Below are 144179 nucleotides of genomic sequence, written 5' to 3' on the forward strand. Positions count from 1 at the left end.
GTAACACCATCGACCTAGAAGGCTGTGTGTGCAAATCTAGCACTTTATATCCATATCATAATAATACTGATATATTCTGTTTTGTCAATTCACTTTGGTGTACATAGAATAATAACCCTGGTATTCTATGCCTATTGGAAAATGTTTTGCAATTTATGTGCCAAAACATATTTTGGTTAAAAGAACAAGGTGCAAAATACATTTAAAAAAAAAATTTGCAAGGGGCATTTTCACAAACATTTCTGTTACGTCTGCATCATTTTGCATAACTTTAAGAGAATTTTCTGCAAAAAAGTACATACTGATAGTAATAGCATTGCTCAGTATTTTACTTAAGATTTGAGTGAAAAAGCAGAGCAGGCTCTTGCAGAGTCATTTTGTTCCCAGACTTAAATCGATAATATAATTTGAGAAAATAATTATGATAGAGAGAGAACTGGCAAGAGAATTGTGGTTTAAAATCCCTCATTCACCATTCATTACGAAGAGCCACCACTATAAGTTTCACCAGCAAGAAGGGCTCAGCTGGCCCTGTATAATGTATTGGGTAGGGAGATTGAGGAAATTCCAATGACTTCACTACAATTTACGACCAAAACCATGTGGACACCTGACCATCACACCTATATGAGTTTGTTTGACATCCCTTTCCAAAGTCAGTATTAAAATGGAGATATCCCCCCCATCCCTTTGTGGCTAAAACATCATCCACTCTTCTGGGAAGGCTTTCCATAAGATAATGGAGTGTGCCTGTGGCACTTTGTGTCCATATCGATAAAATAGCATTTTTGAGGTCAGACACTTGTTGGATGAGAAGGTCCGGTTTGCAATTAGCATTCTAATTAATCCCAAAGGTGTTTGCGAAAGCGAAGGTCAGGGCTCTGTTCAGGCCACTCGAGTTTCTCCATACCAAACTCATCAAACCATGTCTTCATGTACCTTGCTTTATGTGTAGGGAGTCTCTAGAACAGGAAATCTGCTGCCGCCAACCTGGAAGCATCCAATTTGTCTTTGAATGCTGTAGTGTTGTTATCCTTCACTGGAATTGAATGAACCCTAAGAAACAGTCCCAGACCATTATCCCTCCTCCACCAAACTTTACAGTAGGCACTATGGATTCTGATAAGTAGCATTCTCCTGGCATCAGCCAAAAATCAATTCATGAAGGGTGATTTGTTACTCCGGAGAACACATTTCTTCTGTCTTCTTTCATCGGTCTTTTTTTGTCCGTCTGCTTCTCCATGAACCAGGCTTCCTGGATCGCAAACAAGAGGCCAGAATAATGCAAACATATTCAAAGAGAAAAAGTACAGAAACTAGTGATTTATAATTGTGTTTGTGGATATCATTTTTATCTTGCACCAACAATTTACGCAGTTCTCATTGACTAGAATTGACAAAAGAAGACAAAAAAGTTACATTAGGTAAGGAGGGCCCTGCCTGCAAGCCTACATTATAGGGGATGGCACTCTTGTGTTCATGAAAGTTCTGTTCGTTTTAGGTAGCCTATTACATTCCATCAAACTGCTGCAATTGTAGCACCAAGATATATCGTATAAAAAAAAAAAATTAGACCATTGTCTTCTTTGGTAGCAATCCACTGCTCGTGTGTGTGTGTGTGTGTGTGTGTGTGTTTGAGACCTCTGTGCCTGAATATGGTCGTTAGTTCTTGGTGACCAGGTAGAGATATAGACAGGAAAGAGATGGCTAGGTAAAACGCTGTTTAATTTAACAAGTATATAAACATAATATCTGCTTACATAAAGTGCCAATGCATTAGAGTAGTAATGTCTCAGGAGAAGATCAGCCTCACACAATCCGTGTGGCGATCGGTATACAGTCCACTCTTCTGAGCTCCTATTTGGGAATTGTGCACATGTGCACTACGTGTTTCACCTGAATTGGCTTCCTCAAGGTGCTTCAAGTTTTGGATGGCCATCTCTCTGCTTAAATACCCCGTGTTGTTAACTCATAATCACCCATTATGTTAATGTGTTATGTGTGTGTGCGCGTTGGGTATGTTAGTGTGTTTGTCAAGGTAGGTATATGTGTCTGAGTATGTTGGTATATGTGCGTGAAGAAATTGTATATGTTTGAGTCTGTGTGGGTTAGTGTCTGAGCATGTGTCTCTGGGTATGTTAGCATGTGTGCCTGGGTATATTAGTGTGTAAATAAGTGGGTATGTTTTTGTCTGGTTATCTTAGTGTGAGCACCTGTGTGTGTTACTGTGTGTATGTGTATTTTAAACTTCGCCCCAGGCAGCATTATGTCTTGGGCCGGCCCTGGGTCTTTGGTTCTGTTAATATGGTTGTTAGTGTGTGAACATGTGTCTTTGTCAGGGTATGTTAGTATGTGTGTGTCTGGTTTGTGATAGTTTGAGTATGTGTATGTATGTTTGTGGGTGTTTATGTTGATGTGTCTGTGTGTGTTAGTGTGAGAACTTTGGATCCGCCTCCAAATGGAAGGCAATGTGTCTGGGTATGTTGTGCGTGGAGTTGTGTGTGTCTATGTATGTCAGCATGTATGTCTGTTTGGGTTTGTGTGTCTGGGTAAACGTTTTTGTTTCTGTGTGTTAGTGTTGAATGTCTAGTTATGTTAGTGTGAATGTCTGGACATGTTAGTGATTGGGTGTGCGTATGATGATGTGTCACAACTGCTGGCACTGGGTCAGGTAAGACTCTGAGCAAAAGTTTCAGACTTAGAACTCAGTATAGAGCAGGCAGGTGTAGAAGTACCTGCTTGCATTGGGCTATCTGCTGCATCCTTGGCCTTCTTCTTAGGAGCAGAAACAGAGCAGGGAACTGGTGGAGGATCAGAGACTGGCAGGTGGCAGCGCAGTCTGGGGTGACTGGCAAGTCCGCAGCAGAATATGGGGAGTACCAGCAGATAGAAGTGGACAAACTGGGGAAATGGCAAACAAGGTCAGGAATACCAAGGTCATACACAGATGGAACAACTGCATGGTACGGAAGGATAATCCAAAAAATAACAGTCCAATGAGGTCAAAATGGTCAAAATCAGGAATACACAGATCAAGCAACAAACTCACAGTATTGCAGAACCAAGAAGCACAATGCTTCAGGAAGGGAGCCTGGGAGCACCAATGGTATATAAAGGTCATTAATTGCCTGACAGGCCTCAGGTGTGTCAGGAGCTAGCAATAACTGTACATCTACATACAGGAGGTTCTATGAGAGTGTCTGTAATAGTGTGTTAGTGTTTGAATGTGCGTTAATACGAGTGTTTGGGCATGTTAGCGTGAGTGTGCGTGTTTTACTGTGTTGTATTTTTTTTTTTTTTACTTGGTAGATATTCATAAGATCCGGTAAGATCAACTGATTTTTTTGTTAGATCTATCACGCAGGAGGCAATATCCACAATCTTATTTTGTATACGGGGGATGGGAATACATACGGGTTGGCCCTGCTCAACAGAAATTTGGATTTTTTTTTTATTGATTTTGGTAGATATTTGTTAGATCAGGTGAGATCAACTGATTTTTTGTTAGATCTATCACGCAGGAGGCGGTATTCACAATCCTATTTTGTGTGCGAGGGGTGGGAATATATACGGGTTGGCCCCCCTCAACTGAAATGTGGAAATGTTTATTGATTTTTATAGATATTCATTCGATCCAGTAAGATCATCATTTTTTTCCCGTTAGATCTATCACGCAGGTATTCACAATCCTATTTTGTGTGCGGGGGGGGGATAGGTTTTATTTCTCTATATGCTTTGTTTCCTAACTTAGCTTTGTATAGCGTTTCCAGGGGCGTCCTCAGGTGTTCAGGCGCCCTGTGTGGACCACCCCTGAATTCCATGGAACAGAGGTAGAGCTTAGCGGGACAAAAACTATAAATTTCAGTTGAGGTGGGGGCAACCCATATGTATTCCCATCCCCCGCACACAAAATAGGATTGTGAATACCACCTCCTGCGTGATAGATCTAATGCAAAAAACGGTTGCTCTTACTGGATCTGAAGAGTATCTTCCAAAATCAATAAAAAAAAGCCAAATTTGAGTTGAGGGGGGGGGCAGTAATTAGACTAGATCTAACAAAAATGTTGTCTGATCAAACCTGATCTAACACGGAGCTATCACAATCAATAACAGTTTGAATTTTTTGTTGAGGGAGGCTGGCTACGGGTTAGTCCCCCCCTGAAAAAGATTGTTAATATTGTATATTTTAGAGTTGATCTAACAAATTGAATGATCTTTTGTTAAAATTCTTAATATGTGGGGGCTAACCCAGGGGAGCTGTCCCAGTGTGGGACCCTGGAACAAATACGAGGCATTAATCCATCAATGATGGAGGACATAGTATTATGTCCACAACAAACCTGCACTTTACTCCATGAAGTGTAATTATCTGATCTACTTTTGCAGTTTACTCATTAAAAAGAAAGTTTCAATTTAGATTATAAAGGGCCAGTTCCAGATAGTGTTTGCTTTAAGGAGAACTTGGCTGGCACTTAACAATGCACTAGTTAAATCAGTGAGATTTCTTTAGTCTCCTCCCCCATTAAGTTATGCATTCTACAGGGCTAGTTCAGTTTGATAATATTGCCAGTTTTGGCCCTATAACATGCAAAATAAATTTGAGGCAATAAACCAAGAACGGCAGCTGCTTCATAGGCTGTCGTACAGTGGACATCTCAAGGGTTAACTCTTGTACCATTACAGAGGAAAAATCTTCAATATACCAGACTGATCCTGCCCCAAGGGCAGTCCAGAATTGAAATGTGAGGCAAATTTCCCCTGCATGAGGGAGCCAACAACGCCAGATGTATGTTTCCGGCCTTCATTGGCCTTGTCAGTGGGTTACGGTTGGTATCCCTTTGCCTTTGTCTCTGCAATCTGTCTCTTTCCTTCTCAGTGTGATAGTAAGCGGGAGAGAGACAGAATACAGAAAGAAACAATGATTCCGTAGGTCCTTTAAAAAAAATTTAAAAAAATTAAAAGAAATTTTTACCTGTAATTTGAATGTATCTTTAGTAGTAACTGTGGTGGGGATTAGTTAGTGGGAATTGATTAGAATTAAGGTTAGTTAGGGGTTAAAAATCCTCAAACCCACCCGAAAATGAAATGATAAAGGTTGGTTTTCATATCAGGGCAAATTAACAAATACATTTTTGATATTAATACTTGCTGTGTAAAATTTATATACCTGTAAAACTGTGAACAAAGGCGTTTTTTTTTTTTATTCAATTTTAAAAATTGTATTCAGAAACAATAATGTCTTATATATGAATATGGTTTTAAAAAAAAAAATAGTGAGAATTTCTATGGGTACATTAAATGAGAACGAGGGAAATAATGGCTGGAGAAAACCGTAGCAAAAACACTAACGTTTCTCTGGTGCTATAGTGTAGAAGGACTTGGTCCTTATGGAGTTAAGAGACACAGGAGCCTGCATACGCACTGTGATGGAGACCCATATTTGGACTGAGTAGCTGTGCTGTAGAGATCTTCCTTGCTGCTGAAAGCTCAATTGCTCAAGGGATTAACCCTTCATATGCCCCCAAGCACTAGCCGAGACTGAGTGTAGGGGTAAAACAGAAGGATTAGGGGTATAATCTCCTCAACCACCAGCCAGCCCGGTGCCGCCACACAGTTCTATGGCCAACAATGCCCACCTGCCAAAGAGTCACTATTTTGGGGTGATCCCGAGGGAGAAGTGTCTATCGCGGGATACCAATGAAGAGCGCTGGGTCCGAAGATGTTATGGTTCAAAAAGCAACGTGTTCTGATATCGGGACCTTGAGCATCAACGTCTGAAACTTCCCCGGGAATAGCCCGGGCAGTAGTTGGGCCAGAGTTCCATAGCTGTGGCCGGGTAAACCCTGGTCCTAAAGATTGTTAATAAAACCAGGGTTCCCAAGCAAGCTCCCTCTCTGTAACCACCACCGAGTGTTGCCCACACAAGCTTAATATAACCTCAAAAGAGCGGCGTGGTGGGACATATGGTGTCCGTTTGATCTTTTCTTAATAAAAATACTCTGCTCTCATGGTTATCAAACATTTGCAAACACAACACAAGTTTATCCCACCAAAAATGTTAACTATATGGTGGCGCAATTATCGCCACCCTTTTAGTCAATATTTTGTGTTACCTCTCTTTGCCAAGATAACAGTCTTCTCCTATAATGCCTGATGAGGTTGGAGAATACATAGCAAGGGATCTTAGATCATTCCTCCATACAGAAGTTCTCAAGATCTTTCAAATTTCAAAGACGACGCTTGATTTTGTGGTCAGTAAACCATTTTTGAGTCCATGATGCCATGTATTCTAATAAAATATCTAGGTCCTCTGGCAGAAAAATAGCCCCAACATGTTAAGGAGCCATCACTATATTTAACTGTGGGCATGAGGTACTTTTTCATATGGCTACCTCCCTGGTTGCGTCAAACCCACCTCTGGTGTTTATTGCCAAAAAGCTTGGTTTCATCTGACCATAGAACCTGATCTCATTGAAAGTTTCAGTAGTGTCTTGAGTTAAGTTAAGTTTGTTTTTGGATAAGAGTAGAGGCTTTTTTCTGGAAACCCTTCCAAACAATTTGTGGTGATGTAGGTGACATTGGATTGTAGCATACCTCCCAACATTTCAAAATGTGAAAGAGGGACACTTTTTTTTTTTTTTAATTTTGCGGAACTCACAATACAAGCAATTGCACTTTAAAATGTCGCGCTTGCATCACCACTTCATTTTTGTAAGCAGTCATGCATATTAAAAATAACCAACACATTGAATTGAATTCCTATAAGGTTCCGCCAGACATACTACTTCCATTATGCTCGCTGAGCAGCATGGGAAGTGCAGCAACAGTAAAGCTGCAGATGCTAGCTGTGAACTAAAATGCCTATGATTCTCAGCCAGCCAGGTGTCCACCATAATGCTGGCTAAGCATCATTGGAAGGGTAGTCTACAGCAGCAGAGATTTTTTTTTTTATTATTAAAAAAAAATCTAATGTTAGCTTCCCTCCCAGGACCCCTACACACTGCCTTTACACACACCTGCCCATAAACACACACATATACACATACACTGCCTTAAACACACATATACACGTACACTGCCTTTACACGCACACATATACACGTACACTGCCGTTACACGCACATATACACGTACACTGCCCTTATACACATATATACACGTACACTGCCCTTAAAGAAAAATATAGACACCTACACTACCCTTACACACACACATATACATGGACACTGCCCTTATATACACACATATACTTGTACACTGCCCCTACACACACATATACACACACACACACATATACATGTACACTGCCCTTTGATTTTGGAATCAAAATATTTGCTACTGCAAAAAATTTTAGATGAAAAAGTTCCATTTTATTCAGTGGAACAAAACAGTGATCACATTATTCTTCACGATATTCTTTTAAGAAACTTTTATTTCTTTATTAATTCATGTAAACAATTTTTTCATATTTAATAAAAGCTATGATTGAGATTTTTTTTCCCTTTTATTTGCCAACCTGCCCCCCCCCAGTTATGCACATCTGTCCCCAGGCTTGCCACTCTGCACCCAGAAATACCTTATAACCCCCTACATGACACTCTACCTCCCTGATATGCCTTATACCCTCCTATATGCCACTCTGTCTGATGATATGGCTTTTAACCCCCCTTTATGCCACTCTGCCTCCAGAAATGCTTTATACCCCCTATATGCCACTCTGGCATATAGAGGGTTAAAAGGCATATCATGGGACAGAAATGCCTTATACCCCCCTAAATGGCACTCTGCCTCCGATATTAATTTTAACCCCATATATGCCACTCTGCCTCCCTGATATTCCTTTTAACCCTCTATATGACACTCTGCTTTCCTGATATTCCTTTTAACCCCCTATATGCCACTCTGCCTTCCTGACATTCCTTTTAACCCCCTATATGACACTCTGCCTCCCTGATATTCTTTTTAACCCCTACATGCTACTCTGCCTCCAGAAAGCCCTTTAAAGCCCCCCCCATATGCCACTCTTAACCTACCCCGACTTACCAGTGCTTCTTTAGACTTCTCCCTGTGCTCAGACAACCTGAGCAGCTGCTGCCGGCACTTCCGCCGGGTCTTCCATGAGAAGGTCATCTGATGCCAGTGCTCTGTCATAGAAGGCCCAGCAGAAGTGGAGGTTGCAGACGTCCACTGGCAGCTGGAGAGGAGGATTCAGGTCCCCTGCAGTGCTGCGGGGGATCTGGATCTTAGTGTTGTACTCAGACCTCTATTTCAGGTCTGATTAGAAGACGAAATCTTCCGGCACTCAGCATTACAAGCCGGCACCGAGACCGAACAGGGAGACTCGCCGCAGAGGAGAGAGAGAGGGGCGCCGAGCCGGTACTGACAACTTGGTAAGCGAAAACCACTCGCGCCCCCTTTCTCTCTCTTTCGCTTTAAAAAAAAAAAAAAAAGGTCTTGGGGCGGCAAAGTGCCGCCTCTTCAAAAGTGCCGCCTGGAGCGGTTGCCCCACTCGGCTCCATTGTCGGGCCGGCCCTGCCAAGGTGGAACACAGTCTCCCTGAAAAAAATGAGCAAATTACCCTTCCATCGCAAAATAGGCTATTTACGACCGACTTATTTACGATATAGATGCTTTGCCACCTCAGCACAGTCTTTATAGACTTTATTAAAAGAGAGATTGCGTGCCAGGATATGACATTGTATCCTGGTTCTCCGTTTCTTCAAGGCGTGCTTTTCCTTTTAGTGTACTGAAGACGCAGACCACGGTAGAGTGAGGGTAGCAGGGGTTGTTTCGGGCAGGTGTATGTATATATATATATATATATATATATATATATATATATATATATATATATACACACCGTATTTGCTCGATTATAAGACAAGGTTTTTTCAGAGCAAATGATCTGAAAAATACCCCTTGTCTTATAATCGGGGTCATCTTATAATCATACCTCAAATAGAGGTGTGACTATGAGACCAAGATCCAGATCCCCCGCAGCGCTTTGGGGAATTCTCTCTGACAGTCGGAGGGTGTATGCATGGACGCAGACAACCCCCGCTGCTAACCGCACCTCCTTCCGGCTGCAGCAGAAGCACCAGTAAGTTTGATGGGGGGGGTGTTAAGTGGGGGGCATAAGGCATTTCTGTAGGCAGAGTGCTCTATGGTATGCCTTTTAATCCCCTTAATGCCACTCTGCCTCCAGATATGCGTTTTAACCCCCTTTATGCCACTCTGCCTCCAGAAATGCCTTTTAACCCTCTATATGTCACTCTGCCTCCTGAAATGCCTTATACTTCCCTATATGCCACTCTGCCCCATAATATGCCTTTTAACCCCCTAAATACCAGAGTGGCATATAGAGGTATAAGGCATTTCTGGAGGCAGGGACATAGGGGGTCAAAAGGCATATAATGGGGCACACTGGCATTTAGAGGGTTAAAAGGCATATCATGGGGCACAGTGCCATATAAGTGGTATAAGGCATTTCTGGGGCAGAGTGGCAAGACTGGGGAAGATGTGCATAACTGGGGGGCAGGTTGGAAAATAAAAGGAAATAAAAACAAAAAATATATATATAGCTTTTATTTTAAAAAAATAGTTTACATGAATTAACATTTACAAGTAAAACTTTTTTCCTATAGGCTTGTCTTATATTCAGGCTTTTTCTTTTTTTCCTAAATTAATATTCAGATTTTGGGGGGGTCTTATAATCAGGGTCGTCTTATAATCGAGCAAATACATGCCTCTGATCCCCAGAGAGTGCTTTTATGTGTGAGGCATCTGGACATCTCCCATCTAGTCTTTAGCTGCTGGGGTAGGTAGCTACACTACAAAAAAAACCCTCAGACTGCAACAATGTATGAGATGCGTTGATGGCTGTCTGAGCTTATTTTTTAAGCTATGTTGCTGTTAAGCGTAGGGGTTAAAGAAAGAGAATGCATAGAATGCCCGTAAAGAGAGCACAAAGAGGATCCAGTCATAGTTTAAATCCATCTGTAGTCTAGACTACCCAGTGGCTGTATGTGAATTGCAAGTGGAACACGTAGTAGCCCAAATTCTTTCAATCAGTGCAGCCTAGGGGGCATTTCCCCTCATGTCCTCCCCTAGGTAAAAGTAAAAATAGTATGGAGGCTCAGGGAAGATTGATGTACGAGTAACATTTTAGGCACATGCTGCAATAGTGGCAACCTGCATGTAACATTCCAAAGCATATTAGTATAACTGCAAAATGACTTGCGTTCCAAAGATTTCCCATCAATTTTAGCCCATGCAACATCTTGGAGCATACGCTTGTTCCTAGTATAGCGGCAACACACCTCGAACCATGGAGATTACTGTCACGTCCTGGTCCTCACACAAATCTGTCTTCGATCACACTCGCGCTTTCTGCTGTGTAAGCTGCAAACTGCAAAAGTCAGCAATTTTAACCACGGAACGGTAGAAGAGAGAGGGAGATACAACACATTTTTTTTCATCCTCAAATGCCCTGCTAATATTAATATTTCAGATGCGAGGTGTACTAATGCAGAGTATGTCGCTAATGATGACCCATAAAGGCACACTTAATGGTACACTGTACAGCATACTGACAAGCACACAATGAGATACATAATAGTCAGGCTGAATGGAGACTGTAAAAATAAATGTCCTGCAGACAGTAAGGATGAAGAATAAAGTACTGCAGTACAATGTTCCTTTTCACTCTATACTAGAATGGGTCTTGCATGTGTGTATACAGTATGTATAATATATATATATATATATGTATTTGTGTGTATATATATATATATATATATATATAATTGGCTCTGCGGTTAGGTGCTCTGCTCCCTAAACTTACAGCCAAGAGAGACCACTCCTTTTCTGCAGCAAAAATACCATAAATGAGATACAGTATTGAGAAAACGTTCAGCCAATGAGATCACGAGAGAGAAAGGGAGAGAGAGACAGAGAAGGAGAGAACGAGGGATAAGGGAAGAGGTGACAGTGTATAAGGGAGTAGAGTGACTGATTCTTGTTACCGGACAGCATAAAGGGGTAAGTGCGATTTACTATACATTTTACTCTATATAAACTACTCATAGGGTTTTAAGTTGTCTGCATCCACCGGACTGTTAATAAATACAGGTCAGGTTGACTAATAGATGAAGAGTAGACGGTATACATCACATTGAGCTTTGCAGATTTGTTATACCATTCCAATCATAACCAGTAATTGTACATCATGCTTCATATAATGTTTCCTATAGTGACCCATTGTTCAGCTCACTTGTTTTTTTGCTGATTTGTCTGTAACCCCTGCATACACCACCCCGTTTCATTCCGTCTGCCGACCCCTCCTTTCCACTCTCTCGCTATTAACAAGAGAGTATGAGTTTAAACTGCACCAAATGAGGCAGAAAATGAACTTTCAGGCACCAGAGAGCTGCTGGATGAAAAAGATTGAATAGCGATTCAGTAAAAGTGCTATTTCTTTTTTCTTTTCTTTTTTCATTTAAACTACGACCCAGGAGGGGGTTAACACGAAAACCTCTGCTTTGATTAAAAGCAGCGGGTTAACACATTGTTTCACAAACTGACTTTAGCCTTCCAACTGTCAACAGAGCTTATATACAGTATATATATATAGATAGATATATATATAGACATATAGATATGTGTGATAGTGCCGCTTTCATGTACAGTATAAGGATACTCATTTACGGGATACATTTTGGAGGAAAAAAAAAGATGCTCGAAGCTTTGTTTCTGTGAATTTGAGGTTGTTATATGTATCATGATAAAGGAAACATGTTGAATAGATACAGGGAACCCATAATATATAGTTTTAATTCCCAGGTTGGGCAGGTAACGCGAGCGTTCGTGGATGTTCTGTGCAATTGTCGCAGTCCCCTTGCCCCTGTAGGCAAAGGCATGGAAGGATTTTGTGCAGGTGATCTAATATCCCTCTACCGAACAAGGGCAACTCCAGTGCCAGCTTCCCATTGCCAACAAATGCCAATGAGAGCGTATCTTAAGATTAAAATTAGAAGAAACATGAATTTGACAAAGAAAATGCAAGTTTGTCACATCGGGGTATAATCAGCGCACCTGTGCAAAGTGCTTAATGTTGGCCAACTGGCCATACAGACATCTGCTCTATGACACTTTTGCATCCGTCTTTTTTCCCTATTGCCTTAGATGGTTAATGACACTGAGATGTCTACTGGACACATGTCATTGTAATTTATCTCCTTCTCTAACGAGGTGAACACAGATCTGTCACTTTTCCTAAATCCTACACTTTACAGTTCTATACACTAAATAAGACTATTGCAACAGTGTTTATGTATTAAAGTTTATACAATAACTATATGGAAAGCCCACCCTATAAGTATTCAGTCCGGAAAGGTTTTTGATTTTCCTTTTCTCAGGAAAAACATAACTTAAAGTGGAAAAGTCTTTCATAGCTTGCATCTTTTGGCAGAGATAGATAATGTTGAGGAATAATTAGTAGAAGTGTATTTAGTTTACAGGCATTATGCACTATAGTACAATACATATATAATAGATTATTATAGATTTATTATTATTATTATTATTATGTGTTCAAATACTTGCATTCTTTACGCTTGTATTTTATATACACAGAATAAGGTGTAGTTTTGCTTGTATGACATTGCTCCCCCAACACGTAAGAAAATGAAAAACTCACTTTTGTAGAAAGCATTATTATACAGATACGCATATTTAAAAAACAAACAAAAAAACATTTTGTAAGCACTTCTCCTTCACTGGGGTGCTTTTCTAAAGAAAAAGTGCCAGGTCCATAGCTTGTCATTGTGTAGGTCATGTTGTTTACTTTATCACTGATGCCTGACAAAGAACATACAGGTCATGAACCTCAAGGTTGTCCTTAAAATGCCTACAGTGGTAACTATCTTGTTTTATTATATAGTGCCTTCCGTTTGTTCACTATATCCCCTCATCTTGGGAAGGTTAGTGTAACGCTGCTGACAATTAGTACTGCTGGTAGCAGACAGATCTCTAAAAATGAAGGTTTATTACTATAGAGAGAGCTTGGCAGTTTTTTCCAGTTTTCTGGAGCAAAAACCTCCATGTATGTTAAAACCTGCTTCTCAAAAAAAGAATAATAGAAGAAAGTAACTGTTTATCCTTTACATCTCCTTTGGCAAGATCATTCGCATATACAAACTTATATTACATTCTCTACGGCCAACCCTTATTTTACAGTGTATGGAGAAGCTTACAATATGTCCCTATTTTATACATGATCTCAAGGTTCCTCAAGGCAGCCAGCCAACACATTGCATTTTCACTGTTATGTTTTTTAACAAACAAAACTATCAAACTGTGTTACTGTGGATTTGCACCTTAAAATATATAAATCCCCTCATGTTTCACTGTGTTATGTAAGTAACTTCATACTGTTACAGAAGTATGAGAACCTCAATGAGTCCAGAACTGAAATGTAAGGAACATTTCCCCTGCACAAGAGAACCAGGAACCCTAGACATCTGTTTCGGCCTTCATGGGCCTTGTCAGCATAATGTAAAGGCACAAGTGAGCGAGGAGGTTCATGTCTGGACTCAACTTTACACTTGAGGTGAACCTTAAGTGATCCCCAAAAGAAGATATTCTATACAATGGAGTTAGAGAACCACTCGACTGAGTTGAGTAATGGCACAAGTAAGAGTTGTTCTCTTGTGTGAATGCACAATATATACAACTATTCAAAGCTGATGTAACGCTCTCCCAGGGAAAATCTTTACCCAGTATTGAATATTTACTGCACATGTACCTGGGGTGCTGCCCTGGGTCAGGCCTACTGTAGAGCAGTGTCCAGCCTAAAGTCAACAGTGGTGGCAATCCAGGGCCTGACAGAAGCTGACTGGGATGCCTGGCACAAAGACTATTCCTGAACTAAACTACTTTACTACAATATAAATGAAAGAAAATTCATATTGTATTGTATAATTGTTTATTTTAAAGATACAGTCGGTGAGTCAAATGCAAATAATGGCACTATGTACTCATGTTGGGAACCATAGTGTGACCCTGCTGAAAAAATCAGCACTTCTAGCGGAAGATAGATCTCTGAAAATGAAGGTCTATTACTACAGAGAATATTTGATTCATTTCATTTAAAGGGACAGCCTATTGTCCCATATAGCCCCACCAACACGTACTTATTTATTTTTTTGTGCCCCAAATTTCAAACACTTACCTGATGAGCAGAATGTTCCCTCTGCTATAGTGATTTTGGCTGTTTGAAGCATGCATGAGCCTTGTTGGACCACCTGGTGATAATGAAGCACTTAAAATGGCTCAAGTGTCCCTTTAAGTGTACATAGTTGTGCTTTTCTAAACCAGGAAATTATTTCCAGCTGGTACTACAAACAGAAATACTGTAATATAACCCACATAAACCACTTAACTTTCACAGACGGTATCCTCTGCGAGTGTTGATAATATAAATGTGTGCATATTGTTTTGAAGTCATGTTTACCATTAGGGTTCAAAACTGGGCATATTTCCTCTTAACTTTGGAGACAACATATGTACGTCCAAAGAGAAAAATGTATTTAAAGAATATATATTATAAAAAAATATATATATATAAATTTGGCATGCATTATGCATGCTTTTCCCAGCAGAATGTTAATGGCATTTGTATAGCCTCTTCTACTGGAACGTTGCATCAGGTATCTACTAGCCTTCCTGTACAAGAGAAAATGCCCTGTCCTTTATAACCTTAAAACCTGTTACTATTAATTAATTTATTAATAGAATTATTACCATCTGAATTTTCTATGGCAATATAACCAGACATATCTGGTAATAATATTTATGCTGAATATATTGTCTCGTAATAATATTTAAATATTACTGTTTTGATTTTAGCTGTTAAGATATTTTCTTGACTTTTGAGGAGACCCATGGTTGTTTTTCCATATCATTCAGTTGACTTAACAACAATATATAATATATTTCTGCACTTCTAATTAACTGCTTTGTTTTCCTATTTCTTTTAAACTCTCTGAACAAAGCATCACCATATACACCGCTGACTAAGTAAAATGCAGAACTGTATGTTGAATTCATTCAGCTATGGATCAGGTGCAATTCACTTATTTTATTGTTATATACCTGAAAACTCTTGTATAAAGGCATGTAAGTATAAATTACATATGCAGGATGTATATATTTGTATGTATATATATATATATATATATATATATATATATATATATATATATATATCTGTGCCTTAATGCTTGAGTCTAATACAAACGGATCAGGGTCACAAACTGATGATATTTGGAATAAATGTAAACTTCCCTAGATGAGAAATAGTCAAATCAGCTCTAAATAACTGGATATAGTAGTTGACGTTAAGCATGTGCGCACATATAGACACCAGAGTGGATTATGTATATAGTGAATCATGCGTATAATTATGTATATACAATGGAGGTATCATTTGCATTACACTGGCTGAATGTTGGTATCAAATAATGTAGTTGCATCAGTGGGTGTCCTTTGCACATGTAGATATCAGCGTGTATGTGATGTCCGCAATGCTCTGCCAGCTGCCGTCTGCCTCTTCCACAGTAGGGAGTGTTCTATGCTGCAATGCTGCAATGCAGCAGAAGCTTGCAGCCTGGTTAGAGGAGAATACACTTGTATGTGAATAGACACCAGTACATACTTTTTGGTGCATACGAGGCAGTACACAGCCATGACACTGTACGACACAAACATACTTTCATGTATGGGTAGTTTTATTTTTAAATAAACGCATTGCTTACAACACCACCTTTTCCCAACTCTTTATAACAGTACTTTTAGATGTAAACACTATTGCCTGCACAGCTTTATAGACTCTACTATTTCAGTACCATGGAGAGAAGCAGAAGTTGATTCATAAAATAGGGATGCGGTTTCAAATTCTGTGTCTCTACAGTGTTATAAGAGTAGGATGCAAACGTAGATATATGTGGCTTGTATATCACATGTTACGCCATCTGGTCAGGTGCATGAATAATTTGTGCTGATCAGGAAATGTGAGTGAGTGTCCAAAAGTAGTGTGGGTGGTGGGTGGTGTGCGGTGGTTAAAACATGGGGTGCCGGGGAAAAAAATGTTCTGGTGGTGGAGTCATAAGCTTCTGTGAAAGGTGACAATGTAGTTGATTGTAAAGATGTATGTGGTTTAAGGAGAGTTATTTAAGCATGTATGTTAAATGTAGCTAAGGTGACTGGGCTCATTATGAATACTTAACAGAGGTGTAAAGTTAGGTACATTTGAAATTAACATTAATCCCTCTGTTTTGATATGAACGATTATACGCCTTGAGTTTGAAGTTAACGTGAACAAGGCAGTAGATAAAAGAAGGCTTCAATGGAACATATATATATATATATATATATATATATATATATATATTAGGAATACAATTAATAGGAATACTCTGAATATATATATATATATATGTGTACAAATACTGTAAATCACCACTTAATCCCTGATAGAATGGTGTTGGCCTAGTTGCTCATGACACTTTCACAATGGATCGTTTCTTTTAGTTGTTAAAGGTAACCACCAAATGACAGCCAGTAAAAAAAATCAGTGTTTAATTATGTTGTAAACAATTAACCAACCTAGTTCTGTTAACTTAACTTGCTGAACATCTAAACTGAGACTTTGTTTTGTCCCCTCTGTGCATCCTTTTTACACACACCCTACCCCCTTGCATCTCAAACAATCAGAAGGACAGAAATCAATAGAAATCAATGTGCCATTTTCCTAATCAAACTGCCCACCAAGCCATCTTACTTCCTCCTCCCCCCACACAAGTCACTCGTGCATCCAATCTTCTGCGTGTAGCTGGGAACAATCCAAATGGCAAATAACCAACACGATATTCAAATGCCTATTTAGTAACATTGATATTTTATGGACATTGTGCACAGGGCTCTACCTGAAATAATCCTAAAATTAGATTAAATGACACCGGATCTTTACATTAATTGTCAGAGTGGCCTGTGTGCATGCGCATATACGCTTTATATACACAGCTGTCGATAACTGGATGGAAGCCAGAGCTTTTAAGGAAATTGAAGTTATTTCCATGTACAAAGCATATTGCCCGATTATCATAATGTATACAAAGTCGAAGTCTGATGCTTCATTGGTTGCTTCATTTGGCCGAACTGAGACACGCGAACTGATATTTGCCACCATGTATAAATTAAGGAGATATTGTCAAAGCTGTGATAAAACCATAGCCAATTTCAGCGCTGAAAGTTATTTTCAGTTATTATTGATTTTGCGTTCAAGTTATTCCAGTGTATATTTTTGAGCTCCGACCTTACACCTACCTCCATCAAAAAACATAATAAGTATATTTTATGGATATTGTTAATATGTCAGTATGAAAAAATATTTTAATAATGTAGGCCTTGGTACATACAGGCCATTAGCAACAGAGATGCTTGTGTCTTTTTATTAGTGCTGTTTGTATTTGTTGTATATGTATGTTTTTAAACACAGACACAAACACAATTACAGAAGTGCTGTAGGGACAAGCAGTCTTAGCACAAACTGTAAAATTAGATAGTAGTCACTTTATATTTCATTTTTTACACATCTCAGTATAGTGTTCAGTTGGGAGAAAAACCAATCATAGCTGCACAGCGGTAGCCAAATGAACTCCTGCTCATATGGTTCTCTTACCACACAGAATATCCAAGATGTCTATAAATCAACTTTATTCTATATAAATGCATACAGTAAATCAGACCCTTTCAGCTAGACCGGCCTAGCATGAATATCGTTTAAAATAAAATCTTCCAGTGGCTGTGTGCTATGACAAACCTAATATTTAGTGAACAAAAATATATAAAATAATAATAATAATAATGAAACATTTCATTGTGATAATACAACCTGACAAAAAAAATACACTGTTATATATTGAAGTTGCCAAGGACAGTGTCAGTATGAATTTTTATATTGTTTCACATAGTAGTACCAAATACATCATATTTATGTTTTTCGATACCCTTTTTAAATATAATTTGATACAATGATTATTTTCGTTCTGTCCGTTGCCATCACTGGTAGCCCCAGTGGGACATAGACTTTGGCAAATTAGGGGTTCAAGACTAGCCAATCCAGGCTGGGATGCAGGGAGACGTGGGAGGAATAGGAATAAGGGAGAAGGAGAAGGAGGGGAGGAGAAAGAAGGAGAGGAGCACGCGTGTCTCTGTACTACTGCAGACAGAGTTGCAGATAACCGGGCGATAGACAGACCTGGAGGGAGGAGAACCCACACGCAGGTAAAAACCTATAACCTATATTTATTTGGATAGCTAAGGGGTTAGCGGGGTGCGTTATTTCAATTCTCTAGAGTAGGTAATAGGTTAACAGGGCATTGATGTGACTTCATGCCTTTCTGGTACCGAAGAAGCTCATTGTAAGAAAATATTTGAGGTTTTTCACATGAAGAGTTAATAGTAATCAGTAATGATATTAAAAGGGTTGTCTTGTGTCATGGCACTTAACGGTGTCATAGTAGGATATATCTTTGCCAATGCTTATGCCTGATAATGAAGGTGTTAATGGGGACAGATGCCCCTGACTCAGCAGGTCTCTGGTAATGAAAGTGTCACACATGAAGGAGGTGGTATGACTCTGCAGGTCTTCTCTCCTTTTTAATATATCAAAAATTCTGTAGTTTTTATTTTTTTGCTCTGCAGAAAATTTGCAACATCAGCGATCTGTTTTTGCCCTCCCGCCTGTATATTTTATTTGCTGATCAACTGAAGTGTGAGTCAAAGAGAGCCCGGAATTCAACATCAGTACAAACCTATATTTATGCATTATTTCTAAATATAGAAGGATTGCTGTTAATTACAGGGAAACACTGAAATCCTACCTTCTGCTTCCTTAGATGGCATTAGACAGCTGTTCTTCATGCTAATAAATCAAACATTAAGCATTCCAGACGTTTTTTTTGTATATATTTAATAGTCATCAATTCAGTTTAGTTACATATATATATATATATATATATACAATGCACTATTGTATAACAATAAATAACCTGTCCTGTTATGAACAGCAAAGCAGATTATAATACACTATATTAATCATGTTACAGTATATTGCTGTGCATTCAAGGTGCCAGTGTGTAAATATTCTGTTTCTAAACCCATGTAGCACAGCCCATTTGCCTTGAGATGCGTTTGGTCTATACATTAAAATACTATACTGCCGGGTTTTGCCAGGTTATCTTTTTCACATTACTGAGTCTTGGCCTCTAGACAGAACTGATGACAATAATCCATAATGCTAATATACACAGTACTGTCTATTATGTATAGCGTTTGTTAGGAGTGCTATATGTATCACTCCTGAAAGTCACACAATGCCTTGTTATTGTCCAGCTTGTGTCTGGTCACTCCGTTTTACATTCATGTGCTATATAGAAAGGCTTGATAGGCATTACAATCTGCTCATATCTGTATTACTCATTAGGAGTGTTTACCTACAATAGGCACAAAGGTTGACAATCCAAGGGAACTGAGCTTTTGTCTAACAAGGGATGTGTGTTTCCTCTTTTAAGCATTCCTCGCTAGGCTACATGCCTATTAGTCCTGCACATCCATCACAACCCCTGTCATCAAAGGAATATATATTCTATCTCCTCGGTTAAAAAAAATACCAATTGTTACAGTTTAAAACACTCCACTGAGCTGCTTGGCTTCTTCCCCTTCCATAATCTGAACCCACCTGGAGCATGTGGATTTGTGATTCCTGTGCCCTGTATCAGTTTCCTCCTTCAAGACCATGTATGACTAGCTGCTATACCACTGAATATATACATTTAATGGAGGACTTCATTGACTTTATCACAACATTAACAAAATCCTAGGGCTCACTTGATAATGTGGTTTCTCCCAAGGTGGGATTGTGATGCTGCCATTTATATTCTCCAATATTTTTTACTTTTTAACTTTAAACAGTTGGTCCTGACAAAGTTGCTTACTCATCATTACACAAAATTGAAAAGTCTATGTTTCTACCCATCTTTACCAAAGAAAAACCCCATACCCTACTTCTTGTCTTGTTCATGACACATATCTTTATTTTACAATCATCAAAATTTTAGTTTTTCCGCTTCACTTTGGCCAAATGTCTTCCTCCTGTTCTGTTCTCCGGTACAGTTTGGTAGATTTTTGTAGATTGTTGCATCCAAAAAGGGCGTCATTAATAGAGATCAACTTGTCTGTAGTATTTATTTAAAAAAACATGGATAATTGTATAACCAAATAATAATAGTAATTTCCAAACTGATACATACAGTCATATATTTAGAGCAACACCCCTGCAACTTGTGACCTCATACTTCTATATGATTAATGTAGACTTGAAATTTAAGTTTTTAGATGTTCCTGGGGCATGGGGAAATGTGTTATTTCACAAATTGGTATGAGATACTCATTTAATCTACAAAGAATCCAGATACCTCCTAAGAAACCAGAGCAAAATAGGGTAAAGGGACCTCAGAGCTGTAGGTATCTTTCACATGTTTAAAATACTTTATACCTTACGTGCTAATAATGTTAATTGGTTTATTAAACAAGGAAGATATAATGTGATTTCCCACTCAAGAGCACACAGTGACTTAATTAGGTTGTGGTTAATGAGATGTGCTGGGCTAGAGGTTCTTTGCTTTAAATGTAGATCCATGTAGTACTCAAATAATTAGTGGGTGCCCAGGGTGATTCTGCAGCAAGACGTTTGCCAAAAAAAGTAACAGCAAAAGCAAATTTGGTTTACGTATCTTCAACCTGTGGCTGCAGGTCTTTTTTTTTTTAAAATCCAAAAAAAGAAAAGCACGTCTGGGTGGTACTAAAATATTGATCTTCTGCTTGCTCACAAGTAATTTTGCATAGTATGGGGACCTGATGGTCCCTTTGTTGTTCATTAATCAAACTTGATGACATGTTCCTACCCTGCCACATTCAATTCACTTACATTTTTATGACCGACACTCCATGTTTTGTGACATGGAATGCCAGTTCATTTATACCGTCAGGCCTATCTTAACTAAAGGTACCACCTACTACCTGTTTTTATAAGGGTTAGAAAAAAAGTACACTTGAATTATTATTTAAGTCTCTAGAAAATATATGGGAGGCATGTTATTTTTTTTTTATCACTAAAGTTTACAATTAGGACCTAATGGGTGAAAATGCATATATTCCTCCTGTGTATTATGCTACAATGTTTGTCAACAATGCCAGACAGACTGTGTATTGTGTAGTACACAAAAGTTCACAACCACTAAAGGGCTAAACCACGCATGAAATATGTGATTACAAAAAGGATACCAGCCATGTATCTCATTAACGTACAATACCTTTCCTGTGTATTGTGTATATGTGCAGGGATCAGTTATGGAACCAGCAGCTTACTGTACTTGCTAGTTCCCTACTAACAATTATACAGGCAGAAGAAGCGCGGCTACATTGGCTTGTCGGCATGCAAGGAAAAATCATATGATCTTTGCATACAAGTGAGGCTCAAATTTATGACGTAACAAATGTCCACAAAAGCCCCACTCCAATAAATAAATAAACAGTAAAAATAATGCACTGCGTGCATTTTTTTTAATTATGTTTTAATGAAAGAAAGGTAACATGAGCTCTGGTGGACTGGACCTCCTTGACCCTCAGCCAGAGTAATAAGTGACATTTGAGCCGTACCCCAGAAAAGCTGGCGTAACAAAAATGGTGTCCTTTTACTGAAAAAATATGTCTTATTGTATTTCTTTGGTATAACTATGACATATAACTGACATTATATATGTGTCAACCATGCAATATGTTGTGCAGCTAGATGGCCTTTAAGCCTATAGATGATTTGGGCTCTTGAGAACAATATTTATTGTTCTTACATTGATTATTTATTTTTAAAAAATAGGGAAATATTTTTATTTGTGCTTTTATTTGTGAATAAAAATAACCTGCCGAGACAATCAATACTGTCAAAGAAGTGCCCAGGTTCTTAAAGTGGAAAACCAACCATGTTTTATACCTATACTTTTAAATCAGTTATGGTGCTAAGGAAAATAAATGTAATATTTGTCATATAAAGTCTCATAAATAATAATTTTAAAATTTACTTCTGTGTTTCACCTGTGATCTTATTTGTGAAGCTAGTTCTTGCAGCCTGGAAGCCTCTTGGAGATTGGCACATGCCACACAAAGCATGAACGGCTCACACAATATTGCTTTTCAATTAACTTTTAATTTTACTATCATTATCATGACAGCAAAAATACAGCTTTGTAAAGGTCCTAATAGTGGTAACTTTTAGGGGAGGTGGTATGTTCATGAGGCAAACGGCCAACTTTCTCACCGGGTGAATGCCAACAGCGATTCATACTCACATGATCTGTGGTCACACACACATACACATATGTGTGTGTGTGAACACATATATATATATATATTATATGTACCAAATGTGCCAGATGGTAAATGGGTAACTTTAAAATGGTGCATAAGGTTTGGTGCATAAATTAGTAGAGAATTGGTAACTTTCTTCAGAGCAGGAACAAAAATAACACTATGTTCCAATGGCCTCAGGCATCTCTGGGGATATATGACTGCAGAGAAGGGAGAGAATGGTAGAATGTGAAAGAAGAGAATAACTGAATAAAGGAGAAAAAAAAACACAATGCTGAAAGAAGTGTGGGGGAGGGAAGAATTGCAGTTGCAGAATGAAACAGAGTATTGGCCTCTTGTAATGAGGGTATATTGATTTTATGAGACTGAAATCTTAGAAAGAGAGAGAATTATTGACATATTCAAGAGACAGTAACAGAGACAGACAGAGAGAGGGTCTGGTTTGAGAGCATCAGAAAAATGAAATGACATGTTTATGATGTCATTGAGGCATTACACAGATGTACAATATTTAAAGCTTTACACAAAATACCAGTGAGCAGGATAATAATTGTGCTATGGACAGTCCTTAAGGTCCAGATAATAAAGCCATAGTAATAACTACACTCAGGGGTGTAACTAGAAACCATGGGGCCCTGGTGCAAAAAATTGCCCCGCGCCCCCAACTTCAACAGATGTGCCATCACTGCCCCCCACACAACTAGTCTGTGCCTTCTTTGCCCCTTGCCCCCCCCTTCCAGCATACAACATATTTAAACGCACACTCCATCTCACCCCACTTACACAATTACACACCCATGCTCACACACACAAAGTACACACACATGCTCAATTGAAAAATATTGAATTTTGGTGTGGTCCAGGTCGGAAGTGCCCTTTCTAAAAAAAAATTGAATCGGTAGGAGACAAGAACAAGGGGTCGCAGCTGTCACACCGGACCCCCGTCGCAGCTGTGGCCCTGTAGTTACACCAGTGACTACACACCAACTAATGATTTTCAAGGCAGAGGATATTTAGGTAGTTCTTTTCCTGTTTTTTTTTTTAATAAAAAACATTCATACATATAACAAAGATGTATTAGCTGTCAGATCATAGGTGCCACTCATGTAGGTTCTGTTTTTCTTTTATTAGGGCCAAAACAGTTCCATATTACGCAGGTTTTTTTTCCTTTATTTAAAAAAAAAAAACGGTTTGGGGAAAGTGGTAGGGCTATGATTTACTTTAGCTCCTTGCAGGCATGTCAACTGGATCTATTTTTTCATTATTTATTTGTTGATTTAAATTTTGTAACTACCGGTATTATGGGGGTTCAATTGCTGTAAGTGTACCAGCACTCACTACGAGCACATTGACACTGGCTCCTGCTGACAGCCTGATTTCACGGGAAATCTCACAGCCTATGCAGACACCACATTATTTGTGATCTCTTTTTAGGGGGATAATATTCTACACCCACCCCAGTAGTATGCCCCCAATATTTTCCCATCCATTTTCAAAGTGAACACCATGGCAATTAAAAGGGACCTTTCAACAATCATGTACATTAAAGTACATATGATGGTAGGAGCATGCCTTTAAAAACAAAAGTCTTCTTACATGGAAAAATCACACCAAATCCTCAAAAACCATACCCTCCAGTTTATCTCTATAACATAGTTAAGGTGCCGCTAACTTCTAAGTACTTTTCATATGTTATTAAAAGGTTTGATTTCTTATCAAAAGGTGTAATTTTATTTGTTTTATCCACAGTCACTCAAGCTGCTAGGGTAGGCTAGATAGAAAATTGGAACCAGAGAAACACATTGAAAATGAATATTGTAGGGCTAAATTAAAGCAGTTTATTTCCTAATCCTGAATGATACTTTTTAAGTTAAAGGGCTTTAATGTTGTTAACATAAATATCATAACGTTTACATATTGACCCTTTACTCAAAGCAAATTTTTAGGACATTCCAAGCAAGAATGCTTTACATAGGAGTGATGGAAAATCAGCAAGTAAAGGGGAGGGTATATAAAGGGTAAGTGGAGAAAAGCTAATATGGAGAGCTAAGAGGGATTGTATTTTATTGATACAGAAGAAAATAGTAACACAAACACCATATGTTCTATACGTTTGTGTATATCAACCAGGTAAGCAATCGTTTGCAGGCTGTAGCCACCGCCCTGAAATGTTTGCATACCAACTTGCTGTTATACTGCAATAAAGGAGCATGGTGGATATACACAAACAAGTGCGTGTTGGTGTTTTCTTCTGCAGGGGTGGTGGTTCAGCAGCACTCAACAGTATAAACGGCACCTGGGGTAGAAGCAGGGCCGGCCCGACAATGGAGCCGAGTGGGGCAACCGCTCCAGGCGGCACTTTTGAAGGGTTGTCACTTTTTTTTTTTAAAGAGAGAGAGAGGGGCGCCGAGTGGTTTTCGCTTACCAAGCTGTCAGTACCCGCTTGGCGCCCCTCTCTTTCTCCTCTGCGGCGAGTCTCCATGTTCGGTCTCGGTGCCGGCTTGTAATGCTGAGTGCCGGAAGATTACCTCATTTCCGGCGCTCAGCATTACAAGCCGGCACCGAGACCACACAGGGAGACTCGCCACAGGACTACTGACAGGTAAGTACAAGGGGGGTAAGGGTAGATAATAGGGACGGAGGGAGAGGAAAGGTAGATGGGGGGGCGGCATTTTGCCTTGGGCTGGCCCTGGGTAGAAGTGCTTTCAACTTGATGAGTCCTCCAATTTTGGTATAGAATTTTATTTTATACAGCGAGTCGTGTTGTATACCATGAATGAAAAAATGGAATCATCTAATTTATATATATATATGTATATGAATATGGTCCAGATACATTCTTTTTTTTTTTTTTTTTTTTTCCAGCCATCATGATCTGGCCCGGTCGCAAACATGAATCTGCACCCACTGTGCGGAACACTACTCAGCCACCAATTACATCACATGACAATTCCACAGCTGTTGCTGGAGCTGGGGATAAGGCTGCTGATGCCTTCAAAAAAATTCAACAGGAGCTTATGAATCAGATCAGCAAGATCCCATGTGAGTAATTTTGATATAAAATGTATTTGTACACTTCAAGTTCTACCTGTGTTTTGTATACTTTTTCAGATACAACACTATAAGGAATATTACTCATTACGATTTTCTGTTGTCTCTTCTTCACAGTGCCTCCATGGGCCCTCATAGCAATAGCAGTGGTGGGTGGACTGTTGCTCATCACTTGCTGCTTCTGTATATGTAAAAAATGTTGCTGTAAAAAGAAGAAAGGTAAAAAAGAAAAAGGTAAAGGGAAAAATGTGCTCAACATGAAGGATTTAAAAGGATCTGGAGGTCAGGTAATAATTTCTAAAACGTCCAAACCCAGCAGTTGTGGAGGGAGATCCATGCTAAAACATTTGAAGGCCCATTGTTTCAGGAGTCTTTCTGTACTCATGCATCTAAGTGGCAGTGAACATATCAAATAGTATCATGGTGTTGATTGAGTTTATTCTAAAACTGAACAATATATATATATATATATAACAGACTATATGGACAAATGTATTGGGACACCTGATCATTACACTAACAGGGACTTTTATGACATTGCATTCTAAATATATAGACAATAATATGTAGTTGTCCCCCCCCCCTTTACATTTGTAACTGCTTCCAAACTTCTGGGAAGAAGTTTTCACCCATTCATCATTTGTGAGGTCAGGACGAGAAGGACGGGCTCGCAATCACTGTTCTGGTTCATCCGAAAGGTATTCCATGGGTTAAGGTCAGGGCTCTTGTGCTTTGTATGGGGCCTTCCCCAAACTGTTCCCACACAGTTTAAATCATAGCATTATCCAAAATGTCTTGAAGCATTGAGATTTCCCTTCACTGGAAGTAAGGGGCCTAGCCCAACCCCTGAGAAACAGCCCCATACCATTATCCCTCCTCCACCAAACTTTACAGTTGGCACAGTGGAGTCAGACAGGCAAAGTTCTCCTGGCATCTGCCAAACCCAGACTGCCAATAGAGAAGCGTGGTTCGTCACTCCACAGAACATGTTTCCACTGCTCTAAAGGCAGCATGCTTTAAATCACACCATCCAACGCCTGCATTGAACTAGTGATGCAAGGCTTGCATGCAGCCTCTCGGCCATGAAGTTCCCACCACACGGTTTTTGTGCTGATCTTAATGTCAGTGGAAGTTTGAAACTCTTCAGCTATGGAATCAGCAGAGCGTTGTCGACTTTTACGCACCATGCGCCTCAGCACTTGGTGACCCCGCTCTGTGACTTTACGGAATCTTCTGCTACGGGGCTGAATTTCTTACATTTGACCTTGGAATATCTAGCATAATGAAATTTCACAAACTGACTTATCGCAAAGGTGGCATACTATCACAGTACCACACTTGAATTCACTGAACTCTTTAGAATGACCCATTTTTTTTCACAAATGTTTGTGAATGCAGACTGCAAGGCTAGGTGCTTGATTTTATACACCTGTGACAATGGGTTTGAAGAGGAGTCTCCCAATACTTTTGTCCATATAGTGTGTGCATATATCGTATACAGAGTGTACCTTAACAAAGTGCACAGCAGATAAATCAAAAGCTTAACCAAGTAAGTACAGGTATAGTATGTGTATACTCTGAAAACAGAAACTGTACACCTAAATCAATCATAGATTTGTGTGTACTGTACTGTGATGCAACACAGTATCAACCAACATGCATACATTTACAACAGACTGTAAAAAGAAGCAACAGTAGTGATTCCAGGTGCACAAAAGCATTGGGAAAGAGGGGGATGATAAGTGGAATGTGGGGACAAAGTATATATATTACAATTGTGCATTTGGAATTTGTACAAATTTTAATTACTTTACTGAGACAAATTTGCCAATTTCTTCAATATGTGGGAATCTTTGAAAGCGTGGAGGGACCACCAAAGCCAAGAGCCCTGAATTTATATTTGACATTTGTTCTTTCACTCTTTTACTCTACGCTCTTTAACACTCTCACCTAATCTCTCTTACACTCTCATTCATGTTCTCTCACACTCATTTACTTTCTCTGAATGTCTCCCTAACTTCCCAGCGTTAGTGTCCCTGTCTCCTAGCCATACAGCTCCACTTCTTCTTGTTCTTCTGTCTTCTTTTTTCATCCGCTACTACATGTGTCTTCTTCCTTCGCCCGATTCCCCGTCGACATGGCCTCATGGAACTTCTGCAAAAGGGCGGAGCTTCCAAACACACCCTCTCCCCCAATTGGAGGAATGGAAGAGAGGGTGTGCTCACCATGTCCATGGAGAAAGGGACGAAGAAAGAAGACAGAATAACAAGAAAATACAAGAGAAAAAGCAGAGATGCATGGCAAGGAGATAGGGACACAGAGGTGCTCGACGGAGAAGAAAGGGAGACATTCATGTTCAGTAGCTCTGACAGAAGTCTTGTATGCATTTTTCACGAAAACAAGATACTCATACATAGTCAGTCACCTACATAATATTTAAAAAAATTAAACTTTTCCTATTTAAATTTCTTATTTGCCTGCTGCGTGATGTCTGTTTGCTGAACGTGCGTCCTGATTATGTGTTTTTTCTGGTATGGTAAGTTCTTATTCTTTTTATATGTTACATTGAAAATGTGCCGATATACATACTACTGAATCTGTAATAGAGACACATTTATATAATGCTATATTCTAGTCGGGAACAAGAACCAGGAATCAGAGGAATCTATGAATGTTGGGAAAGATAATGTTGTTTACAAGAGACATGCATTAAATGTTCAAATTTGTTAGCTTACTATGATTGTTAGAATGTTCTTAAGATGTCAAACAAGGTCTGTTAGATTCAAAATCTACAGTAGCATGCCTCCCAACTTATGACATTTGATTTCACTGTCCCACTGAGACCTACCTCTGTCCTGCGGTAGAGCTCTGTAGACACTGGGACTCAGGACCACAATCTTGCGGTCCCATTTTCATTCCCCAGTGTCTGGAACACCAGGGAATGCATCCTGCTCATGTGCAAAATTGTGCCCATGCGCAGTAGCAGTGCCAGTTTGAATGGGACTTTCCCTCACAAGCTCTGCTCCCCAGTAGGAAGTTAGGTGGTATTCGGTATGCTATAATCAAACATGGTAACTATAATATCGGTCATATTTTGTTCCCACAGCCCTCTGTTAGATAGAATGTCATATACAAGATCTCTTTTCCCTCAAGCATGTATCATAACCCCCCAGTCCCTAGTAATATGTCCCCTCACCCCCTCTATTGTCTCCCCACAGCACCTGTTTTGTCATCTGTTTTCTTTTAAGCTTGCCTACATTATTCTAAATCTAAAAATTGTTACATATCTACAAATAAAAGAGTCTAAAGAACTAGAAGATGAGAAATATCTCTATACAATCTAGATGTACAATGTTTGTCCTTTGTTACAGAATTGCAGGATGATGATGATGATGCAGAAACTGGGTTAACAGAGGGAGAGGACAAGGAGGACGAGGAAAAGGAAGAGGAAAAGCTTGGGAAGTTACAATTTTCACTGGACTATGACTTTCAAAGTAACCAGGTGCTAGAAACCAACCATCCCCTTTATTCTTAGACCGCCTCTGTAGTGTCCATCTCCAAATCCCTTTCTCTTTTGCTTACTATTTTCCTCTCTCTTGCCATCCTTTTTATTCCTTTCCATTCCTGGCCCTCATGTTTATTATCCAAATAATGACAGATCCAAGTCGGAGTTATCCAGGCTACAGAATTGCCTGCATTGGACATCGGAGGAACTTCAGACCCCTATGTCAAGATCTTCTTCCTGCCAGACAAGAAAAAGAAGTTTGAAACTAAAGTGCATCGCAAGACACTCAACCCTATTTTCAATGAGACATTTACTTTCAAGGTTAAGTTTTCATGGTGAATTATTAAGTTTTCTTAACACTGCTTCCTGGTTATTTCCAGTTATTTCAACAAACTTCCGTACATTTATATAATTATCTATATATTAATATACCTAAAAAAATAAAGTATAACCCCACCTTTGTATTAAAGGGAAAAATGCTTCATATATTAATTAACTTCAATAGTCAATGGAATCAATAATTCTCTAATAATAGTATCTACCTCCTAACTACCAACTGTCAGGGGACAGGGTAGATTAAAATGTGTATTAATGTAAGTAAGAGCCTTAAGAAAAAATATATACATAAATCTTGATAACCTAGAACTAATAGAAATATGTATCTGATGGTCTAGAGGGGAATAGATCTTAAATTATATTCTGAGACCAGGAAAATGACCAGTGGGCAGAAACTCCATGGTCTGATGACATCATGAACATCATGATGCCATCAGCAAGAATTCCAGAGTTAATTTCCTGATACCAGAGTACCCTTGCCTATTTCTGCGTCTGAAACTCATGTTGAAGTATCATAATCCTTAACCAGCATGTTAATGTAGATAAGATTAATAAAGGAGAGCACGTACTACAGAATCTGCTGGCACTGAAATGTAGTATTTAACTACAAGTTTAACTATGGGGAAATATTTAAAATGGGAATTCTCCAAATATAAATAAGGGATTAGTTTATGTTTTGCATCTGGAAGTATTTATTTCCAATTAAGTATTAATGAAATAGTCAATTTAGTCGGAGCAGAGTTACAGGACATTGTAAACTTCATCTATTTTAATATTTAAAGAAATTTGAGATGTGTCATCCCCAGTACAATTATTTTTCATATGTGCAGTTGAGGTCTTAAGAAAAATGGTTGGTGTAATAAACAAATTAACAAACCACAACAACATTTTTTATGATCTTTCACTTTAGATTCCATATCAGGAGCTTGGGGGAAAGACCCTCTGTATGTCCATTTATGACTTTGACAGATTTTCCAAGCATGACATCATCGGGGAGGTGAAGGTTCCTATGAATACAGTTGATCTTGGACAGCCGATTGAGGAGTGGAGAGATTTGCAAAGTGCAGAGAAAGAGGAGGTTAGTATGAGAGAGATAGATAGAACCATGCACGGTCATACTGGAAGGTGACAGTTGTCACTCTGGAAAGTGAGGCTAGTTTACAATTGAATGTTTGAAATCATAAGTATCCAGTTTAACTTATGCATCACAAAGGACATAAATGAAAAACAAAAGGAAAGGAATGAGTCTGATGAATGAATGAGTCCGATTTCCAAAAATCAATGGCAGTAGTGGGCAAGAAAATAAAGTTTTATATTAGGGGTCAGTGAGCGTGAGGTTTAGGGTTGACAGATTACTTTTTTCTTTTGAATTTACAAAAGTAGAAACCAGTGGGAGTCATAATGGTGCATGTCAATTGCAAAATCATAATTGAATTGGAGGTGGGAAAAGAAAAGTGAGGTTAATGCCAATTGTGATTTGAGATTACGGTGTGTAAATCATAAAACACTACCAGGAGGACAAAGGTGTGTAAATCATAACAATGATAGATGATCGTGTTAACTTCCTTTTTTATTACTTTAATTTAGCCCGAAAAACTAGGTGATATCTGCATCTCACTGCGTTATGTTCCTACTGCTGGAAAACTGACTGTCTGCATCCTGGAAGCCAAGAATCTAAAAAAGATGGATGTTGGAGGTTTATCAGGTAAGGAGAGACACACTTTACTACAAAAAAGTGTATAGGTAATTGACATTAACTCAGCTTACATTAATTTACGTATGTATTGTTTTAGATCTTATCTTAAGGTACATCATTGCGACTCATTTTATGACATGACCCATTTTATTTAGACAACTTTAGGACACTGCTTTATGGACATATTCTGATTATCAGTTCTGCTGAGTGTTAATACGACTTATCTAATGCAGTACACTTTAGGTAACTGTATATGACATTTTTCTTTTACTCTATATTGTTATTGATGTAGTGTATCCTACAGTTATTGCATTTGTGGGAAAATCTCCCTGCTGATACACAGGAGGTTAGGCTGTCTAATAACAGAATTTACTGGCTGTGTGCTGACAGAGCTACTGTAATGGCGCTTGTATAATGGGAATGTTGTAATATGTATATAGAAAATCTCAATAACAAAAGCCCTACTTGTGCTTAGATAAACAATACATGATTTATCTGTGTACAAACTCAACCTGATGTGTGAGAGTGGCCTACACGTAATGTTTGTGTGATGTGTAACATTTCTAACAAGCAGGATAGTGCTGACACCCAGTGGACATTTATTGTATTGATCCATGCACAAATACACTTGTCAGAATTTTCCAAAAAATGTTTTAAAAATCATTGATGAAAGATAACAGGAGAAGCAGTTGTTGGAGCACAATAAATTTAAAACTAGAAAGAACATAGCATAAAAAATATCACTGAATAATCATGCATTATAATAGGGGTGAGTCTAGGGTTAGTGGCTCCTGAGTGCAATATCCCCACGTAACGAAAACACATGCACATACTAGCATGTAAACTCACTCTAACACCATACACTTACACATCTCCCCCTCACACCACTACACGCTAACACCAAATACAAACACATAGACACACATGCTCGTGCTAAAACTATACACTAACTCTAACACAGTATAGTAAAATGCACCCATGCTAACAACACAGCACTGAGCCCTGTCTTCACTGCAGCTCTCACTTTCTGTGGGTTACATAAACATGTCTTGCACCTACCTTATCACGCCCCCTGATGTATAACAAGAAGATATGGAGCTACTTTTTCAAATTGATGCATACAGTCCATAGAATGGAGTTCTATATGTAAGGTCTACTCCAAGGACATTAAACATGTTTTACTTATAGCCTTGTTGACTGCTCTCTCTCTATATATTTCACTAAGACCCTTATGTAAAGATTCATCTAATGCAAAATGGAAAGCGCCTGAAGAAGAAGAAAACAACTGTGAAAAAGAAGACTCTGAATCCATACTTCAACGAGTCATTCAGCTTTGAGATTCCATTTGAGCAGATCCAGGTACGCAATCCACTGAAATATGTCTCTTTATTAACACCTTATTTTAATACTCTGCACCCACAATTCTATTAGCATTCCTTGTTTTATAAAACAAAGCAAGAGTTCAGTGCATACCCAGTGAATATTGGGGATTTCGTCACACTATATGGCCATATATGGCCAAGTTTGGCGAGTCCTATCTAATTTTTCATGGCTATATTGCTTACCAAGTAGCTGAATCAATTGGATTGCATTAGATTTTAACCCAAAAGAGACTCTTGAGCTATTTAAAGCCCTCTCTGGACACCATTAATGAGGCACCTGTGTGGCAGAAAGAGCTACTCAACCCTAAGGTTTGATCAGAACCTGCAAATATGCATAGCACAAAAAATACAAACACGAGGAGCGCATAACCTTAAGCATAAAAGGCATTCATTTCAATACATGTATTTTCAAGCATACCTAATAAAAAATGACACCGTGGACAAAGAAAACATCATTACTTTTATTTTGGTTCTACCCATTACAGAACCTGAAGTTTACATCGTTGTATCCCTGTGTAGATCAATAGAAAGGACAAAAGTAAACTCTTGCATTCTTCTGATACGGAGCTACATAAATAGTCTGAAAAAAATATTGTCCATCATCTCACTGCTAGTCTATCAGCCTCTGTGTTATTACCGTATTGGCTCGGATATAGGCCGCCCCCGTATATAGGCCGCACCCTAAAAGTTTGGTGCTTTTTTTAAGAAAAAAACATGCTGCCACTCTGTCTCCCCACCCGAGATATGCTGCCACTCTGTCTCTCCCCCCCCCGAGATATGCTGCCAGTGTCCTCCTCCCCCCTCGAGATATGCTGCCACTGTCCTCGTCCTCCCCCCCGAGATATGCTGCCACTCTGCCCCCCCGACTTACCAGAGGAGACTCCCGGGTGTCTTGCGGGGCCGGCGGGGGACATCTACGCAATACGCATACACAAATTGTATACGCGTATTGCGTAGATGTCCCCCGCCGGCCCCGCAAGACACCCGGGAGTCTCCTCTGGTAAGTCTTGGGGGCAGAGGTAAAACGCATCGTGCGGACGGTCACCGGCTGCGGCGATGCGGGTAAACAACCTCCGCAGCCGGTGACCATCCGCACGATGCGCTTAGACAACCTCCCGTGCCGGTACCCCCCCCCCGTGGAAAGGGAGGCTGTCTAAGCGTATCGGGGAGTAGGATGCAGGTCCCCTGCACCGCTGCGGGGGATCTGTATCCTAACCCTGCCCGGCACCCAGGACATGCAGTCGGGCGCTAGACCCCGAATATAGGCCGCACCCCAACTTTAAGTCTTTAAAAAAGTGCGGCCTATATTCGAGCCAATACGGTATATGTGAGGGGCACTGAGATAACATAAGTGCAATGTGACAAACCCTGTAGCATGAGGGCCATACATGTCACATTTAGGGGTCCTAAGCACAGTCCTCTAGGGCAATCAGAGTCGGGCACACCAGCTTTGAACAAAACAGCACTTTATTTTAACTCAAACCCCAAAAAAACAAATCATAAAAAGAAAACCTAGCTCCCAATTGGAGCCCCCTCTAACTAAACTATGCTGGTCCAGACTGACCAGCCTAATCACCCACTGACTCAACCTCCCAGTCAGACCCAGCTACCCCAGGCTCTGGACAACCTCCCCCAGACAGCAGACAAAATGTCCAGGCAGGTATTGCCTCACTTGATTCAGGGATGGTCTTCTTGTTCAGGGCCTCTCCTTGCCCTGGGAGCGCAGGGAACTTCTTCTTCCCCCAACAGTCTCTCTGATTATCAGGCTCCAGGGGTTTTTAATGCCCAGCACCTGTGCCTGATGCCGGCCCCATAGGAATCCTGGACCGGATCCTGCAGACTTCTAGCCTCCTGGGAAAACCGGCATGGATTTTCCACAGAATGGGGGAACGGAGCATTTGCCTGCTCTCCAATTGCTCCACCCCAGGGACCCATATTTACGATCTGGATAGCACCTGTACCCAAATGCCACACTAAGCATCTCCCTGGGGTTTACACTGTCACAGCATTAACAAAATCAGAAACAAATAGTGGTAAAAATAATAAAATTTAAACAAAGGTCCAATCTTACACATGCTGATATAGAAATACGCTGACTCTGCTACCAGCCACTATAAAAGTTGTGCTTTGCCAATCCTTGCTTTACACACACAGTTGTTTTTTTATGAAATGTTTAGACTTGCATCTCAACATACATCATATCATCCTTTTGTATTGATCAATATCTAACTCTGCTATCCGCAAGTCATATCTTATATGGAATTCTGAATATTCCATTTATCATTTTTTAAGCAAGGCTTTTGATTTATACTGATGTAATTTAGGGAGAAGGTGAAGTGACCTCTTATACCAAGGCAGCTTTTAAGTTAATGTTATAACATGGAGTTTTTCTTGTTTTAATTCTGGTTAGGTTGTGTGTTTTTGAGAAACGCATGTATTACTCTGTATTAACTGCAGTCTACTTATATTAACATAACTCAGCATATGTTATAATGAACTAGCTAAATCACAACTGTGTAGAGTACTAGGAGCTAGTAGGTAAGGTATTCATGTAAACAGTACCGTATAAAACATGTTTTTGTTCTACAGAAAGTGCAAGTTGTAATCACTGTCTTGGATTACGATAAATTGGGTAAAAATGAGGCAATTGGGAAGATCTTCGTGGGATGCAGTGCCACAGGAACTGAGCTCCGGCACTGGTCAGACATGTTGGCGAACCCAAGGCGCCCAATTGCACAGTGGCACCCTCTGAAACCTGAAGAAGAGGTGGACCTCGCTCTTGGCAGCAAGAAATAAGAAGCCTTTCACATACACCATTCCCCCATCCCTAACCCTGTACCCTCACATTCTGCTGTGCAGACTCAGAGCTAAAAGCACCTTCTACTCACCCCCAGCTCTACCAACCACAGTACAGTTAGGACTTAAGGAGCACATCTCAGGGGCACCAGTGGCAATAAAGCAATCATGAAGCTTGGTGACCCTGTTTAGACGTGGCTTAATCCACAGTTTAGGTGGTGGGTTACCATTTGGGGATCTCTACCCCAAGGCAACTAAACTGGAGTTTGAATCTAGACTGAGGGTGGTGAGATTTTAGAGGACTGTATACCCAGAACACTTGGGGATTTCATGTGTTTTAGGACAGGAAACATTTTTATACTGTTTCAAATTCTGGGTGTTCTAGACTTTTTCATGTCTTCCAAAGAAAACTGGCTTTTAAACACACTCCACTAAAATTGCCAGAAATTCTTAAAATACAGCCATTGTTTTGTCTCAAAGAAGAACAATGTGGTTCACTGGAACTTCTAGGTGCGAGTGATAGTTTTGTTGAATTGTCTCATATTTATATGCTTGTATTATCTAGGTATAGTTCCTAGAATTGTTCACACAATGGTTCACAGGTTTTTGAAAATGTTTCAGCTTTGAGACACTTATGTTGTTTTACTTTACTTTTTTTAATTAAGTTGTTCAATTTGACAGTTTCTAAATATTTTATATTTAACTTCATAATGCAAGAGGTTATATATATATATATATATATATATATATATATATATATATATATATATAAAGTTTCAACATCCAGCCATGGAGAAAATAACTAATCATGTAAATGAAATTGAAAAATGAAAATTTTACTTTCAAAAAAGTTATATTAAAATATTAAGGTCAGTGGATTGGTCCATAATTTGCTAACCAGAGTATATTTCTTTACCTAGTATATTATTGCATATTCTTTAAAATTACAAAATAATGTTTTAACCAGATTGACCTGTCCTAGTTGGTTGGTCTGTGCTTCTGCTAGATGACCTAGAACATAGACTATATGGACAAAAGTACTGGGACACCTGACCATTTTATCAACAGGGACTTTGGTGTCATTGCATCCCAAATCAATAGACTTTAATTGCTTTCATTCTTATTGAAAGGCTTGCCACAAAGATTTTAGAGTGGGAATTTTTACCCATTCATAAAGTAGAGCATTTGTGACACCAATGTTGGATTAAAAGGCCTGGCTCGTAATCTCCTTTCCAGTTCAACCCTAAAGTGTTTGATGGGGTTGAGGTCAGGGGTCTGTGTGGGCCAGTCAAGTTCTTTCACACCAAACTCCTCCAGCCATATCTTCATGGACCTTGCTTTGGGGCCCAGTCATGTTGGAATAGAAAAGGGCCTTCCCCAAACTGTTCCCACAAAGTTGGAAGCATAGCATTGGTATGTGCCCTTCAGCATATCAAGACATTTTGGATAATGCTATGCTTCCAACGATGCAATGTAATAAAAGTCCCTGTTGGTGTAATTGTTAGGCGTCCCAATACTTTTGTCCATATAGTGTAAATATCCCCTCAAGTCATTTCTAGATTTTTCTTGTGTGGTCATTTCCAGCTATACTAAATTGCAGAATCCATTTGGGTGCATTCAAAAACGTCAAAATCTTTTGTCTTCCATGCATGTGATACGATGCACAGCCAAGGATTGGGCATATGCGCCTACTTTAGAGCCCCGTCTTATTGATGTCCTGGTACAAGTTTATATGGAAGTAGGGTTGACTGTGTAAGTGGGTAATAAAGAGTGGCTTACATAGTTAGAGTGTCTTTCCATCAGAGTTAAAGTTGTTGGGAGAATGTATTGTTAGGAGGGAGGCAGACTTATTACATGCAGATAAAGCAGATTTCGGTAATATGTATTTGCAGACAGAAAGCCGTATGAAAAGTTAATGCTAGCTTTTGTAATATTTGTCAAAGGGGTAAAAAATTAATTGTATGTAGTCATAATACAGTAAAGGGTAGCACAGCATGCATTGTTAATCTGTGTGAGTAATCATCAGGGATGCTTCCCCCATAATATACCCATCGTACATTCAGTATCAGAACAATTGCTTTCTGTGTTGTATTATTGTTACGGTATTGCTTGATTCATCTTTTTGAATGTTTGGCTGAGACTCTTTATTATCCGTGTGATCTGTCTGTATAATAGAGAGAATGCATGATTTAGAGCGCTTAGACTTACATGGATTCCTTTGCAGCAGTGGATGGCAGGGAATTGGGTGCAGTACTTCATCTAGGTGAAATAGACATTAAGTCAAAATAGCTCAAATTGGTTCCTTTTTTTACAAAGCCAGTGTAATCAGGGACAGCAGATCTATATATTTGGTTAATTTGATTAAAAAACAAACCTGTGACAGGTTCATTCAAACCATTGCTCATTGTTCATGATGTTTTAAATCAAATATCAAATATAAACTTAATAATTTAATTCAACTTTTTTATGTTTGGGTGGTGGGGGAAACTAACTTACCTAAATAAATACCACACCCACTACAAATTCTATTTGGGGGGATTATTTTGCCTTTTATATCTGAAATACTTACAAAGTCAGGTTCCACAGGGAACAGGGAGATGTGCCTGGTACTCAAAGGTGCAACATGCTATTTTCCACGTGGATCTGTCTGTTTTGTAGGCCACATGGAGTATTCAATATTGACTGGTGCTCGGGAGAGGTGGAACAGTATTATAGTCAGGACATTTTTTACTTTGGTACTCGGTCATTATATATTTGTACATTTCAATCCATTTAAACTAAATGGACAGTTTATAGAGCACCTTAAGAATAATGGTAGGAGCAACATGGCTAGAATTTGGCGTAAGGCTACGCACACATCTATAGGCTAATATTGGTTGTAAGAAACAATAAGCCAAATATAGCAACAAAAAGAAAATTATGCTTTATACTTGTAAGGAGGGAAATTAAAGGGAACAAACATATATATATATATTTATATATATATATATATATATATATATATATATATATATATATATATATATATATATATATATATAGTAAGGTTATAGAAAATACAGTTATATGAAGCAATATGTATTTTTGTAGTATTTATGTAAGTTAGTAGAAAGCTGTATATAAAAGGTGACCCTGTTGGACAACAAGTGAATTAATTTGAACCTGCTACACAACATTTTGCTACACATTAAGTAGTGCACTTTACAAAGAAAATTATGTTATCTATATATTTGTTAGCCAATGGTTGCAAATGTATGGATAAGGCATTATATATATTTGAATATTTTGGCAGCATACAAACAAACATAAAATGTGTTTCATAGTAGGAAGGCAATCACTATATAGTGTACTACAGAACAAGATGTAAGATAAGAATACAATTTCACCTATACACTTGATAATGGTTTCACCTACATGAGGAATTGTTTTTTTCTTATACGCTGACCTTGGCATTGAGATGGCCGAAACTCACAGAAACTGTTGAGTGAGCCAAGACTCCTCTTCTGCTTACACAGAAGGACATAACTGCTTGAGTGCAAGCACTGGGTCAGTTCTGATTTTACCCAGTCATACATACACACACACTAAACAGACAGACCACATAATGCACAGAAAATATAAAGCAGCAAAATGCCACAGGGCACCTTGCTTATGCTTTATAAACAGATCAATCTAAAACGTTTGTGTGTGCCTAGCTGACTGGTAAGTGGGAGTTGAGTTTGAAAATCTGTATATAATATTCAATAGGCTCTTTGTACATAGCACCAGGGGAGGAGAAAGAGGTGTGAGCATCAGTGTAACCATGCAGAACCTTAATCATATATTTAAACTGTTCACTGCCCCTCCAAACACCATGGCTGTTGTGTCCAAGAATAACTAGGTTTTTTCCTAGTGTATAAACAGGATTCCCTGCCCCATATACAACACCTGTTCTTAAATAATAATTTATTTTATAGCCAGAGCAGTGGAGCTATTTGTTAAATATGCCAAAACTAAAACAAAAGGGTCGTTTGACTGTACTTTGGTGGAAAAGAGAGGAGATTGTGCATCAAATATTTCCTGCCAAAGCATATTATAGTTTTTACAAATTTTGGCAGTGAGGGGTATAGAATATTATAAATTTTACTACTTATAGGAGTAGGTTTTATGTTTAAATTGTCTTTCTATTTTAGAATGTAAGCATGCTAAAGAGGAAAATAAATTATATAATCATATATATATATATGAATAGAGAGAAAAGGGGTTATAAATGGGAGGGTGTATGTTTAATTTGGTTCCCCTTGTGTGCGTGTGTCTGGTGTCTTGTATCCCGCTAAATGTTTACGGATGTTTATCCGGGCAATAGACTCCGCCCCTCACCCTGGCATGGGGGTGGACCTTTCCTGCGTCTTGTGGCGTCTAAACCCTTTTGCCATGCTGAGATATAAAAGCCATAATTTCCGAGAGCGGGGAATCCGGGAGGATACCCAGACTAAATATGCATGTAAATTGTCTCTGTCTCTATGTTTTTGGAAGTGGGTAGGGTTTATGGGAGGTGTCTCTTCATGGGCTTTAATTTTCTCCCTACTCTACTCGGTGTTCAATGTTCTTGTGAGATTATTGTCGTCTTTGTTATTTTGTAAGATGTCTCTTAATAAAGAACTATGCTAAAATACTGTGTGTCTTATGAACATATTCCACCCTCTAACACACAAGCTGGCATATATAAATGAAACATTTCATGATGAAAAAAATGAACACGCTTCTCTGTTAAACAAGCAGGCTACAAAGCAAATAGGAAGGGCTACATGGAAAACTAAGGACAAAGAATACAAACAGTGGAAGAGAAGAAGCACCTATGGGTGCAAACCTATGGACATAGGTTTGAGCTCCCAGTGGTTTCATTTTAGTAGTAGGGAGGACAAGGTTGCTGTAGAAACAGAACATGTAGTCATATACAGTTAATATCTAATATCAGCCATTATGTTGGACACATCTAGGTTTTCCACCACCATCCATAAAGTGTTTCCCAGCAGTACATGTTTAAACTCCGAATGAAATCAATTACTTAATGAACCTTATACATCCTCTATAATGTGCGGAAGTACTTCATAGTTAGTGGTTCAGCAACATGTAAACATAAATGTGTCCAGGAAAAAATGCTAGTGGAAAATCTCAACAGCTATCCTAGGTGGCCTAGGTAACAAACCTACCATGCTTATAATATGACGGACTACATGTTTAACTTTCTTCCTAAATTAATTCCACATTTCCAACAAAAAATTACAACAAATGTGTATGTGCTCTAAAACCTAAAGCAATACCTGTCATATGTATAAATATGACTTCTACCTATCTTTTGAACTTTTGTAACAGATTTATCTTGTGTATTTAAACATCACATGAATTTATTTTAAATTTAATTGTAACCCATATCAAATACATTGTGCATCCAAAAAGGAAATAATCCAGCCATGATATACCTTATGGTCACCAGGGTTCTGCAGGCCTAGGGTTACCAGCCAACACCAAAACCGGCCTTGATTGTGGCAACTCCATTTATAGATATGCGTACATATATTTGTAAGTCACTCTTACATTTGAAAAGCTATTAAAACAAAATACAAAATGAATGACAAATATTACTATGAAAGAGTGATTTATTGATAAATAGGGTATTGTGAGCACACACTCAATAAAATTGCACATTAAAAAAATACAGTGTGAGAGATCAGTGTAATTCAAACAGTTCTGAAGGCAAAGTTCATTATGTATAGTTACATATATTAAGTCTTTATAAGTGCATTTTAGATTTGTTTGTGACCATATTGATCATTTGTTTTTAAATATATATTAAGTTTTGTATATGCTTGGAGCAGTTATATGCAGTAATTATAGTAGTAAATAAAATACATAGTGATTTGTGAGATATGGAGCTTTAAAACAAACCGAATAAAATATTTTTTTTTTATTAAAGACACTGTCATTAATTAATCTTTGGAATACAATAAAGAAATTGTATGTGTAATTACCTATGGTTTTCAGTATAATAGCATTCAAATAGGTATTCATAGGTAAGAGGCAAAATGTACATACCTTATGGGAGCCAAGACGGGGAAGTAGAGCTACCTGTCTAGGGATATGGGTAGCCAACTTACATACCCTGCAATCAAAAGGCTGTCCTGATTCTTCAAGGCAGATCTGGTATAAATTTATATATATATATATATATATATATATATATATATATATATATATATATATATACACATACACCACGTATTGTTCATATAACAGTATTTGACCTAAATGAGGACTGGGCAGAAGAGATCCTGAAAAGTCAGACTTAATTATACTGTTTAAAAGTGCAGTCTTTCAGGAAAAAGCAATAGGGCTATAAGGGACATACCACTGTTTTTTTAGACTCGTTTTGAGGTCACAGGTCCATAAAAAAAGTGTTGGTCTAAGAAAATATGTAAAAAACTTTCACTATATATCACTTACTGTGCATATCTCTACATATGTATAAATGAGGAAATATTCTCACCTTGAGCAACTGCTGATTTAAGTTACTAAAATCCCTTCTTCAGATATACATAAAAACGTGTGTACAAAATAGCATCAAGTATACAATTTCACACAGGCAGTTCCATGTCCAATGGCTTGATGGGTAGGAAAAAATCAAAGGAGATAACATAGGGGACAAAATGTATTATCATCTACGGGAATCATTTGGAGAGTTTGCTGATCACTCTAATCAATGCACCATTTTCATCTTTCAGACGCTGGTTATCTGATTTCAGATCCGTGAGAACCTATGAGTTTAAAAAAATGTAGCAATAAATAAAATATCAAATCATGTGAAGATGTATTGCACAACAAATCTGTGATATACAAATTATATATATATATATATATATATATATATATATATATATATATATATATATATATATATATATATATTTACCACGTATTTCTTTCAATACCCATTGTAAACCTGTGAAATTATTGTTTTAGTTATATATGAGTTGTAGCCTGCAATTTAATTCGACTCACTGCTTGACTTTTACTGAATCAAACACCATATGGTAATTAAAAATCAGTTGGAGTGCAGGAGTCAGTTTGCTGCTCGTTCCTCTCCCACCCTGCAGCCTCAGTAAGGGAAATGTATGTGTGTGCATATGGGCAGTGCATATATGTGTGTATGGGCAGGTGTGCGTAAGGGCAGTGTATATGTGGGTGTGTGTTACCAGATGTGTGCAAGGGCAGTGTATATGTGTATGTATGGGTAGTGCATATGTGTGTGTAAGGACAGTGTGTGTGTGTAAGCGCAGGTGTGTGTATGCAGTGCATATGTGTATGTATGAGTAGTGCATATGTGTGTTTAAAGGCAGTGTATGTGTATAGGTGTGTGTATATGGGCATGCATATGTGTGTGTATGGGCAGTGTATGTTTACATGTGTGTGCATTAGCAGGCTTGTGTAAGTGCAATGTGCATGTGTGTGTGTGTAAGGGCAGTGTACATGGGTGTATTTGGACAGTGCATATACAGTGGATATAAAAAGTCTACACACCCCTGTTAGGTTCTTGTTATTTTAAAGAATGAGACAAAGATAAATTGTGTGAGAACTGAAATCTTTGGGGGGGATTAAAAACTCCCCACAATAACCTGGTTGTATAAGTGTGCACACCCTTAAACTAATACTTTGTTGAAGCACCTTTTGATTTTATTACAGCAATCAGTCTTTTTGGGTAGGAGTCTAATAGCATGGCACATTTTGACGTGGCAATATTTGCCCACTCTTCTTTGCAAACGCTCTCCAAATCTGTCAGATTGCAAGGACGTCTCCTGTGCACAGCCCTCTTCAGATCACCCCACAGATGTTCAATTGGATTCAGGTCTGGGCTCTAGCTGGGCCATTCCAAAACGTTAATATTTTTCTGGTGAAGCCATGCTTTTGTGGATTTGGATGTGGGTCACTGTGTGAACTTCATCTTCAGCTTCCTAACGGACGCCTGAAGGTTTTGTGCCCAAATTCCCTGGTATTTGGAACTGTTCATAATTCCCTTCACCTTGACTAAGGCTCCGGTTCCAGCTGAAGAAAATCAGGCCCAAAGCATGATGCTGCCACCACCATGCTTCACTGTGGGTATGATGTTCTTTGGGTGATGTGCAGTGTTGTTTTTGCACCAAACATACCTTTTTGGAATTATGGCTAAAAAGTTCAACCTTGGTTTCATCAGACCATAACAGATTTTTCCACATGCTTTTGGGGCACTTGATGCTTGTTTTTGCAAACTTCATCCAGGATTAGATGTTTTTCTTTGTAAGAAAAGGCTTCTGTCTTGCCACCCTACCCCATAGCCAGTTCATATGAAGAATATGGGAGATTGTTGTCACATGTAGCACACAGCCAGTACTTGCCAGAAATTCCTGCAGTAATGTTGCAGTAGGCCTCTTGTAAGCCTCCTTGACCAGTTTTCTTCTTGTCTTTTCATCAATTTTGGAGGGATGTCCAGTTCTTGGTAATGTCTGTGTTGTACCATATTTTCTCCACTTGATGATGACTGTCTTCACTGTGTTCCATGGTATATCTAATGCTTTGGAAATTCTTTTGAACCCTTCTCCTCAATGAGATCCCTTTGGAAGCTCTCTGTGGACCATGGCTTTTGCTCTGAGATGCAACTAAGCAGATGTCAGGTAAATCCTACTAGAACAGCTATTTGTGATTTATCAGAGTCACTTTAAATTATGGCAGGTGTGTAATGACTTCGATTTAATATGAGTTTGAATGTTAATTCTGAACACAGCCCCAGTTGTGCACACTTATGCAACTAGGTTTGGTATATGTTGAATGTACCACTTTATCTATTATACTAATGACCCATGTGGTCTTACCTTCAACTCATCCTCCATCTCAGACATCCTCTGCTCCAAAACTCTTTTCTCCTGCAATGGCAGAATGGATTGCTTAAGAAATATGCTTGAGTAGCTCTGGCTACCAACATATCCTTCCACGTTAAAATTGTTCCAATACAACTGTCCAAACTCACCCTCTTCTCTGCCTCCAAAAGCCCTGACTGACTTGATGACTGGTCTTGTTTCTAAAAGCAGAGAAAAAGGAGATTAAGTATTGTGGAAAGAGTAGGTTAGTAAGAAATCACAGGATGAACTTTAATGTACTTTGAGAGGATTTTCTGAAATTATTTCTGAAATTAGGTAAACATATTAAAAATTAGCAGAAAGCTAAAACAAACAGTTGGTAAATGTATTGTTAAATGTTTACATAAAGCTAAAAATATTTTTTTAAATTAGATGTGTCCTTAAAATACTACAGGTAAATGAAAACATAGAATTTGAAAGTATTTAAAAGCCATTTGGCCATTCTAGAATTAAGAATCCCACACTCTAGTCCAATATGCGGCCCATGGGACAAATGCAGAGAAAATAGGAGCATTTCTGGACTTTTTCTAGACATTTACTTTTTCAGTAAATCTGTCTGCATTATTCTAGTTTCTCCAATCAGGGGAGGGGATGTATCTGCAAGCTCCACCCTTTTGCGGAAGAGCTGGTTTACAGAGAAGCCAACAAAGAAAGAAGACATGGGGAGAAGTAAAAAGACAGAAAAAAGGAGCTGGGGAAAAGGAGACAGGTGCACAGAAGGGGTTGATGGAGAAGAGTGAAGGCGTGTGAGAGAGATTGATTAAGAGTGCGAGAACGTGAGTAAGTGAGAGAGTAGGAGTGAGTGAGAGTCAAAAAGCACCAAAAAGCAAGCAGAAATGATGATGGGAGTTAATTATGTACCACTGTCAATGTCTGGCTCGGTATATAGTGATGGCAGTTATGCTGTACCACCGTCTGTGTCTGTCTCATTATATAGTGATAGGAGTCATGCTGTGCCACTGTCTATGTCTGGCTTGACATATAATGATAGGAGTCATTCTGTACCACCGTCTCTTTATGGCTTGCTATATAATGATTGGAGTAATGCTGTACCACTATGTGTGTTTGGCTTGCCATATAATAATAGGAGCCATGCTGTACCACCATCTGTGTCTGGCTCACTATAAAAACATATGAGTCATGCTGTATATTTTCTTGGACACCCCTGCTCTAGCCAGTTGAGAAATACAGTACAGTACAGAAATGTTTTTGGTGAAAAAACTTTCTGTTTCATTTTTTTGCTTCTTGATTCCTGATTTTTTGCTTTCTGAAAATGGAAAATGGAAATCCCAAAGTAGTCATTTTATGTGTATGCATGATAAGTATGCTAGAAAGTTTGCTTTTTGCATATTGAGATGAGAAGGAAAGACTGAAAATCCTAAAGTATCTAATAACTTTGTTTGAAACTAGTATGCATAAAACATTTCAAGAATTTGAAGTAGCACCACTTGAGATGTGTTTGATGAACACAGGAGGGGCACTGTGAAGTTAAAATTCGTTAATATGGACTTGACTTCTGGAGATACGGAATTATGTGTATTGATTTTGGTAGAAATGTCCATATTTAGTGAGAACATTCTAACAAAGCATGTTTTTGTCTCATCTTTCTTGAAGATGTAGAGTTTTTCCAGTTTGCCTAATATTTAAGGAAAGGTTAATGGATACATGAAAAGACTGAACTGAAAAGAATCCTAAGGTAAGAGTATGCCCCCTGTGATTTAGGAAACTTCCTTCACAAGCATATGCATTAGGGTTAAATGAGAAAATGTTCTGGAACCAGTTCCAGCTATAGCAAGGTGACAAAGTACTCATTTTGGTGTTAGTCTTTCAGACTTGTTTAGGACCTGAAGTTTCCAGGAAGAGGACTTCATGGCTTCAGATGTACTTATATCAATATAATAATCTACCCAAGTTGCAGAAAGTGTTTACATTTTGCCCTTATGTTCAACATTATCAGTTCCATGCTTATCCTCTTGGGATAAGGGCCTAGAGTGTTTATGAAAGTGATTTCATTAAAAACATTACATTTTAGACTAAGAGGAATGCTGGTTATACCATGGTTTTACAAGGAGGAAAAAATCAAAAAGTGCAAAACAGGAAGTTCCCAAAAATTTGTTCCGCAGATATTGAAGATGCCATGTCAGTTATGCAGTCTTCTGGGACTGGGGATCATCCAAAGGTTTTCTATCTTGATAAAGACATTCTGAATGTAGGTCAGATACTGTGATTTATCCAAAACCTGCAACCAAAAGATTTGGCAGGAGAGTGGCGGTTCCAGTGCCTTGACTATTATACATTAAGAGCCAACCCCAATCAGCTTCTGCTAGAGGGAGAGCTTGACGGGCCCTGTATGATACATAATGAAATCTGTGAAATGTTTTCCCAAAATCCCCTCACTTCTCAGCTAGGCATTGCCATCTCAGCCGTGCTTGCCATGTAAACTCTTTGCAATGCATTATGAAGTAAAGTATACTTCCTGCTCTCCCTTTCGTGAAAAAAAAACAACTTTTGAGCTTTAGCTTTCTCTCCCAGAGAATTAAGGTTCATCCCTCAATTCAATAATTTATTGAAAGCAATTCAGATAATACAATCAACAGTGGGTTCATCAACCCCACTCTAAAATCTCAGATTTGCTGTTGAATCATCTATGCCAAAATGTGTTTGAACCCCTTAAAAGTATTGTTATGTAGTTTATGGCATTCAAAATATGTTTTCTGGTGGAGATTGCTTCAGCAAAGAGAGTCAGTCTTTTTATGTACAAAAGCTATATACAGTATTTGGACAGAGTGGTACTAGGTTCTTTTACTTACATAGGCAGCTTTTTGAGGGATTATGTTTCAAGCCACAGCTGATTAGCCCTTTAACTTCTTTTACTAATCAGTTCCATCATTGGCTGCTACTCTGGAGGCACCGGAATGGGAAAATTTGACTAACCAAAATGTTCTCTGTATAAAATTTATAGTATGATATATTGAAACATTCTGCTATTTTGCTAACATAATATACAATAGAGAGGCCTCTTATATTTCTCAATTCATTAACATGCAAGCACCTGTCCTGCTAAAGCAAACATAGGACTTAATCCATGAATGACTGCCTCTTGGAATAGGACACTATTCCATCTATCTAAAAGTTCCTGGGGGACTGTATTTTTTATAATTATGACACAGTTCAATGTTACCCATGTAGTCAATGCCAGCTTTAATGTCAACTGTACTTACTGTAAACTGTGGGTGGTATACACATATAATCCCAAAATAAGTTTATTTAAACAGTCCAGTCAATTAGCAGTATGGTCTGCAATGCTGAAGGTCAGCTCACTACCTTTGCAACTCGTTCCAGCTTGTTCTTGATGTTCACTAACTCCAGCTGAGCCTCACGGAGGTTTGTCTTAAGCTTTTCATTTTCATTGAAAGCGCTCTCATACAGCTAAAAAAAAAATTAAACCAACATACACACTTAACACATAAACTGTCCACAATTAACAAAACATGCATATTCCCATATATGGGAATAGTAAGGTTCTACAGGCTTATGTAATTCATGACATACTTTAGGTCATTAGAAGGGACCAGGCACATTTACTGCACTTTTTTTTTTATATTGCAAACCTACAGTTGTACTTCAATGTACTACAGCTTTATTGCATTTGTACTTCCGTACAAAAATAACTGCAGTAAAACTGCAGTACAGTGAAGTACAAATGCAGTAAAACTGCAGTAAATGTGCAGTAAAACTGCAGTATTACTTCAGAAAAAACTGCAGTAATTTTTTCGTAAGGGATCATCCATGAGTTCTGCTTTAGCGATTTTGACTGTTATCTTACATATATCTAGAAATCCTTATTAGGCACAACCTAATAGTCTGGGTGGTAAAAAATATCAGAAAGCAAACTTTTGGAATATAGTTCTGGTCCAGGCCATACCAAGACTACATGCCTATCTCCTTACCAAAATCAATCCCAGATCCTTCAATCTCCTAATAAATACTTAATCCAGGATACGCATTAACCTATCGAAGAGCTCAGTTATAGGAGTACAAAGAGAATCTCATACTCTCCAGCATTTCCAACTTTCTCTTACACTGGCAAGATTAGGATTCTGACCTTTTTGAAATCCTTTTCATTTTCGTCCTCAGTTTTACTTCCAAGTGAAGCCAGACGATTCTCCCTGCGTGAATATGCACTCACTCTACCGACAGCAGAGTCTGTAGAGCTCAGGTTAGAGCCTCCAGAGTCTAACCTGGCAATAAAGATTTCAAATGAAAAATATTAAATGGTTTACTGCAGTAAGAAAAACATACATGCAAGTAGTTTATTACCCAACACATCATACGTTGATAGCTTCCACAACACTTTGGATAGCTTTAAAAAAAAGTGTGTATATCACCTATGATAATTGCACATCCATTTGTTCAAACAAGCAAGACTTTAACCTTAAACATTCACGATTATCCCCACTTGTTGTACCACACAACATATTTTTTCTCCATATAAAAGTAGGTATGAAGCCGTTCTGGCTCTGAGCAGATACAGCAAATCATACTGAATGGGTAGAACTGAGTGGGCCTAACACCTCTATACTGTAAAAACCAAAGGGTGCTTGCAATTCAGCACACATAGAGGTTCTGGCTCACCACAAATCGGGCTGAAACTGAATAAGGAATGCAAACAGTGCTCAGTGTATGGACACTATAAAAAGGAAAAGATAAACCAGCCTCTAGGGCTGTATAGTACATGAGTGAAAAATACAGCAAATATCAATATAAAATAGTGCAGATTGACAATTGAAAAGAGTGATGTATATAAATAACTATGAATGGATTGGTGAAGTGCAAACGGAGTGACACAACAAATGATGACCACGTGACTTGTTTACAAAAGGTATTTTTAACCGTAGTGGGGGGGAATTGAACCATTTGGAATTGTGAATTTTGAACAAAGCATTTGCTGCTACTGTATTACCTAATACTTTTGGTTTATTTATAGACACTCAATTTTCTACGTAAATTGGAAATTAAAAGATTTTTCATGAGAAAGGACTCAAATTATTTCAAGAAAAATCGTCCTTTAACGGCAACAAATATAGACCAAAGGATAATAATGTTTTACCATCTATAAATGATCAGGATGTAACTCATACAGTATTAAAAAATAAATCCTTATTTATCCCTCAGAGAGAAAAGAGCCATTATGTAAATGTTTCTAAAGAACAAGTATGCCATTCTAGCCTATTATTCTTTGCTCCTAGGTTATTAGGAGCCTCACTTGTGAGTGTATTCCAACAGGTTTTTCCATTTTTGCTTATTTCCACCTACATATTGCACTGGGTTTGCGTGTTTTTTGTTGTCTTTTAGGTTTTTGGACAATTTACTGGACGCATGGTGTTTTATTTATATACACCACTCTTTTCAATTGTCAATTTGCACTATTTTATATTGATATTTGCTTTATTTTCACTTATGTACTTTTCTTATTTTATAGTGTCCATACACTGAGCGCTGTTTGGATTCCTTATTTGTTTTCGGCCTTTGCCTAGAGAGGCCTGCATTTTTTTCTTTTCAGCTGCCGGCATACAGTGGACATATTTAGATTAGTCTTTTTTAAGTTTATATATTTATATATGTTTGGGGTGTGATTGGTTTGCTCATTCTACTATTTTTCTGCGTTATCGCCACACTCATCATACTACTCCAGACAGAGATGTAAAAAATGCAATACTTTATTCTGGTCACGTAATAAAAATGAAATCAACAAATGCAGCATAATGCACATAAAGATAAAGGCTACGTTTGTTGTTTCTATTTTTATTATGTGACCATATATTGGAACTGTGGGTATAGTTCCTTTTTTACCTAATTTGTGGTGATGGACCTGTTTATAGTGAGCAGCTCTATGATGTGTTTGTTGGCCATAGATTATTACACAGTGTCACGCCCCATTCAGGCTGCGGAGCTGCTTGTCTCTAGGTTCCTGTCTCGCTACTGTTCCCCCTTTGCTGTAATCTATTCCTGGATTTCCTTATGCGCTGTCCTCTACCTCTGATTATTTGATTCTAGTCCTGCTCTTAGCTGCAGCTCCAGTTTCCTTTATAAGGTGTGCCCCACCCGTTTATTATGTTTGTCTCAGTCTGCAGTCTAAAGGTATGTTCTTCTCTGTTCTGTGTATAGATTTAATGTTTCGTTTCAGCTTATTAGTGATTCAATAGGCAGGGTTTAGCGCTAGGACCCACCCTATATTTGAGTACTTTGGCGTAGTGGTGGGCTAAGCATACTATGGCCATATGATGTGACGGAATCTCCAATTGTTATCACATAGTCCTAGGCTAGTTCCTGTATTCATGTTTGTCTGTCTCTTATGTACCTTTGCCCTCTTTTCCCTGAATCATCTGAGGATTTCGGTTCCTCTCTCCTCTCCCCATGTCCCAGTTAAGATGTCCTATCCTTCCTTAAAGGAGAAGCGGCTCATCTCTCCATCCCCTGTGTTCCTTGCCTATGTTTCAGCTATTCTGAGCTATGTCTCATGCCTGCTCCAGGGTGCCTGCAGGATATCTCTTTGTTTTGTTCTGCACAACATCCGCTGCTATGTCAAGGCCCTGGTGTGTGGCTGCTCAACCCTAGGTGCTCAACACCCTGGAGAGTGCAGTCGCCCTGAAACAGGCCATGTCCAACTCCGCTACTGTGCAATAAGGGTGGATTACCCATTTTACGTATTAATGGATAAGGCAATGACTGAGTGATAGAAGACAGAAGGTTGTAGTTAAAGGTGTATATTCAGCAGCAGGTCTCTATTGGGCATGGCCACCATGACCCAGCAGAGTCACATATCATGCACATAGTGACCCTCTGATAGTAGAAAGGCAGTGGAGCACCAGCTTATTCTATGTTTTTATGAATTTACAGTGAACAAAAATAGCTGCTAAACAACTTCACATTCAAGATGCTAAATTCCACAGGTATTTGTCATTCTGATGGTTCTGCATGACCACCAACTGCTCTTTTATGGACATAAATCACCACCCATTTGTACAGTTATGGTCTATGTATGCTGTTTACCTGGGAACTCTAGGTCACACTGCTTTCATACCATTCTAAGGGTCACACGGAACAGACACATTCATACTTTGCCCTAATTTAATAATATCTGAACAGCCCATTTGATACTTTTCTCTATAGTTAAAGCTAAAATACGTTTTTATAAGCAGTGCTGTTAGAACCATTTGCTTATACTTTTAAAGGTGTGGTGTTCAGAATAGTTTCAAACACAGCGCATATAGAAAGTTTCCAGGTATGGTCTATATTATTTCTACACATGCTACAGATTTGTGATATTTATGTAAATTCAGTTCTTACCTTGATAATCTTTCATGCTGTGGAAAAGAGACAAAAAATAGTTAAACAACTAAAATGAGCCAGTGTAAAATCGTATACAATGTAAAAAAAATAGCTATGGGTAGATTATAAAAACACTATTCCTTTAGTATGCCTTGATCATATTGCCAGCACTCATCCACAGTAAGCTATTACTTCACTTATGGAAAGATACTTGGCCCCTTTGAAAGCTGACAGCCTGTTGTACTGCCAAGAACGAGAGGACTGAAAGATAGCAACATTTGTGTTTTGCCACATTTTGCACCTTTTAATAATATCTACTGATCAAAAAATATAGTTATATGTGATTTTAACAACTGACTTACTCTAAAATCTCATATTAGGATCAAATTTCCCTATTTTAAAGCACAATGTTGAAGACTGTTTCCAGAGGCAGTTTGGAACTATCTAGTGAGTGATGCTACAGAGGACAAGCAATTTTTACTCAATACATGCTTCAGCACTCGGAATCCCTACTCAGTGTGCGTGGGCAGCCGCTTTTTGGCTGAGCTTTTGTGTAGATGCTTCCACTTCACAATAATAGCGCTTACAGTGGACTGGGCAGATCTAGCAGGGCATACATTTCACAAACTCACTTGGTGGCAGAGGTTGCATCCTATGAGGGTACCCAATTAACAGTCACTGAGAACTTCAGTATGACCAATTCTATTGCCAGTGCATGTCTATGAAGATGGCTGCCTATGTGCTTGATTTTATATACCTGTTAGCAATGGATGTGGCTAAATTCCTAAACTCAATAATCAGGAGGGGGTGTACGTACTTGCTTTGTATAATGTATACGTATATGTGTAAAAAAATAACATTACCTGCGCACATGTTTGTACAGATACTGCTTTAAATTTTATGGGCATATGCACACCCCAATATTTCAAATAGCCAAAGTGTAGTCACTTAGTTTTAGGTTGTTGGATTAAGGAGTAGCTAGGAGGCAAGGCTTTTAGCTAGGTGCATACTTCCTTCCATCAAGCTTATGTCTCACCCATCCAGTGTATTGGGACTGGCAGCACCTTAGCTTGTACAATGTCCTAATTTGTGACATCATTTTGACAACATCAAATAAGGTCTGTCCCTGATGTCTCAAACTGTTCCTGGGCAATGGGAAGTTAAATCACAGTAAGTATTATTACACGGATTGAAAAACAAAAACACTACATTACTGATTATTAAATTTCCCCTTGAAGTGTGTGAACTAACACATCATGGGTTACAGATCTCACCATGCATCCATCACATCATGCATCCATGTGCACAGCATTTCCCAAGAAAAGTTTATGAAAGCCTGCTTTGCCTTTTGTCAGCAAGAGCCAGGATTCAAGCTTATAGATTACATTTAACAACGCTTGCATACCGAAAAGAATATAAAAGACAAAACTAAGACATTCCCCTATAGTTGTGTCAGCAGGAGGGATTCCTTAGATCTCTCTGGATAAATCTCTCTCTCTGAGGTCTCTGAGTAGGTCTCCCTGCCTGTGATTTTATCGGGAAAGGAGAGCTCTGTGACAGAGTTTGCACCCACTGTCACAGGGTTCATTTTAGTCACAAGAGATTCCTGTGCTATAGAAAGAAACCGTAAAACTAGCTAAAATTGAAAATGAAAATTAAACGTGTAAAAGTTCCCAGACCCTGTAACCCTTGGAACCCTGCAACATGCAAGTTTAAAGTTTCTATATAACCCGATCACTGCGCACCAAGCAAAAAATATATATTTTAAAATGTCTAGCGTAAATGGGATCAATTTGGCCCTATTAGCCCTCGGACAATGAATAAGCCAAGTGAAGCACACTGGCTTATCTGTGTTTCATATGGAACGTAAGCTTCTCAAAGTATCACATTTAGAAGCATTTGACCAAAGATGGACACTTTTGTTTTAGTTGTTTCGTTAGAGACATGATTATGGTGCATTTTTCAAGACATTTAATCAGAAATAGTGTATATATTCACAATGTAATTTGGAAACACATTTTTACATTTGTTGTTTATATTCACATTGTGCCTTTTAGGGTTGTGAATCCCTTTGATACACTCCAACCATTCTGGGCTCCTGGAAAAGGGTCAGGATGGATCAGAGGGATTTGGGCCCAAAAAGTCAATCAAGACATTCACTGTATTTCCTAAAGTTTAGCTTTTTGAATTTTATTCACAAAATATTTGCTTATGAATACAAGTTTCAAAAGATAGCCCTATGAGCCCTGAACATTGAAAATTACAATATACTGTATATTGAGTGTAGGTTTACTAAATGAGAAACATAAAAACTACAGTTGAACAACATAAAGTCAGAATTGGCATTGTCCTTTAGTGTAAAAATGTTAAGAGGCTAAATATATATCTGTGTAGTTGACTGATCTAGTTTAAATAGAGGGATATTTACCAAGTCATACATTTTAAAGATTGAAACTCATTTCAAGTAGGCTAACTCAAAACATTAGATCATTCCAAAAACAAATATGTTTTTAATAAAAAGAAAATGTGCCCACAGTTAAAGGCATTGAGATTCTCCTTAAAAATACGGTGAGGTTCAGCATTCCTTCTGCTGAATAAATTGAACACTTTGAAAATAATAATATCCGTTAAAATCTATTACTGAGTGTTTTATTTATCTATATAGTATACGCTCTGTCAAATGTATAGCTGTGTATTATTGGACGTACACTGCTGCATACTGCAGTGATCTGTGGAATTATTTCATTACTGGTAGACGTCACATCACTAAATGGTGCAGAGTTTCATCTCAGAGTGTGCTTGACAGTGACTTCAAGAGTAGCTGTTAATCACAAATAAAACATTTTTTTAAAAATACATGTAAATACTCATGAAGCCTGGACTGGGGATAATGAGACGGCCCTGACACATTAAGGCTCCTAGATGTAAGTGTGGCTTCTGGCTGGATATTACAGGCCTCATCCTGCATATCCAGCCAGTGGCCACTCACTCCAGAACCTAAAGTTAGTAGGAAAGTGATGCCAGCCAGCGGCCCCCTGGGCATTTACTCAGTGTGCCAAATGGCCAGTCTGGGTCTGTGCCTTATAACAAGTCCCTAAACAGAAATGTTTACTGAGATCTTCTTATTAATGATGGATCAAGAAACCATGGACAATATAAAATGTGCATTATACAAATTCCCTTAAGTTTTCAAAAACATACGACATGTTAAAAACTCTTCCATACAACCTAACTCTAGCATTCGAAGCAGTATGTAGGGCAGAGCTAGGAGTTGAGTACTAAGTTTCCAACTACCCTGCTACCCACTTAAATGAAGCACTATGAGATATTGGTGCTTCACTTCAACAGGTTGTGAGGTGGCTGCATAGAAGCTGTGATTGAGGGCCTTCACACACGAGCAAGATGAATGAGAGGTATGCTCTTCCTATTGATTTTTCCCCAAGTATTTCAGTGCTTTTATATAGCCAGAGCCATTTTTAGAACTAATAGGTTCCAGGTTAAGTTTCCTCCCATGGCCCCAAGGCCAATCGTACCCGATTGTCAGCTGGAGATCTGTGCAACCAGGCAGTACAGACCTCTACACTATTACTTTCTCTTTCGACTGACATCATATCCTGGGGCTCTGCACATACCTGGGAACTTTCTGGGTTTCACCCAGAGAGTTTCTGACCATTCCTCCAGGTCTTTCGGTGATAGGGAAAATACTCAAAACTAAAAACCATATTAAAACCTTGCATTGATGCTGATGGTGACTTCTGAGCAAGGCCAGACTGGCCTATTGGGGTAGCAACCTACCCTGGCTGGGAAAAGAGATTTGAGCAGACTAAGACACAGATCTCCTACTCAAACTCCCACTGTGTATCGGCCAGCGCCTCACGAAATATGACATCATGCTCGATTATAAGACGATTATTTGCTCGATTATAAGACGATATATATATGCTCTGAAAAATACCCCTCGTCTTCTAATCGGGGTCGTCTTCTAATCAGACCTCAAATAGAGGTCTGATTATGAGACTAAGATCCCGATCCCCCGCACCGCTGCACGGGACCTGGATCCTCCTGTCTCCCCCCCCACACACACACACACATACACACACTTACCGGTGCTTCCTGCTGTATTGCCGGGGCAGCGGGTTGACGTCTACGCGATCCGCGTAGACACCGTCCGCTGCAGCCGGAAGGAGGTGTTGCTAGCAGCGGGGGGGTTGTCTGCGTCCGTCGCGGATACCTTCCCCGACTGTCAGAGATCAGAGTTCCCCGCACCGAAGGTATGCGCGACGGACGCAGACAAACCCCCGCTGCCAACTCCACCTCCTTCCGGCTGCAGCGGAAGGAGACGTCAACCCGCTGCCCCGGCAATACAGCAGGAAATTGGAAGCACCGGTAAGTGTGTGTGTATGTGTGTGTGTGTGTGTTAAATGGGGGCATAGGGCATTTCTGGAATGCCTTATACCCCTATATGCCACTCTGGCACTTAGGGGGTTAAAAGGCATATTAGGGGGCAGAGTGGCATTTAATGAGGTATAAGGCATTTCAGGAGGCATAGTGGCGTTAAGGGGGCATTTAATAGAGCACTCTGCCTCCTGAAATGCCCTATACCTCCCTATATGCCACTCTGCCCCATAATATGCCTTTCAACCCCCTAAATGCCAGAGTGGCATATAGGGGTATAAGGCATTTCTGGAGGCAGAGTGCTCTATACAATGCCTTTTAACTCCCTTAATGCCACTCTGCCTCCTGGAATGCCTTATACCTCCCTATATGCCACTCTGCCCCATAATATGCATTTTAACCCCCTAAATGCCAGAATGGGATATAGGGGTATAAGGCATTTCTGGAGGCAGAGTGGCACATAGGGGGCATATAGAGGGTTAAAAGGGTTAAAAGGCATATCATGGGCCGCAGTGCCATATTGGTGTGGCAAGCCTGGGGGCAGATGTGCGTAACTGGGGGACAGGTTGGAAAATACAAGGAAATAAAAACAAAAAAAATATTTTTCTCAATCATAGCTTTTATTTAAAAAAATTGTTTACATGAATTAACATTTACTGATAAAACTTTTTTCCTTTAGGATTTTGGGGGGTCGTCTTATAATCAGGGTCGTCTTATAATCGAGCAAATACGGTAAATAGTAGGATTCCAATGCACTCTCCAGTTAGGGGTCATGAGAAATTAGGAAACATTACATGAAGTACACTACACTGGATATGAGCTGGAACATACCCCATACATCAGAATAAATGAGAAACAGAAATTAGGAGAAACACTAAAAATAATAGCAGAAGTGAGCTGTGATTTTCATTGCAAGGTTTGATTATGGTTTTGGTTTAGATGTGACAGTTCCACTTTAAATTGAGGAGTACTAGCTTTTGTATATCATTCTTAAAGAAAGCAAAAGTCACTTTATAGTTGACTGGGTTTTTCCAATATCAAGCAATTTTATCAGGGAATTGTTCCTTTACACATTTTATAGTTAATTTTCATACTGAAAAAAAATTATGTATACTTTAAGTTGATTCTGATTATATAGCAAATAAGAACATTACTCAAATGAGAAGCCATTGTGTGGGGGCATTGTCCGGATGGTGCTATAGAGAGAAAGCAAGCTGTGCCCACAGAATAACAACCCCGTCCTGTACCGGACTTCCGATTCCCTGTAAGGTGGCCTGTATCGGCGATTTACTACCCCCTCCTGTGCCCCGTACCCGGGTCCTCCAACCCGTACCGATTCTTATCCATCTCTACCTCTCTACGTCACCCTTTATACAAACAACCTAACACCCTGCTCTGTACCGGAATGATGTCCGCCTCTCCATTATAACTGCACTGCCCTATACAGGCTCATTACCTCCGCGCTATACCTCTCCCTTTGCTTTGTTAACTCATATGCTCCTAAAATCATATATACAGGCACATGAACCCTTATACAGGGGAACGGTATACCTATATACAGGCACATAAGCCTTTATACTGTGGAATGCCGCACATATATATATATATATCGGCACATGAGCCCGTACAATGAGGCACTTTATACGCACACACACGCGTGTATGTACAGTATACATGTGTATATACTGTATATCTCTATAGACAGACTTGGGTAACCAACTAAGTGAGTAATGCGGTATGTCATTGCATTGTTTTCAAATAGAACCGCTCAATAACAACTTTAACAGCTTTTTAACAACAAAACCTTCCACTTTCCTTCAAAGTATAATACACTGCTGAGTGATAACCAGTGTCGTGCCCTCGAGGCAAATTCACTGGCATTCTGCCCTTATATCCTAGAGCTAATTTTACTGGCATTATACTGTGATTAGCCCTTTAGGGTAAAAAAAAAACTTTGGTTGTAAGCACATTGAGTCCTTGCAAATGTCAGGTAATCTAAATGATACAGAACCTGTGGCCAGCGACACTGTTGTTTACAGTAGCATGGATACCATGTTGATTTGGCATCCTCAGATTTTCCTTTCATTTGGGAATGAAGGCAATTTCCAGTATATTTATGTTTTGCAATGAACATAAACAAAAGTCAGGATCGGACTTTAAGTAAGACTGGAATATATTTATCCTAACTCATATTTAGTCATGGAGAATGTATGCCAGGTTTTCTAGAGCTACAGCTGAAAAGGCAGTGAAGGTGCAAACTCTTCATACTCTCCATCAGGGTTGAGTGGTGCCCTCAAATGTTTATACTCCAAATGTTGTTTACAAGGAGATTTTTGAGATGTAAGAATTATCATCCTGTCTGCTGTGTCCGTGGTACCCCAGACTTTCTTATCTAGTTTAAAATATTCAATGGCATTAACTGGTTGAGAGAAACAGGTTACACTTATTTCATTAGTTTAGCTCCTCCATGTCTGTTGGCACCATTAAATGCGATTAATGCTATGTTAACATAGCACATGTGTAAAGTGAGCGGAATCACCCCATCCCATCATGAAACCAATGGCATACTGGCAGTGGAGTTACATCCACACTTATTGCTATAGGTTATACATCAAAAACTTCAAAAACAGATATCAACTGATATGGTTATGATTATGATCAATAAAGTATAACCCTGAACCATTATAAAAATACCAGTAGCTATTAACACAAATGTCAGCTAATAACACTAATAGACATTTATAATATTGGCTTTTCAATGTATAGTTATCACACATTTCCTTCTGTATGTAAAAAACACAAATCAGGTTTTTTACAATACTCCCAAAACGACATCACCAAACATTTTAAAACTCTGTGGCCTTGACACTTAAACCTCAATTTTCCAACATCTCAACCTTTTGAGCCTAATGTTTCAAGAACACAGCACAAACAAGTGCCTCCGTTCTAGACTAAGGTGCCATTCCACAGGTAATGTAATGTGACACCATAGCAATGTACAAAAGCTATTATTATAATTATTATCTGTAAGGACTGTTATTGTATTTGGTCATATAAATATTGTATATCTACATGCTATAAACGTTTTATGACCTTCTACCAGTGACACTCTTTTGGGTTCATAGCAATTGCTAGGGTGAAAATACCTTTGAAACACTTTGAGCTGTGTAAGGGAACTCTGAGATAAAACCACAATCATGATCATCTTTGCAGCAACCCATATGGACCTAGCCACAGGACTGCAAGATAATATTAAAATGTGCAAATTCAGCATCACTTCCCAGCAATTCTACAGATCTCTTTTTAATAAATCTCAGTTAGTGCTCCAACAGCTAATAGCTAGGTTGGGCCTCTTCATGACACATATGGCCCTGTCATTCTTAAACAGAGAAATGTCAATGCAGTGAAAGACCTTTCCATTACAAATATTTTAATGGACAGACCACCCCAGCCCAATTCACATTGGTTTTTTGTTTTCAATGGACTCCAGGACATTTTACTACATATATTCTTTTGTTATTGGGTTAGAAAATAGGACTTCTGTCTAATTGTTCTTCTATCCTTGGGCATCTCTAATGAATGCATGAAATATTTAAGTTTAATTTTTATTCACTATAGCACACCCATTGAAATCCATGGGACTAGCCACAACCAATTGAATTCGTCCTCGCTGAACATGACTGTTCTGCTATGATATGTGAAAATGATTAACGTTATTGTATGGGGGACATGACAGATGCCTCTTGGTCATTTTGGTGGAAGATGAAACATTTGCTGTCTCCATTCAGTTTGTTTATTTTTTTTTAGTGATGGGTGTAAATGGAAACAGCCCATTGTCCCTCCTACTAGCCAGGGTAACGTAATGCCCATGAAGAAAATTAAGTGCTTAATATTAGCTTACGGCACCTCACCTGCAAATTCACAGTTGAGTTGCATTACACTTTGCCATGCAATTAGCACCCCTTCTTGCAAACTAATAACAATCTGTTTCAGCTTCATTTCAACATAAAGGGTTAACAAGTGCAATATAAAGTTCCCTGTCTCAAGACCAGTTATCCCATTGGAATTTGTCCCACCCCTATACAGCTGCAAAATACTTGACCATGAGCAGCAGCTGATCTCCTTCCTAAAGCACTAACATTGTGGACAGAACACACAGGGACTCCATCCAAACATAGAAACACTAGGAACACTAATCTTTTAGCTGCTGAAGAATAGCACTCGCATACCAAATGAAGCAGTGCTCGGATTCCGCACTTCAAAAACCAGATCACATGTACATAAATATTAACAGTTTATCTTCCTTCGATGTATTTCTCACGGTGTGTTAGCCTGCTATTTACAGCTCACATACAAATATGGGAAATTATGGGTGCTGATTTCAGTTAAAAAAAAAACCATCAGAAGTGGGCTGTGCAGTCAAAAAAAACTTCCCGCTTAACTTTATATTAGGGATGTCTACAGTACCAACAACAAACCATACTTTCCAAGTTCTTTTTTTAGCAAGCAGACGTAATGACGACTTAATAAAGCGCAATAAACAATAAACATTTCTCTGATGGAAAATGTGACGCTGCCATATTAGGGCAAAAAGATAGCAGTGTGCTGGGATAGAGAAAAATACCAGAGGGAGACACACAAGACTTGGTAGATACACAAAGTGAGGGGAAACAAGTGAAGGGAGGTTGTCAGTGCATATCATCCCTATAATAATAGATTGGGAGTGCAGTGTAAAAGCATTTGTCGGGATAAAGGCAGCTGGAAATTAGCAACCAACCTACCGGTAGCAACCTACCGATACTACCAAACACAGGTATGTTCAAAAAGCCACACAGACATACGGATAAAGAAAACACATAGCTTCGTACACGTAGTGTCTTTGCTGTCGGTGAAGGAGAAGAAGGTGGCGAGTCCGACTGTGATTTCCGTGTCCGAGTAAAATCCTTAGTACGATTAAAAAGTGATGACATATTGCTTCTTGATAATCTGACCTGGATAAAGCCTTTCTGAGTCAAGTTTAGCCTGCGAAGTTACGCACTCAATCTTTTGACAGTTCCTAAAGCAGATGTGTTGAATAATGTCTCCTCGACCACTTGAAAGATTAAAAAAAAAAGTCTGCTGTGGTGCATGAAAAAAGCCTAACGTAAAATGTGCGGTTAAATCCAAATCTATTCGGAGTTAATAGGAGAAAAGCCAAGTGGCAGAGTGCAGGGATAGACCATGATCTGGAAACCGAAAGAGCACAGGGAGTCTTTGAGATGCTGAACATTTTAGAGGAGAAGAAAAGGATGCATAAAAAAAATAATAAACATAGACATATAGGGCAGGGGACTCCTCTTATGGCAATAGGTGGGAGGGCCCCCAGTCTGGATAAATTCACTTGTACTTCCTTCGTTACTGGCATTATATCTGAGCTAAACCACACTGCTCTTTGTTATTTACTAGATTAAAGGCTCCTAATCGAAAACTCCCACACTATGGAATGTTGGAATGGGGCCACAAAGATGATATTAGAAACTATTATCGTTAGTTAGGCTACCGTAAAGCAAATTAAACTATTTCAGCTTTGAGAAGGTTGTTAGAAAATCTATTTTCACTTAAAGGAACCTCTTGCCCGAGTAAAAAACCCCATTTTAAGGGGTAGGTAATCAAGAAGGGTAATTAATATGGAAACATGGTCAGAGTAATGTTATTAGGACAGAAAACAAAACGGATGATGAAGCAACATTAATGAAGTTGGGTTCTGTCAGCACATGCTCCTATACTCACACACCCTACAATTATGTGGCATAACAATAATAGTCAAGCTTACAGGATATCCACAGATACTCAGCGTCATTATATAGTTTGGTGTCTATCACCAGTGATTAAATACTTAGTACCATTATACGGTATAACTTATTCATTCTAAATGAACACGACACATTCAGCAGCATATGAAACAGTCAATGCTTTGTGTTTCCTACATGGCTATTGAAGTATTATTAAACACTCATCTACAGACACCAGACAAGCCAGAAGGCTTGTTTTTCCCTCAGAAATCTCATGATTCTTCAACAACCACAAGGGATTCTGGGTAGGCGCATGCAAATAAGGTTAACAATTATCACCTTTGCCTCTATATCCACTTTATACATGGATCCCTTGAAAGTAATTGCCCGCTGTACAAGACAGCCTTTAGACAAAACTCGGGAAGAGGTACAATAGCCAGATCTTGAGTGGAAGGGTTTCCATCACCTTTTACCCACCATAACTTATGTAATGGTACTACATGGCTATATAAATAGATAGCATTAGAATATAGCATTTGAGAATAATGCCCCCTCTACTGTACTAGTTACAAAAGTAAACCTTTTTCGTATTATAAAGTTTCACTTGTGCCTTTATTTGATCTTGTTCATTAAACCCTCAGGTGCATGTTTATACATACCAAAAAAAGGAAAGAAAAAATCATCCCAAGTACGTCAGCGTTCATTTAATAAATTGCAAACTTTTCCAGGCGTATAAAAATACATCTCTAAGGCTCGCCACCCGGTAGAAAGAGTTACTTTTATTCTACATCCAATTAAATTTTTTCCCCCGTCTTTCTGCATTTTTGTAAAGACAAGCATCCCAGAGGATTCATGAAGTTGTCTTAAAGTTGGATTGCTGATCTTCGTTTAGGCAGTTTACCGCCCGAATGAATCTGCCCTATTCAGTCAGAAATTCAGAGGATAATATAATAGTTATAGTTAGTTATAGACAAGGACTTACGGGTTGATATGAAGTTGTCTTTACTCGGTTATATAACAGAGCTATACATATCAATAATTATTATACAACTTATGAATTAGTATAGGTCACTTATGATGTAATTCTGTTACCTTAAACACCCATAACAATCTAAACTAAAGTGATACCGGTGTATATTACAGTGTGTCTCCTTTTTATAGATAAAATTAGATTTGTGAATTAATGTGATATCAGGAAAAACTAATGTTGCTGTTTCTGTCCTAATAAAGTAGCATCCTTAGTAGTTTATAACACCATAATAGTGTACTATATGTAACAAAACATTGAATGTAAGCTTCTAGAATCTAGACCATCAGTAAATATTAGGTGAGAACACAAACATGCAATACCTGAACAATATGACAGTAGTATAACGGTAGTTCTAGTGCAAATGCACCTTAAGTTACATAAAACTCAATATGCAACTGGGAAACGTAGTCATATGAATTGTAACTGACTGTCTCACCCAGCTGCTCCTGAGTGCCTCTGTGTTGCGGAACTGCTTCACTCTGCTTTGCAAACAATGCCCTTCATATTGTAGAGTGTCTCTCTGCCAGCGGTACTCTGCCATACTTCCCTAGATATGTATCAGCTTTTCTAACACCTGCTCTCCTCAAGGGAGAGAGCTTGCTTCATTGTAAGCTCTGTATGTTTTAAGGATAAAGTCTTAATAACAGTTACCAGCAAATTTCTAGAACAGTGCTTCCTCATTCAGGTTTGCCTGCTTTATCCTCCTCCCACCCAGGTATACATACACCCAACGCCTACCTTCATATTGAAGATTCAACAGGTTTAGTCACAACGGTAGTCACAGTGTTATCACCTAATACCGCTGCTACTGAACAAAAGTGTAGGAAAATACATGTGTGAAAATCCTGTATGGGGGATGGCTACATAGAGCAATCAAATTAATGAATTTACTTTCTGAAGTGTGTGGTGCAACCTGCTCATACAACCTCTTTAGGTTGTCACTCTCCTGCATCCAAAACAATTATACTTGCTAAAAAAAACCAAAGCATAACTGCTATGGGTAGTATTGACAAATGCTGTAAAGAAGTGCTATTCCAGACTTCCAGTGGTGAAGCCGGCAGGTGGCAACCACATTTTAGTGGAGCTGCATCAGATGGTCCAAAAAGGCAGTTCCACCCCTAGATGTCTGAAAGAGCACTTCTAAAGATTGCTGTAACCAACTTCCATCTCACAAATCAGACAGTATGTATATCTTCCAAGATAATTGAATGCTTAGAGATATGTGAGTTTGGAAACTGGGGTGCAATCTTGACCTGCTGCCCCAACAACTGGCTGCATGTTATGGTTAAGTAGAGGCTGGAGGGTATACCTGCGTGACAGGACTATTCTACAGCGCCTTGCCTATTGTCGAGAAGGGACTGGACAAGCAGAAATCCAGACTACTATGTGCAGTCTATATATTCTTACGACACAGGCATTAAATACCCTAATGCTGCACATAGACACTTGCATTTCACACTGTACAGAGAGAAAATATACCTTCCCTGCCCACTAAAGGCCTACAGGGCTAAAGGACAGTGTACTGGCTTGACCTGTTGTTCCACCTCCAAAATTATGCAAAGTAGAAATTGCCTCCCAGAGTAACAAAGCCTGTTCCTGTAATTTGCTGCCAATCCCTAAAATGTTCTTGTGGCCTACATTTGCTTCAACGCACTATTGTGATGCAGTGTGCAAAACTGAAAGTACCCCTCAGAACACTGACCAGCTTTCTTTAGAAATAGGCACAAACTTGCTTGGAATACACAATGAACAAGTCTTGACGTATTAAGGAAAGTGTCTCACTGCTTTTGGTGTTTATATAGTTCATACTAGCAGTCTGCGATGTGTTATCACATGTATTAGACACACAGCGACATGCACAACACTGCACTTGTTGATTACATCATTTTCTATATCGTCCATGTTACCCAGGCCATATTGGCCATTGTAGAGGAAATCTTTATTTTTGCCCTATCACAGGCTTTGCAATAAGTATAGATAAGTCATAATACACCTTTGTTTAATCTGAATTCATATTCCCAATTCATTAATTTAGGCATTAAAATGCCAACAAAAACTACCAATGTTTGTACAGACTTAATGTCGCTCATTCATGCAGTCCTGGCACAACTGAAATCTTGGAATGCTCTCCACCTCACTTTCATAATCCTTCACCGGCGCTAAAAATAAAGCTTTTTAACATTTCTAGGATGGACTAGGTACAGTGGGCAAGGAATATAAAACTTAAATATCTCGTGTCCTTATGGACATGCATTAGACTGCCTGAGCCTCTGTGTGTGTGTGTGTGAGAGACTGCCTGAGCCTCTGTGTGTGTGTGTGTGTGTGTGTGTGAGAGAGAGACTGCCTGAGCCTGTGTGTGTGTGAGAGAGACTGCCTGAGCCTGTGTGTGTGTGAGAGAGACTGCCTGAGCCTCTGTGTGTGAACTAAGAAGTGTGTGTGTGTGAGGTTTTTATTTTTTAGTGAGAAAGCTAGGAAGTGGTTACTAAAATATTTGAATCCCACTACTGGGTTAAAAAAAGCATTTATAGTCACTGAGTGTATAGTTTTTGCGTCTTCCCTTTTGTCAACCATTTCAAATTTACTGGTTTCAGAACATGCACTAAATGATTATATTTTTCTAAAGTCTGTTGTTGAAAAATACCTCCTATTCATCTAAGCTGGAGATATTTGCAGGCTAGTTGCACATTCAACTCACCAACGTCATACTAGCCAGCTTCCCAAAGTTTAAAGCCAGGATACTCCACAGATGTGACATCATGCACTATACGAGGATAACTTTGAAATACCCTCTCTGCATTATAATGTCTGGTACAGTACCCAAATCAAGCACTGTGTCCACTGATCCCATTAATAAGATATTTAACAGAACTGTGTTAAAGCCTTTCCAGCAAGTAGGCCTGGCATAAAACTGGTTAATGCACAGTAAACTCAGCGAGATTTCTTAAAACGCACTTGCACTGAGCAATACATGTTTTCTAATGATGTGCGTAGATTCATGCAGCGAGGTTTTGTTTTACACCCCCCCCCCCTTTACTGTGAACATGCCTATATTTGGACATGTAGCTGTGGGTGTGTAACTTTATGAATGGAAAAAACAAGCTACCATCAACTATGATTAAACAGTCATATTACTAGAAGTGTTTGCTACAGATCTTCTTTTCTTTCCTAAACACTCACACCTGCCTCAGTAGAGCATTTTTTTAAACATTTCTGTTACATGCATTATTGTATCCTGTATACTTCATATAAAGATACGTTTGCCATGACCTTAGCCGTACCATGTCTGCGTGCAGGTACAGCCATGCTCCCTGCAATCTAAATTTTCACTCCTCTATTCTAGGATATCGGCTCTGTCGGGGGCATACCTTACCATATTAGGCTTCCTGGCTCAGTGACATGGGAAGATTTGTCTACCAATGACTTTTACCTAAAAGGGGAAATCTGCTCTACCCTATCTGCAAGTCTGTAAAACTGGAAAGTACTGTCAGTCCTCTCTCTTGTAGCTGTTTAACTCTCTGCATGCTGCAGAGGCAAACTTTCATCTTGATACATGCTTTGTATTTTTTTTTTTTTAAAAAGGTACTTTTATGTATGTGTAAATTTGCCTATTTACAGATCACACAGATAAGCAGTAAATGTGTAACTATCAAGTGATGTGGCTCCCTCCAGAAGTGTCCTGGCAGCAGTGTGTAGAACCAAGACTCCACTAAGTCTCACACAACTGGTGATCTGTACATAAATCCATGTAGATTCCGGTTGTTACCTCTGTCTTGTCTATTCCTCTTGGTGTGGTAATCCTTCTTACCCAAAGGTTCAGTTCGATTTAGTCCAGGATCACAGAACAAACTAGTAATAGGTCGGTTTTCCAACCCTTAGTTAACACCAGGCTGTAAATGTCTGCTCACATTTGGTCAACATCAGAGCAGAACATGTCTCCTAAACCAAACTTTCATAGAGCTTTAACAATAAATTTGTGGGTGAAACGATTAAAAGCTTTCTCCTAGTCAATGATGACCATGATTAGCCCAGATCCTTGTGGTCTGTAATATAATGGATTGTGCCCCTAGTAAGGACTAAGCTGTCTGTTATTCTGCCACCAGGAACTCTGTAGGTCTGGTCAGGGTGGACAACCTTTCTGATAATTGACTGTAACCTGCTAGCTAGGATCATAGCTAGGTTCTTGTAGAAAAATAAGTAAAATATAAATGAACTAGATAAAAACAACCAACATAAAGGTAAATAAATAATAGATAAATGAAGAAAGGGATGCCTCCTTCACATAACCGAGAAAACTGTGTCTAAAGTCCAATAGCCTTCCCACAAAGCCCCCACTGCCATACTCTTACCGGAGGGACAGCTCCTTATGTAAATCAGACTGTACGAATTCTAACCAATCAAACCGAGTTAGGTATAGGCCTCATTTCTATTTTCTTTGTTATTTAGTAACAAATATATGTTTTTAAGAAACCTAATCTCCTCAACTCTACTTTGCCAAGAAGCCAAAGTCAGGGGAATGGCAAACCACTGTCTCTAATCTATTCATAAACAGGACTATGCATAGGACACGTGGTCACGCATTTAGACTGGAAGAAATTAGATTTAGTCTAAGGCAAAGGAAAGGGTTTTTTACAGTAAGAACAATGGATGTGGAATTATTTGCCTGCAGAGGTAGTTTTATCAGAATCTGTACAGATATTTAAACAGCAACTGGATGAATACTTGCAAAAACTTAATATTCAGTGATTTCATTTTTAAATTATGGGAAAATTATTTCTTCATCCAAGGAGAGTTCTGACATGTCATTCTGGAGTCATGAAGTATTTTTTTTCCTAGTTTGTTGCAAAATTGGTAAGAGCTACAAACTGGATTTTTTTTGCCTTCTTTTGGATCAACAGCAATTAACAGATGTGGGAAGGACGCATGTCTTTTTTTAGCCTATGTAACTATGTAACTGGCTGCTGTAATAGCATGCCTAACGAGGGATTTCTTATATTTCGGAATTGGTAAATTATAATGGTGCAATAAGTAGAATTGTGGTCAGAATTCAACACTATGGTCAAGATGATTTTTAAGAGCCTTGTGAATCCCCTGCCAAAAATGTTGAATCCCTAGGCAGGACCACCATATGTGAAGCAGCATGCAAGTGTCTGAACCACATCTCCACCCCTCTGTGGTTGGATAAATTTGTTTTAAGGACATCTCCTGGAACCGGTTAAGTATGGAGCAACCAGGGAGTCATGGGCTCCTGGAGGGGCCTGAGGGCAATCCTTCTTCCTACAGACTATGGGCCCTGGCCTTGGACTAGCGATCACCTACTAGGCTGAGGTGGGCTGAGTGCAAATACTGAGCCGTGTGCAAAGGAGGACCTGATGGGGAAGTTATTGTGGTTTGCTATGTCTAGTGCATGTAAATTACCCCTTGTACTATTTAACCCCTTTGAGACCGGGACGTACCTGGTACTTCCTGGTCACATGTCACCCTCAGACTGGGACGTACCAGGTACGTCATCTCAAAAAAATGCCCCCACGTTGCCACAACTGTGGTGATCGCGGGGGCGCTGCTGCTGCTGCTACTGTCTGGCCGGGTGTCTGAGCAGACAGCACAGCCACCCAGAGCCCGCCCCGAGCCTTCAATCATTCCCACGGAGTGATTTTGTCCACTCAAAATCCTTTTTAATAAAATGCCGTGATCGCGGCATTGAAGGGGTTAACGCTGGGGTTAACTAAGTGTGGGGACCTGACACAACATTCCCCTTCTGCCTGATCGCTCCATGAGAGCGTCAGTGCAGCGTTAACACCTTCAATGCGTTAATATCAGTCAATACTGTCCTTCAATGGAGCATCAGCATTGAAAGTAAAAAAATTTTTTTTAAATAATTTAAAAAAATTATTAAATAAAAATATTTAAAAAAAATAACAGCACTGACCTGAAAGTCCAGGGTGCTTCCAGGTCAAATGCTGGGCTGGGCTGATGATCAGATCACTCCTGGCCAATAGGAGTGATCTGATCATTATGGCAGCCCCTGGATGACCCTGCCCTAGAAAGAGAGAGGGGTCATCTAGTGTAATTATGGAAAAAACACAAATTATTAATAAAAAAACATAATTATTTATTCGTCACTTGTCAGTGACATTTTAAGTCACTGATTATTGATCGGTCTCCCTAATCGATGTCAGTGGCCTAAACTTGTCACTTACAAGTGATCTGATAAAAAATATTAGAAAAAAGTTTAAACTTGAAATGCGCACAGTTTTGGCTAAACAATATCTGAGAAACTTCACTTATCTATCTATGCATGTGGGGTATCACTGTACTCGGGGGCTGCTTCTAAATATAAATCACAAGTTGTTTCAATACTTTGGGATGTCATCTTTCAAAAAAATATATACTTTTGTTGAGCAGTTTTTCTTTTTCTGGCCGCTATTGGGGCGCAACTCCCAGCATACCACATTTAAAAAAAATCTTGTTTAGAAACAGCGATGCGCGTCATTCCTATTTAACCCTGTAAGTGCCAAAATAAATGAAAATACCAGACATATGAGATGTTTCCAGAAACAGGACAGATGCCTAAATACACTTTTGGTTGTTTTTTTTTCCATTTGCACTGGTTATATATAGTTTTTATAGGTGAAACTGTCAAAAGATTTCCTTTTTTCTTAATTCTAATTTCCCCCACATTTTTAGATGTTTTTCATACTTAATGATTATATATATATATATATATGTATTATATTTTAAAAGAAAGTCCTACTTGTGCTGAAAAAAACCCAATATATGATTTGTGTGGGTGCACTAATTATGAAGAGAGAATTTACAGTTGAAGAAAGACATAGCAAAAACACAAAAACTGCTCTGTTTTTTTTGCGCAAACATGGTAAAAAAAAAACCTGTCCGGAAGGGTTTAATTGTTTGGTTTTTTTTAATTTAGATTTATTTATTTGATATTTATGTATTTATTTATCTTTATGTCCCATATAACAATGTATCCAGTTTTTTATAGGGCTGTGTCCCACAATAAATTTTGTATTTTTAAGTATTTGTTTGGCGCAAATACTTTTTTTGAGGGAAGTCCTCTATTGACCCCTACCTCTATATAGCACTTGCACATTATTAGAACAGTGGCCCTTTTTTTCTGCATCAGCACTTTTCTGAAAACAACAAAGAGAAGCAGTGGCACCTTTATTCTGCATTAGCACTTTCGGGGTACAGCAAAGAGAAGCACCCAATACCATCTGTGGAGTGAGTGGTCCTTCAGTTCCACGTAGAAGAATACCAGTGTTTGATCACCCAGGAGTTGTGGGTTGTGACAGCTGATTAACCCCTTAAGGACAATGGGCGGTCCCAAAATCCATTGAAAACAATGCATTTTGAGCGCTTTGTCATTAAGGGGTTAACACACCATCTGAGTGCGCCCATCTGCGTGTAAGCGCAATCATTGTGTATTCATTCAATATGTATTAAGATACCATACTATTTTAGTCTTTCTTCCTGTTTTATCTCTCTTATTCAGATCACAGAAAACTGAGATAAGCTTGAAAACAGGAGATTGTGCAGCCCATAGGCAAGCACAAATCAACATAACAGTGTCCCCAAAAGAAACAACCTAGCAAATGAAAGCATTCTGGGTGCATAGGTAGGAGGCGAAAGGCAGACTCAATGTCAGCCTTAGTCAACAAACAATCAGTATGAAAACAATCAATGAGTATGAAAGATGGTGAATGCCTGTTAAACACTCCTGGGTTTCAGTTTCGGGAGCCACCACCACCTCTTCGCGTGCGCTGAGGCCAGATATGGGCCTTGCTAGCAGTGTGGGTCCAAGTCATTTCAGGATCTCGCATGACGTCAATGAAGCCTATCATGCTGCCTTACCTCTCGCATGACCTCAGATGAACTCAGAAGCGGCCTATAAACCACTGCGCTTTTGTTACAATCATGACCCTTCGTCATTTGACAAGTAATAATTGATTAATTAATTAATTGGTGGTCCCTCCCACACATACCCTATAAAACCCGTTACCCAACAACGGACACCTGTATTTTTTCTCTTCTAGGAACAGAAGAAGAGACAGAGACAGGTAGCCTCTATACTGGACGTTCGCTTAGTCCCTGGGGCAGGAGAGTGTTTATGCGGCCGTAAACCGGGAGTTTTCCTGGTCCCTCAGCCAGCCCACCACCCGGTTACCTATAACAGAGTGCTTGACATCGGGTGTGCCAAGGATCCCTTCTCCTGCTCAGGAGGTAGGTCAGTCCCCTCATTTCTGAGCTTCCCGGCGAGATAAGGACGCGGGCTGCCGGGCGCATGCGCAGTGGCCATGGGGCTGTTATGCGCAGGCTCAAAGCTCCATCTGCGGGCGGGAGATTTACATTCCGCAGCCATTCTGAGCTCACACTCAGCCGGGGCAGCAGATCCGAGGGTGTTGGCAGGTACTGGGACTTGGAGTCCCTCTCTTTCCCTTATCACTTTGTGTTTTTACACTCTAATTGTGATTTACTGTCTCCTCTTTCCTCTTAGGATGTCCAGTCCAGGGGGGAAAAAGGAAGAGAAAGTCCAGGCATACTGCCTGTTTGAATTGCTCCCAGCCCTTGCCTGAATCCTGGGCTCAGGATAAATGTGCAGGATGCATGTCTACGGAACAACCAGCTTAGACTGGTTTGAAGAGCAACTGACTAGCACTTTCCAAGAAGTGGTGTCCTCCATGACAGGAAAGAAGAAAAACAAGCCTTCCGTTAATCACAGATCTACGGAATCTAGTGCCACTGTGCGATCAGACTCTGAGGATTCTGATGATGAAGCCCCGGATGACCTACTGCATAAGGACAAAGTGCCTAAGCTTATCTCAGCTATTAAGGGTGTACTGGAGTCGCATATAGACATGTCTAACAAGCCTGCTAGAGAACAGCTATTTTATTTTCCCCGTAACAAAGGTAAAGAGTTTCCTGCGCACCACTTAATCTCTGGTTGGTGTGAAAAGGATTGGGAGAAACCCGAGAAAAGAACAGATCCGGGGGCGAAGTTCAAGTCCATCTATAAATTGAATCCAGAGGCATGTTCGCACTGGGAGAACCCACCAAAAGCAAAACTGGCTAAAAAGTATTTCTTTCCCTCTGACGAGTCATGCATGCTTCCAGACCCAACGGAGAGGAAGGCAGACTTGCTATGCAAGAAAACCTATATGGCAGCAGCATCCTCTGCCAAGGTGGCTGAAGCCTCTATACCAGTGGCCAGGGCAATCCGTATATGGCTAACCCATCTTGCCCAGGATGTGGAAGAGGGGGTGCCAAGGCAAGAAATCATGAGTAATATCTCTATCATGAAGACAGCTGCTGATTTTATTTGTGATGCCCCCTTGGATGTCCTTAAATTTTCATCTAGGTCCATGGCCCTGGCCAACGCGATGAGGAGATCCCTTTGGATCAAACAGTGGGAAGGAGACATTCCATCTAAGAACAACTTTGTGTCTCTTCCTCTTCATCCCTCATCTTTATTTGGGCCACAGCTCAAAGACATATTAAAGTCTCTAAGTGAAGAGAAGGGTACACCTTTCCCACAATCACGAAAGAAACCCACTTTCAAGCCTTTCAGGGGAAGATTCTGGAGATCACCCAGAAGGCAGTATCCCTTTTGTCAGTCAGACAGGAAAAGGCATACCAAGGGAAGACAAGATCAAGGGGGTGCTTCCAGAAAGAAACAGTTCACCCCTAAAACCTCGGATCAATGACGCCAGACCACCGGTGGGTGCCAGGCTGCAGAGTTTTATTGCCATTTGGTCTCAAACATCCTCAGATGCCTGGGTCACGACCACGATAAGACGAGGATATTCTCTGGAATTAAGAGAAAAACCTCCAGACAGGTTTCTAATCAACCGAACCGCCAATCCTGTTATTCCGCATCTCATCAATCAGTTTGTGCTGAAAAACGCATTGGAGGAAGTACCATATCACGAGAGAGGCAAAGGTCACTATTCACCCATATTCGCTGTTCCAAAGTCAGGAGGGGATTGGAGGCTGGTCATCGACCTGTCATACCTCAACCAGTTTTTTGTCAAAAAGACGTTTCGGATGGAATCTATCCAATCGGCAGTTCTCAGCATCCAGCAAGGAGACTACCTAGCCTCCATAGACTTACAGGAAGCATACCTTCATGTTCCAGTACTGAGAAGCCATCGCCTGGCAGTCAGAGATCATCAGTGAATTCGTCACCTTCAATTTACGTGCCTTCCCTTTGGGATTACATCGGCTCCGAGGATTTTCATGAAGATAGCGGTGATCCTGTCAGCGGCCCTCAGAGTTCAGGGGGTACACGTGACCCCATACCTCGACGACTGGCTGCTAAAAGCCCCAACGAAGCAAACGCTAGATCTCCATTTGCAGCTTACTATTCAGGTTCTGCAGGATCACGGATCCTTCTTCCCACAACAAAGATAATTTACCTAGGCTTAGTCACAAATTCTCAGTCTATGAGACTTCTTCTCTCCAGCAAAAGAAGCACGAATATCAGGCAGTCTGTGAACCACCTTATATTCCTCAACGAATGTACTATCAGAGAGGCGATGAGAGTCCTCGGCCTGCTCACGTCAGCACTGGAAGCAGTACCATGGGGAAGAGCGCACATCAGGTCGCTACAAGATTATATCCTGAAATCATGGAACAGGGATGGCATGATGGTAATCCCTGTCCATCTGAAGAAGGATCTCGGATGGTGGTTGACACCAGAAAGATTTCTAAACGGCAGGTCTTTCGCTTACTCCCAACCCATAGTCCTGACTACCGATGCCTTGGCGAAAGGCTGGGGAGCCCACACTATGGAAGCCTGGGTCCAACAGAAATGGAAACCAGCGGAAGCAAGACTCTCATCCAACTTGAGAGAGTTGAAAGCTATCAAGCTAGCACTGTTTCATTTCAAAGACCTTCGCTTTCACAGGGCAGTCCAAGTCCAGACGGACAATTTACCGGCAGTATACTACATAAACAAACAAGGCGGAACAAGGAGCGGGTTGCTGCAGAAAGAGTGTGCCCAGATCATGGAGTGGGCGGAAATCAATCTTCTCTCCCTCTCAGCTGTCCACATCAAGGGGTCGTTGAACGTGGGAGCAGACTGGTTAAGCAGAAATACCATGCTCCCAGGCGAGTGGGAACTGAATTCCAGAGTTTTCTCCCTTATAACATCCAGATGGGGCACGCCAGAGATAGACGCGATGGCCACTCGCCAGAACTCGAAGCTGTCCCGCTTCTGCTCACTATCAAGGAAAGAGCGCGACCTTCATAGACGGTCTATCAATCAACTGGAATCTAATCTCCATTTATGTATTCGCTCCTATCCCTCTCATTCCAAAGGTACCGAAGAAGATTCAGACCGAGAACGCCAGAGCAATCGCTATTCTCCCATACTGGCCCCGTCAGGCATGGTTTCAGCTCTCATTGACGCTTTCGAGCGGGGTGTTGTGGAAGCTGCCGATCTCCAAAGATCTGCTTCTTCAATCAGGGATGTTCCACCCAGACCTGAACAGACTGCAATTGAAGGCTTTAATTGATCAAAGGCTTTCTAATGAAGTTGTTAACACTCTGCTAGAGTCCAGGAAACCAGCCACAAGGAGAGTGTATTCTAGAGTTTGGAAACTATACTCAGATTGGTGTACGAGAAAAGAAATGTCTCCTACAGATATACCTACTCTGCTGCAGTTTCTTCAAGAGGGCTTTGACAAAGGGTTAAAGCCGAACACATTGAAGGTCCAGGTGACGGCAATTAATGCGCAACTGAATGGAGCATTTGTTGGCTTCCCCCTGTTTTCTAGGTTTTTTAAGGCGGCTAACAAGTTGAGGCCATCATATCATGACCCCATCCCTACCTGGGATCTTCCTCTAGTGCTTAGAAAGCTCTGCGATCAACCTTTTGAACCGATGGACTCGGCCTCTCTAAAGTTAATTTCGTTTAAAACCATTTTCTTAGTTGCCATCACATCAGCTAGACGAGTCAGTTATCTAAGGTTACTCCCAGAGGCAGTGATTCTAAGAACAATGCCGGGATTTCTGCAGGTTGGATGTCGCATCCTCTCAAGGATCAGACTTTGGCAAGAGTGTAATCCATGGAGCAAGTATGATGTAACTGCTTGTGATTTCCAACCCTGTATTCATTGTCACTGCTGGGCTTGTCCCATTGTGTGCTGCCAAATTTTCATTTCTTGGAATCCGTGGCAGCACAAGTATACCCACCCAATAAATGTTTTCACTGCTATATACCATACAGGTGTCTGTTGTTGGGTAACAGGTTTTATAGGGTATGTGTGGGAGGGACCACCAATTAATTAATTAATCAATTATTACTTGTCTCTGTGCTATTGCTTGAGTGTATCTTCTATTCCAAGGGAACGAGGAAACGTTAACCCATTGTGTGCTGCCACGGATTCCAGGAAATGAAAATTTAAAAAAAGGTACATTTTCCACATCTCTGCCGCTAAGCAGATATTCCCCTACTCGATCCTTACGTTCTTCCCATGGGCTCTCCTCCTCACTTATCACCTCTTCATTTTCCCATCTACAAGACTTCACTTGTGCTTCCCCGTATGTCTGGAATCTACTTCCACTGAACCTTCAGCATTCACCCTCCCTTCCAACATTCAAGAAAAATCTTAAAACCCACTTCCTCAGAGAAGCATGTGGCAGAGGTTCTCGATGACTAAATTTCTCTATTTTTATGCAATGATATTTTCGTTTTAGTATTTTGTATTTATATTTTGCTATTTTAAGAGGGAATAAAATGGTCACGATTATGGTTTCTCATTATAAAGCTAAAAAATGGCTTCTTTTTATTGCAAACGTTCCGTGTGAGTTCCATGTACAAATTATTTATCGTAAAAGAGGAAGAAACAAGAAAAACTACGGAAAATAGCTGTATATTATGTAAAATCAAACAACTTTACAAACCGGTGAGACACGCCAGTCCGAGCGTGTTTGTGGGAGACATTGTCACTGTGTATTGTAGTCTGTGTGTAGTGCATGCACAAAAGGCAGGGTCCTGTTACAGCCCCCACAGCAATGTTACCTTTTGAAGTTCTTTTTTTTTTTTTTTGTAAATCAAAGTTTATTATTTTACAACAAGGTATACAAGACAGGAGGGGAATAGGAGTGAACAGGAGGGGGGGGATACTAGCAAGAAATCTCAAAATCCTGACACAGCAGGAATGTGCATATAACAATGACAGTAATTATGACAGCATTGCACACAAGGATGACAAAATAGACAACAACCCTGATAGACAGAAACAATAAGTAATACCCGCACCCCTCAGCCTATTCTGGCCATAGCGTCAGAGCGCCGGAACTAAAACGGTTTGGACCGTAAAGTGCTGAACACGGGGAGAAGGTACCAGGTATCTCTAATAAGGTGTATAGACGACTCAGCACCTGCAGCGTGTAGGGGAGAACAAAAAACAAATAATAAAGAGAACATCAGCCAAATAGAAGTTGAGAAGAGGGATCCGCCAGGAACTGGGACCAGTAGAACCAGGTATGACAATGCCGCTCGCTAAGACTATCAGACCTGGCCACCAGCTCCTCCATTTCCCGAACATGTTCAACCCGCAACACCCATTCCCGTATAGAGGGCGGAGACGACGCACCCCAATGAAGGGGAATCAGAGCTTTAGCTTCATTCAGCAGGTGCCGAACCACCGAGCGCCGATACACAGAGACGGGTCGGGAGGTAAAATTTTGCAAATAGTTAACAGGGGCAAAAGGAGGCGGGGAATTGGTGAAACGAGGAAGGATACCATGGATAGTTTTCCAAAAAGGGACAATCAGGGGACAATCCCACCAGATGTGAAGCACTGTTCCCACCGACTGTCCACACCGCCAACACATATTCGAGCTCTCTGGGAACATAGCATGCAATCTGACCGGCGTGCGGTACCAACGCGACAAAAATTTGAAGGACATCTCCTGCGACCTAGAGTTTAGGGAACAGCCATGAGTCAAGGTAAAAATCTTACCCCACTGCGCCGCAGTCAGCGAAACAGCAAGCTCTGTTTCCCATTTACCCACATACGCTGGTAGAGGAACATCATCGACGCACAATAGTAGCTGATACAACAAAGAAACGCCGTGGGGAGGCAAGGCATCCCTAGAGTGCAAAGCCTCAAAGGGGGTAAGGTCTCTAATAAGATGATGTTTCTGTGGAATGGAAGCAACATAATCTCGCAACTGCAGGTACTGGAGAACCTGAAAAGCGGTAGGGGCAACCTCAGGGAAAAGGCTAGAAATGGGCCGGAGCGTATGACCCTGCATAAAGGAACTCAGCGTAGGAGAATCATGCGATGGCGACCCCAAGAAGGCACCCCCAGACACACCCGGGGGAAAGTCCGGATTATCACGAAGTAGAGTCTTGAGCGAAGGGTAAGTCAGCAGCCGGCACTTGCGAGAGACAGAGTGTAGCACCCGCAAGGTGGCTAATACAAAAGGATTACCCTCCACCTGCCTCCGGGCCACCGACGGAGCCAACCAGGCAAACGCCTCCAAATGCACCCACAACTTATAAGAAGGGCGATATGTCCACTCCAAAGACCGCAAGAGATGCCAAGCAAAATAATAAGTACGGAGACAAGGCAACCCCAGACCACCCGTCACCTTAGGTCTCTGCAATAACGCCATGGCCAATCTAGGGGATTTCTTGGCCCAGATAAAGGAGAGGAACATCGAACGCACCATTGAGAAAAAGGCCCTCGGCAGAACTATAGGTAAGGCCTGCAAAAGAAACAATATGCGGGGAAGAACGTTCATTTTAAGGGCATTAATCCTACCAACCCAAGAGACAACCAAGGACCCCCATGTGCGAAGGTCCCTGCGAATCTCATCAAGCAGCAGGGGAAAATTAAACCGATACAAAAGAGATAAGTCTGCAGTCAACCAGATCCCCAGATGACGCAATGCTTGAGCGCACCAACGGAAGGGAAAGGAGGAGGTCAAGGAGGCCACCTCCGCCCTAGGCAAGGAAATATTTAATATCTCAGATTTTGCGAAATTAATTTTTAAATTAGAGAGACAACCATAAAGACGAAATTCCTCGAGGAGCACGGGTAGCGAAACGTGGGGAGTCGTAAGTGCAAACAGCATATAATCCGCAAAAGCCACCGTTTTGGGCTGTAAACCTTCACATATCACCGCTGAAATATCCGGGTTAGTACGCACCGCCTCCAAAAAGGGTTCAAGGGAAAGGACAAAGAGTAGCGGGGAGAGCGGACAGCCCTGCTTAGTGCCGTTGGAGATAGGGAACGAGGGGGAGAGAACACCATTAATGCGAACCCTGGCAGAGGGCCTAGAGTATAAAGCCGACACCCAGCCCATCATATGAGGACCAAGACCCACCTCCCGAAGCAGAGCGAGCATAAACGTCCAGTCAAGCCGGTCAAAAGCCTTCTCGGCATCTGTAGAAAGCAATATGGACCTGCCCCCTGAACGCCCAGCTAAGTGGATAAGATTCAATGCACGGATAGTCCCATCCCTGCATTCCCTACCAGGCACAAAGCCCGACTGATCAGGATGAATCAGAGCCGGGAGAAATCGACCCAAACGCAAAGCCAAAATTTTGGAGAATAACTTTATATCTACGTTCAACAGGGAGATAGGCCTGTAGTTACCGCAGAGATCAGCATCTCTCCCCTCCTTCGGTATCACAGCTATCGTAGCCGCCAAAGTATGGGGATGGAAGCATTCCCCCTTCAAAATAGAATTAAACACAGTGACCAATTGGGGACCCAAAATATCAAAAAACTTTTTATAATAGGCCAGAGAGAGACCGTCTGGACCTGGACACTTACCAGATTTAGAAAGCTTAATCGCCCTAGACAATTCGTCCAGAGAAATCGGAACCTCCAACTGCGCAGAGTCCGAAGTGGGCAGACGACGGGGTAAGTATCGGGATAAATATTGAGCAATAGCCAATCTACGAGTGTCCGTATCCCCAGAGGAGTCGTGTGTAGGGGAGCGATTGTAGAGGTTAGAATACAAGGCCACAAATTCGTGAGCGATTTCCGACGGAAGGTATCGCAAGACACACCCAGCGGAACGAATTCTAGGTATATAGGAAAGTTGTCTCCTCTTGCGTAAATATTTCCCCGGCTTGCTCCCGTGTTCATAAAATAGGGCCTTAAAACGAATGAAAGATCTCTGAGCCTGGTCATTGAGGATAGCAGCGAGTGCCGTACGAAGCGCAAGTAAACCCGTAAAGTCAGCAGCCACCATCGTGTCCTTATGAACCCTCTCCAACCTCTCTATCTGCAGATATAATGCGCTAAGCTTTTGAGCATGGGCTCTCTTCTTAGCAGCCCCAAATCTAATAAGCTGACCACGGACAACACATTTATGTGCTTCCCAAATAGTAGGAAGAGGCAGATCTGGAGTCACATTGGACAAAAAATAGTTGCGTAAGGTCTCGGCAGTATCCTCCGAGGCAAGGGTATCATTAAGCAGAGACTCGTTCAGCCTCCAAGAGCTCTGGGTTGGTCGAGACAGGGGGGATTTAAGCGTCAAGGACAGGGGAGCATGGTCAGACCACGTAATGGCTCCATATCGAGCAGCAAGCAGGAGAGGGAGATTATAGTGAGTAATAAACAGACAGTCAATGCGAGAATACCTGTTGTGTGGAACCTTTTGAAGTTCAAACCCACGTTATTTTTTTTTAGCGGTTTTATTAATATATATTTCTGTTTTGTAATAACTTTTCATGTCCTTAATGAAACTTGAATGCAGATGTCAGTGTTGATGAAGGGCGGTGGATTCAGCAGCCGCTGCTCCCCACTTTATTATTAAACCCCCCCCCCATTTTTTTTATTCTTTTTTGGGGGATGCTGCCTTGTGTGTGTTCCTTTTATTTTTTTTTTGTTTGTATTCCAACTTTGTGGCTACAAATTTGGAATCAAGTTCCTGAGCTGTACATTTCCTGTCCGCTGCTCAACTGGAAAAAAAAAAACCATGAAGAAATGTTAAAAAAGAAAATTATTATAAAATGTATTACTTTCAAGCTCTGTTTAATAAAGAAAGAAACCGTTTATAGTTTTTTATTTGATTGTGTAATTCATTTGGGGTCTGGGGTCTGATTTACATAACAAGCCCTGGAATCTGTCCACGGGGTATGTATTATGAGGGCTCAGCAGGGTAAAGGGTAGTTTCTCAACCACAAGAGAGCTGTACGAAAAATACATCCAACCGTCGCCCCCTAACCACACAATCCTAACCTGTAAAGCTGCTTGAGAGGGCCATTAAATACCCTCCCCACACACTAAACTGTTTAAATAAAATGAAAAAGTAATCAATCTGTTCCGCTTTAATATGAGATTTTGTTACCATTTTATAGTAAAATATAAAATAATACGAAGGAAAACAGAGGAAAAACCAATGCCGTAAAATGCAAACATCCACAAAAACGTCTGCGCATTGTGTCCCGTAAGTTACATTTTTATCAAAAGCTAAATTTACAAAAAGATTCCCAGGCTTTTCCATGACGTAAACATTAGAAAATGCTGGAATGGATACCCCCCACTACTACCTCCCGCTAAACCCTGAACTCCGAGTCCATGATCCGATGGTACAGATCCTCTGTGAGGGGCCACTTACAGCGACCGCTCTCGTCCACTCCTGGACGCGCAAGGGAGAGAAACCATCCTTGACCAGGCGGAGCTTCTGCTGTTAAAAGGTCCCCGTGCACTCCATCGCCTCCTACAGAACAACGTACAGGGCTTAGCAACCACACGGATACCATGCACCAGTAACCAATCACACAGGGGAATGGCATACACCAGTAACCAATAGCACAGGGGAATCGTATACACCAGCAACCATTCACACAAGGGAATCCCATACACCAGCAACCATTCACACAGTGGAATCCCATACACCAGCAACCAATCACACAGGGGAATCCCATACACCAGCAACCAATCACACAGGGGAATCCCATACACCAGCAAGCAATCACACAGTAACCAACACCCAGACTCACCATTAATCGTATGAACCGTGGACAGGAGTACGAGGTAATCGACTCCACTACATAGGTGTAAAGTCTCTCCAGGTCCAGCCTGTGGATGGGGGGGGAAGAGTCACAGATGCCATGCCAGCCCGGACCTCGTGTCCTGGAGAAAAAAAATCAAGTGAAGATTCACCTTCCACAAACTATGAGGGCAGCAAAGATTGGAGGATATGAGAGGGTCGTGTTACCTGGGACCACTACACCAAACACAATGACCTCCTGGAACAAATCCAGCCCACTCAGGATCTCCGACACCTCAGTGGTTGCCACATTCTCTCCCTTCCATCTGCAATAGGATTATACAAAAACGAAAAGGATTTTTTAGTTTTACTCCAATGGCCATTAAAATGGAAGCTCGTCTGCCACGTCACGGCAAACCTCTTAGGCGAGTCCTACACTGAACAATTCACCTTGCTGCTTTGAGCTAAAGGGAAAAATCTCTAATGAGACAGAAAGGGGTATTCTCTGAACCCATAAACACTTATTAGCCCTTAATAGGGACCACATGGGATGGGCGGCAGCAATTGTAACCTAGCTGTGAAATACAAAATTGAAATACAAAACACACAGAAGAAAGCCCTGCGCTCAAACTCTTGGGTAGTAGCTATGGCTATAGTAGTCATCAGCCCAAAATACATAGAATAAACACCAAAAAAATTGTTACCTGCGCACTATCCCAAATCCCTATGCTTATTTAGACAAATGAAGGTTTGTATACGAAAACGGCATCAGGGTCAGGGGCAGGGAGACTGTGTCAGGGGCAGGGAGATTGTATCAGGGACAGGGCAGGGAGGCTGTATCAGGGGCAGGGAGACTGTATCAGGTATGGGCAGAGAGGCTGTATCAGGGGCAGGGCAGGGGGAATGTGTCAGGGGCAGGGAGACTGTATCAGGTATGGGCAGGGAGACTGTGTCAGGGGCAGGGAGACTGTGTCAGAGGAAAAGGTGACCTCCACATGCTCAGTACCTGAAGGTGTCTCCAGTGCGGTCCCGGAAGTACACGAAGCCCAACTCATCCTGCATCATCAGGTCTCCTGTATTGAAGAAGCAGTCACCGACCCGGAAAACATCCCTTAGCAGCTTCTTCTCAGAGAGCTCCCGGCTGCCCACATACCCCAGGAAGGGTGATATGGGGGTAACTGGAGAGATGAGAAGCCTGGTCTCTCCTGCAAAGACACAAGAGCATGAGGCCAGCTGCACATACAGGCCAGAAAGCATCAGCCACGGTAAGAACCCCAAGAGCTTTATACAGCATCACCAGGTGTACTCGGCACTTTACAAATGCAACACCATAACTAGCAGGTAAATAACGGCCGCGAGATAAAAATTAGAGGGACACAAGTGTTATGGTAATGGGGGACATGGATCCCAGATAGCCCACAATGTGCCTCAGACCTGTCACAACCACGGGGTCCAAGAACAAAGGCAGTGGGAGGGGCCACAGAGGGCACGCTGCAAGCAGGTGTAAAGAGCCTTACCTGTAGCTGGTTTTTTAGGTACCGGTAGAGCTCCCCGATGTACTGAAACACAGTCATGTTATATTTACGGCATTCGCTCCATAACTGGGTGGCAGAGAATTGTTCCTTCAGTACAAGTGAAGCCCCTGATTGGGGAGGAAAAAACATGAACGACATACGCAGCACCAGGAACGTAGACATCCCCTAATGCCCAACATGGAGCGCCCGGACGGCTCAGCGGCATCACTGAACACTCACCGATACCGATGCAGCCCCCGATGCCCAGTAGGGCTCAATACTTGTGATATAGGGGCAGTGACATGTAGATGATGTCATCAGAGTGTGCCCAGCACAACTGGTGGAAGGGGTAGCACATCAGGGTTTTCAGGTGGCTGATCCGAGCCGCTTTCGGTAACCCTAAAAAGCGGCAACAAGAAAGGGCACAGTCACGGCCACACCCTACAGGAGGTACTCAGTGACATGATTCCACTCTGTGGAATATGACGGCACTATCTTAATCAATTTTTGGTAACACTGGGTGCCGGAGATGAAGATACAGATGGCGGTGTCCATTGGGTTTCTTGGCACCCTCGGCTGGGAAGGAGGCTCAGCCTCTGAGGTCTCGTCTATCATTTTCTGAAGGTTCCCGACATCTTCGGGGTATTCCCGGGGCCAATGACCCAGGTCTTTATCCCAATCTTCCGCAGTTCGGGTAGAATCTCCTGGACAGCTTCAAACAGCTCTACGGGGAAGAGGATCATGAGAGGCAGCAACTTCAGCATCCCACAGTTACCCCCTGTGCAAGCCAGTGCCCCCCATTAATAGCCACTTTATCAACTGGTACCTCCCACTATTCCGCATGTGATCTGCATTACCCCCATCCCCACGGTGACACCGCTCATTCTCCCTAATACCCCTTTATTCCATCTGTGGCCCCACATTCTCCCTCAATACCCCTTCTAAAACCTGTGACCCCATTCTGCCTAATACCTCTTTATTCCACCTCTTACCCCTCTTTCTCCCTCAATGCCCCTTTATTCCACCCTGTGACCCCAAATTGTCTCTCAATGCCCCGTTATTCTACCCTGTGACCCCCCATTCTCCCTAATACCCCTTTAGTTCACCCTGTGACCCCCCCCCCCATTCTAGGGCTGCAACCAAAGATTTTTTTCATAATCGATTGGGTAACTGTTTTTTTTCATATAGTTGGATAAAAAAACAACATGCAAATTTTTCATTTATTTCAAATAATTTGAACAAACAGAATAAAAAGCGTAGTTTCCATTAACGTATCTCTATCACAACGCATTTCTCTAACTGCCTTCTTATTATACAGACTTTTATAATAATTAAAGCCACAGGAACCCAAACCCCATATTTCCCCAACTAACTAAAAAACGTTTTATTAATAAATATTCATTCACATCTAAAAAGTTTTTTCATATTTCATCATAACTATGAGTGAGAAAAAAACATTTCTTTTTTTTATTTCCTTTTCTTTGCCAACCTGCCACCAGTTATTTCCCCCCATATGCTTTATACCCCCTATATGCCACTCTGCCACCAGTCGATATGCTTATAGACCCCTGATACGCCGCCCCCCCCCAAAAAAAAATCACTGGTGTCTAGTGGGTGCAGCTGGTGGGAAGCTGCGCGAAGTACTTATACAAACCCCCGCTGCTGGCCGGCACCTTTGCGGGAACCTTTATAAGGGAGCACCGGAAAGGTCACGTGACGCTGGCGTTCCGTCACAGAAGCCAAGGCAGGAGAGTAGCGTCGGTTTGTGTCATCACATGACAGGGACGCTCAGCAACTGCCAGGGAGGAGGATCCAGCAGCTCTGCGGAGATCAGGCTCTTACAGGTACTGTCCCATCAGAATATACGGTAAGACCAGGGGTATTTTATCCTATATTCCATAAAATTCATTCAACTAATCCGTAATGAAAATCTTTAACAACTAATCACAAATAACAACGATTTTCATAATCGTTTCTATTGATTAATTGTTACAGCCCTACCCTATTCTCCTTCAATACCCCGTTCTTCTACCCTGTGCCCCCCATTCTCCCTCAATACCCCTTTCTTCCACCCTGTGCCCCCCATTCTCCCTAATACCCCTTTATTCCACCTGTTACCAATCATTCTCCCTCAATACCCCTTATTTCCACCCTGTGACCCCAGATTGTTTCTCAATACCCTTTATTCTACCCTGTGACCCCCATTCTTCCTAATACCCCTTTAGTTCTCCCTGTGAACCCCCCCATTCTAGTGCTGCAACTATAACTAATAATCAATTAGTTAACTGATTTTTTTAAAATAATCGGATAAAAAAACAACATGCAAATGTTCCGTTTATTTAAACTAATTTGAACAAACAGAATAAAAAGCGTAAAGTTTCCATTAGCGTGTCATTTATCTCTATCACAACTCATTTCTCTAACCGCTTTCTTATTATACGGACTTAATAATAATAAAAGCCACAGGAACCCAAACGCCATATTTCCCAAACTACCTAAAAAACATTTTATTAATAAATATTCATTCACATCTAAACTGTTTTTTCATATTTCATAAAAAACTATGAGTGAGAAAAAAGTTATGCACATCTGCCCCAGATATGCCTTACTCCCTCTATATGCCACTCTGCCACCCAGATATGCCTTATACCTCTGTATGCCACTCTGCCACCCAGATATGCCTTATACCCCCTATATGCCACTCCCCCCGATATGCCTTATACACCCCTGACACACCACTCTGCCCCCCTGATATGCATTATGCCCCCCCCCAAAAAAATCACTGGTGTCTAGTGGGGGCAGCTGGTGGGGGCTGCGTGAAGTACGTAGACAAATCTCCGCTGCTGGGCGGCACTTTTGCGGGAGCCTTTATAACGGAGCACCGGAAAGGTCACGTGACGCCGGCGCTCCATCACAGAAGCCACGGCAGGAGAGTAGCGGTGGTTTGTCATCACATGACAGGGACGCTCAGCGCTTGCCAGGGAGGAGGATCCAGCAGCTCTGCGGAGATCAGGATCTTACAGGTACTGTCCGGTCAGAAAAGGAGTATTTATCAGAGCATTTACTCTAAAAACCCCTCATCTTATATTCCATTTATTTATTATATCAATCCATAATGAAAATCTTTAACAACTTATCACAAATAACAACGATTTTCATTATCAATTCTATTGATTAATTGTTACAGCCCTACCCTATTCTCCTTCAATACCCCTTTCTTCTACCCTGTGACCCCCCCATTCTCCTTCAATACCCCTTTTTTCTACCCTGTGACCCCATTCTCCTTTAATACGCCTTTATTCCACCTTGTAACCCCCCATTCTCCTTCAATACCCCTTTCTTCTACCTGTGCCCCATATTCTCCCTAAATAGCCCTTTATTCCACCCTGTGACCCACCACATGCTCCCTCAATACCCCTTTATTCTATCCTGTGCCCCATATTCTCCCTAAATAGCCCCTTATTCTACCCTGTGACCCCATTCTCTTTCAATACCCCTTTATTCCACCCTGTGCTCTCATTCTCCCTTAATACCACTTTATTCCACCCTGTGACCCCCACATGCTCCCTCAATACCCCTTTCATCAATACCGCTTCTTCCACACTGCGACCCTCCATATCCTTTTATTCAACCCTGTGTCCCCCATTCTCCCTAATACCCATTTATTCAACCCTGTGACCCCTATTCTCCCTAATACCCCTTTTTTCTACCCTGTGACCTCCCCATTTTCCCTAATACCCCTTTAGTCTACCATGTGCCCCCATTCTCCTTCAATACCCCTTTATTCTACCCTGTGGCCCCAATTCTCCCTAAATACCCCTTTATTTTGCCCTGTGACCCCATTCTCCCTAAATACCCCTTTATTCTACCCTGTGATGCTATTCTTTTTCAATACCCCTTTATTCCACCCTGTGACCCCCCTATCTCCTTCAATACCCCTTTCTTCTACCCTGTGCCCCCATTCTCCCTAATTACCCCTTTATTCCACCCTGTGACACCCCATTGTCCTTCAATATACCTTTCTTCCACCCTGTAACCCCATTCTCCCTTAACACCCTGCGACCCTTTATAACAGAGCACCGGAAAGGTTACGTAACTCTGGCGCTCCGTCACAGAAGCTACTGCAAGAGAGTAGCAGCGGTTTGTCATCACATCACAGGGACAGGCGACTGCCAGGGAGGATGATCCAGCAGCGCTGGGGAGATCAGGATCTTACAGGTACTGTCCGATCAGAATATAAGAGGAGGGGTATTTATCAGAGCATTTACTCTAAAAAATATATTCCATAAAATTCATTTAACTAATCCATAATGAAATCTTTAACAACTAATCACAAATAACAACGATTTTCATTATCGATTCTATTAATTAATTGTGACAGCCCTACCCTATTCTCCTTCAATACCCCTTTATTCCTCCCTGTGCCCCCCATTCTCCCTAATGCCCCTTTATTCCACCCTGTGACCCCATTATCCCTTAATACCCCTTCTTCAAACCCTGCAATCCTCCATGCCAATTTATTCCACCGTATACCCCCATTCTCCTTAATACCCTTTTATTCACCCTATACCCCCATTCTCCCTAATAGCAATTTAATCTACCCTGTGACCCCCATTCTCCCTCATATCCTTGTATTCCATCCTATTCCTCCATTCTCCTTAAAACCGTTTTATTTCACCCTGTGACCCCATTCTCCCTTAATACCCCTTCTTCCACCCCACGACCCTCCATACCCTTTTTTCCATCCTGTGACCCCATTCTCCGTTATACCCGTTTATTCTACCCTATACCCCATTATCCCTAATACCCACTTATTCCATCCTGTGACCCCATTCTTCCTTAGTACCCCTTTATTCCACCCTTCAACCCTCCATACCCCTTTATTCCACCCTATGCCCTCATTCTCCCTAATACCCCTTTATTCTAACCAATACCCCCATTCTCCCTATTACCCTCTTATTCCACCCTATACCACATTCTACCTAATACCCGTTTACTCCACCCTGTGACCCCATTCTCCTTGTTACCCCTATATGCCACCCTATACCCCCATTCTCCCTTAATACCCCTTTATTCTACCCTATACCCCCATTCTCCCTTATACCCCTTTATCCTAACCGATACCCCATTCTCCCTAATAACCCTTTATTCCCCCTGTGACCCCTATTCTCCCTTACTACCCTTCTTCCACCCTGCGACCCTCCATAACCCCTTGATTCAACCCTGGGCCCCCGTTCCCCCTAACACCCCTTTATTCAACCATGTGACCCTTCATTCTCCCTCAAAACCCCTTTATTCCACCCTATAACCCCATTCTCCCTAAATACCCTTTTTGTACCCTATACCCCCATTCTCCCTAATACCTCTTTCTTCTACCCTTTGACCCCATTCTCCCTTATTACCCCTTCTGCGACCCTCCGTACCCCTTTATTCCACCCTATACTCCTATTCTCCCTCAAAATCCCTTCTTCCACCCTATACCCCCATTCCTTTTATTCCACCCTATACCCCCATTCTCCCTAATACCCCTTTATTCCACCCTGTGACCCCCATTCTCGCTATTACCCATTTGTTCCACTCCCTTCTTCCACCCCATGACCCTCCATACCCTTTTTTTCCATTCCTTTGACCCCATTCTCTCTAATACCCGTTTATTCATCCTGTGACCCTATTCTCTCTAACATCCCTTTATTCTAACCGATACCCCCATTATCCCTAATACCCCTTTATTCCACCTGTGAGCCCATTCCGTCTCATTACCCTTTCTTCCACCCTGCGACCCTTCATACCCTTTTATTCCATCCTGTGACCCCATTCTCTATAACATCCCTTTATTCTAACCGATACCCTCATTCTCCCTAATACCCCTTTGTTCCACCCTGTGACCCCCCATTCTCCCTTTTACCCTTTTATTCGACCCTGTTACCCATTCGCACTATTACCCTTTGTTGCACCTTATACCCCATTATCCTTAATGCCTATTTATTCCACCCTATACCCCCGTTCTCCCTAATACCCTTTAATTCTAACCGATACTCTCATTCTCCCTAATACCCCTTTCTTCCACCCTGCGACCCTCCACGCCCTTTTATTCCACCCTATACCCCAATTCTCCTTAATACCCCTTTATTCTAACCGATACCCCCATTTTCCTTAATACCCCTTTATTCCACTCTGTGACCCCATTCTCCGTTAATGTACCTTCTTCCACTCTGTGATCCTCTATACCCTTTTATTCCACCCTGTGCCTCCATTCTTCCAAATACCCTTTTATTCTACCCTGTGACCCCCCATGCTCCCTATTACCCTTTTGTTCCACCCTATACTCCCATTCTACCTAATACCCCTCTATTCCATCCTGTGACCCCATTCCCCTTAATACCCTTTTATTCCACCTTGTGACCCCCCATTCTCCCTAATACCCCTTTATTCCTCCATGTGAACCCATTCTCCCTTAATACCCTTTTATTCCACCCTGCGACCCTCCATACCCCTTTATTCCACCCTGTTACCTTTTATTCTCTCTCAACACCCCTTTATTCCACCCTATACCCCCACTTTCCTTAATACCCCTTTATTCTACGCTATACCCCTATTCTCCCTTATACCCCTTTATGCCACCCTGTGACCCATTCGCCCTTATTACCCCTTTTTCCACCCTGCGACCCTCCGTACCACTTTATTCCACCCTATACCCCCATTCTCCCTAATACCCTTTTTTTTCTAACCGATACCCTCATTCTCCCTAATACCCCTTTAATCCACCCTATACCCCATTCTCTCTAACACCCCTTTATTTTAACCGATACCCCCATTATCCCTTTTACCCGTTTGTTCCACCCTGTGCCCCCCATTCTCCCTAATACCCCTTTATTCCACCCTGTGACGCCCTATTCTCCCTATTACCCCTTTATTCCACCCTATACCCCCATTCTCCCTCAATACCCCTTCTTACACCGTTTGACCCCCCACATTCTCCCTCATACCCTTTTATTCCACCCTATACCTCCATTCTCCCTAAAACCCTTTTATTTCACCCTGTGACCCCATTCTCCCTTAATACTCCTTCTTCCACCCCACGACCTTCCATACCCTTTTTTTCCATCCTTTGACCCCATTATCCCTAATACCTGTTTATTCTACCCTATACCCCCCATTATCCCTAATGCCCATTTATTCCATCCTGTGACCCCATTCTCCCTTATTTCCCCTTTATTCTAACCGATACCCCCATTATCCCTAATGCCCCTTTATTCCACCCTGTGACCCTCCATACCCTTTTATTCCACCCTGTGCTTCCCATTCTTCCTAATACCCCTTTACTGAACCCTGTGACCACATTCTCCATGTTACCCCTTTATTCCACACTATACCCCATTCTCTATAATACCCGTTTATTCTTCCCTATACCCCCATTATCCCTAATACTCATTTATTCCATCCTGTGACCCCATTCTCCTTTGTTACCCCTTTATTCAACCCTATACCCCATTCTCTCTAATACCCCTTTATTTTAACTGATATCCCCATTATCCCTAATACACCTTTATTCCACCCTGTGACCCCCTATTCTCCTATTACCCTTTTGTTCCACCCTATACCCCCATTCTACCTAATACCCGTTTAGTCTACCCTATACCTCCATTATCCTTAATGCCCATTTATTCCACCCTATACCTCCATTCTTCTAATACCCCTTTATTCTACCCTATACCCCCATTCTCCCTAATACCCTTTTTTTCTAACCGATACCCCTTTCTTCCATCCTGTGTCCCCATTCTCCCCTATTACCCCTTTATTCCACCCTATACCCCCATTCTCCCTAACACCCCTTTATTTAACCGATACCCCCAGTATCCCTTTTACCCGTTTGTTCTACCCTGTGCTCCCCATTCTCCCTAATACCCCTTTATTCCACCCTGTGACCCCATTCTCCCTTAATACTCCTTCTTCCACCCCACGACCCTCCATACCCTTTTTTTTCCATCCTTTGACCCCATTATCCCTAATACCTGTTTATTCTACCCTATACCCCCCATTATCCCTAATGCCCATTTATTCCATCCTGTGACCCCATTCTCCCTTATTTCCCCTTTATTCTAACCGATACCCCCATTATCCCTAATGCCCCTTTATTCCACCCTGTGACCCTCCATACCCTTTTATTCCACCCTGTGCTTCCCATTCTCCCTAATACCGCTTTATTCCACCCTGTGACCCCCCATTCTCCCTATTACCCTTTTATTCCACCCTATACACCATTCTACCTAATACCCCTTTACTCCACCCTGTGACCCCATTCTCCGTGTACCTTTATTCCACCCTATACCCCATTCTCCCTAATACCCTTTTATTCTAACCGATACCCTCAATCTCCCTTATACACCTTTATTGCACCCTGTGACCCCATTACCCCTTATTACCTTTTCTTGTTACCCCTTTATTCCACCCTATACACCCATTCTCCATATACATCCACTTCTCCCTATTACCAATTTGTTCCACCTTATACACCATTCTACCTAATACCCCTTTATTCCACCCTGTGACCCCATTCTCCCTTAATACTCCTTCTTCCACCCACGACCCTCCATATCCTTTTTTTTCCTTCCTTTGACCCCATTCTCGCTGATACCTTTTTATTCTACCCTATACCCCCATTATCCCTAATGCCCATTTATTCCATCCTGTGACCCCATTCTCCCTTATTTCCCCTTTATTTAAAAAATACCCCCATTATCCCTAATACCCCTTTATCCCACCCTGTGACCCCGTTCCCCTTTATTACCTTTCTTCCACCCTGCGACCCTCCATACCCTTTTATTCTACCCTGTGACCCCCTATTCTCCCTATTACTCTTTCTTTCCACCCTATACCCCCATTCTACCTAATACCCGTTTATTCTACACTATACCCCCATTATCCTTAATACCCCTTTATTCCACCCTATACCCCCATTCTCCCTAATACCCTTTTATTCTAACCGATACCCTCATTCTCCCTAATACCCCTTTCTTCCACCCTGCGACCCTCCACACCCTTTTATTCCACCCTATACCCCAATTCTCCTTAATCATCTTTTTCTAACCGATACCACCATTTTCCCTAATACCCTTTTATTCCACCCTGTGCCTCCATTCTTCTTAATACCCCTTTATTCTACCCTGTGACCCCCCATTCTCCCTATTACCCTTTTGTTCCACCCTAAACTCCCGTTCTACCTGATACCCCTTTATTCCACCCTGTGTCCCCCATTCTCCCTATTACCCATTTGTTCCACCCTATACCCCATTCTACCTAATACCCCTTTATTCCACCATGTGACGTCATTCTCCCTTAATACCCCTTCTTCCACCCCACGACCCTCTATAACCTTTTTTTCCATCCTGTGACCCCATTATCCCTAATACCCATTTATTCCATCCTCTCACCCCATTCTTCCTTATTACCGCTTTATTCCACCCTATACTCCATTCTCTCTAACACCCCTTTATTTTAACCGATACCCCCATTATCCTTAATACCCCTTTATTCCACCCTGTGACCCCCATTCCCCCTTATTACCCTTTCTTCCACCCTGCGTCCCTCCATACCCTTTTATTCCACCCTATACCCCCATTCTACCTAATACCCATTTATTTTTCCCTATACCTCCATTATCCTTAATGCCCATTTATTCCACCCTATACCTCCATTCTTCTAATACCCCTTTATTCCACCCTATACCCCATTCTCCCTAATACATTTTTATTCTAACAGATTCCCTCATTCTCCCTCATACCCATTTCTTCCAGACTGCGACCCTCCACACCCTTTTATTCTACACTATACCCTAATTCTCCTTAATACCCCTCTATTCTAACCGATACCCCCATTTTCCCTAATAACCCTTTATTCCACCCTGTGACCTGATTCCCCTTAATACCTGTTTAATCTACCCTATACCCTCATTCTGCCTAATACCCCTTTATTCCACCCTGTGACCCCCCATTCTCCCTAATACCCCTTCATTCCACCTTGTGACCCCATTCTCCCTTAATACCCTTTTATTGCACCCTGCGACCCTCCATACCCTTTTATCTACCCTGTGCCCTCCATTCTCCCTAATACACCATTATTCCATCCTGTTACCCCCCATTCTCCCTCAATACCCTTCTTCCACCCTACGAACCCCTTTCTCCTTACTACCCCTTTATTCCACCCTCTGACCTTTTATTCTCTCTCAACACCCCTTTATTCCACCCTGTACCCCCACTCTCCCTAATACCCCTTTATTCTACCCCTATACCCCTATTCTCCCTTATACCCCTTTATTCCACCCTGTGACCCCATTCGCCCTTATTACCCCTTTTTCCACCCTGCGACCCTCCATACCCCTTTATTCCACCATATAGCCCCATTCTCCCTCAATACCACTTCTTCCACCCTATACCCCATTCTCCCTAATACTCCTTTACTCTACCCTATACCCCTATTCTCCCTTATACCCGTTTATTCCACCCTGTGACCCCATACCACCTTATTACCCTTTATTCCACCCTGTGCCACCCATTCTCCCTAATACCCCTTAATTCCACCCTGTGACCCCATTCTCCCTAATACCCCTTTATTCCACCCTGTGACTCCATTCTCCTTGATACTCCTTTATTCCACCCTATACCCCCATTCTCCCTCATTCCCTTGTATTCCATCCTATACCTTCATTCTCCCTAAAACCATTTTATCTCACCCTGTGACCCCATTCTCCCTTAATTCCCTTCCTTCCACCCTGTGACCCTCCTCACCCTTTTATTCCACCCTATACCCCCATTCTCCTTAATACCCCTTTTTTCTAACCAATACCCCCCATTCTCCCTAATACCCTTTTATTGTACCCTATATCCCCATTCTCCCTAAAACCCCCTTATTCAACCCTGTGACCCCCCCATTCTCCCTATTAACCTTTTATTCCACCCTATACCCCATTCCTCCTAATACCCCTTTACTCCACCCTGTGACCTAATTCTCCTTGTTACCCCTTTTATTCCACCTATACCCTCATTCTGGCTAATACCCCCTTATTCCACCCTGTGACCCCCCATGCTCCCTAATACCCCTTTATTTCTCCCTGTGACCCCATTCTCCCTTAATACCCTTTTCTTCCACCCTATACCACATTTTACCTAATACCCCTTTACTCCACCCTGTGACCCCCCATTCTCCCTTATTTCCCCTTTATTCTAACCGATACCCCCATTCTCCCTAATACCCTTTTATTCTAACCGATACCCTCATTCTCCCTTATACCCCTTTCTTCCACCCTGCGACCCTCCACAACCTTTTATTCCACCCTATACCCCAATTCTCTTTAATACCCCTTTATTCTAACTGATACCCCCATTTTCCCTTATACCTCTTTATTCCACCCTGTGACCCCATTCTCCCTTAATGTACCTTCTTCCACCCTGTGACCCTCCATACCCTTTTATTCCATCCTGTGCCTCCATTCTTCTTAATACCCCTTTATTCTACCCTGTGACCCCCCATCTCCATATTACCTTATTGTTCTACCCTAAAGTCCCGTTGTACCTGATAACCCTTTATTCCATCCTGTGACCCCTCATTCTCCCTATTACCCTTTCGTTCCACCCTATATCCCCATTCTACCAAATACCTCTTTATTCCACCCTGTGACCCTATTTCCCTTAATATCAGTTTATTCTACCCTATACCCCCATTCTCCCTAATACCCCTTTATTCCTCCCTGTGACCCTTGTATTCCACCCTTTACCACATTCTACCTAATACCCCTTCACTCCACCCTGTGACCCCCCATTCTCTCTTATTTCCCCTTTATTCTAACCGATACCCCCATAATTCCTAATACCCCTTTTTTCCATCCTGTGACCCCATTCTCCCTTAATGTACCTTCTTCCACCCTCCATACCCTTTTATTCTACCCTACACTCCCATTCTACCTAATACCCCTTTATTCCACCCTGTGACCCCCCATTCTCCCTAATACCCCTTTATTCCTCCCTGTGACCCCATTCTCCCTTAATACCCTTTTATTCCTCCCTGTGCCCTCCATTCTCCCTAATACCCCTTAATTCCACCCTGTTGCCTCCCATTCTCTCTCAATACCCTTCTTCCACCCTATACCCCCATTTTCCCTTAATACCCTATCTTTCACCCTGCGACCCTCAACACCCCTTTATTCCACCCTATACCCCCACTTTCCCTAATACCCCTTTATTCTACCCTATACCCCTATTCTCCCTTATACCCCTTTATTCCACCCTGTGACCCCATTTGCCCTTATTACCCCTTTTTCCACCCTGCGACCCTCCGTACCCCTTCTTCCACCCTATACCCCCATTCTCCCTAATACTCCTTTATTCTACCCTGTACCACCATTCTCCCTTATACCCCTTTCTTCCACCCTGCGACCCTCCATACGCTTTTACTCCTCCCTGTGAACCCCCATTCTCCCTATTACCCATTTGTTCCACCTTATACCCCATTCTGCCTAATACCCCTTTATTCCACCCTGTGGCCCCATTCTCCCTTAATACCCCTTCTTCCACCCCACGACTCTCCATACCCTTTTTTCCATCCTGTGACCCCATTCTCTGTAATACCCGTTTATTGTACCCTATACCCCCATTATCCCTAATGCCTATTTATTGCATTCTGTGACCCCATTCTCCCTTTTCTCCCCTTTATTTTTACCAATACTCCTATTATCCCTAATACCCCTTTATCACACCCTGTGACCCCATTCCCCCTTTTTACCCTTTCTTCCACCCTGCGACCCTCTATACCCTTTTATTCCACCCTGTGCCCCCCATTCTCCCTAATAACCCTTTATTCCACCCTGTGACCCCCTATTCTCCCTATTACTCTTTCGTTCCACCCTACCTAATACCCGTTTATTCTACCGTATACCCCCATTATCCTTAATGCCCATTTATTCCACCCTATACCTCCATTCTTCTAATACCCCTTTATTCCACCCTATACCTCCATTCTCCCTAATACCCTTTTATTCTAACCGATACCCTCATTCTCCCTAATACCCCTTTCTTCCACCCTGCGACCCTCCACACCCTTTTATTCCTCCCTATTACCCCAATTCTCCTTAATCAACTTTATTCTAACCGATACCACCATCTTCCCGAATACCCCTTTATTCCACCCTGTGACCCCCCATTCTCCCTATTACCGTTTTATTCCACCCTATACACCATTCTACCTAATACCGCATTACTGCACCTTGTGACCCCATTCTCCTTGTTACTTTTTTCCACCCTATACCCCATTCTCCCTAATACTCTTTTATTCCACCCTATACCCCCATTCTGCCAAATACTCTTTTATTCCACCCTATACCTCCATTCTCCCTAATACTCTTTTATTCTAACCGATACCCTCAATCTCCCTTATACCCTTTTATTGCACCCTGTGACCCCATTCCCCCTTATTACCCTTTCCTCCACCCTGCGACCCTCCATACCCTTTTACTCCACCCTATACCCCCATTCTCCTTGATACCTCTTTATTCCACCCTGTGACTCCCCCATTCTCCCTATTACCAATTTGTTCCACACTATACCCCCATTCTCCCTAATACCCTTTTATTGTAACCGATACCCTCATTTTCCTAACACCCCTTTCTTCCAACCTGCGACCCTCCACACCCTTTTATTCCACCCTATACCCCAATTCTCTTTAATACCCCTTTATTCTAACCGATACCCCCATTTTCCCTAATACCCCTTTATTCCACCCTGTGTCCCCATTCTCCCTTAATGTACCTTCTTCCACCCTGTGACCCTCCATTCTTCTTAATACCCCTTTATTCTACCCTGTGACCCCCCATGCTCCCTATTTCCCTTTTGTTCCACCCTAAACTCCCGTTCTACCTGATACCCATAAATTCCACACTGTGACCCCTCATTCTCCCTATTACCCTTTTGTTCCACCCTGTGACCCCCATTTCCCTTAATATCCGTTTATTCTACCCTATACCCACATTCTGCCTAATACCCCTTTCTTCCACCCTGCGACCCTCCATACCCTTTTTTCCACCCTGTGCCCCCCATTCTCCCTAATACCCTTTTATTCTAACCGATCCCTCATTCTCCCTTATACCCCTTTATTGCACCCTGTGACCCCATTCCCCCTTTTTACCCTTTCTTCCACACTGCGACCCTCCATACCCTTTTACTCCACCCTGTGAACCCCCATTCTCCCTATTATCCTTTTGCTCCACCCTGTTTCCCCATTCTTCTTGTTACCCCTTTATTCCACCCTATACCCCCATTCTCCCTGTTACCCCTTTATTCTACCCTGTGACTCCCCCATTCTCCCTATTACCAATTTGTTCCACACTATACCCCAATTCTCCTTGTTACCCCTTTATTCCACCCTGTGACCCCATTCTCCCTTAATACTCCTTCTTCCACCCACGACCCTCCATACCCTTTTTTCCATCCTTTGACCCCATTCTCCCTGATACCTGTTTATTCTACCCTATACCCCTATTAGCCCTAATGCCCATTTATTCCATCCTGTGAGCCCATTCTCCCTTATTTCCCCTTAATTTTAACCAATACCTCCATTATCCCTAATACCCCTTTATCCCACCCTGTGACCCCATTCCCCCTTATTACCCTTTCTTCCACCCTGCGACCCTCCATACCCTTTTATTCCACCCTGTGCTCCCCATTTTCCCTATTAACCGTTTATTCCACCCTGTGACCCCCCATTCTCCCTATTACCCTTTTGTTCTACCCTAAACTCCCGTTCTACCTAATAGCCCTTTATTCCACCCTGTGACCTCATTCTCCCTTAATACCCCTTCTTCCACCCCACGACCCTCCATACCCTTTTTTTCCATCCTGTGTCCCCATTCTCCCTTATTACCAATTTATTCCACCCTATACCCCATTCTCTCTAACACCCCTTTATTTTAACCGATACCCCCATTATCCCTAATACCCTTTATTCCACCCTGTGACCCCATTCCCCCTTATTACCCTTTCTTCCAACCTGCGACCCTCCATACCCTATTATGCCACCCTGTGACCCCCATTCTCCCTATTATCCTTTTGTTCCACCCTATACCCCATTCTACCTAATACCCCTTTACTCCACCCTGTGACCCTGTTGGCTGAATTAATGGTCGAATTCTCCTCAGACAGAGTTTTCCTTTATTTAGATCATGCGCATAATCGAGACAAGGCACACGACACACATAAATCAAAGTGTTGTCTGATTACATGTTTGGATTACATGGTTTATATAACCTCTTATCTACTTCTAATAGCATGCATCATTCTGATTGGTTACTTTTCAAGCAGGTTACGCCTTCTAAGCTGCATAATTAATAATGGCCTAGACTTGACCCTTTGCACATATATATATATATATATATATATATATATATATATATATATATATATATATGTAGAATAATATAGAGTAGATGTGTTGGCACGAACTTGTGCATATACCATAAACTAGACATTTTCTACTTTCTTATGTCTTTGTCAGCAATAATATTTACGATAACATAAGCATTTTTCTAACAGACCCCATTATCCTTGTTACCCCTTTATTTTACCCTATACCCCAATTCTCCTTGTTACCCCTTTATTCCACCCTGTGACCCCATTCTCCCTTAATACGCCTTCTTCCCCTCCACGACCCTCCATACCCTTTTATTCCATCCTGTGACCCCATTCTCCCTTATTTCCCCTTTATTCTAACCGATACCCCCATTATCCCTTATACCCCTTTATTCCACCCTGTGACCCCATACCTCCTTATTACCCTTTCTTCCACCCTGCAACCCTCCATACCCTTTTATTCCACCCTGTGCCCCCCATTCTCCTAATACCTCTTTATTCCACCCTGTGACCCCCTATTCTCCCCTTTACCCTTTTGTTCCACCCTATACCCCCATTCTACCTAATACCCATTTAGTCTACCCTGTACCTCCATTATGCTTAATGCCCATTTATTCCACCCTATATCCCCATTCTCCCTAATACCCTTCTATTCTAACCGATACCCTCGTTCTCCCTAATACCCCTTTCATCCACCCTGACCCCCATTCTCCCTCAGTACCCTTCTTCCACCCTATACCCCCATTCTCCCTAATACCCCTTTATTCTACCCTATACCCTATTCTACGTAATACCCCTTTATTCCACCCTGTGACCCCATTCTCCCTTAATACCCTTTCTTCCACCCCACGACCCTCCATACCCTTTTTTTCCGTCTTGTGACCCCATTCTCCCTATTATCCTTTTGTTCCACCCTATATCCCATTCTACCTAATACCCCTTTACTCCACCCTGTGACCCCATTCTCCCTTATTACCCCTTTATTCCACCCTATACCCCATTCTCTCTAACACCCCTTTATTTTAACCGATACCCCCCATTATCCCTAATACCCCTCTATTCCACCCTGTGACCCCATTCTTCCTTAATACCCTTTCTTCCACCCCACGACCCTCCATACCTTTTTTTTCCGTCTTGTGACCCCATTCTCCCTATTATCCTTTTATTCCACCCTATACATTCTACCTAATACCCCTTTACTCCACCCTGTGACCCCCCATTCTCCCTATTACCCTTTTATTCCACCCTATACCACATTCTACCTAATACCACCTTACTCCACCCTGTGACCTCATTCTCCTTGTTACCCCCTTTATTCCACCCTATACCCCCATTCTCCCTAATACTTTTTTATTCCACCCTGTGACCCCCCATTCTCCCTATTACCCATATGTTCCACCCTATACCCCATTCTACCTAATACCCCTTTATTCCACCCTGTGACCCCATTCTCCCTAATACCCTTTCTTCCACCCCATGACCCTCCATACCCTTTTTTTCCATCCTGTGACCCCATTCTCCGTAATTCCCGTTTATTATACCCTATACCCCATTCTCTCTAACACCCCTTTATTTTAACCGATACCCCCATTATCCCTAATACCCCTCTATTCCACCCTGTGACCCCATTCTCCCTAATACCCCTTCTTCCACCCTCACGGTCCTCCATACCCTTTTTTCCATCCTGTGACCCCATTCTCCCTTATTACCCCTTTATTCCACCCTATACCCCATTCTCTCTAACACCCCTTTATTTTAACCGATACCCCCATTATCCCTAATACCCCTCTATTCCACCCTGTGACCCCATTTCCCCTTATTACCCTTTCTTCAACCCTGCGACCCTCCATACCCTTTTAATCCCCCCCATTCTCCCATAATACCCTTAATTATGGGGAAACAGCTTATTGATCCAAGGACAAATCTGACTGCCATTTTGGGGTCAAGAAGGAATTTTTTTACCTGGTTAGTGCAAAATTGGAAAGAGAGGTTTTTTTTTGCCTTCTTTTGGATCAACAGCAACAAATTAACATATATAGGAAAGGCTGAATTTGATAGACGCATGTCTTTTTTCAGCCTATGTAACTATGTAAACATACCCCTTTATTCCACCCTGACCCCCATTCTCCCTCAGTACTCTTCTTCCACCCTATACCCCCATTCTCCCTATTACCCATTTGTTCCACACTATAATCCCATTCTCCCTAATACCCATTTTTTCTACCCTGTGACCCCATTCTTACTTAATACCCCTGTATTCCAACCTGCGACCCTCCATGGCCGTTTACTCCAACCTGTGCCCCCATTCTCCCTCAACACCCCTTTATTCCGTCCTATTACCCATTCTCCCTAATACCCCCTTATTCCACCCTGTGACCCCACTCACCCTAATATCCCTTTATTCTACCCTATACCCCCATTCTCCTTGATACCCCTTTATTCCACCCTATACCCCCTTTCTCCCTCAATACCCCTTCTTACATCGTTTGACCCCCACATTCTCCCTCATACCCTTTTATTCCACCCTGTACCTCCATTCTCCATAAAACCCTTTTATTTCACACCCTTTGACCCCATTCTCCCATAATACCCTTCCTTCCACCCTGTGATCCTGCACACCCTTTTATTTCACCCTATAACCCCATTCTACCTTAATACCCCTTTATTCTAACCGATACCCCATTCTCCCTGATACAACTTTATTTCACACCCTGTGACCCATTCTCCCTTCTTCTACCCTGCGACCCTCCATACCCCTTTATTCCACCCTGTGACCCCCATTCTACCTCAATACCCCTTTATTCTACCCTATACCCCCATTCTCCCTTATACCCATTTATTCCACCCTGTGACCCCATTCTCCCTAATACTCCATTATTCCACCCTATGACCCCCTTTCTCCCTATTGCGCATTTATTTCACCCTGACCCTCATTCTCCCTGAATACCCTTTTTTCCACCCTGTGACCCAATTCTCTCTAATACCCCTTTTTCTTACCCTATACCCCCATTTTCCCCTAATACCCCTGTATTCCACCCTGTGACCCCCAATCTCTCTCAACACCTCTTTATTCCACCCTGTGACCCCATTCTCCCTTAATACCCTTTTATTCCGCCCTGTGTCCCCCATTATCCCTAATACCCCTTTATTCCACCCTGTGACTCCATTCTACCTTATACTTCTTTATTCTGTCCTGTGACCCCATTCTCACTTAATAACCCTTCTTCAACCCACGACCCTCCATAACCTTTTATTCCATCCTGTGACCCCATTCTCCTTCATTCCCTATTATTCTACCCTATACCCCCATTCTCCCTAATAGCCCATTTATTCTAACCATACCCCCATTGTCCCTAATACTCCTTTATTCTAACCCGATACCCCCATTATCCCTGATACCCCTTTATTCCACCCTGTGACTCCATTCTCCCTTAATACCCTTTTATTATACCCTATACCCCCATTCTCCCTAATACCCATATATTCCACCCTGTGACCCCCATTCTCCCTCAGTAACCACTTTATTCCACCCTGACCACCATTCTCCCTAATACCCCTTTTTTCTAACCTCTGCCTCCATTCTCCCTCAGTACCCTTCTTCCACCCTATACCCCTATTCTCCCTAATAGGTTTTTATTCTCTGACCCTTTCTTCCACCCTGCGACCCTCCATACCCCTTTATTCCACCCTATGCCCCATTCTCCCTAATATCCATTTATTCCACCCTATGACCCAGATTCTCCCTAATTCCTCTTCATTCCACCCTGTGACCCCCATTCTCCCTAATACCCCTTTATTCCACCCTGTGACCCCCCATTCTCCCTAATCCCTCTTTATTCCACCCTGTGACCAGTGTTCCCTCTAACCGGCTTAAAAACAATCAAGGGTTGCAGGAGGTCTGTTAATGCAGACCTCTGATCCTGCTCCCTTGCAATGTGCGCGGCAACTGATGCTGTGTGTCGGGATTCGATTTCATATCCCGGCGCACAACACTGAAGCCACAAGCACTGCCTTCACTGCATCGTAAGGACAGGTCACAGAAGAAGAATAGGAAGAACGAAGAGGAGGAGGAAAAGGTAGGAAAACATTCAGTGAGAGTGGATTAGTAAGTGTGTGAGAGTGATGGGTGTTATGCTGTAGTTTATGCTGAATGTTTGTGAATGAGTGTGTGTGTGATAGCATGGATGTGTAAGTGTGGGGGGATAGCATGGCATAGGCAGGCTGTAATCACATTCCTATCATGCCCAGGCTCCAGCTGTTAGCAATTATATATATATATATATATACCATATATTCCGGCGTGTAAGACGACTGGGCGTATAAGACGACCCCCAACTTTTCCAATTTAAATATTGAGTTTTGGCTATACTCGCGGTATAAGACTACCCCTCTACCCAGTATACACCAACCAGCCAATCACGGCAAGCGATGTACCTTACTGGTGATTGTCTGGTTGTTGTATACAAAGCCTGCTTGGATTGGGTGGCATATAGAACCCGGCGTATAAGATGACCCCCGACTTCTGAGAAGATTTTCACGGGTTAAAAAGTCGTCTTATACGCCGGAATATACAGTATATATATATATATATATATATATATATATATATATATATATATATATATATATATATATATATATATATATATAATATTGTTGTTGATTTTTTTGTCCAATTTTGGTGTGTTAACCACACCACATGCACATGTCTGTATCTCAGGCATCTTAGCAGCTACATGCCCCCAACAAGGCTTGTAAAAGAAGAATAAAAAGTATTAAGTTAAAAAAGTAAAAATGTAAAAGAAAATGATTTGGGGCTCTCTAAAAGCAGATAAATAAAGATCAAAATTGCCTACAGACCCCCAAATTAAATAATCTAAACATAAACTAGTTTAAGTATTCTAGCTAAATGATCACTATGGTAGCCAATGTTATCACAGTGATCATATAGCTATGAAAAGTCACATTCCCTTTTTAAAAATGGCCGATACTAAATTTTAATCCCATGATCCCTTTTATCATGGGGTTAAATTTAGCCAATGGTAGAGGGAGGCAATTTTTGAAATCCTGATGAACTGCAAATATTAAAATCAGCCATTTAGCCTGTGTGTTAGGTGAGTAACCATCTCATCCCTGGAGCTCCTTGCATTTTTACCAGAACACTCATTTTTGCTGTAAAAGTGCTTTTTTTTCTCCCTTTACAATAATTTCTTTGGAATTGTAAGGGGAAAGAATGGTGTGTGCTTTTGTGAGTGAATGTATGGAAAGTATGGTGTGTGCTTCTGCGAGTGAATGGAGATATGAAAGGCGTGTGAATGGTCAGTAATTAGGGTTGAAGCCTTGACGTGGCATTACTGCTCACATGGTTATCCATGTGCTAATTCAACCAATTTGAGTGTCTGTAATGGTTGTGTGGGTAATTTAGCATTAGGTTAGTCAATTAGCTGTTTAATTGCAGACATAATACCTATACACCTGGAGTGCACAAGACACAAATCAACATGTGGCTATGGTTAGAAAAAACATATTTTCTAGCCAAAGTGACACATTCTTCTTTATTTGTGCACTCAAATGAGGGGCTGCATGTATTAGAACAAGACTGGAGTGCGCAAGACATAAATGAACTTGTCGCTTTAATTTTTTTGTGTGTGTGATATTCACTTATTTGTTGTGCACGTCAGATTTGTGATACAAATATAAATAAGACCTCATCTGCTGCAGTTGGGGGTGTAGTTTCTAGAAATATATAGTTTTGTTGGCATATTTTAACATCCCAGGCAGCTAGAGCTATTTCAATGATGGCAGCCATGCATTAAATTTAAAGATGTCTCACTCTCCTCCCCCGCGATCCCCCTGCACTGATCACACTGTGATCCCCACAGACTTGCATAGAGATCACTGCGTCTGTGCCTCATCGGAGGACAGGATATCCCCTGCAGGTTTGGAGAAGCCTTTGCTTTGTTTTACAGGTATGGAGCAGGAAATTGAGGAGCTGTTGGATGGGATTTGGATGGCTACGCGGGAGCGGATGGTTGAGGGAGCGGCTGGCACCCATGTTGCAGAATGGTGTGATGCCTTCGTCAGGTCGGCCTGTGAGACGAACGAAACCTCAGGAGCGGTTGAGCCCCGACGCACTGTCGGTAGGATGGCGTGTGAGGAGTCGCTCCAGTGAGAGAGGCGATGAGAACCGCGGAGCCAGCGTACGAAGGAGCGGTGCAGTGCGTACGCCATGCAGTTTGCATGATCCCTTTTATCATGGGGTTAAATTTAGCCAATGGTAGAGGGAGGCAATTTTTGAAATCCTGATAAACTGCAAATATTATTAAAATCAGCCATTTAGCCTGTGCGGTACGTGAGTAACCATCTCATCCCTGCAGCGCCTTGCATTTTTACTGCAAGACTTATTTTTGCTGTAAAAGTGATTTTACCATCATTTACCATCATTTCTTTGGGATTGTAAGGGGAAAGAATGGTGTGTGCTTCTGTGAGTGAATGTATGGAAAGTATGGTGTGTGCTTCTGCGAGTGAATGGAGATATGAAAGGTGTGTGAATGATCAGTAATTAGGGTTGAAGCCTTGACGTGGCATTACTGCTCACGTAGGAAGTTAAATGAGCATCAAATGAGGGTCTGTATGTGTTTCTAGTACAAACCTGGAGTGCGCAAGACACAAATGAACATGTCGCTATGGTTAGAAAAAACATATTTTCTAGCCAAAGCGACATATTCCATCATTATTTGTGCACTCAACTTTTGTCCTAGAAATACATGTAGCCCCTCATTTGAAGCTCCAAGAGGCGTAGTTTCTTAAAATGGATGAATTGTCTGAATGAGGGAGAGCATGAGTTAATATGTGGATGAGTTGTCTGAATGAGGGAGAGCATGAGTTAATATGTGGATGAGTTGTCTGAATGAGGGAGAGCATGAGTTAATATGTGGATGAACTGTCTGAATGAGGGAGAGCATGAGTTAATATGTGGATGAACTGTCTGAATGAGGGAGAGCATGAGTTAATATGTGGATGAACTGTCTGAATGAGGGAGAGCATGAGTTAATATGTGGATGAACTGTCTGAATGAGGGAGAGCATGAGTTAATATGTGGATGAACTGTCTGAATGAGGGAGAGCATGAGTTAATATGTGGATGAATTGTCTGAATGAGGGAGAGCATGAGTTAATGTGTTTGTATGTATCATGGATGTATAATTGTGGAAGGGCAAAGATGGCACTAGCAGGATGTTTGAGCCTTGGGGACCAAGATGGCACAGGCAGGGTGTATATGGGACAAAGATGGCAAATCTTATGTGTGTTATCTGGGTGCTGGCCAGGTTCTATGTGGGCAGTGTGGACGCCAGGGCTTTCTTTGGGGTGTGCAACCTGTGATCTATGCCTGTAATTTAGGGGGTTTTAAATATACTTTTAATGCTGTGTTTTTATGTGAATTCCAATTGATCTACACCTGCAAAGCTGGGTTTGTGTGTTATTCTGTAGATCCATATCTGGTACACGGACGGGGGGGACGGATCCCCCCCAGGAAATCATGCGGGGGGGACCGATAATATAGAAATCCCCCCCAGGGTGAGTGCACTCGGGTGCAGCTGTGAGGGTGCTCACAGCTGCCCGATCGGCAGCTGCAGGCTGCAGGACTGGTTAGGGAAATCTGTGATCTCCCCAACCAGTCCTGCAGCTGCATTAAGGTCACACTCACCAGCTGTCTGTAACTGAGCGCCGGGCGACGGGATATGACGATTATATCCAGCCCCGGCGCTCAGCAGAAACAGCTGTGCGCAGCCGCACTGCACAGACTGCGAGCGGCAAACAGAAGGAAAGTTAGAACAGAAATCAGGAAGCAGGAAGAAGGAAGAGAAAGCAGAAAGGAGGAAGAAGGAAGAAAAAGTAAGATTTGTGGAGAACCAAGGTGGGTGGGTGGTTGATTATTGGGGGGTCTGATGTGGAGAACAAAGGTTGTGGGGGGGTCTGATGTGGAGAACAAAGGTTGTGGGGGGGTCTGATGTGGAGAACAAAGGTTGTGGGGGGTCTGATGTGGAGATCAAAGGTGGGTTGGGGGGTCTGATGTGGAGATCAAAGGTGGGTTGGGGGGGTCTGATGTGGAGAATGAAGGTGGGTGGGAGGGAGTCTGATGTGGAGAACGAAGGTGGGGGGGTCTGATGGTAGATTTGTGTGTGCATATACATATGGTAAGGCATGTGTATGGGCACTTGGGCAGGCATATGTGTATAGGGCAGCTGTGTATATGCGCGTGTATGTGCATACGTCTGTATGGGCAGTGTATATGTGTATGTCTGTATGGGCAGTGTATATGTGTACGTCTGTATGGGCAGTGTATATGTGTACGTCTGTATGGGCAGTGTATATGTGTACGTCTGTATGGGCAGTGTATATGTGTACGTCTGTATGGGCAGTGTATATGTGTACGTCTGTATGGGCAGTGTATATGTGTACGTCTGTATGGGCAGTGTATATGTGTATGTGTGTATGGGCAGTGTATATGTGTACGTGTGTATAGGCAGTGTATATGTGTATGTCTGCATAGGCAGTGTATATGTGTACGTCTGTATGGGCAGTGTATATAAGGAGTGTATTTGTCTTATAGTGTATACGTCTTTGTATGTGCAAGGGCAGTGTATATTTATGGGGAGGCGTGTGTGTGTGAGCAGATAATGTATGTTTGGGCAGGCGTGTATAAGGGTAGTGCATATGTGTGAGTACTGGCAAGTGTGTATGTGCAGGCAATTGCAGCTTATACTTGTGTTTTTGTGGGCAGGCATGCGTAAGAGCAGTGCATATGTGTGTATGAGCAGGCATGTCGTACTTAAAGGGAAGATTATGATTCCCTGTAACACATGTTTAACCCATTGTGTGTGTGTATGTAAGTGTGTGCATGCGTATGTATGTTATTCAAGTGTTTAAGTGTGTGGATATGTTCCTGTGTGTATGACGTGTTAGGAGTCTTAGATGGTTCCTAGTAGTTCATAGTAGTCTTTGTGGCCGTGTTCAGTGGGGTCCATCTGTGGTTGTAAGATTTGTCTTTTTTTGTGAGTTTCTGTGGGAATGTTCTCCCATTCATCCAGTAGAACGTTTTATGAGCTGAAGGTGATATACCAAGACATTTTGGACAACACTATGCTTCTAACTTTGTGGGAACAGTTTTGGGGATCATGACTGTGCCCCAGTGTGCAAAACAGCTACTTTGCACCATAACCACTACAGTGCGTTGGTTGTAGGGTCTTACTCTGCCTGCAGTTAATAAAATATTTCTATAAGAGTATTTAAGTGTTGTCTGCTCCCAGACCACAAATGCGGAAAGGGTTAATTGCATCATTGTATTTCTGTAGGATCTTTTGTTAAAATTTTGGCAATTGTGCATTACTTAAAGTATTATTACCAGTTGTTCTAAGTGAAATAACTGAAATATAGGCCAAACTTTTGGTTAATTTTCTTTGACCTGTTTGTTTAATAAAGAGCTTCTCTGTGAAAACTGAACATGATACTTTTTTTGTGAGGAAATTGTACGTACACACACACATACATTTATATAAAATTTGCCATGAACAATTCCCAGTTTACTGAACAAGAATATACCCTACCAGTAAAAATGCTATCCCCCCAGATTTTTAGGGGTTCCTACGCCCATGATCTGGTATGCTATGTTTCCATACATTATTTATGTATACCTGCAAATGTATGTATATATGTTTTTCCAGTAGTATGATTAAATGGTGGAAATTATTAATGCCCCCCCCCCAGTTTGACTGTGGTATCTTGTGTGCCCCCCCTATATATTGTTTCTAGAGTCGCCACTGGTTAGGTGAGTAACCATCTCATCCCTGGAGCTCCTTGCATTTTTACCAGAACACTTGTTTTTGCTGTAAAAGTGTTTTTTTTTTTCTCCCTTTACAATAATTTCTTTGGAATTGTAAGGGGAAAGAATGGTGTGTGCTTTTGTGAGTGAATGTATGGAAAGTATGGTGTGTGCTTCTGCGAGTGAATGGAGATATGAAAGGCGTGTGAATGGTCAGTAATTAGGGTTGAAGCCTTGACGTGGCATTACTGCTCACATGGTTATCCATGTGCTAATTAAACCAATTTGAGTGTCTGTAATGGTTGTGTGGGTAATTTAGCATTAAGTTAGTCAATTAGCTGTTTAATTGCACACATAATCCCTATACACCTGGAGTGCACAAGACACAAATCAACATGTGGCTATGGTTAGAAAAAACATATTTTCTAGCCAAAGCGACATATTCCATCATTATTTGTGCACTCAACTTTTGTCCTAGAAATACATGTAGCCCCTCATTTGAAGCTCCAAGGGGTGTAGTTTCTTGAAATGTGTACTTCATGTACCCTAATTTAACTTCCCAGATGTCTAGACCACTTTAACTTCAGATATGGCAGATTTGAAAATCTTGTTAAAGGGGTGCCTTTAATTAGACAGCTCTAGAAAGCTGGGAAGTTAAATTATGGCACAGAAAGTACACATTTGCAAAAACTACACCCCTTGGCGCATCAATGAGGGGCTGCATGTGTTTCTAGTACAAACCTGGAGAACATGTCGGTATGGTTAGAAAAAACATATTTTCTAGCCAAAGCAACATATTCCATCGTTACTTGTGCACTCAACGTTTGTCTTAGAAATACATGTAGTACCTCATTTGAAGCTCCAATAGGTGTAGTTTCTAAAAATGTGTACTTTATGTATCCTAATTTAAATTCCCAGATGTCTAGACCACTTTAACTTCAGATATGGCAGCCCTGAAAATCTTGTTATAGTATTTTCTTAAAGCATTTAGGGGTGATGTCTGCAATTAGATAGCTCTACACAGCTGGGAAGTTAAATTATGGTGGATGAAGTATACATTTGCAGAAACTATACCCATTGGTGCATCAAATGAGGGGCTGCATGTATTAGAACAAGACTGGAGTGCGCAAGACATAAATGAACTTGTCGCTTTAATTTTTTTGTGTGTGTGATATTCACTTATTTGTTGTGCACGTCAGATTTGTGATACAAATATAAATAAGACCTCATTTGCTGCAGTTGGGGGTGTAGTTTCTAGAAATATATAGTTTTGTTGGCATATTTTAACATCCCAGGCAGCTAGAGCTATTTCAATGATGGCAGCCATGCATTAAATTTAAAGATGTCTCACTCTCCTCCCCGCGATCCCCCTGCACTGATCACACTGTGATCCCCACAGACTTGCATAGAGATCACTCATCGGAGGACAGGATATCCCCTGCAGGTTTGGAGAAGCCTTTGCTTTGTTTTGCAGGTATGGAGCAGGAAATTGAGGAGCTGTTGGATGGGATTCGGATGGCTACGCGGATGGTTGAGGGAGCGGCTGGCACCCATGTTGCAGGATGGTGTGATGCCTTCGTCAGGTCGGCCTGTGAGACGAACGAAACCTCAGGAGCGGTTGAGCCCCGACGCACTGTCGGTAGGATGGCGTGTGAGGAGTCGCTCCAGTGAGAGAGGCGAGGAGAACAACGGAGGTCGCAGCGGAGCCAGCGTACGAGGGAGCGGTGCAGTGCGGACGCCATGCGGTTTGCAGCGGGTGATTGCGGCATGGAGGGGGTACTGTGTTAGGGATATTAATGAGACAAAATAGGTAAAACCAATATTTTATCACACACGCAAAATAACGACGCTACCAAACATTGTAGGACCACATCCACAATATTAATTTAAGGAGATACCCTATATTTTATCTCCGATCCTAAATTCTTTCAGATCGCCGAAAATTATAATTCAAATTATAGATATTGTCACAATAATCAATCAAAAATATTATTTATTGTAAAACACAATTTATAAAATATATATATGAGTCATACAGTGCATGATATAAAACAGAAAATTCTTAAAAACATGTCAAATTACATCAGTTCCAAATACAGTATATAATCGAAAGTTATCAATATGAATTACTACTTTATGAGTCTAACACACACCATTAATTTCCAGTCCACTCAGCAACCAAAATAATCATCATCAGGGCAATAATAAAATATCACTTACTCACTTTATATATTAGTTCTACTAATATGACATTAAAATAATTTAATAATGTCTAAGAGTATTAGTGAAGTTCCTAATAGATGCAGATAACGTCAAACTTCATCTACAGGTAAAAATACCTTTTCATTATTGTCATTAGCTCGGGTTATAAGCTGCAGTCTCACAAGCCGTCATATACAATAATGCCAAATACTTGCTATTTCCCAGAAACAGGGAATTCTATATGAAGAAGACAAAATTTATCTCTATTCAGAATAATAAAACAATTATATTTACCACCACTTGTTGCTGTGGTCCAACCGGTCCTTGCAGAAATTAATCCAGGTTCAGTGGCAAGAAATTAAGTGGAAAGAAATATAACTTTCTAAAAGTTATATAGGTTAGGACTCAAAATAACTCTAAGAGTAAAATTATGGTGCCAGGATCTTAAGATTCCAATTCTCTGGGGTAAATTTATATGAGTCCGTCAGGGTCTGTCTGTTTCAGGGTGCGTTTCTCAGGTCCGTTTTTAAGGTGAGTTCCAGGGTGAGTCCCTCAATTATTAAAGACTTAAGCTTTTAAAGACAGGGCTTATTATCATAGCCTCCACCTCTTGATTGGAATTCTCCAATCTTAACGGTGGGTTTTATCCATTATAATTAGGACTTCTACTCATATTTACACCGTTGTAATTTCTTAATTTACCTGCGAGAGACTCTCTGGTCTAAGAAATAACTTAAGACCATTACATATGTGTTTGGAATTTATCCATGGTCACTTTATCTTTAGATGTTACCTCCTAGATAGTAGATCAGGTCTTTGTAGTCACCCATATCTCCAGACGTTGCCTCCTAGGTAGTAAATTAGGTTTTGGTGGTCTTACGACGTATCCCCCATTCCAATTTACATTCCTAAGGATATGTAGTGTCTACTCCTTAACTTTCTCATGGAAGATAACGTTAATTGGATCATATATACTGAAACATCTATATACATGAATACTTCTTTGTTCTCAATTATAGAGGGAACAAAGACAGAAAGAAATAATCATTATATGATTAAGTAAAATAAAATGGCTCTGATTCCATTTTGTGCTCATGTAAAATACAGAATATATAGAATACATATTTTCTATGATAAAATATCTGACAGCTGTCAGGTCGGCGGAGGTAGTGGCAGCAAGCATCGCGGTGACCAGAGCGTCTGGCCCTGACATCCAGGGTGGCGGGAATGTGACAGTTGGCCCCACTGGTGACGTGGGTGCAGTGTATGACTCGCATAGGGTTAGTGGCGGCCCCCGGGGCATTTGCAACAGGCCTTCAGATGGGGGGGGCACTATTTCTTCGAATGCAAGGCTGTCTGAGGATGATGGGAGCATGACGATGGGCCACGGGCGCCCTCGTGGTGCTGTTAGGGAAGTGGCCGGACGCCGCGAACGGGATGCTGGGACTTTTGATGAAGAGAGAGGGAGGCAGGTGGGCTCTGGGTTTTGGACTTTGTGAGGAGAGTGAGGGGGAACTTGGGAGGTCGATGGGTTTAGGCAGGGATATGGGTCGTGCTTCTATTCGCTCCAGATCGCCTAGCGGGAGCCATGGGAGGGAGAATGCAGGTCGGATTCGCTTTAGATCCAGAATCCCTGTCAGGCAGAGTTCTCAATCTCGGGAGGATCTGCATGCTGTGCCTTGGCTTTCCTCTCCTTCTAGGTCTAGCAGTCCACGGAGGGTGAGTCATCGGGACCAGCAAGGACGTCCAGCTGTGGCCACTGAGAGTGACAGGAGTGCGGCCTTGCCAGATGCTTTGCAGGAGGGCAGTGGTCGGGACGCAGCCTCGAAGTCAGGAGTTACGGCCAGAAGTTCAGGGGGTGAGTTGCAATCTTCGGTTAATCCACAAAGTTTGTTGGATGGTTTGCTGAGTTTGTTGGGGTCTCTGGAGAAGGGGTCCTGTAGCGGGTTAGGTTTTGGTCAGGTTTGGTCTCCGTCGGGATCGGGGCAAGCAGGGGTTGCTTCTTTGTCAGTTCCAGAAGTGGAGGGTGTTTCAAGCGGTGAGGTGTCAGCGGTTGGTTTGAGCTCTTTGGAGGTTGGTGGTAAGAGGGCAGAGTTGGTAGGGGGGATTCTGGATGGGGCTCGGCAGAGTGCATACGTTTCTTTTGCTGGTCCTTTAGTGGTTCATTTGAAGCAGGAGGTTAGGGATGAAATTTGGAAAGGTGATTTTGTGGAAATGTTTTCTCTCCTGCCTCTTATGGAAGAAGGAGGAGGAGGAAAAGAAAAAGCGTTATAGGAAAATTTGTAAGTCGTTTGGGAATTGGTTGAGAGGTTTCTGTATTTTGGCTAGTGTGATTGGGTAGAAGGCACCTTACTTGTGCTCTTCTCTTTTTTTGTTATTTAGACGGTATTTGGGAGGCTTATCGTACTTATGGGGTTTTAGCATGGTGGAAGTATGATGAGCAGTTTGGCCAGCAGTTGTCGGCGAATCCGGGTATGCGGAGGGACCAAATGGGCCTGCCATTGTGAATGAAGCTTATGATGGCCCGGAAGGCTCAGCTCTTTCAGCAAGGGGGCGGCGTGGGAGGGCACGGTTCTGCAGCGGCTGGTAACAAGAAAGGTTTCTGCTGGCTGTTTAATGACAGTCAATGTAAATGGGGGACTGCTTGTAAATTCAAGCACGAATGTTCCGGTTGTGGAGGTTTCCGTAGTCTCAGCAGGTGTTTCAAGCGGGGTAAATCAGGTGGTACCTCAGGATCAAGGGATGAAGGGCTGCTTTCTCTGGGGTGAACCCCAGTGAGGTTAGGCGCAATGGCTAAGCCACTACGGTAATCTTGAAGCCACTAGGTTTTTGATGGAAGGTTTTCGTTCCGATTTGAGTTTCGTCAGCTATGAAAGCTGACCTGGAAGTTTGGGATGTGGTTTTGGAGCATTTTAATGGGAAAGTGTTTTTTCGCAGGGAATCGTCCACGGAAGAACTGGAGTTTTTTCAGCGGCAGTGGTATGGCACATGCTCAGCCCGAAACACCACATTAAGAGACATACAGAGCAGCAAATTTTCGTAATAACCAGACCACCGCCATCGACAATGCAGACAACCGATTCACCGCATGCACCACTGCCATGTTGTCTGTGAAAAACACCACCTTCATATCCCGAAAGAAATCACCCCACAGGGACAAAAGGAAAAAACGCCAAGTTGCGCATGAGCAGACTGCCCTTCCATGTTTCATGCCAACGTACAGTGGTCACTGGGGTTAATGTGGTGCTGCCAATGTTCGTACGGTTAATATGTTTATAATTGGGGGTCATTGTTTATGAAAGGGAAATGTGTTTTAAATATTGTAAATTGTTAATAAAGCTGTAGAAATTATATTTGCACTCAATAAAGGTGTGTGTGTCTTTTTGGGGAAATGTTGGTTTGTGGGTATGATTATCCTGGGGCACATTCGACTATGAGCCTATCAAGGGTAGACCAGGTAAATCTCCAGTGGGCAGCTGCAATCTAGTAGAGGTGCTCTGGGAAAAGTGCAAGCATGAGCCAATTCCTCTTGGCATTTCTTAACTGGAGGAGAGATTTATTAGTTTAAAAGGTAGTTTTCATTAACCCACTCTACCCTAGTAACCAAAATCTTACTACGTATTCAATCTCAATTCCCATTTTTAAATTTAGTGTGTGAACATGTTATACACACTAATTGAGTAAGCACTCACTGAAAATTAAAACTTTTTAATACATCAATTCATTTAAGATAATAACCAATTTAAAATTAAAATATAATTTTTTTTTGTGACATTTAGGGCTATAGAACGTTTGTTCCTCACAAACTTTTCGTGTAAGACTATCATAACATCCGGTTTCATTAGGATTTATTGTTAGCTACATACAAATCTAACTCAATAGCTATAGGTTAGCTGCCAATAATAAAGATTTAATTTACCGTATTTGCTCGATTATAAGGCAAGGTTTTTTCCAGAGCAAATGCTCTGAAAAATACCCCTCGTCTTATAATCGGGGTCATCTTATAATCAGACCTCAAATAGGTCTGATTATGAGACTAAGATCCAGATCCCCCGCAGCGCTGCACGGGACCTGGATCCTCCTGTCTTATGCTCCCCCCAACTTATCGGTGCTTCTGAGTCCCTGGTGTGTAGCCAGGGCAGCGTGTAGACGTCTAAGTGATTCGCGTAGGCAACTTCCGCTGCAGCCGGAAAGAGGTGCGGTTAGCAGCGGGGGTTGTCTGCGTTTCTGTAGGCAGAGTGCTCTATGAAATGCCTTTTAACCCCCTTAATGCCACTCTGCCTCCAGAAATGCCTTTTAACCCTCTATACGCCACTCTGCCTCCATAAATGCCTTATACCCCTATATGCCACTCTGGCATTTAGGGGGTCAAAAGGCATATCATGGGGCACAGTGGCATATAGAGGGTAAAAAGGCATATCATGGGGCACAGTGGCATTTAGAGGGTTAAAAGGCATTTCTGGGGCAGAGTGGCAAGCCTGGGGGCAGATGTGCATAACTGGGGGGGCAGGTTGGAAAATAAAAGGAAATGAAAACAAAATATTTGTCTCAATCATAGCTTTTATTAAAAAAAATAGTTTACATGAATTAACATTTACTGGTAAAAACTTTTTTCCTATAGGGTCGTCTTATATTCATGCTTTTTCTTTTTTTCCTAAATTAATATTCAGTTTTTGGGCGGGTCATCTTGTAATCGAGCAAATGTGGTATGTGTGTAATTGTATGGTGTTAGCAGGGCCGGCCCAAGACATAATGCCGCCTGGGGCGAAGTTTAAAATGTCACCCCCCCATAATCTACCCTTACTCTCCCTCCCTATTATCTACCCTTACTCTCCCTCCCTATTATCTACCCTATCCCCCCCCCCGCGGCGAGTCTCCCTGCTCAGTCTCGGTGCCGACTTGTAATGCTGAGCGCCGGAAAAGACGTCATCATTACAAGCCGGCACAGAGACCGAGCTAGAGGGCTCGCAGAGGAGAGAGAGGGGCGCCGAGCGGGTACTGACAACTTGGTAAGCGAAAACCACTCGGCGCCCCTCTCTCTCTTACTATTTAAAAAAAAAATTTTTTGTATTCAGTTAGAGTGTGTGGGGGTGGTGTATAATGTAAGTGTGCATATTTGGCCAAACATATCTTCTAAAAGCCTAGAAGCTACAGGGTATTTTATGAGGCAAATACTTAGGGGATTGTGCTAAAGCACTGAAAGGTGAGAAAATGTTAAATTAGATAGGAAACTCAGCTAGCATTAAGATCGATACAATGTCTTAATTGTCCCCTAATATTACTTAATAATTACTTTAATATAAACTCTACCTTCAAACAAGTTGCCAGAGTTGCAGTGTATTAAGTCTCTTCTCTCCACGATTTGCCACATGTGAGGACGGGGTCTCATTGGACTCATTGAAATTCTCACACTAGCCAGCACTGGCCCTGGCTGGAGGTAAGGAGTGGCACATGCCAAGCAAGAATTACATGTCAAATCATGATACTAACATATAAGCCCCTCTATACATCTCTGTTATGGAGTTATTATACAAATACTGCGACTGTTTGTTTATGGTAATATTGCATTGCCTTGTACTTCCTGTTTTCCTGTTCCAACCTCTGACCTGGATGTAATTATACATGTGACGGACCGACCAGGGACCTCAGGTTTTCCCTCTCCGCCAAGAGCGACTTCTCCCTTCAGGACAATAATTCCCTGCAATCCATAGGCAATATCCCCAAGCAAAGTAAAGGGATATTGCTATCCAGTACCCAAATAATCAGGCAAGACTAGTCTTTAGGTACAACAAGAGAAGAACTGATTTATTTTAGATACAGACGGCTGGATATATCCAGCAAAACACACAATAACACAAAACAAGATACTGGGATACAAACCGCCCCCTTAATCTGCATCCCAGAGACAACAGGGGCAGTAAAGGGATTAACAATACAAAAGGACATAGACACCACTAAAATAAGGAATACACAATGTCTTGATTAGATTATCTCCCAGACCTTAGTGTGCTGTGTGTAAACAGTTAAGAAATAAGGCAATAAAATACATTTTTTATTAATAACACACAAAAAGGCTTCATGTCACTGGATAACATTAACTGAGGGGTAGGGTGACTCTAGGAACCGTCACAATACAGTTCAACATGATTCCTCAAACTAACAGCTTACAGTGTCTTCAATTCTTTACATGAAATATGGTGTCAGAAGTCACTAGAATCAGAACTGAGCCTCTAGTTTGGAGCACAGCAGCTTTGGGATACTGCACAGGTTTGTGAGTTACAACCTAAGACTTTGTGTATTTTTTGACAGAGGCTTAAACATGGCAGCCATGAATTGCATACCTCCCCTGAGGGGATGAGAATCAGTGGGGATGTGAGCAGCAATTGGGAAACTTTCAGAGCTGAATTTGAAGATTATTCCCTGCTACAGGGTTGAATGAGAAATCTGCAGCAGTACAGGCAGCAACTCTGAGGAGAATCATGGGCAGTGAATGTAGGCATGTGTATAAGCATACCTGAGAACTCTCCGGGTTCTACCCAGAGATTGCCGGGTGAGTGCTGCTCTTCCGGTTCTCCGGTTCAAGACCCGAATCCTCTGGGTCGCGGGAGAGGGGTCTTAACACGCCTAGTAAGAGCACGCGCAGTCGCCTCCTAAGAGAACGTGACTTAACTTTAAACACAGCCATTAAAACGTGCCGTACAGTGAAGCTCACTGACAGACGTATGAAAGTTATGGACCAGGACAGACAGCAGACCGACAGCATAAACATTGCAATTCAGCGACACCACATAAACAAACCGCAGCAACAACGCCGCCTGTTTAGCACAAATGCTGCCAACTCTACAGCGCGCAAATATTGTAGGAATCTGCATCAAAGAATTAAAGAGCAGTGTCCAGTTTATGGGAAGTCTTGTAGGTCTTGTTAAAGAACGAATCATTTTGGTAAAGTATGTTTGTAAAGTAAAAGACAGCGATCAATAGGAAAGTTACACACCATGGAGAATTCATCTGCATATGAGGAAGAGCCACACACCGCTGAAGTGATATACAGCAGTAAATTGTTAGGCGCTGTGCAAAGCAGAGGAAAGAAATGGTTTGTCACTGGTCAAACACACCAGCCAGGAACGATGGCAGCCCCTTGTCAACACTTTTTGGAGCTGAACAGCTTCCCCAGGCAAAATCCCTGTGGCCCTGCATAGCGGTCAAGTTTCAGACCACCAGATAGACTCGATCTGTAGTGTATCTACCAGTAACACACTATGTTAGACAGTTCAGGATCTGTTTTAGGTTAATTGCTTGCAAATTCTGGATTGAATGCAAAAAAGGGCAGATGTTATGAAGTTATTATGCAAATACTGTGGCAGTTTGTTTATGGCAATATTGCATTGCCTTGTAATTCCCGTGTTCCTGTTTCAACCTCTGACCTGGATGTAGTTATACAGTTTAACATGATTCCTCAAACTAACAGTTTACAGTGTCTTCATTTCTTTACATGAAACAATCTCTGCCCTCATAAGCAAATATTCCCCTACTTGATCCTTACGTTCTTCCCATGGGCTAAGGCTCTCCTCCTCACTTATCGCCTCTTGATTTTCCCATCTACAAGATGGTGCTTCCCCGTACCTCTGGAATCTACTTCCACTGAACCTTCAGCATTCACCCTCCCTTTCAACATTCAAGAAAAATCTTAAAACCCACTTCTTCAGAGAAGCATGCTGCAGAGGTTCTCGATGACTAAATTTTTAAGCAATGATATTTTAGTTTTAGTATTTTGTATTTATATTTTGCTATTTGAAGAGGGAATAAAATGGTCACAATTATGGTTTCTCATTATAAAGCTAAAAAATGGCTTCTGTTTATTGCAAACGTTCCGTGTACAAGTTATTTATCGTAAAAGAGGAAGAAAAAAGAAAAACTACGGAAAATAGCTGTATATTATGTAAAATCAAACAACTTTACAAACTGGTGAGACACACCAGTCCGAGCATGTTTGTGGGAGACATTGTCATTGAGTATTGTAGTCTGTGTGTAGCGCATGCACAAAAGGCAGGGTCCTGTTACAGCCCCCACAGCAATGTTACCTTTTGAAGTTCAAACCCACATGTTATTTTCTTTTAGCGGTTTTATTAATATATATTTCTGTTTTGTAATAACTTTTCATGTCCTTAATGAAACTTGAATGCAGATGTCAGTGTTGACGAAGGGCGGTGGATTCAGCAGCCGCTGCTCCCCACTTTAGTATTAAAACACCCCCCATTTTTTTTATTCTTTTATTGGGGGACGCTGCCTTGTGTGTTCCTTTTATTTTTTTTGTTTGTATTCCAACTTTGTGGCTACAAATTTGGATTCAAGTTCTTGAGCTGTACATTTCCTGTCCGCTGCTCAAGGGGAAAAAAAACCATGAAGAAATGTTAAAAAAGAAAAACGTTTTTTAAAAAACAAAACCATTGTATTATTTATTACTTGCAAGCTCTGTTAATAAAGAAAGAAACCGTTTATAGTTTTTTATTTGATCATGTAATTCATTTGGGGTCTGGGGGCTGATTTACATAACAAGCCCTGGAATCTGTCCACGGGGTCTGTATTATGAGGGCTCAGCAGGGTAAAGGGTAGTTTCTCAACCACAAGAGAGCTGTACGAAAAATACATCCAACCATCGCCCCCTAACCACACAATCCTAACCTGTAAAGCTGGTTGAGAGGGCCATTAAATACCCTCCCCACACACCAAACTGTTTAAATAAAATGAAAAAGTCATCAATCTGTTCCGCTTTAATATGAGATTTTGTTACCATTTTATAGTAAAATATAAAATAATACGAAGGAAGACAGAGGAAAATCCAATGCCGTAAATTGCAAAAATCCACAAAAACGTCTGCGCATTGTGTCCCGTAAGTTACATTTTTATCAAAAGATAAATTTACAAAAAGATTCCCAGGCTTTTCCGTGACGTAACCATTAGAAAATGCTCGAATGGATACCCCCCACTACTACCTCCCGCTAAACCCTGAACTCCAAGTCCATGATCCGATGGTACAGATCCTCTGTGAGGGGCCACTTACAGTGACCGCTCTCGTCCACTCCTGGACGCGCAAGGGAGAGAAACCATCCTTTACCAGGCGGAGCTTCTGCTGTTAAAAGGTCCCCGTGCACTCCATCGCCTCCTACAGAACAACGTACAGGGCTTAGCAACCACACGGATACCATGCACCAGTAACCAATCACACAGGGGAATGGCATACACCAGTAACCAATAGCACAGGGGAATCGTATACACCAGCAACCATTCACACAAGGGAATCCCATACACCAGCAACCATTCACACAAGGGAATCCCATACACCAGCAACCAATCACACAGGGGAAGCCCATACACCAGTAACCAATCACACAGGGGAATCCCATACACCAGCAACCAATCACACAGTAACCAACACCCAGACTCACCATCAATCGTATGAACCGTGGACAGGCGTACGAGGTAATGGACTCCACTACGTGGGTGTAAAGTCTCTCCAGGTCCAGCCTGTGGCCAGGGCGCAGAGTCACAGATGCCATGCCGGCCCGGCCCTCGTGTCCTGGAGAAAAAAAATCAAGTGAAGATTCACCTTCCACAAACTATGAGGGCAGCAAATATTGGGGGGTATGAGAGGGTCGTGTTACCTGGGACCACTACACCAAACACATTGACCTCCTGGAAGAAATCCAGCCCACTCAGGATCTACGACACCTCAGTGGCTGCCACGTTCTCTCCCTTCCATCTGCAATAGGATTATACGAAAACGAAAAGGATTTTTTAGTTTCACTCCAATGTCCATTAAAATGGAAGCTCGCCTGCCACGTCACGGCAAACCTCTTAGGCGAGTCCTACACTGAACAATTCACCTTGCTGCTTTGAGCTAAAGGGAAAAATCTCTAATGAGGCAGAAAGGGGTATTCTCTGAACCCCTAAACACTTATTAGCCCTTAATAGGGACCACATGGGATGGGCAGCAGCACTTGTAACCTAGCTGTGAAATACAAAATTGAAATACAAAACACACAGAAGAAAGCCCGGCGCTCAAACTCTTGGGTAGTAGCTATGGCTATAGTAGTCATCAGCCCAAAATACATAGAATAAACATCAAAAAAATTGTTACCTGCGCACTATCCCAAATCCCTATGCTTATTTAGACAAATGAAGGTTTGTATACGAAAACGGCATCAGGGATGGGGCAGGGAGACTGTGTCAGGGGCAGGGTAGGGAGACTGTGTCAGGGGCAGGGAGATTGTATCAGGGACAGGGCAGGGAGGCTGTATCGGGGGCAGGGAGACTGTGTCAGGGGCAGGGAGACTGTATCAGGTATGGGCAGAGAGGCTGTATCAGGGGCAGGGCAGGGGGAATGTGTCGGGGCAGGGAGACTGTATCAGGTATGGGCAGGGAGACTGTATCTGGTATGGGCAGGGAGACTGTGTCAGGGGCAGGGAGACTGTGTCAGAGGGAGGAAAAGGTGACCTCCACATGCTCAGTACCTGAAGGTGTCTCCAGTGCGGTCCCGGAAGTACACGAAGCCCAACTCATCCTGCATTTGGTCTCCTGTATTGAAGAAGCAGTCACCGACCCAGAAAACATCCCTTAGCAGCTTCTTCTCAGAGAGCTCCCGGCTGCCCACATACCCCAGGAAGGGTGACATGGGGGTAACTGGAGAGATGAGAAGCCTGGTCTCTCCTGCAAAGACACAAGAGCATGAGGCCAGCTGCACATACAGGCCAGAAAGCATCAGCCACGGTAAGAACCCCAAGAGCTTTATACAGCATCACCAGATGTACTCGGCACTTTACAAATGCAACACCATAACTAGCAGGTAAATAACGGCCGCGAGAGAAAAATTAGAGGGACACAAGTGTTATGGTAATGGGGGACATGGATCCCAGATAGCCCACAATGTGACTCAGACCTGTCACAACCACGGGGTCCAAGAATAAAGGCAGTGAGAGTGGCAACAGAGGGCACGCTGCAAGAATGTGTAAAGAGCCTTACCTGTAGCTGGTTTGTTAGGTACCGGTACAGCTCCCCGATGTACTGAAACACAGTCATGTTATATTTACGGCAATCGCTCCATAACTGGGTGGCAGAGAATCGTTCCTTCATTACAAGTGAAGCCCCTGATTGGGGAGGAAAAAACATGAACGACATACGCAGCACCAGGAACGTAGACATCCCCTAAGGCCCAACATGGAGCGCCCGGACGGCTCAGCAGCATCACTGAACACTCACCGATACCGATGCAGCCCCCGATGCCCAGTAGCGCTCAATACTTGTGATATAGGGGCAGTGACATGTAGATGATGTCATAAGAGTGTGCCCAGCACAACTGGTTGAAGGGGTAGCACATTAGGGTTTTCAGGTGGCTGATCCGAGCCGCTTTCGGTAACCCTAAAAAGCGGCAACAAGAAAGGGCACAGTCACGGCCACACCCTACAGTGACATGATACCACGCTGTGGAATATGACGGCACTATCTTAATCAATTTTTGGTAACACTGGGTGCCGGAGATGAAGATACAGATGGCGGTGTCCATTGGGTTTCCTGGCACCCTCGGCTGGGAAGGAGGCTCAGCCTCTGAGGTCTCGTCTATCATTTTCTGAAGGTTCCCGACATCTTCGGGGTATTCCCGGGGCCAATGACCCAGGTCTTTATCCCAATCTTCCGCAGTTCGGGTAGAATCTCCTGGACACCTTCAAACAGCTCTACGGGGAAGAGGATCATGAGAGGCAGCAACTTCAGCATCCCACAGTTACCCCCTGTGCAAGCCATTGCCCCCCATTAATAGCCACTTTATCAACTGGTACCTCCCACTATTCCGCATGTGATCTGCATTACCCCCATCCCCACGGTGACATCGCTCATTCTCCCTAATACCCCTTTATTCCATCTGTGGCCCCACATTCTCCCTCAATACTCCGTTTTTCCACCCTGTGCCCCATTCTCCCTCAATACCCCTTCTTCCACCTGTGACCCCATTCTGCCTAATACCTCTTTATTCCACCTCTTACCCCTCTTTCTCCCTCAATGCCCCTTTATTCCACCCTGTGACCCCAAATTGTCTCTCAATGCCCCGTTATTCTACCCTGTGACCCCCCATTCTCCCTAATACCCCTTTAGTTCACCCTGTGACCCCCCCATTCTAGGGCTGCAACCAAAGATTTTTTTCATAATCGATTGCTTAACTGTTTCTTTTCATATAGTCGGATAAAAAAACAACATGCAAATTTTCCGTTTATTTCAAATAATTTGAACAAACAGAATAAAAAGCGTAAAGTTTCCATTAACGTATCTCTATCACAACGCATTTCTCTAACTGCCTTCTTATTATACAGCCTTTTATAATAATTAAAGCCACAGGAACCCAAACCCCATGTTTCCCCAACTACCTAAAAAACTTTTATTAATAAATATTCATTCACATCTAAAGTTTTTTCATATTTCATCAAAACTGTGAGAAAAAAACATTTCTTGTTTTTATTTCCTTTTCTTTGCCAACCTGCCACCAGTTATTTCCCCCCCATATGCTTTATACCGCCTATATGCCACTCTGCCACCAGTCGATATGCCTTATAGACCCCTGATACGCCGCCGCCCCCCCCCCAAAAAAAATCACTGGTGTCTAGTGGGTGCAGCTGGTGGGGGGCTGCGCGAAGTACTTATACAAACCCCCGCTGCTGGCCGGCACCTTTGCGGGAACCTTTATAAGGGAGCACCGGAAAGGTCACGTGACGCTGGCGTTCCGTCACAGAAGCCAAGGCAGGAGAGTAGCGTCGGTTTGTGTCATCACATGACAGGGACGCTCAGCAACTGCCAGGGAGGAGGATCCAGCAGCTCTGTGGAGATCAGGATCTTACAGGTACTGTCCGATCAGAATATACGGTAAGACCAGGGGCATTTTATCCTATATTCCATAAAATTCATTCAACTAATCCGTAATGAAAATCTTTAACAACTAATCACAAATAACAACGATTTTCATAATCGTTTCTATTGATTAATTGTTACAGCCCTACCCTATTCTCCTTCAATACCCCGTTCTTCTACCCTGTGCCCCCCATTCTCCCTCAATACCCCTTTCTTCCACCCTGTGCCCCCCCATTCTCCCTCAATACTCCTTCTTCCACCCTGTGACCCCATTCTCCCTAATACCCCTTTATTCCACCTGTTACCCATCATTCTCCCTCAATACCCCTTATTTCCACCCTGTGACCCCAGATTGTTTCTCAATACCCTTTATTCTACCCTGTGACCCCCATTCTTCCTAATACCCCTTTAGTTCTCCCTGTGAACTAAATTCTGAATTCTAGTGCTGCAACTATAACTAATAATCAATTAGTTAACTGATTTTTTTAAAATAATCGGATAAAAAAACAACATGCAAATTTTCCGTTTATTTCAAATAATTTGAACAAACAGAATAAAAAGCGTAAAGTTTCCATTAGCGTGTCATTTATCTCTATCACAACTCATTTCTCTAACCGCCTTCTTATTATACGGACTTAATAATAATAAAAGCCACAGGAACCCAAACACCATATTTCCAAAACTACCTAAAAAACTTTTATTAATAAATATTCATTCACATCTAAACTGTTTTTTCATATTTCATAAAAAACTATGAGTGAGAAAAAAACATTTCTTGTTTTTATTTCCTTTTCTTTGCCAACCTGCCCCCAGTTATGCACATCTGCCACAGATATGCCTTACTCCCTCTATATGCCACTCTGCCACCCAGATATGCCTTATACCCTCTGTATGCCACTCTGCCACCCAGATATGCCTTATACCCCCTATATGCCACTCCACCCGATATGCCTTATTCACCCCTGACACTCCACTCTGCCCCCCTGATATGCGTTATGCCCCCCCCAAAAATCACTGGTGTGTAGTGGGGGCAGCTGGTGGGGGGCTGCGTGAAGTACGTAGACAAACCTCCGCTGCTGGGCGGCACTTTTGCGGGAGCCTTTATAACGGAGCACCGGAAAGGTCACGTGACGCTGGCGCTCCATCACAGAAGCCACGGCAGGAGAGTAGCGGTGGTTTGTCATCACATGACAGGGACGCTCAGCGCTTGCCAGGGAGGAGGATCCAGCAGCTCTGCGGAGATCAGGATCTTACAGGTACTGTCCGATCAGAAAAGGGGTATTTATCAGAGCATTTACTCTAAAAACCCCTCATCTTATATTCCATTTATTTATTATATCAATCCATAATGAAAATCTTTAACAACTTATCACAAATAACAACGATTTTCATTATCAATTCTATTGATTAATTGTTACAGCCCTACCCTATTCTCCTTCAATACCCCTTTCTTCTACCCTGTGACCCCCCCATTCTCCTTCAATACCCCTTTCTTCTACCCTGTGACCCCGTTCTCCTTTAATACGCCTTTATTCCACCTTGTAACCCCCCATTCTCCTTCAATACCCCTTTCTTCTACCCTGTGCCCCATATTCTCCCTAAATAGCCCTTTATTCCACCCTGTGACCCACCACATGCTCCCTCAATACCCCTTTATTCTATCCTGTGCCCCATATTCTCCCTAAATAGCCCCTTATTCTACCGTGACCCCATTCTCTTTCAATACCCCTTTATTGCACCCTGTGCTCTCATTCACCCTTAATACCACTTTATTCCACCCTGTGACCCCCACATGCTCCCTCAATACCCCTTTCATCAATACCGCTTCTTCCACACTGCGACCCTCCATATCCTTTTATTCAACCCTGTGTCCCCCATTCTCCCTAATACCCATTTATTCAACCCTGTGACCCCCTATTCTCCCTAATACCCCTTTTTTCTACCCTGTGACCTCCCCATTCTCCCTAATACCCCTTTAGTCTACCATGTGCCCCCATTCTCCTTCAATACCCCTTTATTCTACCCTGTGGTGCCAATTCTCCCTAAATACCCCTTTATTTTGCCCTGTGACCCAATTCTCCCTAAATACCCCTTTATTCTACCCTGTGATGCTATTCTTTTTCAATAGCCCTTTATTCCACCCTGTGACCCCCCATTCTCCTTCAATACCCCTTTCTTCTACCCTGTGACCCCATTCTCCCTAATTACCCCTTTATTCCACCCTGTGACCCCCCATTGTCCTTCAATATCCCTTTATTCCACCCTGTAACCCCATTCTCCCTTAACACCCCTTCTTCCACCCTGCGACCCTTTATAACGGAGCACCGGAAAGGTCACGTGACGCTGGCGCTCCGTCACAGAAGCTACTGCAAGAGAGTAGCAGCGGTTTGTCATCACATCACAGGGACGCTCGGCGACTGCCAGGGAGGAGGATCCAGCAGCGCTGGGGAGATCAGGATCTTACAGGTACTGTCCGATCAGAATATAAGAGGAGGGGTATTTATCAGAGCATTTACTCTAAAAACCCTCATTTTATATTCCATAAAATTCATTATTCCTCCCTGTGCCCCCCATTCTCCCTAATGCCCCTTTATTCCACCCTGTGACCCCATTATCCCTTAATACCCCTTCTTCAAACCCTGCGACCCCCCATACCAATTTATTCCACCCTATACCCCTATTCTCCTTAATACCCTTTTATTCCACCCTATACCCCCATTCTCCCTAATAGCAATTTAATCTACCCTGTGACCCCCATTCTCCCTCATACCCTTGTATTCCATCCTATACCTCCATTCTCCTTAAAACCGTTTTATTTCACCCTGTGACCCCATTCTCCCTTAATACCCCTTCTACCACCCCACGACCCTCCATACCCTTTTTTCCATCCTGTGACCCCATTCTCCGTAATACCCGTTTATTCTACCCTATACCCGCATTATCCCTAATACCCATTTATTCCATCCTGTAACCCCATTCTCCCTTAGTACCCCTTTATTCCACCCTTCAACCCTCCATACCCCTTTATTCCACCCTATGCCCTCATTCTCCCTAATAGCCTTTTATTCCACCCTATACCCCCATTCTCCCTAATAGCAATTTCTTCTACCCTGTGACCCCATTCTCCATCAATACCCTTCCTTCCACCCTGTGACCCTCCACACCCTTTTCTTCCACCCTTTAACCCTATTCTCCTTAATACCCCTTTATTCTAACCAATACCCCCATTCTCCCTAATACCCTTTTATTCCACCCTATACCCCCATTCTCCGTAATACCCTTTTATTCCACTCTATAATGCCCCATTCTCCCTATTACCCTCTTATTCCACCCTATACCACATTCTACCTAATACCCGTTTACTCCACCCTGTGACCCCATTCTCCTTGTTACCCCTATATGCCACCCTATACCCCCATTTTCCCTTAATACCCCTTTATTCTACCCTATACCCCATTCTCCCTTATACCCCTTTATCCTAACCGATACCCCATTCTCCCTAATACCCCTTTATTCCCCCTGTGACCCCCTATTCTCCCTTACTACCCCTTCTTCCACCCTGCGACCCTCCATACCCCTTGATTCCCCCCTGTTCTCCCTATCACCCCTTTATTTAACCATGTGACCCTTCATTCTCCCTCAAAACCCCTTTATTCCACCATATACCCCATTCTCCCTCAATACCCTTTTTGTACCCTATACCCCCATTCTCCCTAATACCTCTTTCTTCTACCTTTTGACCCCATTCTCTCTTATTACCCCTTCTGCGACCCTCCGTACCCCTTTATTCCACTTTATTCCACCCTATACTCCTATTCTCCCTCAAAATCCCTTCTTCCATCCTATACCCCCATTCCTTTTATTCCACCCTATACCCCCATTCTCCCTAATAACCCTTTATTCCACCCTGTGTCCCCATTCTCCCTTCTTCCACCCCATGACCCTCCATACCCTTTTTTTCCATTCCTTTGACCCCATTCTCTCTAATACCCGTTTATTCCATCCTGTGACCCCATTCTCTCTAACATCCCTTTATTCTAACCGATACCCCCATTATCCCTAATACCCCTTTATTCCACCCTGTGACCACATTCCCCCTTATTACCCTTTCTTCCATCCTGCGACCCTTCATACCCTTTTATTCCATCCTGTGACCCCATTCTCTCTAACTTCCCTTTATTCTAACCGATACCCTCATTCTCCCTAATACCCCTTTGTTCTATTCTGTGACCCCCCATTCTCCCTTTTACCCTTTTATTCGACCCTGTAACCCATTCGCACTATTACCCCTTTGTTGCACCTTATACCCCATTATCCTTAATGCCTATTTATTCCACCCTATACCTCCATTCTTCTAATACCCTTTTATTCCACCCTATACCCCCGTTCTCCCTAATACCCTTCAATTCTAACCGATACCCTCATTCTCCCTAATACCCCTTTCTTCCAACCTGCGACCCTCCATGCCCTTTTATTCCACCCTATACCCCAATTCTCCTTAATACCCCTTTATTCTAACCGATACCCCCATTTTCCTTAATACCCTTTTATTCCACCCTGTGACCCCCCATTCTCCCTAATACCCCTTTATTCCTCCCTGTGAACCCATTCTCCCTTAATACCCTTTTATTCCACCCTGCGACCATCCATACCCTTTTATTCCACCCTGTGCCTTCCATTCTCCCTAATACCCCATAATTCCACCCTGTTACCTCCCCTTCTCCCTTAATAACCTATCTTTCACCCTGCGACCCTCTATACCCCTTTATTCCGCCCTGTTACCTTTTACTCTCTCTCAACACCCCTTTATTCCACCCTATACCCCCACTTTCCCTAATACCCCTTTATTTTACGCTATACCCCTATTCTCCCTTATACCCCTTTGTGCCACCCTGTGACCCCATTCGCCCTTATTACCCCTTTTTCCACCCTGCGACCCTCCGTACCACTTTATTCCACCATATACCCCCATTCTCCCTCAATACCCCTTCTTCCACCCTATACCCCCCACTTTCCCTAATACTCCTTTATTCTACCCTATACCACCATTCTCCCTTATACCCCTTTATTCCACCCTGTGACCCCATTCCCCCTTATTACCCTTTCTTCCACCCTGTGACCCTCCATACTTTTATTCCACCCTTTGCACCCCATTCTCACGAATACACCTTTATTCCACCCTGTGACCCCCCCATTCTCCGTCAATAACTCTTCTTACACCCTATACCCCATTCTCCCTTAATACCCTATCTTTCACCCTGCGACCCTCCATACCACTTTATTCCACCCTGTGACCGCCTGTTCTCCCTCAACACCCCTTTATTCCACGCTATACCCCTTCTTCCACCCTGTGACCCCATTCTCCCTAATACCCCTTAATTCCACCCTGTGACCCCATTCTCCCTAATACCCCTTTATTCCACCCTGTGACCCCATTCTCCCTTAATACCCTTCCTTCCACCCTGTGACCCTCCACACCCTTTTATTCCACCCTGTACCCCCATTGTCCGTAATACCCCTTTATTCTAACCAATACCCCCATTCTCCCTAATACCCTTTTATTCCACCCTATACCCCCATTCTCCCTAATACCCCTTTATTCTACCCTATGACCCCCCATTCTCCCTATTACCCTTTTATTCGACCCTATACCCCATTCTACCTAATACCCCTTTACTCCACCCTGTGACCCCATTCCCCCGTATTACCCTTTCTTACACCCTGCGATCCTCCATACCCTTTTATTCCACCCTGTGCCCCCCATTCTACCTAATACCCCTTTATTCCACCCTGTGACCCCCCATTCTCCCTATTACCCTTTTATTCCACTCTGTGACCCCATTCTCCTTGTTACCCCTTTATTCCATCCTGTGACCCCATTCTGCCTTATCACCCCTTTATTCCACCCTATACCCCTTTATTCTACCCTGTGACCCCATTCCCCCTTATTACTCTTTCTTCCACACTGCGACTCTCCATACCCTTTTATTCTACCCTGTGCCCCCCATTCTCCCTATTATCATTTTGTTCCACCCTATGCCCCATTCTACCTAATACCCATTTACTCCACCCTGTGACCCCATTCTCCATTTTACCCCTTTATTCTACCCTATACCCCATTCTCCCTAATATCCCTTTATTCCACCCTATTCCACATTCTACCTAATACCCCTTTATTCCACCCTGTGACCCCCCCATTCTCCCTATTACCCATTTGTTCCACCCTATACCCCATTCTACCTAATACCCCTTTATTCCACCCTGTGACCTCATTCTCCCTTAATACCCCTTCTTCCACCCCACAACCCTCCATACCCTTTTTTTCCATCCTGTGACCCCTCTACCTAATACCCGTTTAGTCTACCCTATACCTCCATTATCCTTAATGCCCATTTATTCCACCCTATACCCCCATTCTCCCTAATACCCTTTTATTCCACCCTATACCCCCATTCTCCCTAATACCCCTTTATTCTACCCTATACCCCATTCTACGTAATACCCCTTCTTCCACCCCACGACCCACCATACCCTTTTTTTCCATCTTGTGACCCCATTCTCCCTAATACACGTTTATTCTACCCTATACCCCCATTATCCCTAATTCCCATTTATTCCATCCTGTGACCCCATTCTGCCTTATCACCCCTTTATTCCACCCTATACCCCTTTATTCTACCCTGTGACCCCATTCCCCCTTATTACTCTTTCTTCCACACTGCGACTCTCCATACCCTTTTATTCTACCCTGTGCCCCCCATTCTCCCTATTATCATTTTGTTCCACCCTATGCCCCATTCTACCTAATACCCATTTACTCCACCCTGTGACCCCATTCTCCATTTTACCCCTTTATTCTACCCTATACCCCATTCTCCCTAATATCCCTTTATTCCACCGTATACCACATTCTACCTAATACCCCTTTACTCCACCCTGTGACCCCCCCATTCTCCCTATTATCCTTTTGTTCCACCCTGTGACCACATTCTCCTTGTTACCCCCTTTATTCCACTCTATGCCCCCATTCTACCTAATACCCCTTTATTCCACCCTGTGACCCCATTCTCCCTTAATACCCCTTCTTCCACCCCACGACCCTCCATACGCTTTTTTCCATCCTGTGACCCCATTCTCCGTAATTCCCGTGTATTCTACCCTATACCCCCATTATCCCTAATGCCCATTTATTCCATCCTGTGTCCCCATTCTCCCTTATTACCCCTTTATTCCACCCTATACCCCATTGTCTCTAACACCCCTTTATTTTAACCAATACCCTCATTGTCCCTATTACCCATTTGTTTCACCCTATACCCCATTCTACCTAATACCCCTTTATTCCACCCTGTGACCCCATTCTCCCTTAATACTCCTTCTTCTACCCACGACCCTCCATACCCTTTTTTTCCTTCATTTGACCCCATTCTCGCTGATACCTCTTTATTCTACCCTATACCCCCATTATCCCTAATGCCCATTTATTCCATCCTGTGACCCCATTCTCCCTTATTTCACCTTTATTTAAAAAAATACCCCCATTATCCCTAATACCCCTTTATCCCACCCTGTGACCCCATTCCCCTTTATTACCTTTCTTCCACACTGCGACCCTCCATACCCTTTTATTCCACCCTGTGACCCCCTATTCTCCCTATTACTCTTTCTTTCCACCCTATACCCCCATTCTACCTAATACCTGTTTATTCTACCCTATACCCCCATTATCCTTAATACCCCTTTATTCCACCCTATACCCCCATTCTCCCTAATACCCTTTTATTCTAACCGATACCCTCATTCTCACTAATACCCCTTTCTTCCACCCTGCGACCCTCCACACCCTTTTATTCCACCCTATATCCCAATTCTCCTTAATCATCTTTTTCTAACCGATACCACCATTTTCCCTAATACCCTTTTATTCCACCCTGTGCCTCCATTCTTCTTAATACCCCTTTATTCTACCCTGTGACCCCCCATTCTCCCTATTACCCATTTGTTCCACCCTATACCCCATTCTGCCTAATACCCCTTTGTTCCACCATGTGACGTCATTCTCCCTTAATACCCCTTCTTCCACCCCACGACCCTCTATACCCTTTTTTTCCATCCTGTGACCCCATTATCCCTAATACCCATTTATTCCATCCTCTCACCCCATTCTTCTTATTACCCCTTTATTCCACCCTATACCCCTTTATTCTACCCTGTGACCCCATTCCCCCTTATTACCCTTTCTTCCACCCTGCGTCCCTCCATACCCTTTTATTCCACCCTATACCCCCATTCACCCTAATACATTTTTATTCTAACCGATACCCTCATTGTCCCTCATACCCATTTCTTCCAGCCTGCGACCCTCCACACCCTTTTATTCTACACTATACCCTAATTCTCCTTAATACCCCTCTATTCTAACCGATACCCCCATTTTCCCTAATAACCCTTTATTCCACCCTGTGACCTGATTCCCCTTAATACCTGTTTAATCTACCCTATACCCTCATTCTGCCTAATACCCCTTTATTCCACCCTGTGACCCCCCATTCTCCCTTAATACCCTTTTATTGCACTCTGCGACCCTCCATACCCTTTTATTCTACCCTGTGCCCTCCATTCTCCCTAATACACCATTATTCCATCCTGTTACCCCCCATTCTCCCTCAATACCCTTCTTCCACCCTACGAACCCCTTTCTCCTTACTACCCCTTTATTCCACCCTCTGACCTTTTATTCTCTCTCAACACCCCTTTATTCCACCCTATACCCCCACTCTCCCTAATACCCCTTTATTCTACCCTATACCCCTATTCTCCCTTATACCCCTTTCTTTCTTCCTCAATACCACTTTATTTCACCCTATACCCCTTCTTCCACCCTGTGACCCCATTCGCCCTTATTACACCCTTTTTCCACCCTGCGACCCTCCATACCCCTTTATTTCACCATATAGCCCCATTCTCCCTCAATACCCCTTCTTCCACCCTATACCCCATTCTCCCTAATACTCCTTTACTCTACCCTATACCACCATTCTCCCTTATACCCGTTTATTCCACCATACCCCATACCACCTTATTACCCTTTATTCCACCCTGTGCCCCCCATTCTCACTAATACTCCTTTATTCCACCATGTGACCCCCATTCTCCCTCAATAACCCTTCTTCCACCCTGTGACACCCTATTCTTCCTCAATACCACTTTATTTCACCCTATACCCCTTCTTCCACCCTTTGAACCCATTCTCCCTAATACCCCTGTTGGTCGAATTAATGGTCGAATTCTCTTCAGAAAGAGTTTTTCTTTATTTAGATCATGCGCATAATCGAGACAAGGCACATAACACACAAAAGTCGAAGCATTGTCTGATTATATGTTTAGATTACATGGTTTATATAGCATCTTATCTACTTGTAATAGCATGCATCATTATGATTGGTTACTTTTCAAGCAGGTTACACCTATTAAGCTGCATAATTAAAAATGGCCCAGACTTGACCTTTTATTCTATATATATATATATATATATAGAATATCATAGAGGAAGCGTGCTGGCGGGGACTGGTGCATATATCATGGACATGACATTTTCTACTTCCTTATATGTAAGCAAATAATATTTTCGATAACATAAGTATTTTTCCAACAACCCCTTAATTCCACCCTGTGACCCCATTCTCCCTAATACCCCTTTATTCCACCCTGTGACTCCATTCTCCTTGATACTCCTTTATTCCACCCTATACCCCCATTCTCCCTCATACCCTTGTATTCCATCCTATACCTTCATTCTCCCTAAAACCATTTTATCTCACCCTGTGACCCCATTCTCCCTTAATTCCCTTCCTTCCACCCTGCGACCCTCCTCACCCTTTTATTCCACCCTATACCCCCATTCTCCTTAATACCCCTTTTTTCTAACCAATACCCCCATTCTCCCTAATACCCTTTTATTCTACCCTATACCCCCATTCTCCCTAAAACCCCCTTATTCAACCCTGTGACCCCCCCATTCTCCCTATTAACCTTTTATTCCACCCTATACCCCATTCCTCCTAATACCCCTTTACTCCACCCTGTGACCTAATTCTCCTTGTTACCCCTTTATTCCACCCTATACCCTCATTCTGGCTAATAGCCCCTTATTCCACCCTGTGACCCCCCCATTGACCCTAATACCCCTTTATTTCTCCCTGTGACCCCATTCTCCCTTAATACCCTTTTCTTCCACCCTATACCACATTCTACCTAATACCCCTTTACTCCACCCTGTGACCCCCCATTCTCCCTTATTTCCCCTTTATTCTAACCGATACCCCCATTCTCCCTAATATCCTTTTATTCTAACCGATACCCTCATTCTCCCTTATACCACTTTCTTCCACCCTGCGACCCTCCACACCCTTTTATTGCACCCTATACCCCAATTCTCTTTAATATCCCTTTATTCTAACTGACACCCCCATTTTCCCTTATACCTCTTTATTCCACCCTGTGACCCCATTCTCCCTTAATGTACCTTCTTCCACCCTGTGACCCTCCATACCCTTTTATTCCATCCTGTGCCTCCATTCTTCTTAATACCCCTTTATTCTACCCTGTGACCCCCCATCTCCATATTACCTTATTGTTCTACCCTAAAGTCCCGTTGTACCTGATAACCTTTCATTCCATCCTGTGACCCCTCATTCTCCCTATTACCCTTTCGTTCCACCCTATATCCCCATTCTACCAAATACCTCTTTATTCCACCCTGTGGCCCTATTTCCCTTAATATCAGTTTATTCTACCCTATACCCCCATTCTCCCTAATACCCCTTTATTCCTCCCTGTGACCCTTGTATTCCACCCTATACCACATTCTACCTAATACCCCTTTATTCCACCCTATGACCCCATTCCCCTTAATACCCCTTTATTCCTCCCTGTGACCCCATTCTCCCTTAATACCCTTTTATTCCACCCTGCGACCCTCCATACCCTTTTATTCCTCCCTGTGCCCTCCATTCTCCCTAATACCCCTTAATTCCACCCTGTTGCCTCCCATTCTCTCTCAATACCCTTCTTCCACCCTATACCCCCATTCTCCCTTAATACCCTATCTTTCACCCTGCGACCCTCCATACCCCTTTATTCCACCCTGTGACCTTTTATTCTCTCTCAACACCCCTTTATTCCACCCTATACCCCCACTTTCCCTAATACCCCTTTATTCTACCCTATACCCCTATTCTCCCTTATACCCCTTTATTCCACCCTGTGACCCCATTTGCCCTTATTACCCCTTTTTCCACCCTGCGACCCTCCGTACCCCTTCTTCCACCCTATACCCCCATTCTCCCTAATACTCCTTTATTCTACCCTATACCACCATTCTCCCTTATACCCCTTTCTTCCACCCTGCGACCCTCCATACGCTTTTACTCCTCCCTGTGAACCCCCATTCTCCCTATTACCCATTTGTTCCACCCTATACCCCATTCTGCCTAATACCCCTTTATTCCACCCTGTGGCCCCATTCTCCCTTAATACCCCTTCTTCCACCCCACGACCCTCCATACCCTTTTTTCCATCCTGTGACCCCATTCTCTGTAATACCCGTTTATTGTACCCTATACCCCCATTATCCCCAATGCCTATTTATTGCATTCTGTGACCCCATTCTCCCTTTTCTCCCCTTTATTTTTACCAATACTCCTATTATCCCTAATACCCCTTTATCACACCCTGTGACCCCATTCCCCCTTTTTACCCTTTCTTCCACCCTGCGACCCTCTATACCCTTTTATTCCACCCTGTGCCCCCCATTCTCCCTAATAACCCTTTATTCCACCCTGTGACCCCCTATTCTCCCTATTACTCTTTCGTTCCACCCTACCTAATACCCGTTTATTCTACCGTATACCCCCATTATCCTTAATGCCCATTTATTCCACCCTATTCCTCCATTCTTCTAATACCCCTTTATTCCACCCTATACCTCCATTCTCCCTAATACCCTTTTATTCTAACCGATACCCTCATTCTCCCTAATACCCCTTTCTTCCACCCTGCGACCCTCCACACCCTTTTATTCCTCCCTATACCCCAATTCTCCTTAATCAACTTTATTCTAACCGATACCACCATCTTCCCGAATACCCCTTTATTCCACCCTGTGACCCCCCCATTCTCCCTATTACCGTTTTATTCCACCCTATACACCATTCTACCTAATACCGCATTACTGCACCGTGTGACCCCATTCTCCTTGTTACTTTTTTCCACCCTATACCCCATTCTCCCTAATACTCTTTTATTCCACCCTATACCCCCATTCTCCCTAATACTCTTTTATTCTAACCGATACCCTCAATCTCCCTTATACCTCTTTATTGCACCCTGTGACCCCATTCCCCCTTATTACCCTTTCTTCCACCCTCCGACCCTCCATACCCTTTTACTCCACCCTATACCCCCATTCTCCTTGTTACCTGTTGGTCGAATTAATGGTCGAATTCTCTTGAGAAAGAGTTTTCCTTTATTTAGATCATGCGCATAATCGAGACAAGGCACATAACACACAAAAGTCGAAGCATTGTCTGATTACATGTTTAGATTACATGGTTTATATAGCATCTTATCTACTTGTAATAGCATGCATCATTATGATTGGTTACTTTTCAAGCAGGTTACACCTATTAAGCTGCATAATTAAAAATGGCCCAGACTTGACCTTTTATTCTATATATATATAGAATATTATAGAGGAAGCGTGTTGGCGGGGACTGGTGCATATATCATGGACATGACATTTTCTACTTCCTTATATGTAAGCAAATAATATTTTCGATAACATAAGTATTTTTCCAACATTTCCCTCCTGTTTATCAAAATATTATTAAATATCAGACTCTTCATCTTCAGTATCGGTCATTAACACTGATAATTTATCTTTCATATCAACAACGTCATTAATATGTAGAGTCTCAGATACTCTTAATAATTGATCACATTCTTCTTTGTCGATCAGGGAGTACATAGTCTGATTTACAGCTTTATCAATTGTCTTATTCAAAAGTCCTCGGCAACATGGAATAAAACAGCATCCTCCGAATATCAATACTGCGGCTACTATAGTGATAGTAATTATTCCGGACATTATCATTCCCGACCATCGCCCGAACCATCCTTCTAACCAAGAGGTGAACACATTATGTATTCCTGCATTCTCGGCAAGTTCATTTGACAAGGATGTTAGTCCTTCGAGGGCTTTGGTGATGCTCCCATCAGGGGCGGTATTATTTGGTATGAAGGTGCAGCATTGGTTCCCGAACATCTTGCACACGCCCCCTTTCTCGGCCAATAGCATGTCCAAGGCCATTCGATTCTGCCAGGCCATAAGGGAGGTCGCATCCAGTTGCTCATGTATTCCTTTAATAGCATCTCGAGTATAATTCACAAACCGCTGTTGATTATAATAGATGTAGTTTATCCAGTCCACATTTTTTGCTATTGTACTCCACCAGAAAATGATTGATTCGAAACCTGCAGCAATTTGGTTTCGGGCTTTGAACTCATTTGGAACTCCTCGTGGTACTCCAATTTCATCAATATATATTCGATCATCAAACGATCCTTGTGGTTGTATTGATCTTTTCGGCCTTGAGGTTGGTTCCTTCCGTGAGGTCAACAAATTTAAAGGTACAATGAGCTGTATTACAGCACATTTTCCTTTTCCTCTGGGATCGATAAAAGGTCTTATTTTCCGGTCTCCACATAACCACCAAATATCTGCTCTCATCTGGGTTGGCTGTCGCAGTCCTGTGGAGAAAGTCTCGACACATAGTGAATTAGACAAATCTTTATAATCGAAATAGCTGCTATCACCCTGAAGTTTCATACAGGTGTAATTTCCCTCATATATTTGCACTGTTGGAGGTAATTGAGCCCTTTTAACCTTGGGAAACAACAAGTCTAATGTATGACAAGTTCCATTTCCTGGTGGGGCATAAGTCTCATCAAAGAGCTTTATTATGCAGTCAAATCCGACTGGATCATTCTCTTCTGTTAATGGAAATGGCACCGTAGCCAACTGCGGACGGGCTTCTGCGCAGACTATACAATTCTCTTTGTTTAGACTTTTTACAGTAAATTGAAGCCATTCCAACCAAACGTTATCTCCATGAAATCCTGCTTCCAGGGCAATTTGATCAATAGAACTCAAATTGGTATACCGAATTATCCCTGTCTCAATTTCCTCGATATGTTTTTGTTCCTGGATCTGAGACTCTTTTTCTGCTTGGACCTTATTTTCTGAAAAAGACAAAAAGAAAGTTCCCTGCGGGTCTCTACCGGAAACCCACACACCTATAGTATATAGTCTTTCATCCGTCTTCATAGGTTTCTTTAAAGTAAATAACAATTTATTACAGTTATTAAAGGTTGTACATTCGGATCGTAGTCTTTTCACAGAAAATCTTGTTTTGATTCTACTTGCTCTTGCCCCGGGTATATCATATCCCCAATCGTAACTAGCTGTTGTCCACATAGCATAATCCCATCCAAGACATGATGTTATGCTTTGTCTTTTAGGGGGCCTTTCGGGCATCCAGCATACATATACATCGGACTTAGCATAGTTTCTTGTTTGCTCAATATTTTTACAATTAATCAGTTTACACAGATCAATTTCAATAGAACTATCTCCTGCTGGTGAAAAAGTCAGATTTTGTGCTTTGGTATCTTCCCACTTGGTCACTTTCTTGTTCTCATTCCACTCAGTCTTTTTAATAAAAAAAGGAATAGCATCAGTCACTACCCAATAAACTATAAGCAGGCACCACCCCTTCATCCTACCTGGCCGTCAACTCAGGGTTTGGGGAATGGATTTCTTCACTGGCTTGAGACGAGTCCAACCTATCGTCTGGACCCCCCTTTGTACCCAGACTTAATGAGTGACTACCAGCAAGTGGTGTTACCTTCTTACAGTGCGACTGATGTATCCAACAACTCCTCTCAGCTATCTTACATGCCGTGGGGGTGGTTAGTAGTACTTGGTACGGTCCTTCCCACCTCGGTGATGACCAATTCTTTCGTTTGATTATCCTTATTAGTACCCAATCTCCAACGCTCAATTTCTCAGGAATTGGCTCTTGTGTCTCTGGAAGAGAATTCACAGTTTGTATTGATCTGGTATTCAGCATTTTTGCCATATAATCTGCTAGGGTTAATTCCCTTTCATCATTTGCCTCTTTTACCTTTATCTGTGGCAAACTATAGGGTCTCCCGTACATTATTTCAAATGGGGTGAGACCCTGCTTATTAGGTGTAATACGCATACTCAATTTTACCATAGGTAGACAAGAAACCCAATTCTTCCCAGTTTCTGCCATAGTCTTTTTTAATTTATTCTTTATTGTTCCATTGTTTCTTTCTACCAACCCTGCTGACTGAGGATGATAGGCGCAATGATTCTTTAATTGTATACCAAATACTTGTGTAAATCTGGAGATTAGTTGATTGACAAAATGAGGCCCATTGTCACTGTATATTCTTTCTGGTATTCCAAATCTAGGAATGATTTCTTTTATCATGACCTTAGCTACTGTATCTGCATCTGCGTGGGCTGTTGGGAATATTTCTACCCATTTAGTTAATGCATCAACAATAACTAGGCAATATCTCATATTTTCACATTTGTTTAGTTCAATATAATCCATGCAAATATGTTGAAACGGATACTCGGGGTTGGGGAACTTCCCAATAGCAGGTTTGAGATTTCCCTGTGGATTATATCGAGCACAGATAAGACAATTAGCACAAAATTTTTTAGAGTAATTTTGAAATCCGAATGTTGTAAATACCTTATCTATGATGGCTACCATCCCTCCTGTTGAGACATGGCTCAGCCCATGACTCAATAAGGCTGCATAGCGAAACAATGATTTCGGCAATATTGGTTTGTTGTTAATGTGAAAAATTTTGTTACATAGAGTGGCTTGTTTAGACCGCCAATATCGCTTTTCAGACATAGGGGCAGCCTGCTGCATATCATACAAAACCTGGTGATCAATTTGTATATCGTGAGTGATTATGGCAAACATCTCTTGAGCAATCCTTTTTGCTTCAATATCTGCACGGTTATTGCCTAATGCTATAGGATCTTTGCTGTTGGTATGGGCTGCACACTTTATTACAGCTACTTCTTTTGGTAGATGTATAACCGTTAATAGTTCTTCAATCAGGGCTCTATGATTTATCGGTTTCCCTGTGGAGGTAATCATACCTCTATTTTTCCATTGTTGTGCAAACACATGTATAGTAGAAAACACATATTGACTGTCGGTATAGATATTCACCCGTTTGTCTACTGCCCATTTGCAGGCCTCTATGAGAGCCGTTAATTCAGCCGCCTGGGCTGATAAATGATTGGGCAATTTACCCGCCTTAATTACTTCAGTCTGAGTTACAATGGCATAACCTGTAGCATTTGTGCCATCGGGATTCTTTTTTGAGGATCCATCAATAAACAGTGTTTCATCAGGATCTTCTAGAGGACTATCAGTTAGCCCTTCTCGTGGTAGAATTCTGGTTGTGATTTCATCGATACAATTATGCGGTTCCCCTTCTATTTCTACTGGAACTAAAGAAGATGGGTTAAGCGTGGTACATCTTTCTATAGTTATATGTGGTTGTGCTAATAGCACTGTCATACATGATAGATGTCTTGCAGGGCTGAGATATGAAATCTTATTTTGTAACAAGATAATCGACACTGCATGTGGGACCTTTAGCATTAATGGGTGAAACAGTACAATGGCTGCTGAAGCTTTGACGGCTTCGGCTGCTGCGATCACTGCTTGTACACAGGGAGGCGTAGATCTCGCTACTGGATCTAAACGTGTAGAATAATAGGCCAAAGGCCTTTGCTTTCCCCCATGCTCTTGGGTGAGTACTGATGTCATATACCCTTCTTTTACATCCACAGTCTGCACAAACTCCTTAGCATAATTTGGCAACCCTAGGACAGAGGCGTTTACTAGTGTTTTCTTTACTTGGCAGAACGCATCATCTGCTTCTTGCGTCCACTGAATTTTATCCGCAGCGGCCATTGGCGTATCGTATATTAGAGCTGCAAGGGGTGCTACTAAGGCTGCATAGTTTGGTATCCAGGTTCGACAAAAGTTAGTCATTCCAAGAAATGACATCATTTGCTTTTTTGTTATGGGACGTGGCGCATGTAACACAGTCTCTTTTCGCCCATCATCTAGATGTTTACCTTCTTGGGATATATTATATCCAAGGTAACGTACTGTCTCTTTACAAAATTGTAACTTTTTCTTATTGACTTTATGTCCTTGTTCATAAAGAAACATAAGTAACGCGATAGTGTCTTTTCGACATTTTTCCTCATGGTCAGATGCTAGCAGAATATCATCTACATATAACAGTATTTGACTCCCATATTCTGGAGTGAACTTGGCTATGTTAGAACTCATAGCTTGTGAGAAAATAGTAGGTGATTCACAGTAACCTTGTGGCAATCTGGTAAATGTATACCTTTTCCCTCTAAATGTAAAAGCAAACCAAAATTGGCTATCTTTATGCAGCGGTATACTAAAGAAAGCATTGCTTACATCTATTACAGAAAACCACCTATTTCCTGGGTCAAGCTCATTTAGTAAGGTATTAGGATCTGGTACCACGGGCGCACGTGGAATTACTGCCCGATTTACAGCTTGTAAATCTTGAACCATTCTCCACCCACTAGATGGTTCTGCTTTTTTTACAGGAAATAAAGGAGTATTACAAGGGCTATCTGGACAAGGCACAATGATCCCTTTTTCCAATAAACCACTTATTATTGGTGCTATGCCCTCTTCGGCTTCAGGTTTAAGGGGATACTGTCGTTGATGAGGTCTATAAGTATCCTTTGGTGTTATAGTTACAGGTTCAATCCCTTTCATTAGTCCTACATCAGTAGGTCCTGAGGACCATAAGTCATCAGGTATTTCTTCTAATGATAGTCAAATTAAATTGTCTTCCCACTGATGGACTTCGGGATAAGCCACAAATTTTCGACAAAACGGTCGCCGATATGCCTTTATTTCAGCATTGTATTCAATGTCTCCTTTATCCCCTTTCCACGAATGGTTAACCTCACATCGCAACACCATATCTCCCACAGACTTCCACTGATCAGTTTGCTGTTTACACAGAGACAAATGTGGTGTTATACCTTGAAAAAGTGCAGTCATTCGGGGTGTTAATATACAAGATAATGCCCCTTGTCCTTTGTCTGTCCAGTAAAAGTATTCTGTCTGTATTATGGTATTTCGTTCGTCTTTTAAGTGTGATTCATAGTACTCGTCTCCTCCTGCTGTTCTCTTAACATACATTGTACAATGAAAATCATTTGAATGCTGAACTTGTAAATGATCACAGGTCTCAAATGTCTTATATACAAGTTCTAAAGCCTGTATTATGTTTCCCTTATTTTCAGTAAAATCTATGTTCAAAGTATAGTAGTAATGATCATGCCGTCCTTGAAAATTATTTCTTCTTCCCACCGTAACATCAAACTTGTCTCCCACGGGTGCAATGTGCACTCCCAACTCTCTAATCAGATCTCTTCCCAGGAGATTTACGGGACATACCTCAGATAATATTACACTGGCGGTAATTATTTTTCCAGACTCTGGATGTTGTATTTGGAGGGGAACAGATAAGCTTTCGGTATGTGTCCTCCCATTTACTCCCTTTATGTGAATTTTACCAGTCCCTTTCTGTATGCCCGTGCAGGTGGGATAATTCAATAGGGTTCGCGAAGCCCCTGAATCAACCAAAAATGTTACACGTTTGTTATTTACAATTAAATCAATTTCAGGCAAGTTTGACAATAACAACACATCATGAACATTACTGAGATCCAACGTCTCTTTTTCCTGTATTGGTCATTGCTCTGGGGAGTTCTGCTTTCTCTTGTCTGGCTCGGGACACTCTTTCGCCCAATGACCTTCCTTTCCGCAATTATAACATCCACGTGACCGTCTATCACCACTACCTCTTCTACCTCGGTATGACCCTCTGCCCCGGCCACGACCTCGAAATCTCTCTCTTCCTCTTTCGTTATTCCCTGTCAACGTTCCTTCATACTCCTCTCCCGCTAACATTACTCTCACTTTCTTTTTCTCCCTTTCTTTGTGCCACTTTTCAGAATGCTTAGCATATTCCAACACATCATTCAACGACGCAGTACGGAGGTTAACCATATGTTTACTGACATACGCATTTATCTCTTTACGCGTCCCAGACACAAACGCATTTTTCAACTGCTGCTCATAAGCAGAATTTGGATCTGGATCGGGAGGTGGGGTTAATCCACTATAGATATCAAAGACCTTTTTCAGTCGATAAAAATATTGATCCACATCCTCCCCATCCTTCTGGGTACATCTATTTATCTCCATCCAATTTGTTCTACGAGCCCATCTGGTCGTACAAGCAGTTATGAAAGTGTTTAAACGGTTAATTAAATCAACATGACCCCATGGGAGGGGTTGTCCCGCATTATCGTACCCATTCCAGTTCCGTTCTACTGAACTCCAATCTGATCCCAAAACCCTTCGACACGCTCTTTCTATTTCTTCACCATTTAATCGGTAACTGTTACAGAGCCCTCGGATATCAGTCTCAAACTGTTGGGGATCCTCTTTTGGATTTTTAACATGCTCAGTAGCTTTTTTAATATCCTCCTCTGTCCATGTTCTATGTACCCACATGGTTAATGGATGTCTATTACCGTGACCATCCTCTTGTCCACCCATTGGGTTTGGTACCTCTATCATAGGATATTGACCATCTATAGCATTTTTCTCGAATTGCCTGATATAATCAGCTCCTGCCTGACAATTAGTAATTATTCGATTCATTGCTCTGGTGACTGGGCCAGAGTATTCTGGGGGCAGAGTAGGTACAGGGTGAATCACAGAAACAGTAGTGATAGGGTTACTTGGGTTTAACTCTCTAAGATCTGGATAAATACGTTCCAGTACAGGCGGAGACAAATTAACCACATCCTTTGGACTGTTATCCGTTACCACAGGTTGCAAAGTAGGAGGGGAAGGGGCTTCAGCAACAGATGGATTATTCTGCTGTTTTGCCGCCAGCGTTAAATTGTCATCCTCCTTTTCTTTTAACATTAGTATTTGTTGTGCCTTTTTTAGCTCTATAGCCTGATTTCTTATGTGTGCTTCTCTAAGCCACCTTTCTGCAACCTCTTTCCCATTTTTCCCATATTTGGAGGAACCCTTTTCCTTGATTTTATCAAGTAAGGTTATACATCCCCTTTCAGTTAATTTACAATCAAAATCAAATTTGCTTTTCCATCTCTTACAATACTTAACATTTTCTGGATTAAGTTTGTACATGAACTGTTTGTCTCCTTTCAGTGGTTTTTTCTTTATCCACAAGAAAACACTCTCATCCTTTTGTTTCTTTCCCTTACTGTGGGATTTCCCCATGATACAATCTCACCGCAAAGCAGAAAACAAGGAAAATCTTTTGGTATTTATAAGATACCACGTCTGGACAGAGTGAAACAAAGAGCCCTCGGTATTTATAAGATACCGCTTCTAGACAGAGTGAAATAAAGAGCCCTTGGTATTTATAAGATACCACATCTGGACAGGGTTAAACAAAGAGCTCTTGGTATTTATAAGATACCGTTCCTAGACAGGAGAGGCAGGAAAATCACTCTCGCAGCGAAGTTGTTCACTTGCAATCCCAGCACTTGATCACAGAGAGCTTCTCACAAATGCCGGGGGGCGTATTAACAACAACCTTATTAACTGTTCGTTCGCCGTAAAGGACTCCTGAACAGTCATTCACACAGATTCATTCAGACAAGATTTGTGACATGGGTTGGTATAGCTGTCCCTGGACCATAAGAGCTCTTCTCTTTAAGGTCTTGTGATACTCTTTCACAATAATACAAGCCGCAACCAACCCCAACAGTATTGTCACAATTACAAACAACAATTCGTTATCACAAAAATAATGACTAACTACCTGTGCACATTTCTCCTGATCAGTCTCATTACTCCAAGTACTATTTCTTATTATCGAATGCATACGCAGTTATTTATTTCAGTAGTCCCTGACAGACTTTGACCTCTTATAATATTTCCCAGAAATATTTTCCTACTCACATTTCTGAAGAGAAGACCGTACTAAATCTTCGGGAGGACGCTGCCGGTTTCAGGGACGATGTCGCAAAGTGCCTCTGGTTAACAGCAATCTTAGCTGGAGGACTTATATTACCCCAGATGCAGATTCTCGAGGTGCAGTTCCTCAGGACCGTCGTCCCCGTCTCCGGTCAGGACCTCCTCACACGGGGCACCAAAATGTTGGTCGAATTAATGGTCGAATTCTCTTGAGAAAGAGTTTTCCTTTATTTAGATCATGCGCATAATCGAGACAAGGCACATAACACACAAAAGTCGAAGCATTGTCTGATTACATGTTTAGATTACATGGTTTATATAGCATCTTATCTACTTGTAATAGCATGCATCATTATGATTGGTTACTTTTCAAGCAGGTTACACCTATTAAGCTGCATAATTAAAAATGGCCCAGACTTGACCTTTTATTCTATATATATATAGAATATTATAGAGGAAGC

The 144179-nt window shown here is 41.8% G+C and overlaps 2 protein-coding genes and 1 pseudogene across 2 annotated transcripts; 1 reads left to right on the forward strand and 2 right to left on the reverse strand.

The window, feature by feature from the left end:
- The first annotated feature begins 2614 nt into the window (after positions 1 to 2614).
- On the forward strand, positions 2615 to 35251 carry LOC149276993 (synaptotagmin-2-like). Its single transcript, XM_089503198.1, has 11 exons — positions 2615 to 2671; positions 2781 to 2921; positions 3310 to 3325; positions 25351 to 25527; positions 25654 to 25823; positions 28916 to 29038; positions 29195 to 29362; positions 30288 to 30455; positions 30965 to 31082; positions 32299 to 32432; positions 35045 to 35251. Exons 1-11 carry the CDS (start codon positions 2615 to 2617, stop codon positions 35249 to 35251), a joined length of 1479 nt encoding a protein of 492 aa, XP_089359324.1.
- A 6707-nt stretch (positions 35252 to 41958) lies between these two features.
- Positions 41959 to 60875, reverse strand: LOC149276994 (protein phosphatase 1 regulatory subunit 12B-like). Its single transcript, XM_089503201.1, has 7 exons — positions 60774 to 60875; positions 51529 to 51545; positions 48284 to 48419; positions 47500 to 47607; positions 44289 to 44339; positions 44134 to 44184; positions 41959 to 42045 (listed from the first exon to the last, which is right to left on the reverse strand). The coding sequence occupies exons 1-7, from the start codon at positions 60873 to 60875 to the stop codon at positions 41959 to 41961; spliced, it is 552 nt and encodes a 183-aa protein (XP_089359327.1).
- Positions 60876 to 118748: 57873 nt separating this feature from the next.
- LOC149276995 (long-chain fatty acid transport protein 3-like) lies at positions 118749 to 121411 on the reverse strand (annotated as a pseudogene).
- Between the last annotated feature and the right edge of the window lie 22768 nt (positions 121412 to 144179).

This window comes from Sceloporus occidentalis, unplaced genomic scaffold (genome assembly GCF_023333645.1).
Source record: "Sceloporus occidentalis isolate IW3139 unplaced genomic scaffold, rSceOcc1.0.p SCAF_222, whole genome shotgun sequence".
Taxonomy (NCBI): domain Eukaryota; kingdom Metazoa; phylum Chordata; class Lepidosauria; order Squamata; family Phrynosomatidae; genus Sceloporus; species Sceloporus occidentalis.

What these genes read in the sequence shown, in the direction of transcription:
- LOC149276993 (XM_089503198.1), top strand. Translation starts at nt 2,615, where the DNA reads ATGTTAGTGATTGGGTGTGCGTATGATGATGTGTCACAACTGCTGGCA. An exon ending in TCAGATCAGCAAGATCCCAT is followed by an intron (nt 25,528 to 25,653) that starts GTGAGTAATTTT and finishes TCTTCTTCACAG; the next exon opens with TGCCTCCATGGGCCCTCATA. An exon ending in AAAGTGCAGAGAAAGAGGAG is followed by an intron (nt 30,456 to 30,964) that starts GTTAGTATGAGA and finishes ACTTTAATTTAG; the next exon opens with CCCGAAAAACTAGGTGATAT.
- LOC149276994 (XM_089503201.1), bottom strand. Translation starts at nt 60,875, where the DNA reads ATGTCATCACTTTTTAATCGTACTAAGGATTTTACTCGGACACGGAAA. An exon ending in ATGAAAAGGATTTCAAAAAG is followed by an intron (nt 47,608 to 48,283) that starts GTCAGAATCCTA and finishes TTTTTTTTTTAG; the next exon opens with CTGTATGAGAGCGCTTTCAA. An exon ending in TTTTGGAGGCAGAGAAGAGG is followed by an intron (nt 44,185 to 44,288) that starts GTGAGTTTGGAC and finishes CTGCCATTGCAG; the next exon opens with GAGAAAAGAGTTTTGGAGCA.